Source organism: Eubalaena glacialis, chromosome 9 (genome assembly GCF_028564815.1).
Source record: "Eubalaena glacialis isolate mEubGla1 chromosome 9, mEubGla1.1.hap2.+ XY, whole genome shotgun sequence".
NCBI lineage: Eukaryota > Metazoa > Chordata > Mammalia > Artiodactyla > Balaenidae > Eubalaena > Eubalaena glacialis.
In genome coordinates, this window is record NC_083724.1 from 81,159,170 (window position 1) to 81,281,065 (window position 121,896).

Sequence of the window (121,896 nt, forward strand, 5' to 3'; positions counted from 1 at the left end):
GTTTAATATCCAGCCATTAGATAGCATGGCTGAAGCACGAAGCACACTGCCCAGATGCTGTGGTGGACAGTGCTCCTATTTTTAGCCCAACTTTCTTTCAGTCCTTGACCTCTCTCCTTGTGGTAGCCTTTCCTTCCCAAAACAACACCTATATCTTCACGTCTGTCTGCCCTCTACTTCATCTGCACTTACAAACGTGAAAGAACCTTTTCAACTTGTTCATTCTCAAGTATACAGTGACTGATGGGACATTGTTACTCCTTCCAAGGAATTTGGATTTTAAACAACAAACAGATTCTTAAAAAGAAGACCAAATCTCTAATGGTGAGGGTTCCAAGGATTGGCAAGGCTGTGAATGAAATAGTTGGATATAGAGAGTTGCTGGTGCCGCTAAATTTATATCCACAAAAGAGGCAATCTGGGCCTCTGAAAACAGTATGAGCTTTGGAGTCTACCATTTTCTAGCTGTGTGAACATAGGAAATGTAGTCAATTGGGCCTCTTTTTTAATTTTTAAAGGAGAACATGGTACCTACTCTCCAGGGATGTAAAAAGATTTAGTGATAATGTTTATAAATTCGCACCCACAGTCTCCGGTGTAGGGCTAATGCTCTATAAATTATTGGTATTGGTATTTAGCATTCATTTTGGTATAAGTATAAACATTAGGGACATTAACATTAACATTAATTGACATTAACAAAAAAGTACTGAATCTAGCATCAGAAAACCTGGCTTTTGAGCATTAGCTCAACCTTGCCTCTGTTGAGAGAGGCAATCCCATGGGCTGTGAATACCCTTGCACATTTTTCTGGGTGTGCCAAGAATGTAAGGCCCTGGGGACTCTTTATCTGGGCTATTTCTCCGAATTGTTTTTGCAGCAAGCAACTTTGAAGGATAAGGTAATGTCTCCACACAAACAAAGAGCAGGTTTGCTTAGCGCTCACTATAAAAACAGTAAATTCCTCTCCTATGACACAATCCCCTGCATGTGCATCCATCTAGGTCCGTCTATGTCATCCCGTGGGATCTGGAGGACATGGAGAAATGGAGCTGCCATCATTCTCATGCTGTTTGCTGTGCTGCCTTTGTCTCTGACCTAGGAGTTTTATGTCTGCTACCAGCACCCAGAGAACATAACAGCTAGCTCATCAGCTTACATGTAGGGTAAAATCTCAGAGCCTTCACAGGTCATGATAGACCCCTAATTTACCATAGACGCACAGTAACACCTGCCCTCTCTCCCTCATAGAACTATTGGAATAGATAAATAAAATACATATTCATTCAGATTGTCAATTTTTAAATAAGATGAGAGACTTAACACAAATAACTGCAGACCATAAGGTGAGCCTTGTGTCATAGCATTGAGAGACTCTCAAATAAAGTAACACTTTACTGTTAGTTACAGGTCAGCTAGTATCTATATTTTTTAGACTTTACCTTAAAAGCACTCTATGTGGTTTTGGCATCGAGCGATACCAGATCCAGAGAATAATGGCATGTGAGTGATACAATCCTATACGGGCATGCCAGTGAACCTTCTGGTAACTCAAACTGCAAGAAAGACAAAAGTTTCCAAAACATCGACTTTCCTCTGCTGAGAATTACATCATCCTTTTTTACTGTAGTCTTAATGTAATAGCTTACATATTCATTTATCACTTACTTAAATGAACTTTATCCTGTGGGGATTCTACACTGCTTTCCAAAAGTACTTGGTCTTTTTCTTCTGGACTAAAGATGGTGAAGATTCACATGGAAAGCTAGATTTACCCTGCTCTCTCTACCTTACATGCATCAAGGCCAAAGAAAAAACATCTGCTCTGAGATTTACTGCCAACTACAAAGAACTAATAGAAAACCAGGGCCTTCGAGTGGTGTGAATGCTAGTTACAGTTTGAATCTAGCAAGTGGTTACTGAATATGCAATGCCTATTCATATGCTGAAATCTTCAAAAGGCCAGATGGGCCCTGCTCACATTCAGAGAACCATTGAGAGTCATCCAAAATCACCATAACTAGTATCCTTGACATTTACCAAACCACAAACCAAACCTTGCCCACATGAAAAGTGATTAAGTGAAGAGTCACTAACACAGCTTTAATATTTCATTAGAAGCCTCTAATTAAAGGGCAGCCTTTTGTTTCAACACTAAACCAAAGTGATAAGAAATCCATATGCATGCGAGCATGATGAATGTTTTATTCATAACAAATGGGCCCACGTTGAGATCCAAATGTCTGGTGAAATAATTGGAGGCCAAAAGGAAGTAACTTGCCTGAATCAGTTTACAAGTGAGTTTTTTGTTCTTGTTGTTTTGTTTTGACTGATGAAAGAAGGAAGTTTTGTGTGGCACCTGAAAAAAAAAATCTGAGCAATGGACAAGAGAATATAGTGCACACACCTCCCATGTGCCTCTGGACTCATAACCACAAAGGAGGGGGCTGCCTATGAGGCTCTGGGGGCTATCAGAGCATAGACTGCAGCCCTGATTCCAAGCGACAGAATGAAACCTCAGAACATACAGCCTCCCTGGCAATCAGAAATTGTGTTTGATAGCTTTTGCTGCTCTTCACGCTAACACTTTAACCATGTGTCTACTCTATTTGCTCTGGTTCAGTGATCCTAGACAATAGACTTTAACGGGAGAAACAGGTAAACAGCTCAGTATTACCAACTGAACACTACAATAATTTCTCCAGGGTTTGAGAGGATTCTTTGTAGCCTGCATTTTCACATAATAGCAGCCAATCAAGAGAGTAGAGAAAATGAAGGAAGAAAGGAGAGAGACACACAGAGAGAGACAGAGGGAGAGAGCAGTAGCTAAGAAATTAAATTCTTAGAAGTATTGTTTTCCAGTTAGTCTTCAGAAAAAGAGCCTTATTTTTCATTTATTCTGTTTACTTTAATTTTTACAATATTGATAATATCCTACATAATTTTCTTTTTATATACCTAACCTCTTTGCAGCTATAACAGCGCACTTGCTGCTTCTAGTGTGGATCACTCCTCCTCAGATAAATGCAGTCACTTTCTTCTCTTGGTCTCTTCAGGCCTCTGGGACTGACCTGGGACCTCTCTGCTGCCCAGGAGACATTCAGATACTCAGGAGGTAAACTGCTCAAAAGTGAGGAAGGCAAGGTCATGCCACTCAGCCTCCTAGGCCCCGGGAGAATGTGGACACTCTAAGGCAACCTGCTGTCTGATCAGGAGGCTCAATCCTTCTAAAGCAGGAGCCAGGAACTCCTGGAGACTATTCCTCCATTCCATAGGAGGTACGTTTGCAATAAAGAGATAAAAGACTTTTAACAACAAACTGCAGAGAAGAAGGAGACAATTGGCTACCATTAAGACAGGTACTGCTTTGTTCTCAATTGGAGCTATACATGCCTGTATAATGCATGTACAGTGCACTTATGTCCATTTATAAGACTTGTAGTATGGCGGCCTTAGTGAGTGATCAGAAGTTTATAGTCATGGACTTGATGCTTTGTTTGTTTCTGTGAGGATTTTTTTTAGTTTGAAAAAAGTTTTTTTAATTTAATTTTTATTTTATATTGGAGTACAGTTGATTTACAATGTTGTGTTAGTTTCGGGTGTTCAGCAAAGTGATTCAGTTACACATGTACATATATCCATTCTTTTTCAGGTTCTTTTCCCATATAGGTTATTACAGAATATTGAGTAGAGTGCCCTGTGCTGTACAGTAGTGGACTTGATGCATTGATTATATTTTGACCTTTATATCATTCATATATCACACACCAGTATAACCCCCAACTATACTGTAAACCACCACGCCCAGGCCACATCAACCTGAACATCCAGTTAAGACTGTGAGATCTGGTAAGAAATTCTCAGGCTCAGCCTCCACCAGCAGAACTACTTCCTGCCCTATGTCACTCATCCTTTCTTAGAGAGTTTGTCATTGTCCCACCGTGTTCCTGAATTGTGCTCCTCCTGAGCACCTCCCTGAATCCTCCACTCAGGGAGCGTGATGCTTGATGCCAGATGTGGAATGTCTTTTCCACCAAAGTTGAGTAAAAGTGACCAGTGTTCTCCCTACCTCGTTCCTGTCATGATTCCTTGTGTTCTCCTTGATCTACTTTAATACCATCCTCCAATAAATCTTCTAAATAGGATAAGTTTGTATCATTTTTAATTAAGTGTTCCTCCTGCCTCCCATATTTTAGTATTCTAGTTCCCTTGAGTGGGAGGGATCAAAAAGTGTGCCCAGTGAGGGACTTCCCTGGTGGTCCAGTGGTAAAGACTTCGCCTTCCAATGCAGGGGGTTTGGGTTCAGTCCCTGGTTGGGGAGCTAAGATTCCACATGCCTCATGCCAAAAAACCAAAACATAAAACAGAAGCAATATTGTAACAAATTCAATAAGACGTTAAAAATGGTCCACATCAAAAAAAAAAAATCTTTAAAAAAAAAAAAAGTGTGCCCAGCGAAACTGGAGAACCTGGGTTCCGGGGCCCTGTCCCTTTCCAAGATGCTCCATCCCAGGGTGCTCATCTACCTTCCCTCAAAGGTAGCCGTCATACTCATCTCTGTTGCATTGTCAGATTCCCTCAGATACTATACAAGTCCTCTTACCTGATACAATTGGGACCAGAAGTTCATGTGTTAATAAAAAAAAAAAAAAAAAAAAGAATATGGAGAAATCTTAAGCATTAGTAATATATATACTATGCTAAGCAAAACAATGGCCTCCAAAAGATATCCACATCCTAATTCCCAGAACTCATGAATATGCTGTTATATTGGTAAAGAGAAATTAAGATTGCAGATGAAATTAAGGTTGTTAGTCAGATGATCTTAACATAGGAAGATTATCCCTGATTACCCTGGAGGGCCCAGTGCAATCACAAGGGTCCTCATAATTGGAAGAGAGAGGCAAAAGAGGAACAACCAGAGAGACGACAGCATGAGAAGGATTCAGCCTCTTGTGGCTGTCGTTGAAGATGGTGGAATGGAGCCACAAGCCAAGGAGTGTAGGAGTCCTCTAAAAGATGGAAAAGGCAGGGAAATGGAGTCTCTCCAAGAGCCTCCAAAAGGAAAGTGCCCCTGCTGACACTTTGATTTTAGCCCAGTAAGACCCTTGGACTTGTGAACTACAGACCTTGTAAGATAATAAATTTGTGCTGTTTTAAGCCACTGTGTTTTGGTAATTTGTCACAGCAGCAATAGGAAATGAATACACGTATACTAAACATTTCAGGTTAAAACATGTAACTGCTTATTCACCTGCCAACGTTTTTATGTATATCACAGTTTGGAGTTACATAAATCCTTTTTCATTAAATCACACCCATATATTTGGCTATAATTTCCAATTCAGTTTCTTAAAGTGAAACAAATATCTGCTAAAAGATTGTATTTAAATATAAAAATAACTTTTAAATCAATAAGAAGAAGTAAAACAAACCAACAAAAAATAGACAAAACAGTTAAGACATTTTAAAAGAGAAGTTAAAGGAATGGCCAATGAGCATGAAAAGATGTTCAATATCATTAGCCACCAGGAAAACACAAATTAAAATCACAATGAGATATGACTATGTACCCATCAGAATGGCTAAAATTTAAAATACTGCCAAGTGTTAGCAAGGATTAGACTTTTAATTATGCAGCATTTGAAATAATACATTTTTGCTGTCTTTTTTTGGAAGTTTCATCAATAGTTCAACTGACTCTACAGTTTATTCAAGAAGCAAACTGATAGATTTTCAAAGAGTTTTTACATATTTCTAAGACTAAAATTATTCTTAAGATGTACATTCAAAGAAAAAACAATCTTTTTTTTTCTTTCCCAAAACAGTAGTTCAGAAAACAAAGAAGCAACACAGACAAAGTTTCAAGGAAAAAATATTGTGATCCAGATTTACTGTTCATGTGAAAGGAAAAAAAAAAAAATGCTGGTAAGCCATGTAACAAGAAGGAGGAGAGAAATAGAGAAAAGAGAGAAGAAGGAAGAAGTAAGGGAGGAAGGGAAGGAGGAAGATATATTATTTGAATATGTTCAATAAAACAGTACATACATCAAAAACTATCCTTGAAAAAAGGCAATAGGACATAAAAAATTAAGTAGCAATAATGTCGGTCTAAAATACTATATTATGTTTTAATATCTTAGGATGTAACTAATGCTATGAGAGGAAGAAAGTAAAAGCATACTAAGTTTCTCAGCTTTTACCCTCTGCTATAAATGTAATATTTTAGATTTCCAAAAAAATAAGGACTTTCAACAATTAAATGTTATATATTCATTAAAAATAATGGTATTTCTGCAGCCATAAAAGGAATGAAATCTGCAGCCATAAAAGGAATGTTGTTACAACATGGATTATGCTAAGTGAAAGAAGTCAGACAAAGACAAATACCATATGATTTCACTTAGATGTGGAATCTAGAAAACAAAACAAATGAACAAACATAACAAAACAGAAACATACTCATAGATACAGAGAACAAACAGGCGGTTACCAGAGGGGAGGGGGGTTGGGGGATGAGTGAAATATGGGAGGGAGATTAAGAGGTACAAACTTCCACTTAAAAAATAAATGAGTCACAGGGATGAAACGTACAGGGTGGGGAACATTGTCAATGATATTGTAATCTTTTTTTTTTTTTTTTTGGCCATACCGTGCAGCTTGCAGGATCGTATTTCCCCAACCAGGGATTGAACCCCGGGCCCTCGGTAGTGAAAGCGTGAAGTCCTAACCACTGGATTGCCAGGGAATTCCTGATATTGTAATATCCTTGTATGGTGACATATGTTAACTAGACATATCACAGTGATCATTTTGTAGTACATAGAAATATCGAATCATTATGTTGTGCAACTGGAACTAACATAGTGATGTAGGTCAATTATATTTCAATTAAAAAAATATGTATACCCTGGGAGGAAATACTTCAAAATGCTAATGATGGTTACCTCTGGTGAGTCGGGATTATGGGTGACTTAATTTTTACTTTATGCTTTTATGTATTTCTAGTTGTCTGCCATGGACATGTATTGCTTGTAAAATTAGAAAGAAAATAATAAATGTCACTAAAAATTTTTATACATATTTCTGATAAAAGATAGCACAATAAATCCATTTCCCCTCAGGTCACATTGACCAGATTTGGTTCCCATGCCCATCCTTAGACCTAACATTTGCAAACACCAATCATGAGGCATCCTGTGTTGGGAGTGAGGCTGACCTTCCTGGAGAACAAGAGGGTGTTACTAGCTAAACATCATAGTTCTGTTTCCAGGAAAGAAGGGATGGAAGGATTGGCTGTTGAGAACTCAGTGAATAGAATCAATGTCCTCCAGCCAAAGATCACCAGGAACACACCTATAGTTGAACTAGTTAGGTTTAGTGCTCATTGCGGTGAGGGAGGACACACACCATGGGGAACTGTGGGGCAGCTCAGCAAGAAACTGTGTGAAAGGATTAATTCTAGAAGCTGGGCATGGGTTAGGTGATCTGGGGGAGGGTTGAAGGAAGCAGGACTTTGCTATAGATCGGATGCCATCAGGAAAGAAGGGCAATTCTAGCCTAGATTCTTAATAAATCTTATCTACAAGGTATGTAGTGAGGCCAGAGCTGTGATAGTCACTCATATTAGCCAAGAGAGGGGGACGTTTGGTATCCATGGTTTGTTTTTGTCTGCACCTAGACAAAATTATCAAGTTTTCTCATTTTTTTTTCTCTCACTTCAGCACAGTCACAGAACGCCCTTGTCTGATGTCGCTGTTCTGTGAGATTGTTTATGTCCACTTGGCCTAGTTGTAAGTGTCTTGCCAGTTCCCGAAGGTCAGGAGCTGCCTTTCTCCTTTTAGGGAGTTCTATCCAGATGGTGGGGATGAGGTGAGACCTAATCCTAATGCCGTTATTTGTACCTAATATTCTTGATGCTTCGTATACCTAGTAAGAGCTACATATTTGACAAGATTTCACTAACCACTATTTTTAAAGAAAAATGTGTCTGTAAAGAAACTAATGAAACAGTTCATTTTCTCTGTGCAGGAAATGATGACCCCCTCCCTACTCCTCAATTCCCCTAGGAAATCTCAACAGTGGTTCTGTTTGCAATATATATGTAGGGCTTTGTTTGTTTACTTGGTCTTCCCTAATACTAACAAATATCGATTTATATCAGTGGATTTATTTAAATGGCAAACAAAAAAGAACTTCCCCAGATGAGCATTTCTAAGCCAAGTTTCTGGCCGGAGGGAATACATTTCCCTTTCAGTTATATATAATTCACTCCAAACAAGGTACTATCAGGGGAAGTCTAAGAAACAGCATATGTGACTCAGCCTATTGTGGCTTTATGTCACATTTCAGCTTCAACCAGGGCTGAGTCACACAGCACAGAAACCAACAGAAACAAAAGGTTCCATTCCCACTGCAAAGAGTAGCTTCCAGGTCTCAGCAGACAACGGAAAGGAAAGAATACTTTTCGGAAACAGAAAATGAGGCTTTCTCTATGCCTAATTTACCTTCAGAGTGCTGCCTTCCTGAGCTTTCTCACCACTTTAACCCTCTCAGCTCAAGGAAACCAAAATAAGAAAAGTAAACTGGCAGTCATTAAGTCTGTTAGACAAATAAATCCCCAAAAATTACCTGTTTGGTAACTATCTTCTACAATCTCCTGAGTTGGACACAGAAGACAGCCAGGGACACGAGTCAGGCTAGCGTGCCTCTGAGGAACTGGAGAGCCCAGGAATTGGGACAGAGCTGGGTCTCAGCTGTGCCAGCTCACCTGAGACAGTGACAGCCAGTGGACAAAGCTTGCCTATCTGAGGACATGTCTTATAGTATGATCGCTCGATGGGGTGGAGAATTCACTCTCTGCAGTTTCCCATCCTTTCCCACCCCCTGCTGCCCGTACTGTCATACACTTCTTTAATCCATGGCCAGTTGGTCAGAGTAATCCTTCCTTCTGATTTCTAGGTCATTATTCCATGACAGAGCCTTTCAGGAAAAACTTCACAAGAGGTCAGCCCCTGCCTTGTTCCTCTGATTTTGCCTTCCTATCCCCTCCCAGCAGGAATACCCGATGACCCATGTACAACCCAGGTCCAATGTGGCAGGGCAGCAAGTAAGCAGCAGCTTCAGATTTCAAGGTGGTGGTGCCTGGACCTGATCCTGTCACCCATGGACTTGGGATCTGCCCTCGGCCATCTGGTAGACCCCTAGTCATAGCTCTTCTTTCTGTCCACCCCCCCTGGCCCCATCCCCTGCCCTGCAGTGTTGATCCAGACTCTGTGACATGACTTCCTTGATTTTCCTGCCTTATACTCCCACTTCTCCCTAGGATCACCTGATCCCAAGGCCCAAGGAAGCCTGATTAGGGCACAAAGATCATAGCAGCCTCTTCTGGGAGACTGGGTACTATTCCATCTCCCTGCTTCTGGCTAGGGAAGTAGTTTAAATTGAATCATCTTTACCCTTGCAAAAGTAAGCTTTTTGCATTTATTCTGACCTGAACCAGAGGTCTCTAACCCTCTATTCTTCAGAATATTCTGCATTGATTGGGACACAATAAAAATCAGATTCACAGCCTTTCTCTACAAACCTCAAATCAATGATATAATGTAATCTCATCACCATGGAAGAAGGGTACAGAGTACATGTAATAAAGGGGAAACTGGTTTGCTGTGAATGATGAGTCTGAGCCTGGTTTCTACTTAATGTTGGGGGTATAGATGGCCTTCGAACAGGGAGAGCATATATTTGAAATCAAATGCCTGCCTGGGAAATATCCACATGTCAATTGTGTAATGAATCAGCTCCACATAGTGGTCACATTATAAATAGATGTTCAAGTTCAAAAAATGTGGCGCCTTCTAACACGGAGGCTCTCACATCCTCTCCTGAGTTGGTAAATCACGGTCCCGAGGAACCTGTACTCCCCTCCCTTTCCCTCTCTCCAGGATTGTTTTGAGGGTTACACTTTGCCCTTCAGCAGTGATGAATGGAGTATTGTGCTAATGCTGGTCACCTCCATTATTGATGTCCCCATCCTCTGTCCCAACCTATAATTGTAGCATCCTGAAAGTAGAAGCAAAAACTGCATTACAGAGGAAACTTTCCTATTCCTGATTATAATACCTGACAAAAGGCAGGCTTTTCTATTAATCTTGGGTACCTTCCACCAGAGGGGCATTCATTCACTCGCCATACATGTGCAGGGCCCACATGTGCCAGCATCCCACAGAAACGGAATAGGTGGCTCTTGGGATCTATAACTTCAGCCTGAAGAAGCTGAGGTCATAATCACATCACTCCACTGATATGATGATAATCGTATCAATCCTTAATCGGCCTATTACAGGCATAAATTCAGAGTTTTACTGGAGAGAGCCTGTGTCCCAGAATTCCTGACTGCCAGGACCCAGGTGAGCTCTGCTGAATATCAAGTATCCCAAAATATGCTTGCTCTCTCATTGCAGCCTATTACAATCCAATTCATGCTTATTCAGAAATGCCCTGGATTTGTCAGTTATCTCTTTCCTCCTTTTCAGTTCTTAAAGTGATACTCAAAAGAGGGCATTCAGTTACACAAATTATATCTAAAGGATATTGGCCAAAGATTTATCGTTCAAAATGTATAGTTATAGGGATTTTTGTCATAATTAACAAAGAGGCTGAATAAGTGACAAGCCCATCAGAGCACCAAAAAAGCATCAATTTGGGTTACAAGACAATCCATTACTGTAGTTGATCATGGTTTCTATTAAGTCTTAGAGCTACAAAGGTTGTAACTTTGCCATCTGCTACTTCATCAAACCATTTATAGGAAAGCTTCTGGCCTGGAGAAAAACTGTAATGCAGCTGCAGGCTGCTTGCTTCTCTTCTTTTTAAATTAAGACTTTTCAAGAAAGTCTAGGATCCAATCCAAACTGCAGGGAAAAAGGTAAATGAATTTATGTAGTGTAGTACCCACAAACCCTGGCATTCATAATTGTAAAAGTTCAGCCCCGATTTATTTCACATTTGCTGTATACTGGGCACTGTCCTAGCCACTGGGTATATCTAGATAAAGGAAATAGAGTGAGACCTGGCCCATTAGCCAATTGGGAAGTCTTTGCATTTGCCACATGTCTGAGACTTAGCTGTCCCTCCAGACAGACACAGCAAACCTCCCTCCAGCTTGCCAACACTGGAAGCCACTACCCAACCTCTTATAGCTACAGAGACATTACGAGAGGAGGGTAAAGGCAGGGCCTTCGCCCCTCCATCTGCCCTGGCTCTCCTGGACCCCCCTTTTCTGAGTCCACAGCAGAACTGTCTCTAGTCCAAGACTGACTCTTAGAGCACAGTCAGATAGAAGAGAGTCAAGGGTCTGCTCCTAGACTATATATAGACTAGTGTCCCTAAACAGGCAACTCAAAGGTTTCTTTAAGTGACTTAAGTTTTACTAAGTAAAGAGTCTTTGTAGCCCTAAGATTGAAGAGAAAACATAATCAACTACAGCTTCAATTGATCTATTTAAAAAAGAGTCAGCGTCATAGAGCAAACAGGGAATTACTTATCTGTAGTTGCAATTTTCTGACAACAGGCCCCCTTTTCTCAAGAGCTAAGGGTGGATCTGTGCTTTTGTTATCTGGGGCAAAATTGGCTATACCACCTCATGGTGGGGTTCAGGGAGAGGCAGGCAAAAAAGATCCCAGTTGGTGGAAATGGCCAAGGAACTTTGAACAGTGGCTTTCTATTCTATCCTGTGATCTCCTTATTTATAAAAGCGATAGTGTGTGTGTGTCTGTGTGTCTGTGTGTCTGTGTGTGTAGAGACAGACAGACAGGCAGAGGATCAAAGTTAAAGCAAGCTTTTAGAGAATTCCTACTCTCACAAGCATCTCAGAGTCTAGTCAGAGAAATGGACAAGTAAACTGCAAAGCAGCATTACATTTCACAATGGAAGTGTCATGTTGGCACCGAGGAGGGAGTGGTAGATGCTGTCAGGTGAAGGCAGAGAAGGCTTCATGGAAGAGGTGATGATAAATTGACTCTTGAAGGAGGGTAGGAATTTCCAGATACCTTAGGAGGTCAAGGCCAATCCTGCTTTGCTTAGGTGGGTGGTTCTCAAACTTCAGCATGTGTAGAGTCACCTGGAGAGTTTATTAAAGCACAGACTGCCAAGCCTAACCCCAGAGTTTCTGACTGAATAGGTCTGAAGTGGGCCCATGAATCTGTATCTCTAACAAGTTCACAACTGATGCTGATGCTGAGAACTTGAGGCAAAAGTGCAGGGTAAGGAGCAGATATGCTGGGAAACAGGCAGACACTGGATCATAAGGGACCCTGGGTTCCATGAAGAGACCATTTACAATCTGGACAGTAAGGACCCATTGACAGGTTTTAAGCCACAGAGTGCCATAATAGTATTTGTGCTTTCAGAGGGCAACTCTGGTGGAAGAATAGAGGGAAAGGGTAGTTATAACACGGTTCCAGTCAGCCTCTCAGGAAATGAAGTTAGAACAAAAGCCCAGGGGAGTGATAGGAATGTCGAGGATGGATCTGAGGTTACTTATGTGAAAATGAGAACAAAAGCCTGGTCTCCTGAGCTATCCTCTCAAAAGGGGAAAATAAATCAACTGTCTCCTTTGCCTCTAGAAACTGTTATTTGTTCTCATCCCTTATTAAAATATGCATTATGTATCTTCTGGGAAAGGACACATAGATTTTAGTATCATTTCCTTAACAGCCATAGTTTGTTAATTCTCTTTTCCAAGAAAAAGGGAAATATCTTATTTAATGAAGTCAGAGACAAAGCCCTGGGTTAAGGGTACCTGGTGGGGTTTGGAGGAAGTCTGTGTGTTCATAGTTTGGGCAGAAGCCAGCCCAAGAAGGCCAGAGTAGTACAGAGTAGTGATGTAGAGCACACAAGAGGAGTTGCAGAAACAACAAAAGCTGGGGCACCTGAGGATTTCTAGCAAGTCTCAGAAATATTTGGTAGGTGACTGAATTTCCTGTAGAATATGCTACATGAGAGAAATATAAAATTATATTATTTTGCAATATTAAAAGATAACATTTACTGATGCTAACTGTCTTAGCCAGGGTTTCCCCAGAAGCAGAGCCTGAGACAAAGGTTCACCTGCTGGTGGTGTATTTGGGAACGGGACCAGAGGAACCAGGCGTATGGAAGAGGGGAGGGGCTTGGGAGCAGGGAAAGCCAATCGCAGGCTGTGGGACAGAACTGACCACCGCCCCGGGGGCCACTGCTCACTAGATCCCACAGCACCGCCTGAGAAGCTTTATGAAACATTTCTCAGAACCATCCAACAGGGAAGAGAGGGGCCAGGGTTCCCCCAGTGGTTAAGGGCTGGCCTGCAGGACATTCAGTCTCTCACACTTCTGCGCTGCATACACAAGAGTGCCCACTTCAGGTGTCAGAGAAGCCCTAGGCAGGAAGTGAGGAGCTATCAGTTTGCACCTGCACCAGGTGAGCGGGGCCTGGGTAGAAATGGTTACCGAGTGTCAGTATGAGAGGCAAGACCACGAGCATGTTTGGTCTGGGAAGTGTCCAGTACACTTGAGATGGGCCAGGTCCTGGGCTAAGGGTTTTACATGCATTCTTTTATTTAAGCCACACAGCAACCCTATAAGGCAGGCATTGCTATGCCCACATCACAGAACAAGGAATGAGGGTTAGAGGCCCAAGATGAGGTAGCTGGGAAGTGGCAGGGTGAGAACTCAAATCTACTTCTTTCTGACTTGAGCCCATGCTTAACCACAATATTAGGCTGTACTCAACACATTAAACTAGATGGTAACTCAGGAAGTTAGTTCAGGAAACCATATCAAAGACTTTAAAATACTTATCAATTTTATTTCTATTCTAGAAATCTAACTTAAGGAAATAATCAGAAATGTACACAAAGAATGATGCTTATCCTAGTCTTATGTATAATGGAATAGATATAAAGATAGATAGATATGTATATGTATAAGGTATCATGCAATTATTTAAAATGATGACTATGAAAAATATAATAATACAGAGAAATACTTATGACATAAGGTTAAGAAAAAATCTAGCCTACAGCACATACAGCATGAGCTTAACAACATATAAAATACAAATACATAGGAAAAAAAGACTACAAGGGAAAGTCAAAAATATTAAAGTGGTTGGCAAGGTAATATTAATTTAAAACTTTGTTCTTTATACCTCTCAATATTTTAAAAATTTTCCACAGAAACACATATTACTTTTATAATCAGTGACATTTTTATTTTATTTTAATAGGCAGCGGGTGAAGTGACTGTTACACACCAGGGGCTCCCTACTGGTACCCTAGGTCACCTTCCAGCACCAGCTGGGTCAGGTGGTCTGTCCTTCCCTGCACCCCTCACAGCAGTTGTTGTCAGTGCTGTCACTGAGGAAGGGTCCTTTGTGGCTGAAAGAAGTCTTTGTGTCCTTCACAGAAAGTCTCCTTCAAACATTCTGCTTGGAACCTAGAGCTGCATCTCCACTCCTGGGCTCCACAGACACTTATGCACCCCAAGCTGGGCATCACCACAGCCTGGCCACTGCTCTCTGTGTCTGCAGCAGGGCTAATGATCCCGCAAGGCTTGTGTTTGAGAAGATCTTAACTGGGAGCAGACCTGCTGCAAGTCTGGCCTGTCAAGATGAGCTCTCTGTCCTGGGCAGGGCTAGAACTGTTTCTCCTGCGTTCCCTGAAGTCCCAGGACTCTTCCTGGTGCCTGGAGAAGACTAGAATGTGGGAGGGAAAAGGGCATGGGATCTACACTTTCTCAACCTTTACTAATGCCTCTAGAGGTACAGTTGGCCCTCCATATCCGCAGGTTCTGCATCTGAGGATTCAACCAACCACGGGTCAAAAATATTTAGGGGGAAAAAACTCCAGAAAGCTCCAAAAACCAAAACTTGAATTTGTCACACACCAGCAATTATTTGCATAGCATGTACATTGTATCAATATTAGGTGTTACAAATAATCTAGAAATGATTTAAAGAATACAGAAGGATTACATAGGTTATATGCAAACTATTTACACATCATTTTACATAAGGGACTTGAGCATCCTCGGATTTTGGTATCTGAGGTGGAGCCTGGAACCAACCCGCTGCAGTTACCGAGGGATGACTATAGTTCTCCTTTCATACCCTTGTCAGCCCAATTTCCTTTATTCCCAATGGAGAGATTCTTCATCAATAGGATTTCCCACTTCTCAGTCTGCCGATTAAGTCCCTCCATTTTTGGAGGACAGAGGTGCCCTCTGCTACTTCTCTCATAATTGCTGTGTGGCCATTTCCATCATCATTTTATCTGTGGAGTCTATTCTCTTTATGTTCCTCTTAGAAATAATTCCTGGAGACCCAAAACTAGAAGACTATCATACTAAGAATGGCCGTGGCCCAGGGCCTCACAGTAACGTTTCAAAAGGCCACATGGTTCCCTTTTGTCCATTAATAAGCACTCTGAGCAATTTCAAGGGAACAGAGTTGCTTGGCAGGGTGCACAATGGAGGAGATGAACCTGAAAATTCTGCCTATAACCTGAAGCACATGTGCACTTCTATCTCACTCTACATTATCAGACACCAAAAGATACTTTGACAAGGGAGTAAAACCCTTGGAGTTTCCTTTTTGGAAAAGAAAGACGGTGAAACCATCTTTGGAAACCTTGAAACCAATAGTTCACTATTTTAGTGGCTGTATAGCACATTTTAAACAGCATTCCCGTCTGGAGAATTTCAGCCACTATAAGGTCCACCTTCCCAAAGGAACTGTGAGATCAAACTGCACAGCATCCTTTGCAATGACGTGATGGCAAAGGTTTCTCAATTTCACTGCTTTGTATCACTTGCCAATTTCCATGGTAAAAATCCTCCTACTATGGCCTACTTCAAGTTGCCAATAGTTTAAAAACTGGTCTATAAAATCCCTGAAACTTAACCGTCACCTCTCAAAGCTAGCTTAAGCCAGCTTCAACCTCCCACTGGACAGGCACGTGACTCAGATTCCATAATCAGATACACGTGCATGAAACGTAAGCTTTGAAGAGAGAAGAGAGAAATATTAGGAAGCAGGCTCCATAAGGAATCTATCCTGTTGCAGTGTGGCGGAGGAAGTGTCCTGTTTTGGAGTGTAGAAGACACAGTGCTGCTAGTGTCCCGTCCTGGCACCTGCAGCGTGGGTTGCTATGTCTGTCCCCACAGCAATGGCAGAAGGGTCATCCCTGGAGCAGACCTGAGGTGTGTTGGAGCACCGTTCCTGACTTCATGGCCTCCAAGCCCACCTGGAGTTTCTGCGAACTTCCTTATATTCTTTAATAAATCCCTTTTGTGTTTTGACTGAATAGAGTGCATTGTCTTATTGGCAAATAAGAGCACTCGTCGATTCTGTTTGAGGCAGAGATAGATAAGTTGTAAGCAGAGTTAAATATTGCTTCTATTACATCTGTCTTTGGAGTTTAGGATTCTCCCCAGCGGGGTGAAAATGCAGGTTTCGTTCAATCCCACTGCTAACCACCATAGGAGTGGTGGACAGAAACAACCCCAAACTCCGATTACTCTGCAGCTCGAGATGTAGGAAGGGTGCAGCTTCACTGTGCAATGAAGCATCTAATGAGAGGCCCGAAAAGACTCGGGGAGTGTGAAGAGTAATTCCCTCCACCTCAGCAGTGCCAGGTCTCACTTTCACCAAAGAAACTGTGAAAAATTCCTCCAAAGAGCAACATAGGAACCATGCAGATTATCCATTAAGTACATTTTGATAACCCCTCGCAAATAATTAATTCCTCAAACTTTACCTTGGTTATTGTTCTAGCACTTTCTGGACCACCTGCCTCTAAGATACGTGAAACACTTGTTAAAAATTATTTATGCCTTGCCAGATCTCCTAAATTAGAATCTCTGGGGATAAAGACCAGGAATTTACATTTTTAACTTGTGCTTAAAATTTTTGAGTACCTAACTTTTTTTTGATTAACGTCATAGAAAAGGGCCTCTCCCTGAAAACATATAGTAAAAAGTTTAACAGAAAATTCCAGGTATATAACACAAATTACATGTTTAGACATGCAGGCATACATTGTCATGAAATGTTTAATAAAAAATTTAACCCACAGTTTTAGGCCCATAAAATTCTCCAAAATGCTTAGGGGAAGTTGAAGAGAAGGTGAGAGGAAGCCAGACCATTTTGCTGGAAGTCACCACCTTCTCCCGCTTTCTCTCCAAATCCAGAAACTTCCTGTGTCCCCAACAGGAAGTTCTCTAAAGAGTGTTCTGCCCAGGCAGTTTCCAAATGCTGCTGTTTCTTATCATGTCTGGAAGATATGGTGGAGTTTAAAATAGCTAAGCTTCCATGAACATTGGGGTACATGTGTCCTTTTGAATTATGGTTTTCTCAGGGTATATGCCCAGTATTGGGATTGCTGGGTCATATGGTAGTTCTATTTTTAGTTTTTTAAGGACACATGTACCCCAATTGTTCATTGCAGCACTATTTACAATAGCCAGGACATGGAAACAACCTAAATGTCCAACGATAGATGAATGGATAAAAAAGATGTGGTACATATATACAATGGAATATTACTCAGTCATAAAAAGGAACGAAACTGGGTCATTTGTAGAGATGTGGATGGACCTAGAGTCTGTCATACAGAGTGAAGTAAGCCAGAAAGAGAAAAACAAATATCATACATTAACGCATATATGTGGAATCTAAAAAAATGATACAGATGAACCTATTTGTAGGGCAGGAATAGAGACGTAGACATAGAGAATGGACATGTGGACACAGCAGGGAAGGGGAGGGTGGGACAAACTGGGAGATTAGGTTTGACATAAATACACTACCATGTATAAAATAGATAGCTAGTGGGAAACTGCTGTATAGCACAGGGAGCTCAGCTCGGTGCTCTGTGACAACCTAGATGGGTGGGATGGGGGGTGGGAGGTGAGGTCCAAGAGGGAGGGGATATAGCTATATACATAGCTGATTCACTTCATTGTACAGCAGAAACTAACACAACATTGTAAAGCAATTATACTCCAACAAAAAAAGTAGTAAAAATAAAAAAATAAAATAGCTAAGCTTGAAAGAGGGTTATTTACAAGATACCATGCTAAGCACTTTGAATGAACTATTTCATTTAACCCTTACAACTCTGTGATGCAGGCATAATCATTATTGTCATTTTATAGAAGAGGAAAGTAGATGTAAGCAAACTGTCCAAGTTCTCAGTGAGTTAGTGGCAGGGGTAGCACATGAATGGTGGGAGCCTGACTCCAGAGTCTATACTCTTCAGGACTGCACCACATTGATAGTACTTGACAATGTTCAGATTAAAGACAGAGGAGGGAAATGCGGGGTGCTGCAAGAAAGCTGCCTGCCGTATGCATAAGGACCTATCCTCTCAGAGAATCTTGCAGAGAATCTTGGAGAGTTTTTACAGGGGCTGGGTTTCCTCATTCGCTAGGAAGGTCTAGTCTGTGATGCATGGATGGTAGTAGCAATGGGGACCCCATCCACAGTCTGTGGGCTGAAGATTCACAAACCATATCTGTATAGTAAAGAGGCTACAGGGCTTCCCTGGTGGTGCAGTGGTTGAGAATCTGCCTGCCAATGCAGGGGACGCAGGTTCGAGCCCTGGTCTGGGAGGATCCCACATGCCGCGGAGCGACTAAGCCCGTGAGCCACAATTACTGAGCCTGCGCATCTGGAGCTTGTGCTCCGCAACAAGAGAGGCCACGATAGTGAGAGGCCCGCGCACCGCGATGAAGAGTGGCCCCCACTTGCCGCAACTAGAGAAAGCCCTCGCACAGAAACGAAGACCCAACACAGCAAAAAATGAAAATAAATAAATAAATAAATTTATAAAAAAAAAAAAAAAGAGGCTACAGTTCTTATCACAGAGGATGGATTCTGTCATTGCCATCTGATCCTTTTGCATCTTCATTAAAAACCAGCAAAAAGAACACCTTCTGGGGTTTCTGCTGAAAAGAGTGGACCCAGGTTGCCTGCTGAAGCAGCCCCTGACTCAGTTTCACCTCCTCCACCGCCTTGCTTTCTCAGGTTTCACAGGAACTGAAGTCCTTCCCTTGAAGCAGTATAGCATGTGCCTGGGCTCAAATCCTAACTCTACCACACAAGGTCCGAAACCTTAGGCAAGCTAGTTGACCTCCCTGAACCTCAGTTTTTCCATCTGTGAAAAGAAGATAAACATTCTTCACTCACAGGAATGATATGAGGATTAAATGAAAACAGTATTTAGCAAAGGTCCAGGCAAAGACTAAACACTCAATATATAGTAACTACTTAAATTGTTATAAAAGCCCACATCTCTTCCTAAATCATTTATGCATTCATTCCTTTATGCACAAGTCCCTTCAACAAACATTTCTCGTTCTGTGCTTTTGCTTTGTGTACACACATATCCAACAGGACACTGATAGATGGAAGATGTAGGTGTGTATTATCAGGCCTGTGTTCACTTTCTCTGCAAAAGCGCTATCTGGAAGATGCAGCCCAGCTGCTGCAGTTTGCTTTTACAGAGATGTCTACTACAGAGCGAGGCCTAGGGATCCAGGTAATCAAGCTACCTCTTCCTCCATGCTCTTTATCTTTTCTCTCAAAACAGCAAGAGCATGGTTTCTTTTCACACGGGAATCAATGGGATGCAGAAAGTTTCTCTTCCATTTACAGCTTCCCTCCCATCCCTCTGCCATCTGTGTATTGGCTGCCGGCTCTCTGTGTCTCTCCGTATTGCGCTATCTTGAAACTGTCCATAACAAAGAGCAGTAAATCAAGTCCACATCCAAAAGCCACACTGAAGAGTAAAACAAACTCAGATAAAAGACCATGCCTATTCTGATGAGTGAGGACTGCCAGCCCCATCAGCTAAGGTAAGACAGACTGATGCCTTTCTAAAGAAACGTTATATGGATTTCATTTTCTGGCTTGCCCCCAGTGCCCCTCAGATTGGTGTTTTTCATGTATTTTTGATGTTTATTCATAGGAATAAATGGATTGTTTGATCTTTCTGGATTTCCCATTCAGTTACTAACCAAGAAAAGAAAAAAAATCAAATGCATAATTTCAAACCCTCAAACCACTGGTTGCAACTGCAAAAAAATGATAAGAAATGAACCGACTCTGTTCTTTAACCAACTGTTATGTTTACCATTTATTATGTCTCATACACCTAGCTACAAGCTCCCTGCCCTCAAATCTCATGGACTAGAGCAGGATTTCTCAAACTCAGCATTATTGACCTTCGGGGAAGGATAGTTCTTTGTTGTGGAGAGCCGTCCTGTGCATTGTAGGATTTGGAAATATCCATAGCCTTTACTCACTGGATGCCAGTAGCATCCCCCACCCCAGTTGTGCCAACCACAAGTATTTCCAAACATTGCCAAATGTCCCTTGGGGGACAAAATTTCCCCTGGTTGAGAACCACTGGACTAAACAGACATGTAAACAAATGCCAATAATGAAATGAAACACATACCAATAATGAAATGAGATGGTGATGGAAGGCAGAGACCTGTCAAGTGCTACAGAAGGAAAAACTCCACCAGGAAAAATGAAGAAAACAGAGAAGATGTGGAAAACAGAGGATCAAGCTAGCTTTAGAGCTTTTGTTGTCAGAAATAACTCCCTATTTTGAACTCAAATTATCCTTCTTATACAACTACTATCCTTTGGTCTAGACCCTCTCATTTGATCCTTTGAAGTTAATAAATGCAAAACCCAGTTGTCTATGCAAGTATTTCCCAGCTCATATGATATTTTGTAAATTCACTACTCTCCACTCTGTTCTTGAAGGAGAGAAGAATGGGGAAAAGATCATTGGTGGAGCCTCAGCCACTGGGGGAAAACTTGAGGAAGCAAGTCTATCACTAAGCATAAGCATCCAAATTTACATTAAAGATGAAAGTCTGGAAAAGGACTATACCTGTCTGATATATTTCTGTTCTGTGAAATGAAACAAAAGTGAGCTGTAGCAATGGAGTTTTTGGAAATGTCATAAATTTAAGCTACCACATGCAATACTTATCCAGAAACTCTATGCACATGACCACAATGTTGGCTAGTGGTGTTCCCTTTGCTCTCCTTCCACATTTTAACTGTTTGCTCCTCTCCAGGTTAAGAAAAGTTCCAGTTGAAATAGCAGATGCTCAGACACTCACTGCTGTAGGCCACTCATGCCAGGCACCCACCCAGGATCACTGTCGCATGTGTGCAGAGTTGCGTGGGTACACAGGAGCCCATTTAATCTCATTGACCTTTAATGCTGATAAATGTACAAAGTAAAAATGAAGGGACTGGAAAGAAGCACTTCCAGAATGGTGGAGTAAGAATTGAAACTGAGGACTTCCCTGGTCCAGTGGTTAAGATTCCACCTTTCCACTGCAGGGGGCATGGGTTCAATCCCTGGTCAGGGAATTTCCACATGCCGTGCAGTGCAGCCAAAAAAAAAAAAAAAAAAAGAATTGAAACCGAGCAGGACCTTGCAGGGCCTTCCTGGATACAAGCCTCTCCATGTCCCCTGCTTCTTGTTTGTAAAAAAAACTTTAGTCTCCTAGGCCCTCCTTGAGTTCCAAAGAGCAGACTAAAATAGTTAATGATTAGAGAGGTGAGAAAATGCAGAAACAAAGGAAAAGCAGTCAAGCAAGAAAAGTATTAATATTTTGAACAATAGTTCAGCAATGAAAGAGTCACAGGACTCCTAGTTCCTCCTCAAGGGATATAGACAACAATCTGATGCATACTTTTGAGTCATTTTGTAGAAACTAAAACCCAGTGGAGGATGTTTACTACTTGCTCGTCACAAACACATAGACCCCAGACTGGTGGGAGCCAGAGATTGATGATTAAAATTCCCAAAACGTCACCCTGTTACCTCACCACCAACCAATCAGAAGTGTTCATGAGCTGATCATGCACCCAAGGACCGACCCCTAAGGTTGCCTTTAGAGCCCTTGCCTAAAATACATGAAGGAGTTTGAGTCTTTTGAACATTAGCTGTCCATTCTCCTTGCTTGGTGCCCTGCAAATAAATGCTGTATTTTCCTTCACCACACCCCCGTGTCAGTAGATTGGTTTTGCTGTGCACGTTGGGCGAGCAAACCTGAGTTCGGTTCGGTAAAGAACCTCTGAAACTCCATTCCTCCCTAAAAGCAACCAGAACACTGGCCAAAAAAAAAAAAAAAGTCAAAATTAACTTTTTCAGAACCCTATAAATTAACTGAAGGCATGCAATGATCCAAGGAGTATTTATTCAAGAAAAGTGGCTGAACCTCAGTAAAAAGGGCAAACTTTGTGATGTTTGGACTTGTCCCATTACCATCCAGTTTTGAATCAGAAAGTTTGCACCATTATTTGTTGAACAAATAGATACAGTTTGCTCTGGTTGATTAAGCATCAACTGGTTTATAATATGGCTGAGAATATACATTAATGGCAAATCAACAATTTCACCATCCATAAACCCAGCTTTGGCAGCTAAGTTTTTTACCAGTAAGTGAACTGACACAGTAATTTTTCTCATGGCATTCTGGAGTTCATGTAGATCCTAACAGATGACTTTAATGAGGAGAGAATCTGAGAGCTTAAGGTACACGGAACATACTGAGTTCTTTGTGAGTTGTTAATACGCTACCATTATCACTACCTTCACCATAAAACATGTCCATGAGCTTTTAACTGAGCCTCTGCCACTGAGCTTAGAATTATAAAATAGGAGTTGTAGAGGAAGCAACAAATAACCCTTAATTATAACTTCCACTCCTGCTGGGATGTAACTCCTCCATCAGAATGAAAAAAGAATAGTTAAATTGCCTAGAACTGTTAGTGAGTGTTTCAGGACTTTTCACACTTTTTTTTTTTTCCAATTCATTTTTGCCAAGAGTCTATGTCCTTTTCACATCATCTCTGACTACATTGGTTGCCATGGTTTCCTAGCTTTCACTGCTCCTAGAAATAAACAACCCATTAGATTTATGTCATTGTTAATTTGTCTCTTTGTATAAAACACATAGGTGATTTGTAGCTTGGAAATCAGCACTAGTTACCGCAAGTCTCCCTTAGCAAAAAGTTGGCACCAAAATGTTTTAACAGTATATCTAATAGCATGACTTCTATTTAGGAGACCTGTCTTCATGAAAAGGTAAGTATTATTTTTAATTAGTATGTCATATTTGTGTGCTTCTAGAGTTGCTAGAGACAGTTTATTTCATTTATCTTTTGTATATTTTCAGTATTATCTTGTGTCCAAGCCACTTTTTCTATAGAAAATGTGAAAATAAAAATTAGCCTAAATTGTTTCAAAAAAATCGCAAATTCCAAAGTGATAGACTCCAAATGAATGATATTTTTTAAAAACATATTTACTTGAAAATAATATTACAGCATCATGTGGGTGTTCTTTTTGGAGATTCTAAACTGCTCTTACTCACAAAACTTCTGACCCCTAATATGTAGGGGTTTTTCCCCACACCAACCAATTTTCTAACTCTCCAGAACCAACTGGGTGTCTACAATTCAGTTCTGACACTAACTATCCAGAGTCAGCACAGACCCCGCAGGTTAAGAGCTCAGTCCCACAAGACTGAGATGCCAGTCACAAGTCCTGGGCCTCCCATACTTTTGACTGACCACCTATAAATCCAGGTTCCCATGACTCCCTCCTCAGGTTTGATGATTTGCTAGAATGACTCACAAAACTCAGGAAAACTCTATCACTGATTTATTCTAAAAAATACAACTGGGAAACAGCCAAATGAAGGAGATGCATGGGGCAAGGTATAGGGTGGGGAGCACAGAGCTTCCATGCCCTCTCCAGGTGTGCCACCCTCCAATCTCTGACCCAGAAGCTCTCCAATCTCTGTCTTTTAGGAGTTTTTATAGAGGGTTCATTAAGTAAGCATGATTAAATATTAGCCATTGATGATCAACTCAACCTCCAGCCCTTCTCAGAGGTCAAGGGATGAGGTTGAAAGTTCCAACCCTCTAATCATGAGCTAATCTTTCTGGCAACCAGCCCCCATCCTGAAGCTACCTAGGTGCCCCCAGCCACTAGTAATTTCATTAGGGTACAAAAAGACATCTTATCACCTCAGAGATTACAAGGGTCTTAGAAGCTCTTGTGTCAGGAACTATGGACTAAGGCCAAACATTATAACAAAAGATGCTCCTATCATCTCTGTCATTCAGGAAATAAGAGTTTTAGGAGCTCTGTGTCAGGAACTGAGGACCTGAGAGACAATATCACAGAAGCACATCAATTCTTTCAAGCCACCAAGAGAACCAGTCTACAATCTGGTGGGTGTGACTCTCCCAAATGACCTCAGCCCCATCCAGTCCAAGACCCAAAGAGAACTCAGGCTGAAAGAATATAAATAGCTTCATACCCAGTAGAAAGAAAGGAAGTTGAGGAAAAGTTTATAATCTCCTAAGGGATCAGGTCCTATTTCCTATGGAAATTATCTTAGAAGCTCCTGAATCATATTCCCTTTCGATGTCATGGAGAACTGCTGCCTAAAATCTTGATGCTGGGACTTCCCATTCATCCACTCCACCCCACCCTCACCATCTCTAGCTCAGTTGAAACTTGGCATATAATACTTGCCAGTAACTTAGGGCAAAGGTCCTATCTTATTCACTCTTGTATTGTCAGCACATACTACAGAGCTCAGGGCATAGGAAGCTCTCAATTGTGTTGAAATATGTGGAACTAAAATATTTGTTGAATGAGCAACGTATGCACAGGCCTGCAATCATAACAAGTTGAATGTAGCTAAAGTGAGATATTTGAGGGAATAGGCCAACGTGCCCATCCTAGGCTAAGCCCAGTCAGCCTCACAGAAAGAAGGATAGCAAATCAGAGGACAGTGGCCAAGAACCAGAACCTTCAGGAAGGTCAGATACACCTAGGCCACTGGCCAATCCAGATAATGCCAAAGGGTCAATTGCCTTGCCTACTGGCTTTGAGACATAGATTGGATTTCCAATGTGCCCTGAATCAGTTTATTCTTTTTTTTTTTTCATTTTATGATACACTTTATCAGTTTATTCTTTGATTCAACATTCAAAAAGCTCACTTACAAAACCTTTATCTGAGTGATAACAAGGAAAACAAAGGCCTTCCAGAGCCTGCAGAGATCCTTTGGTGATGCACATAAGTAGCCATGACACCAACTCAAACAGGTATGGTCATAAGAAGGAGATAAATAAAGCTCCACCTGATAAGAAATCTGTTAATAATCATCTGATTATTACCCAAGAAGTTCCTTCTCACTTAAGACTTTTCTTTCTAAATAGATATACACCAAGCAGAAAGGGATTATGAAGTGGTGCTCAGACTCGCCCCTCTGCTTACAACACTGGTCTCTCCCCACCCCTTCTCTTTCTTAAGTCCTTTCATCTTCAGGTCTCAACCTAGAAGTCTGTTCCTCTAGAACAACTTCTTTGCTCCTTCTAAGGTCGCTGCTACATGTTTCATGACACATAGGACTTATATTATCAGAGCACTTACTACACTGTCTCCTAATTATTTGCTTAATTTTCTGTCCCTTTAATTAGATTAAATTCCATGAAGAAAGAACTACACTTGGCCAGGTCACCCTGTATCTCTGCTCAGGGTCTGGTGCACAGTAGGCCTGCAGCAAATATTTTATATGGATTTATCAATCAATCAACACAGAGCACATTTCACGAGCCTCAACAAAAATCAAAGTGGAATAACACTGAGTAGTCAAACTGCTCATCAATCTAACTGGACATGAAAAAAAATTAATGCAAATTTTCCCCACCAAATATGTAATTCAAGGCTAAAGGCTCTGGGACTTCCCTGGTGGTCCAGTGGGTAAGACTCCACACTCCCAATGCAGGGGGCCCGGATTTGATCCTTGGTCAGGGACCTAGATCCCGCATGCATGCCACAACTAAGAGTTCGCATGCCACAACTAAGAAGTCTGCATGCTGCAACTAAGAACTGGCGCAGCCTAAATAAGTAAATAAATAAATACTTTAAAAAAAAAAAAAGGCTAAAGGCCCCGCCCTCATTATGGAAAGGAGTTTACTTGTACTAGCAACGAGTCATGGAGGAAATGGAAGCAGAGAGAGCATTTGAAACCCAAAATTATCCAACATTTGTTTATTCCTACCATTAGTTCCCTCACCACCACAATACCTTTTAATAGAACCGCTAATAAAGAAAGAGGAAAAACCATGCCCTAAATTTCCGCTCCTCCCGCTTCTGTCTTCTGGGAGCCTTGAGAGCTGGCAATAGCCAGAAGAAGAATGAGGAATAAAGGGAGTGAATAATCCCTGCACTTCAACTTTCAGTTGTCATGCACTGTCAGTTCCTGACAAACGATCAGAATCACGCCCAAGGCTTGAACAACCTGGGGTGCCAGTGTTCACGGTTCTGTATCCCCAGTCCTGGACCCCCTGCTCAGGAAGCCTCCTCATACAGCCTCTCCACCTAAGAACTAGGCTACCAGGGGAGGCTGGGTCCAACACCCATCAGCATCACTGAGTGTCATACACACCTGGCCACCACTGAACATGACTCTGAGCAGCCACATTACCAATGGGATGCAAAAAACAAGCCATGATGCACTTTCCAATGGAAATGCTCCCGTTTGATCTGTATCTGTACAGATTGCTTTTTCTACAAGGCTGTTACTGCATGTGATGCCTCTATTACATACGCAGCCTCTGGAACCATGGACAAGGCTGATCCCTGTCCAAAATCAAAACGTGCCAAAGCAGATCAAACTATGAAGCAGTGCTTAAGTTGAGGTGGAGAGTAATTCACAGGCACAGACATCTAACTTAACTCTTTCTTTGCTGTGGCAATTGGACTGTGGCAACCTAATTGGATGCCACGTCACGACCCTCCTCCCTGCTCCTCAAAGCCATTATCACCACCTGGAATCACCCAGATTCTACTATATCACACGATGCTATTCATTGGATTCTAGCAGAGAGGCAATGGAAACACCACAGGACATCTTCCATTTCCAAACAGAGCCCAGGGAAAGCATCGCTCCACTGAAGAATGCTTGCTTTCAGGCACTCCCAGCTATCCCCAAGTGGTTCATATGCACACCCAGTTGGAGAGTGGCACTTTCCATCTAGAGCAGCTGCTCCACTGAGCCACCCTCAGAAGGTTGCCTCAGCTAAAAGCCAATTTTTTTATGGCAATGCTCACAGATTAATAAAGCATGTGCAAAGAGACAGCCCTCCAAATAATTAGCCTTCTCATTGCAGATCTTGGGAAGTCATGCCTGATCCAAGCTTGCCTGCAAATCTGGCTCTTTATCCAGTACAGTTGTAAGCAAATAAGGTCTTCTGTTATAAATTTCAAGTGCTTTTTTAAAGCACAGTTAAGAAACACAGTACAAAGTAGCTTCTCCCAGCTCTTACCAGAATGCAAACACACTTCTCCCTCTGACCCGGAAGGCACCAGGGGGGTAACCATAAAGCTCCCAATTAAAATGAATCCAGATTGGGGAGGGGTGAGAACAAGTGCTGATGTTAGAGCTTCTTGGATCCATATTTGAGGAGGCGTGAGAAAAAGGACTGATAACGGACCTTGTTGGGATTGATTCTTACAGCTGTTTAAAGAATAATGTGTTTCTTATTACAAAGTAATTAATGTTCACTGTAGAAATACCAACAAGCATGAGAAGAAAGATAAATTAGCAATAATCCACTTTCCAAAAGTAAGCACTGCTAAGATTTGAGTACAATTGCTCCCTTCCATGCTTGTGTGCGTATGTCTGTTGTGAGTACTATCTTGTAACTATTATTTTTACTTATAAAACTGCTATATAAATATTTTGTACATTTTTTAAAGACCACATGTATGGGTACCAAAAATAGCTAACATTTATTGAGCCAGGAACCTTGCTGTATTACCTCTTGTTAAAAGGTAAACTGAGGCATAGTAAACATTTTAAGAGTTGAGCAAAAATCTATTCAAATCCAGCAGCGCCAAACCTGAAAGTGGTTAGGAGCGCTCCACTGACAGGAGCTCGGGGAAAGACTTACATAGAGAAAGTGCAGAAGCAAATTAAGAAAATTGTTGATTGGCTATAGCTTAAAGCCTAGTTGGCTGTTTATGATTGGTTGCCCTTAGCGTTTTGATTTTGTAACTTTGAGGCACTTACAGGCTTAGATTTTGGTTTGCTGACATAGGTGCAGGACGGTCTAACGGCCTCCTCGGTTAATTAATTTAGCATTCTCTTACTCTTCACAAGGACTCTCTGAGTTAGACACTCTCACATTTTACCCTTTTATAAATGAGAAAACAGAGATGTAGAGATAAGCTGTGATGTCTCTTGTCTGCTCCTCCGCCTCCCCTTACACCATCCTCATACCAAGATCAAGAAGACAGCTTCAGGCGCCTCCTCATCTCTCTACACACCAGCTGGACCAGCCCTGAGAGAAGAGGTCACCAGGCAGGTCTTCCAGGACCACCTCTGCCAGGGCAGAGCAGGTGTGCCTGCCACACACACCTCGGGTTCCCAACGACCACACCAATGCTTTCCTGCCCTGTTTCTCCCCATGTTGGACCAGGACTCAGTTTTTTTTGTTTTTTTTTTAAATTTATTTATTTATGGCTGTGTTGGGTCTTCATTTCTGTGCTAGGGCTTTCTCTAGTTGTGGCAAGCGGGGGCCACTCTTCATCGCGGTGCACGGGCCTCTCACTATCACGGCCTCTCTTGTTGCGAAGCACAGGCTCCAGACGCGCAGGCTCAGTAATTGTGGCTCACGGGCCTAGTTGCTCCGCAGCATGTGGGATCTTCCCAGACCAGGGCTCGAACCCGTGTCCCCTGCATTGGCAGGCAGATTCTCAACCACTGCGCCACCAGGGAAGCCCCAGGACTCAGTTTTAATACTAATATGAAGACACAGAGCACCATTTTCTGTGCAGTGTTCCCTCTGTACCATTTTGAAATCATAGTTCACAGCTTCTACTTCAGGCTTGCCAGGACCAGAAATCACATGCACCATATTTTCTTTTGTTTGTACCACCTCTTATTAAACAAGGGGTTGAATCTTGTTCTCTCCTGCTTTTTATCTCTTGTTTCGAATCATTTTTCTTCCATTTCTCTTCTCTTTCACACTATTTCCATTACTGCTTACGTCTTTGCAAGACAAGATTTGTTCTCCTTTCTTCTCTTGTTCACTGCACCTCTCCCTCACCTCACCCTGGTCTCCTCCACCAACTTATGAGCTCTCAGCTTCATTTTCTGGTAGAGAAGTTCCCCTTCCTATTGCCATTGGTCTAGCATGCTCATTCAAGGCTGCTCCTGGCATATAAAGGAGCCAGTGGCACCAAAGTTGACAAATCCCCATTCCATATAATAAAGAGATGGTAGGAAGTTATCTCATCCAGAAGAACCCACTAGCTGCTGTCACATACAAGCACACATTCCTGACTTTCCATTCGTCTGCACTCTTCCTCGGTGATCTCCAGCTCCTACTAGTTCCTCATACAACCAAAACCAACGTGATGCTGTACATGCTAAAGTGTCTTTCCTAGAGCCTCTCAGTTGGCATTTGGCTTCGCAACAGTTATAGCTCACAAATGCAAATACAGGTAATGAGTGCAGAAACATTACAATGCACCCTCCAGCTAACATCTGGAGGCAGCTCTGCTTAGCTTTCTAACAAAGGCTGAGGTGTTCCGGAGACATTTCACTGCAATCCAACCTGCTACTTAGAAACCAGGCTGCCTAATTTCACTTGTCACCAATAACTCAGGTTTAGGAGTCAGAACATTGCAAGCAGTTTAGGGTGAGGTGGGAGAAGTGGGGCGTCTGAAATGCAATTCATTTTGCTTCCGGGCTGGCTCTCCAGCAAGACTGTAGGAAGCACTTGTTTTTCAGCTTAATTATAGTCCTTTACCACCCCAGTGTCTCCAGCGCCTCCTGTCTCTTCTCTGTGCCCTGCCTGCCCCCCAGTTTTCACATGCACTCACACACGCTCTCACACATACACACACACACAAATATACACCCAAGATTCCAAGGCTTTCAAAATGTACTCACTGATAGGAACCAAGCGCTGTTTATAACGGGTCTTTTTGTGCGTGTTTTTAATTTTTACCATAATAGAAAATAGAGAAGAAAATTAAAGATATCACTATCAGGAGGACAAGTCCCTACTTATCCGCTGAGACCTGACCACCAAACATCTCCCCAGAGGACTGGACAGCCTCTCTGGGACTAGTTCCCACAGGCTTGCTGCTGCAGGGTCCCAAGTTGTTGGCAGCATCATCTGAAAATAATAAATGATCCAAGACTGCATGCTGTGGATCTTCCTTCCAGAAGTATATTCAATCCTGACCTGTCCTCTAACGGCAACACTGGGGACCTTTTTCACAAACATCAGTGTTGCACTGAAGAGTAAAGAGGCTCCTATTTGGATACTGTAAGATCAAAATCATGTGGCTGCTTTCCCTCAACACAGCCTCTCACTTGAGGCTAAATAACAGTGGTGCATATCTGCTTTGCACTGAGCTGGGAAAGAGTTCGCGTGATTTTCTCAAGGATGATGGAAACATGCAAAAATATGTCAGGATACAAATATCTTACTTAAGACTGAGTGCACAGGGCTTCCCTGGTGGTGCAGTGGTTAAGAATCCTCCTGCCAACGCAGAGGACACGGGTTCAAGCCCTGGTCCGGGAAGATCCTACATGCCGCAGAGCAACTAAGCCCGTGCGCCACAACTACTGAGACTGTGCTCTAGAGCCCATGAGCCACAACTACTGAGCCCGCGAGCCACAACTACTGAAGCCCGCACGCCTAGAGCCCGTGCTCTGCAATAAGAGAAGCCACTGCAATGAGAAGCCCGGGCACTGCAACAAAGAGTAGCCCTCGCTCACTGCAACTAGAGAAAGCCCGCGCGCAGCAACGAAGACCCAACGCAGCCAAAAATAAATAAATTAAAAAAAAAAAAAAAGACTGAGTGCACAGGATTCAGACAAAGTCTGTGGAGTGATTCAAAGAATCATTGATTTGGGACGATCTCAAGCAGGTAAGAGTGAGAGGCAAGGTTTTAACTAGCTGTTGCCAGCTATAACAATAAGTGAACTGTAAATTTTTCTGTCTGGAGGTATCTTAAAACAGCGGAGATAGAAATATTCCTGAAATCCTAATGCAGGGAAAGTCACTCAAATAAATACTTCTTAAGGTAATCGATGCATTAAAAGGAAGCATTTGTGGACTAAAAGCCACATAACGCACAGAGGTTGCATCCTGACAGGATAGTTGTTAAACGAATCCATTTGTGGATTCCAATACTCAGGGTCAGTAATTGCTCAGAAAAAGGTTAATGGAAACAAAACAGAATTCAGGGCACATTCTCCCAAACAGTATGCAGAAATATAAGCAAAAATATACTCTTAGCATATCCTCCAGCTATAGAATGCAAAATCATTGCAACATTCTATTTAGTAGAATTTGCAATCAATACAATGGAGAACTGAGGGAGACTAGATGTAGGGGGACATTTGCGTGATTGGGCAGAGGGACTAAATGACCTCTGGTCACTTCCAACCTAAGGCTGCAATGATTCCATGTTTGAAGACAGAGGGTCTGGATGTGAATAAACCAAGTGGTGACTGGATGGAGCTGAAGGTCTTTTCTCAAATTAGCTTCTAGCCCCAGAAGCTGCTCTGAAAATTTTATAAATATGTCACAGACTCACGCAAATTACAGTAAATTGACCAAGAATGAAGCCATAAATCCTAAAGGCCGTGGTCTAATCTTCCTTCCTAGAAAAAAAGGGCACCTGATCTGAGCAGCAGTATTTTAGAAAGGTTGGGACAGTGGGAGTCTGGCGTGGGTTTCAGGACCTAGAGCAGCAATGTCCTTGGAACATCACGAACAGAGCAAGAGAAGGATCGAGTTAGAGAAGGTGTCAAGAGAGAGTCTAGAAACATGAATGGGACCCAGGAGCCTCGTACAAGAGGTTTGGAACCGGGATGAATGAGCAAATATGAGGCTGGAGGGAATCCTTCCGGAAAGGGATGCCAAAGTTATCCCAGTTCAAACGACTTTTGAAAACTACACCACTGTGTTTAACAGGCCACACAGATAACCACACGAGTCAGCCACAGCAAGTACTGTGTGCCCTTTGGCTGAGGGTTGTGCATGGTCCAGGCTGGTAGTGGATAGCTTTTAGCGAGGCCTCACTCCCTCCAGACTCAGAGCTAAGTGTTCCGCATGCAACAGGTTATTTAGTCTTCATAGCAACCCTCCAGCCTTATCAAACCCCTCAGTTAGAGAAATAATATTTATGAAGGATTCGTGGATTCGAAATTGTATCCTTCAGTTAAACTAAATCAGAAAGCTACACAACAAGGAATGCTTGGGGGTACGTGGTGCTTACCCTCCCTCCTCCACCTCCAACTCCTTTAACTGAACAGCACTGTGGTGCTACCCACCAGCTGACACATGTGAAGAGTGTCACTGTGCATAAGGTAAGAATAGTATCTATTACATTACATAGTATCCTCTTCATGAATCCCCAAGTGACATAATTCCTGATCTTAATACATTATACCTAAGAATTATTATAGCTCTCCTAGCACTTGGCATGTTTTTATGTTATAGACACTAGATTATGCAACTGATCCTGTTTTCCTACTAGCATTAGCTGCTAGGAAGCTCCAGGTCAGATTTGTGAATCAAGTCAAGACATGCTATTACCCTAACTACATTCTATTCTTTCTTGCTCCAGTTTAACATTTAGTTATGTTTTTTCTTTTTTTTAATTTATTTATTTATTTTATTTTTGGCTGCGTTGGGTCTTCGTTGCTGCGCGCGGGCTTTCTCTAGTTGCAGTGAGCAGGGACTACTCTTCGTTGCGGTGTGCAGGCTTCTCACTGAAGTGGCTTCTCTTGTTGCGGAGCACGGGCTCTAGGCGCGCGGGCTTCAGTAGTTGAGCATGCGGGCTCAGTAGTTGTGGCTCGCGGGCTCCAGCGCACAGGCTCAGTAGTTATGGTGTACAGGTTTAGTTGTTCCGCGGCATGTGGGATCTTCCCGGACCAGGGCTCGAACCTGTGTCCCCTGCATTAGCAGGCGGATTCTTATCCACTGCACCACCAAAGAAGTCCTAGTTATGTTTTATCTTTTTTATCCTATAAAATTTTGTACATTGCTAAAAATCCTTTATGTACGAGAGCATTTTGTACAAAATAAACATAGACATACACATATTCATATGTACAGATCTAAAAGTGCTATGGCCAAATTGTAAAAACGGTGCAGGTACTAAGGGTTTCATGTAGATATAATTGAAATTAGTGAAATTCCTGTCCCCTGTTAAAATTATTTATTATTAATATTATTGAAATTCCTGTCCCCTGTTAAAATTATTTATTATTAATATTACTGAAATTCCTGTCCCCTGTTAAAATTATTTATTATTAATGTTTATAAGTAACCCACTTTTCCTGTTTCACATTTTTATTGAGGAAATCCATTTTCCACTTGCCAGAAACCTGGATTTCTTTAGTCTTCATGGAGAAACCAAGCATTCTGTTTTGTATGGAACAACTTCTCCATCTATTGGCACAATTTAATATTGCAAATAATATCTTGAAATCAGATGCTCCCTTGTTATGTTATGGAAAGTTTTCCCCCACTAAGAATCTCAAGAAGTTTCCACTGTCAGTAATTAAATACATCTCCCCTGCTTTAAGCTTTTTGCTTTTAGGAGCTAATAAACCTATAGAAATTAAATTCATGGCACTATTGCTGGGCTGAGAGGCTTCCTGGATCACAATCCCCACCTCCTAAAGGAAGTCAAGCCAAATTTTCCAAAATAAGATGAAGAAGTATTATGCATAGACTTAGTCTAAACCAACATAGGATGTGACAATTATTTTTATATTTTTATTTATTTTTTTAAAATAAATTTATTTATTTCATTTATTTATTATTTTTGGCTGCGTTGGGTCTTCGTTGCTGCGCGCGGGATTTCCCTAGTTGTGGCGAGCAGGGACTACTCTTCGTTGCAGTGCGCAGGCTTCTCATTGCAGTGGCTTCTCTTGTTGTGGAGCATGGGCTCTAGGCGCACGGGCTTCAGTAGTTGTGGCTTGCGGGCTTCAGTAGTTGTGGCTTGTGGGCTTAGTTGCTCTGCGCCATGTGGGATCTTCCCAGACCAGGGCTCGAACCCATGTCCCCTGCATTGGCAGGTGGATTCTTAACCACTGAGCCACCAGGGAAGCCCGACAATTATTTTTAAATCACGTTTAAAGGCTGAGTGAAATCTGGACATGACAACATTTCAATCCTCATTTGTTACACTTTATAAGTGACAAAACACATGGGCATCCAAAAGGGCCAATCAATTTTGTAAGCAGGTATCATAAACTAACACTAAAAATTGAGACAGAACCAGTCTTACATTCCTCACCCACCAACAAATCTCTACCTTTGAATAAGCCATTCCCTTCATCTGACAAAGCAATGCCACTTTCTCGTAAACAAAAGTTTTCCCTTAAAATTTTTTAAAGCATAAGATGTTTTCAAAATCCCTGTGATGTTACAACTTCTATATGACTATATATCTGCAGTGAATTTATTTATATGTATAGCTCTTATATTATTATTCTACAGATCTGAGTTTAAAATACAATCCTTCCACTTATACAAAGTGTGCAGCCTTGAGTAAGTTATTTTACCTCTGGAACCTTCTTTCCTCATGTATACATGAAACTAATATTAATTACCTTGTAGGACTGTTTTGAAGATTAAATAAGATATCTTTTTAAATACCTAGCACTTAGTAAATACTCAATAAATGGTAGATTTTAGTAATAGTTGCAGTTGTTGTAGGAAGAAGAAAAGGCTTTGTTAGATTTTTCCCACAAGTCCCTTGATCTCTCAATCCTTCACAAATTGAATCTCTGACCTGAAGAAACAACTTAAGAGGACCTAAAATCAGGGAGGTTCATAAACAGCAAGAAATAAGAGCCTTAATGAAAACTATGAAGTTTCAGACAGGAAGAAGCAAATGGGAACAGAAGAAAAAATAAGAATTAGAACAGAAATCAATGAAATTGAAAATAGGAAATCAATAGAGAAAATCAACAAAAAGCAAAGTTAGCTCTTTGAAAAAAAATCAGTAATATTGATAAGCCTCTAGCCAGGGTAACTAAGCAAAAAAGAGAGAAGACACAAATTATTAATATTAGAAGTGGAAGAGGGAACATCACTATAGATCTCACGGACATCGAAATGATAATAAAGGAATACTATGAACCTCTATGCCCACAAATCTGATAACCTAGATGACATCAACCAATTCCTTGAATGACACAATATGCCAAAACTCACACAAAAAGAAGTGGAAAATCTGAATAGGCCTATAGCTATTAAGGAAAGTAAATCAGTAACTAATAACCTTCCAAAACTGAAAGCATAAAGCTCAGATGGGTTCACTGGTGAATTTTACTAAACATTTAAGGAAGAAATATTACCAGTTGTCCACAGTCTCTTTCAGAAGATAAAAGCAGAGGAAATACATCCTAACTCATTCTATGAAGCCAGCATTACCCTAATACCAAAACTAGACAAAGACATTCGAGAAAACCACAGATGAATATCTCTGATGAACATAGATGAAAAAATCCTTGACAAAATATTAGCAAATCAAACCTGACAATGTATTAAAAAAAATGTGGTAGGGACTTCCCTGGTGCTCCAGTGGGCAAGACTCCACGCTCCCAATGCAGGGGGCCCGGGTTTGATCCCTGATCGGGGAACTAGATCACGCATGCTGCAACTAAGAGTCCACATGCCTCAACTAAGAAGCCAGCAAGCCACAACTAAGACCCGGCACAGCCTAAATTAATTAATTAATTAATTAATTAAAAAAATCTTTACTCACACTGCAACTAGAGAGCCTACGCACCGCAACTACTGAGCCTGCACGCCACAACTACAGAGAAGCCTGCGTGCTGCAACGAAAGATCCCACATGCTGCGATGAAGATCCTGCGTGCTGCAACTAAGACCCAATGCAGCCAAATAAATAAATAAATATTTTTAAAATAAATAAATTTTTATAAATAAAAAATTAAAAAAAAAAATTTTTTAATGTGGTACACCACAACCAAAAGGGATTTATCCCAGGTATGCACAACTGGTTCAACATTTGAAAATCATTTAATATGATCCATCATATCAACAGGCTAAAGAAGAAAAATCACATGATCATATCAGTAGATGGAGACAAAGCATTTCACAAAATCCAACACCGATTTATGATTAAAAAAAAAAAAAACCTCTCAGCAAATTAGGAATAGAGGGGAACTTCCTCAATTTGATAAAGAACATCTACAGAAAAACCTATTGCTAACATCAAACTTAATAACAAAAACCTCGAAGCCTTCCCCCTAAGATTAGGAACAGGTAAGAATGTCCCCTCTCACCACTGCTTTTAACATCTTATTGGAAGTTTTTTTTTAATTGAAGTATAGCTGATTTACAATGTTGTGTTAGTTTCAGGTGTACCGCAAACTGATTCAGATATATTATATATATATATATATATATATATATATATATATATATATATATATGTTCTTTTTCAAATTCTTTTTCCATATAGGTTATTACAAAATACTGATTATAGTTCCCTGTGCTATACAGTAGGTCCTTGTTGTTTGTCTATTTTATATATAGTAGTGTGTATATGTTACTCTCAAATTCCTAACTGGAAGCTTTAAATAATTCAATAAGACAAGAGAAGTAAATAAAAGGTATACAGATTGGGAAGGAGGAAGTAAAACTTTGTTTAGAGATGACAGTATTGTCTATGCCGAAAATTCAAAAGAATCAACAAAAAAACTTCTGAAACTAATAAGCTATTATAGCAAGGTTGCAGGATACAAAAATAAAATATGAAAGTCAATCACTTTCCTACATACCAGCAATGAACAAGTGGAATCTGAAGTTAAAAACACATTACCATTTATACTAACACCCCCCAAAAATGAAATGTCTAGGTATAAATCTAACAAAATATGTACAATGATGAGAGAAATCAAAGAAGAACTGAATAAAATGGAGAGACATTTCATGGTCATGAATAGTAAGATTCAATATTGTCAAGGTGTCAATTCTTCCCAACTTGATCTATAGAATCAACACAATCCCAATCAAAATCTCAGCAAGTTATTTTATGGATATCAACAAGCTGATTTTAAAGTTTATATAGAAAGGTAAAAGACTCAAAATAGCCAACTCAATATTAAAGGACAGACTACCTGAATGCCTGACTTCAAGACTTACTATGAAGCTACAGTAATCAAGACTGTGATATTAGTGAAAGAATAGTCAAATAGATCAATGGAACAGAATAGAGAGCCCAGAAATAGACCCATATAAATATAGTCATCTGATCTCTGACAAAGGAGCAAAGGCAATACAATGGAGCAAAGACAGTCTTTTCAACAAATGGTGCTGAGACAGCTAGACATCCACACGCAAAAAAAAAAAAAAAAAAAAAAAAATCGAAACAGACTTTACACCCTTCAGAAAAATTAACTCAAAATGGATCACAGACCTAAATGCAAAATCAAAACTAGAAAACTAGAAGATAATGTAGGAGAAAATCTAGATGACCTTAGGTATGGCAATGACTTTTTTAAAATTATTTTTTTATTTATATTTTTTATTTTTGGCTGCGTTGGGTCTTTGTTGCTGCACGCAGGCTTTCTCTAGTTGCAGTGAGTGGGGGCTACTTTTCATTGCAGTGCGCAGGCTTCTCATTGCAGTGGTTTCTCTTGTTGGGAGCGCAGGCTCTAGGCATGCGGGCTTCAGTAGTTGTGGCACGGGGGATCAGTAGTTGTGGTTCGCAGGCTCTAGAGTGCAGGCTCAGTAGTTGCGGCGCACAGGCTTAGTTGCTCCGTGGCATGTGGGATCTTCCCAGACCAGGGCTTGAACCCGTGTCCCCTGTGTTGGCAGGTGGATTCTTAACCACTGCACACCAGGGATGCCCTCCTCTAGAACTTTTATAGTTTTAGATTTTAGATTTAAGAATATGCTCTATTTTGAGTAATTCTTGAATATAATATGAGGTATGGGTTGAAACTGATTTTCTTACATATGGATATATAATTGTTCCTGCCTTTTATTCCATTGACTTACATTTGCACCTTTGTTGATAATCAATTTTCTTTGAAAAAGATACATATATATATGCATGTCTATTTCCAGATTCTCTATTCTCCTGCATTGATCTATGTGTCTATTCTTTTGCCAATACTACACTATCTTAATTAAAATAGTTTTACAATAAATCTTGAAATCAGGTACAGTGAATGCTTCAGCTTGATTCTTCTTTTTCAAAATTGTTATGGATATTCTATTTCATTTGCCTTTCCATCATAGGAAATTTTAGAATTAGCTTATCAACTTCTACCAAAACAATCCTGCTGGATTTGATTGGTATTGCATTGAATCTACAGTTCAACTTGGAAAGAACTGATATCCCAACAATATTACAGCTTGAAATCCATGAACACTGTATGGCTCTCTATTTACTTAGCTCTTCTTTGATTTCATTCATCAGTGTTTTGTAGTTCCACATACAGATCCCTCACATATTTTTTGAGATTTATACCTAAGTACTGTATAATTTTCATATTATTATAAATAGTACTGGTCTTTAATTTTAATTTCCAACTGTTTATTGCTAATTTATAAAAATACAATTGAATTTTATATATTGACCTTGTACCCTAAAATCCTGCTAAACTTAATATTAGTTTTAGTAATCTTTTTGTAAATTCTTTGGGATTTTCCTCATAGTCATTCATGTCAGCTACGAATAGAATACAGCTCTTTCTTTCCAGATTGTATACCTTTTATCCTTTTTCTGGCTTATTTCACTGGCTTGTATCTGGAACAAAATCGAATAGAAGTGATAACAGTGGACATCCTTGCCTTGTTTCTGATCTTACAGAGAAAGCAGTCAGTCCTTTGCCATTAAGTATGACATTAGCTGTAAGTTTATCATAGATGCCCTTTATCAGGTTGAGGAAGTTCCCTTCTATTCCTAGTTTGCTGAAGTTTTTATTATGAATGGATGCTGAATTTTGTCAGATGATTTTTCTCCATCTATTGAGGTAGTTATAGTTTTTCTTAGTCTGTTGATACAGTGAATTACAGTGGTTAATTTTTGAATATTGAACCACTCCTGCTTTCCTGAGATAAATCTCTTTTTCATGATATACTATCCTATTTATTTAGTTGATAAACTTGATTGGCTAATATTTTGTTGAGGATTTGTCTGTTCTGGACATTTCATACAAATGGAATCATACAATATGTGGTCTTTTATGACTGACTTCTTTCCTTTAGCATGATGTTTTCAACATTCATCCATGGTGTAGCATGTATCAATACTTCATTCCTTTTTATTGCCAAATAATATTCCATTATATGGATATACCACTTTTGTTTATACATTCTTTAGTTGACAGACGTTTGGGTTGTTTCTACTTTTGGCCATCATAAATAATGCTTCCATAAACATTCATGTATAAATTTTTATATGGACATATGTTTTCATATCTCTTGGGTTTATACCTAGAAGCAGAATTGCTGGGACATATGGTAAGTATCTCTAAACTTTGAAAAATTTCCAAACTGTTTTCAAAGTGGTTGCACTGTTTTACATTCTCACCAGTAATGTATGAAGGTTCCAGTTTCTCCACATCCTCATCAATACTTGTTACTGTAATTTTTTAATTGTGTTTGGTTTTTAAATGTTTCTGCTTTAAATGCCATATATTTCTACCATATAGCCCATGTATTTCCAAGAGAATTTTTTATATTGTTTGTTTAATTATAACAAGGTCAATAAAGCCATAATCAGTGAGTGAAACAGTATGAAATCCAAATATAAATGTCTATAACCTGTGTTAAATAAATAAAATATTCTACTCCAAAATAGTTTTTAAAAATAGTCTCAAAGTTAAAGATCAGTGTGTCACTGGAGAACATCTTGCTGATAAACTAGCCAGATCCAAATTCATGATGACAAAAATATATTTATACATACATATATATAAAAAATTTGACTAGAACTTTATTCTCCAACCTAATTAATATTTATACTTCTTTTTCCCAAAGGGCTAAACCATTTTTTCCAGCTGTACTGAGGTATAATTAACAAATAAAAATTGTATATATTTAAGGTATACAATGTGATAATTTGATATATGTATATACTGAGAAACTATTACCACAATCAAGCTAATGAGTACATCCAACACCTCACATTGTTGCCCCTTTTTTTGTGTGGTGAAACACTTAAGAACTACTCGGTTAACCAATAAAACTATACGACATTAATGAAAGAAATTGAAGAAGACACAAATAAATGGAAAGATATCCCATGTTTATGAACTGGAAGAATTAACATTGTTAAAATGTCCATACTACTAAAAGCAATCTAGAGATTCAATGCAATCCCTACCAAAATTCCAATGGCATTTTTCACAGAAATGGAAGAAGCAATCCTAAAATTCATATGGAACCACAAAAGACTCCAAATAGCCAAAGCAATCTTGAAAATAACAATGCTGAAGGTATCACACATCCTGGTTTCAAACTATATTACAAAGCTATAGTAACCAAAACAGTGTGGTTCTGGCTAATATTACACTTTAAAAACATCAAGTTTTCAGCTTTTGCCCTCATCTCCTTAATACCATAAAATGACTATCTCAGTGCTTTACACCTTCAAACCATCCTTGTCAACAATTATTTTTCTTCTCAAGATTCCTGCTACTGAAATGTGTGTCCTCTGGTTTCAACTACAATTTTGATCAAAGCTAAATCAGGAATATTTTGATCTTATAATTTTATTTATAAATTAATATTCAAGAAATAGAAAATTTTAACAAGTACAAATTATCAATTTCTCCCATCAAATTAAAAAAAAATTAATATCCAGCATTATGAAGGATCCCAAAAGACAGTTATTCTGCCTCAGAAGGTGGAAATTTAAACTAATACAAGTTTTCTGGAGGATAATTTATAAACATAATTTAAAAGTTTTAAGAATGTACAAACCCTTTGACCCAGCAATTCTTCTAGGAATTTTTTTTCCTATTTTTTGGCCATGCTGCGTGGCATGCAGGATCTTAGTTCCCCAACCAGGAATCGAACCTGTGCCCCCTGAAGTAGAAAGCATGGTGTCTTAACCAGTGGACTGCCAGGGAAGACCCTCTTCTTCTAGGAATTTGTGCAAAGGAAATAATTAGAAATGTGGTCAGAATTTTATGCATAAAAATGTTCATCTTTATAATGGAAAAATAAGGAAATTTTTACATAGATAAAAATGTAGAATGGTCAATGGTTAAATATTGGGTTGGCCAAAAAGTTCGTTTGGGGTTTTCCGCAACATCTTAATGGAAAAACACGAACGAACTTTTTGGCCAACCCAATGAAATACACTCTATTTGTGTGATGCAGTATTATGCAGCAATACAAAAATCATGGTTTCAATTAACTTTCAATGGCCTGAGAAAAGTTTTTGATGTTATGTTTTGACAAAAATGCAACATACAAAACTACCTGTCGTGTGTTCCCCACTACTGAGATAAGACAGAGACCAATAGAACTAAACATACTGCCAGTGATAAGTCATTCATGGGTGGTAGGATTATGGGCAGTTTTTAATGGAGTGTGTGTGTGTGTGTGCATGTGCACGTGGGTATATTTTCAAAGTTTTCTGCAGTGTACGTGTTTTACTTTTACAATGATAATGAAAGTGATGTACAGAACTGTTCTTAATTTCACCTCTATTTAAAACCAGTTTTTTATTTCACTGCACAGCCATAAATGTCTCCTTCATGAATACCTCATTTTGCTTTCTCCAAAAGTTGCAAAAACAGCTTAGATAATGAGCAGTTTATTTGCAGTAATAACGTATTGGCTCCACTTAGGGAACAAGCTCACAGAAATTTTCCCTATGGCAAAACAAAAATGTCACACACAGAGGCATTACAATGTTTATGCTAACTCTGGCATTTTACACGCTTGAGCTCATTATTATTCTCATTAATTTTGTGATTATTAATAGCGCTGCTATTTATATGATGACTTAACCTTTACAGATTTCAATCAAAGATTTCAAAACTTAATGGAGAATGTGTCTAGAATGTAAGAGGATGTATCTCTGAGTGATTTTCCCCAGCAGGAGGCATATTTTGATCCTCAATATACATAAAAGACTGTGATGCCTAGCTAGGGAGAAGTCAAGAAACAATTATTTTATCAGTAAAGGTATAAAAATTGTAGATGAGAAATTGGCCTTCATAAAAATATGTATGAATGTCAAAATATACATGAAATGAAAACAAACTACAGGGGTAGTTTCTAAATGGTCCCTTTTATGTAGGTAATCTTAAAATAAGCAAGGAGTAAAAACGTTTTTTAACAAAAAGCCTTCATTTATAGCAAAAGCTGTTCTAGGCTTAAATCTGAGCAGGATAAACTAAAATTTCCAAGGGATAAAAATACAGAAGATTCCACTGTCTGCTTTTGCCAACAGATGGTTTAGGTCATCTTGCACAATCATTTTATCCTTGGTCATAGAGTTGTCCATTAGTCTGTGTCAGCTGTGTTTCTGTAAGTTGTGTAGTGTTTTACAAGCATTGTTAAATCCATTATACATGATAAACATAAAAGCAGTAAGAACTATTATATCTTCCATCTTTTTCTCTACTTTAGAACAGTTTATAGGGCAGATAATTACCTGTTGTTTAAAAGAACCATCTGACGGTAAAAATCTGCAAGTTTGACGAAATATTATGTTGCTAAGGCTGTGGTGAAAAGGCACTGGTTAACTGAAATGCTTAACAATTCTACCACACCTGTGGAGATTATGAAATTGCTGCCTCTCAGCTCCAAATCTAACCTTTCGCACTCTGCTTTTTGATCCTGGGGCCAGGACTCTCCAACCACCTTTCTGCTTGGTCAGGTGGCTCTAAGTTAGGATGTGTCAGTGGGAGCCTGAGAGGCTACAGGAGGACAAAGGGACTTGCTTCTTCCTGTCTGCTTCCTGGGGGCTTCCTGTTTGTTTGCCGTTCCCAGGAGCCGGCCCTGCAGTGCCTTCACTCTGCAGCAGCAGGTACCTTTGCAGAGCAGCAGCCAAATTCAGTTTTCAGTTTTCCCCATACTTGCAAACCCCTGTCTCCCACAGAGACATCAGAATCAGCTGGCCCTCTCCTCCTGCAAGGTCTGGGTCCCAGGCCCATAAGGCTCCCTGTATCAGACTCAGAACCTCCCACCAGTCCAGCAGTACCATCTCCTCGGAGTTCTGAGTTGCAGCTCCATAGGACCTCTCCTCTAAGTTTCCTCAGCTGAGGGTTGGGAGCAGCTGCCTACAGTTGCTGCCTTTTGATACCTTAAAGTTCTCTTTTTACCTTCAGCTATTAATAACATTATACCTAGTGAACAAGCCTTCATATTAAATTCTTTTGGTTCACATAACTGGTGTGGTCTCTGTTTCCAAATGTGACCTTGTCTTAGTCAGTTTGGGCTGCTATTACAAGTTACCATAGACTGGGTGGCTAAAACAGCAAATATTTATTTCTCATGATTCTGAAAGCTAAAGTCCAAGATGAAGGTGCTGGTCTGGTCGGGTCCTGGTGAGAGTCCTCTTCTGGGTTGCAGAAGAAGTTACAACTGCTAACATTGTATGTTCACATGGCAGAAAGAGACCTAGCTAGCTCTCTATACTCTTTTTCTAAGGGCACTAACCCCATTCATGAGGGCTCCACCCTCATGATCTAATCATTTCCCAAAGGGCCCACTTTCAAATACCATCACATTAGGGGAGTCAGGATTTCAACATATAAATTTTGGAAGGACACAAACATTCAGTCCATTGTAGAACCTAACTAATACAGAAAAGAATTCGGCAATATCTAGCAAAAATGACATGGATTTACCCTTTGACCCATCAATACCACTGCTAGTACTCTATGCAGAAAGATATATGGTCTTTCTTTGAAATGCTATTCATAATAGCAAAGATTGGAGACAAAAATGTCTACCAATGGTACATGCACATAATAGGATATTATAAAGTCATAAAAAGGAAGGGGAAAAGGCACTATATACAGCCATGGAGTGATCTCCATTATACGTGGTGAGGCAAAGAAAAAAAAGGCAAGAGGGAGAAAATGTGTGTAGGATGTTGCTGTTTGTCTAAGAAAGGAAAGAATAAGAACACAGTCACATATTTACTTTTATTAAATTAAGTTGAAGGATAAACCAAAAAAAACAAAAAACAAGATACCCATTGGAGGTAGGAAAGAATAGGGTGAAGAAGATTGGGACTGAAGCTAGACTTCTCTACATTTACCTTGTTTTACAGATTTGACTTTAAGAGGTTCTGGTGAAAAATTCCACCATGTAGGTGTGTATGTGGAGTGGGGGTCCCCACACCAACAACCAATTCTTCAACACCAGCTAGGTGTCCTACAAATCAACTGAACACTGACAGTACCTGGAGATGGCATCAGATCCCACAGGTTAAGGGCTCCATCCTATAAGACTGTCCCCCTGACACCCCCAACTTTAGACACCAATCACAAGCCCAGGTTATCACCTGTGCTTCTGACCAGCCAACAGTAGATTGGAGGCTCCAATGACCTTCAAATTCAATTAACTTGCTAGAATGACTCACAGAACTCAGAGGAACATTTTACTTACGAGATCCATCAGTTTATTATAAAAGGATATAACTCAGGAACAGCCAGATGGGACACACAGGGCAAAGTATGGGGAAAGGGCATGGAGCTTCTATGCCCTCTCCAGGCACACCAGTCTTCCCAAATCTCCACATGTTCACCAGTCTGGAACCCTCCAAACCCTGTCCTTTTGGGGTTTATGGAGGCTTCATTACATATACTGGGTTGATTAAACCATTGGCTATGACTGATTCAACCTCCAGCCCCTCTCCCCTCCCTAGAGGCCAGGGGTTGGACTAAAAGTTCCAGCCCTAATCACAGGTTAGCTCCTCTGGCAAACAGGTCCCATCCTTAGGTGCTTTCCGAAAGCCACTTCATTAACATAACAAAAGACACCTTTATGCTCTTATCACTCAGGAAATCCCAAGGGTTTTAGGAGCTCTGTGCCAGAATCAGGGACAAAGACCAAACATATATTTCTTACTACAAATCACAATATCACAATTTTGCAACCATAAAAATCATTTAAATAATCATAAATAATATTAATTTTTTTAAATGATGTATTATATAAACAAATAAAAACTCTATCCACTGAAAAGGCAGTGTTTCTACAAAGACCAATCCAACAGCAATGAGGACCCCTAGCGCCCAGGTTATGACTCTAAATACCATTTCCCACTAAGAGGAACCAGGGCTCCTTTGAGAAATGGCAGATTCTAGGTCAGGAGCAGAAAATGTACAAAGCAAGTAAGGAAGCTCTTGTTATACCAGAAAGCAAGAACAGTATCAAGGGACTTCCCTGGTGGCGCAGTGGTTAAGAATCCACCTGCCAATGCGAGGGGACATGGGTTCGATCCCTGGTCAGGGAAGATCCCACACACCATGGAGCTACTGAGCTTGTGCGCCACAACTACTGAAGCCTGAGAACTCTAGGGCCCACATGCCACAACTACTGAGCCCATGTGCCACAACTACTGAAGCCCGCGCACCTAGAGCCCGTGCTCCGCAACAAGAGAAGCCACTGCAATGAGAAGCCTGCACACCGCAACAAAGAGTAGGCCCCACTCGCTGCAACTAGAGAAAGCTCGCGTGTAGCAACAAAGACCCAACACAGCCAAAAATAAATTTAAAAAAATTTTTTAAATAATATGTTTAAAAAAAAAAGAACAGTATCAAGGATGACTGGGTTCTGTCAAAAGGACTCAGGAGTCAACTTGAAGAGATTCTATTAGAATATCTTCATTCGCAACCCCTAATGATTAATGAGTCTAAGCATTGATCATCAATGCCTGCTCACATTCACAAAAAAAGAGAGACAGTCAGATACAGTAAGTCCCCTACATACGAACAATTTCTGTTCCGAGAGCAAGTTCGTTAAGTCCAATTTGTTCCTAAGTCCAACAAAGTTAGCCTAGGTACCCAACTAACACAATCGGCTATATAGTACTGTACTGTAACAGGTTTATAATACTTTTCACACAAATAATACATAAAAAACAAACACAAAAAACAGAGAAAACATTTTTAATCTTACAGTACAGTACCTTGAAAAGTATAGTGGTACAGTACAACAGCTGGCATACAGGAGCTGGCATCGAGTGAACAGGCAAGAAGAGTTACTGACTGGAGGAGGGACAGGAGGTGGGAGATGGTAGAGCTGAAGGATCGTCAGTGATAGGAAACGGAGGGCAAACTGCAATTTCACTCATGCCTAACTTTGATGGAATGCATCTTTGAAATTTTGCAACTTGAAATTTCACAACTTGAAGGTTCGTATGTAGTGGGTTTACTGTATCATATACCTCCTGATAAAAGTACACAATATCATCTTGAAGTATTCTTGTGCAAAACATGGGAACCATAATCTAATCAAGCTTCAAGATACATGTATCTATTTGCAGGGCACAGAAGAACATATTAATGGCATCATGGAGATGCAATTAGCAAAATCCAGGTGGTAGAACACGATTATTTCTTCAACAAATAAACTACAAGAAAAAAAATAGAGTGTAAATCTGTAAATTAACAGAGAAAAGATAATGGGCCTGATTTAAACAAACAAATTGTTTCAAAAACTTTATAAGACAGGGAAATTTGAACATGGGATATTTTACGATTTTTTGAATTATTTTTAACTTTGTTATGTGATGATACTATAGTTACATTTTTAAAACAAAATATATAATACATGAAATTGCATAAAGACAGGTATTTACTTCAGAACTGTCAGGTTGGGCTTCCCTGGTGGCGCAGTGGTTAAGAATCTGCCTGCTAATGCAGGGGACACAGGTTCGAGCCCTGGTCCAGGAAGATCCCACATGTCGCGGTGCAATTAGGCCCATGCGTCACAACTACTGAGCCTGTGCTCTAGAGCCCGCGAGCCACAACTACTGAGCCCACACGCCACAAGTACTGAAGCCTGTGTGCCTAGAGACCATATTTAGCAATGAGAGAAGCCACCGCAATGAGAAGCCCGTGCACAGAAACAAAGAGTAGCCCCTCTAGCTGCAACTAGAGAAAGCCTGTGCGGAGCAGCAAAGACCCAATGCAGCCAAAAATAAAAAATAAATTTAAAAAATAAAAATTTAAAAATTAAAAAAAAAAAAGTAAAACTGTCAGGTGTGAGGAAGAATTGAGTGAGGATATAGAAGAAACAAAATTGTCCAAGAATTTATAATTGTAGAGTCTGAGTCATGGGTATGTTGACTGAAAAAAAACATATGATGTAAAAGTAGTAAGTTTCAGTTTTACTTGGAGACCTAATTGAGGACAATAGCCCAGAAGACAGCCTCTCAGGTAGCTCTGAGGAGCTACTCTGAAGAGGTAGGGGAGGAGTTAGTTTATATATGAATTTTTTGGCTGGAAAATACATGTAGTCAAGCATACATCTTGGCGAAAGGTTACTGTTAATTACAAAAAAAAAAAAGATATCTCAAGCTAATGACTTTACTGTTTTTCTATGAATGGGAAGATGCGAGAATCTGGGGTCGTTGAAATTCTTCCTTAGATATGCATCTTAACTATCTAGTGGCCCTATACCCAAAACACAGAATGCCATTTTCCCATTTTTCTCCATCCTGAGTTCCCCTCAGGCGTGCTGTTGGTGGGAGACTGCAGTGGGTTTCCATTTGACCGTTTGTATCAGGGTGACACTCTTTGTTCTTTTTGTTTACAGGTACATGGGGGTTCATTATAAAGTTTTTTATGCTTTTTTTATACGTTTATATTTTCCATAATAAAAAGTCCATTTAAAAGGCAAAAATCATCTCACTTAAGAACATTTTTGAATGTATCTCTTTGATAACTTTTCCTATTACTTGAGTGATTATTGTACTAGCCAAGTTTTTCATTTCTTCTAGAGTCAACTTTTGGTAATACAATAATGTCAACTTCATGTGTATTTATGTAGATTTATTAAAATAACTAAAAAGCTTAAGCCAATACATTTACCACTATGTACAGCTTTGGTTACCTCCAAAATATTTCAGGTGTCAGGGAGAAGGAGAATTGTGATGCTTTTCTTATAATTATTATTAGTGGAGCAATATATCCTATGTTCACAAAGTAGCTCTTGAGAAAGTCAAAGAATACAGATACTTTAAAACAAAGCAAATTCCAGTCAATGATTTTAAAATAAAATATATTACAAATGAAATCATATGATTTTATAAACATGCTTCAAAATTATCAGGGATGGGAAGCAGATATAGAAGTAAGAAGACTGGCTATGAGCTGAAAATTGTTGAACTGAGTCATGTCTATATGGGTGCTCATAATACTAATATCTCTACTTTTGTAAATGGCTGAGATTTTTCATTATTTTAAATCTTTTAAATAAAGCTGAAAAAGTGACGAAATTAAAAAGTTCTAAATTTCCAGCTTTGCAGCATTCGGCACAGCTGCAAGACAAGTTTAATAAACTGAATTTTTTTCCCTCAGTGTAAAAACAAAATCACACAACTAAATTTGTGCCAGGTGATTTCAAGCAAACACCAGAGCATCCTTCATCCTCCCAAAAAACACAGATACCTGTCAGGGTTTGGGATTTTACCCTACTTACAAGCTAATAAGAGCCTGTTACTATTTTATGAATATTGGCAGGAGACAGGAGACTCCTAAGTCAAAGAAAAATGTTATTACTCGAGGCACAGCGAGCAGCATGAGCGTCAAGTCCTTGCCTCGGGTCCCATGGGAGAGATGTGGAGGGTCCAGAAGGATGTAATACATACAATGGGTTTGTGCTGCAGGACAGGAGCACTGAGCTTGGGAATTCACTGCTTTTATGGTGATAACAAAGTCTGCACTTTGAACCCACATGTAACCATGACCCAGACTCAACAATCATAAATTCTTAGACAATATTGTTTCATCTATACCCTCATTCAACTCTTCCCCCCACCTAGTAATTTTGAAGCAAATGCCTGACTTTATATAATTTCAGTGCTCAAAGCTGCTCTCTGTAATCACCACCCTAAGGAACGGCCTGGGTAAAGAGTAGCCAGGGGAGAGAGGAGAAGATGGCGGAAGAGTAAGACGCGGAGATCACCTTCCTCCCCACAGATACATCAGAAATATATCTACACGTGGAACTGCTCCTGTAGAACACCCACTGAACGCTGGCAGAAGACCTCAGACCTCCCAAAAGGCAAGAAACTCCCCCCGTACCTGGGTAGGGCAAAAGAAAAACAGAGACAAAAGAATAGGGACGGGACCTGCACCAGTGGGAGGGAGCCGTGAAGGAGGAAAGGTTTCCACACACTAGGAAGCCTCTTCGCGGGCGGAGACGGCGGGTGGCGGAGGGGGGAAGCTTCGGAACCACGGAGGAGGGCGCAGCCACAGGGGTGCGGAGGGCAAAGCGGAGAGATTCCCGAACAGAGAATCGGTGCCGACCAGCACTCACCAGCCCGAGAGGCTTGTCTGCTCACCCGCCGGGGCGAGCGGGGGCTGGGAGCTGAGGCTCGGGCTTCGGTCGGATCCGAGGGAGAGGACTGGGGTTGGCGTCGTGAACACAGTCTGAAGGGGCTAGTGTATCACAGCTAGCTGGGAGGGAGTCTGGGGGAAAGTCTGGAGCTGCCGAAGAGGCAAGAGACTTTTTCTTTCCTCTTTGTTTCCTGGTTGGCGAGGAGAGGGGATTAAGGGCACCGCTTAAAGGAGCTCCAGAGACGGGCGCAAGCCGCGGCTAACAGCGCAGACCCCAGAGATGGGCATGAGAGCTAAGGCTGCTGCTGCAGCCACCAAGAAGCCTGTGTGCAAGCACAGGTCACTATCCACACCACCCCTCCCGGGAGCCTGTGCTGCCCGCCACGGCCAGGCTCCCGTGATCCAGGGACAACTTCCCTGGGAGAGCGCACAGCACGCCTCAGGCTGGTGCAACGTCACACCGGCCTCTGCCGCTGCAGGCTCACCCCACATTCCGTAACCCTCCCTCCCCACGCCTGAGTGAGCAAGAGCCCCCGAAGCAGCTACTCCTTTAACCCCGTCCTGTCTGAGCGAAGAACAGACGCCCTCAGGAGACCTACACGCAGAGGCGGGGCCAAATCCAAAGCTGAACCCCGGGAGCTGTGCGAACAAAGAGAAAGGGAAATTCCTCCCAGCAGCCTCAGAAGCAGCGGATTAAAGCTCCACAATCAACTTGATGTACCCGCATCTGTGGAATACCTGAATAGACAACGAATCATCCCAAATTGAGGAGGTGGACTTTGGGAGCAAGATATATTATTTTTTCCCCTTTTCCTCTTTCTGTGAGTGTGTATGTGTATGCTTCTGTGTGAGATTTTGTCTGTATAGCTTTGCTTTCAACATTTGTCCTAGGGTTCTGTCCGTCCTTTTTTTTTTTTTTTTTTTACTTAAAACAATTTTTTTTCTTAATAATTATTTTTTATTTTTTATTTTAATAACTTTATTTTATTTTATTTTATCCTCTTTCTTTCTTTCTATTTTTTCTCCCTTTTATTCTGCACCGTGTGGATGAAAGGCTCTTGGTGCTCCAGCCAGGCGTCAGGGCTGTGCCTCTGAGGCGGGAGAGCCAACTTCAGGACACTGGTCCACAAGAGACCTCCCAGCTCCACATAATACCAAATGGCAAAAATCTCCCAGAGATCTCCATCTCAACGCCAAGACCCAGCTTCACTCAACCACCAGCAAGCTACAGTGCTGGACACCCTATGCCAAACAACTAGCAAGACAGGAACACAGCCTCATCCATTAGCAGAGAGGTTGCCTAAAATCATAATAAGGCCACAGACACCCCAAAACACACCACCAGATGTGGACCTGCCCACCAGAAAGACAAGATCCAGCCTCATCCACCAGAACACAGGCACTAGTCCCCTCCACCAGGAAGCCTACAAAACCCACTGAACCAACCTTAGCCACTGGGGACAGACACCAATAACAACGGGAACTACGAACCTGCAGCCTGTGAAAAGGAGACCCCAAACACAGTAAGATAAGCAAAATGGGAAGACAGAAAAAACACACAGCAGATGAAGGAGCAAGGTAAAAACACACCAGACCTAACAAATGAAGAGGAAATAGGCAGTCTACCTGAAAAAGAATTCAGAATAATGATAGTAAAGATGATCCAAAATCTTGGAAATAGAATAGACAAAATGCAAGAAACATTTAACAAGGACCTAGAAGAACTAAAGAGGAACCAAGCAATGATGAAAAACACAATAAATGAAATTTAAAATACTCTAGAAGGGATCAATAGCAGAATAACTGAGGTAGAAGAACGGATAAGTGACCTGGAAGATAAAATAGTGGAAATAACTACTGCAGAGCAGAATAAAGAAAAAAGAATGAAAAGAACTGAGGACAGTCTCAGAGACCTCTGGGACAACATTAAACGCACCAACATTTGAATTATAGGGGTCCCAGAAGAAGAAGAGAAAAAGAAAGGGACTGAGAAGATATTTGAAGAGATTGTAGTGGAAAACTTTCCTAATATGGGAAAGGAAATAGTTAATCAAGTCCTGGAAGCACAGAGAGTCCCATACAGGATAAATCCAAGGAAAAACACACCAAGACACATATTAATCAAACTATCAAAAATTAAATACAAAGAAAATATATTAAAAGCAGCAAGGGAAAAACAACAAATAACACACAAGGGAATCCCCATAAGGTGAACAGCTGATCTTTCAGCAGAAACTCTGCAAGCCAGAAGGGAGTGGCAGGATATACTTAAAGTGATGAAGGAGAAAAACCTACAACCAAGATTACTCTACCCAGCAAAGATCTCATTCAGATTTGATGGAGAAATTAAAACCTTTACAGACAAGCAAAAGCTGAGAGAGTTCAGCACCACCAAACCAGCTTTACAACAAATGCTAAAGGAACTTCTCTAGGCAAGAAACACAAGAGAAGGAAAACACCTACAATAACAAACCCAAAACATTTAAGAAAATGGGAATAGGAACATACATATCGATAATTACCTTAAATATAAATGGATTAAATGCTCCCACCAAAAGACACAGACTGGCTGAATGGATACAAAAACAAGACCCGTATATATGCTGTCTACAAGAGACCCACTTCAGACCTAGGGACACACACAGACTGAAAGTGAGGGGATGGAAAAAGATATTCCATGCAAATGGAAATCAAAAGAAAGCTGGAGTAGCAAGTCTCATATCAGACAAAATAGACTTTAAAATAAAGACTATTACAAGAGACAAAGAAGGACACTATATAATGATCAAGGGATCAATTCAAGAAGAAGATAAAGCAATTGTAAATAGTTATGCACCCAACAGAGGAGCACTTCAATACATAAGGCAAATACTAACAGCCATAAAAGGGGAAATCGACAGTAACACAATCATAGTAGGGGACTTTAACACCCCACTTTCACCAATGGACAGATCATCCAAAATGAAAATAAATAAGGAAACACAAGCTTTAAATGATACATTAAACAAGATGGACTTAATTGATATTTATAGGACATTCCACCCAAAAACAACAGAATACACATTTTTCTCAAGTGCTCATGGAACATTCTCCAGGATAGATCATATCTTGGGTCACAAATCAAGCCTTGGTAAATTTAAGAAAATTGAAATCATATCAAGTATCTTTTCCGACCACAACGCTATGAGACTAGATATCACTTACAGGAAAAGATCTGTAAAAAATACAAACACATGGAGGCTAAACAATACACTACTTAATAACGAAGTGATCACTGAAGAAATCAAAGAGGAAATCAAAAAATACCTAGAAACAAATGACAATGGAGACACGACGACCCAAAACCTATGGGATGCAGCAAAAGCAGTTCTAAGAGGGAAGTTTAAAGCAATACAATCCTACCTTAAGAAACAGGAAACATCTCAAATAAACAACCTAACCTTGCACCTAAAGCAATTAGAGAAAGAAGAACAAAAAACCCCCAAAGTTAGCAGAAGGAAAGAAATCATAAAGATCAGATCAGAAATACAGGAAAAAGAAATGAAGGAAAAGATAGCAAAGATCAATAAAACTAAAAGCTGGTTCTTTGAGAAGATAAAGAAAATTGATAAACCATTAGCCAGACTCATCAAGAAAAAAAGGGAGAAGACTCCAATCAATAGAATTAGAAATGAAAAAGGAGAAGTAACCACTGACACTGCAGAAATACAAACGATCATGAGAGATTACTACAAGCAACTCTATGCCAATAAAATGGACAACCTGGAAAAAATGGACAAATTCTTAGAAATGCACAACCTGCTGAGACTGAACCTGGATGAAATAGAAAATATGAACAGACCAATCACAAGCACTGAAATTGAAACTGTGATTAAAAATCTTCCAACAAACAAAAGCCCAGGACCAGATGGCTTCACAGGCGAATTCTATCAAACATTTAGAGAAGAGCTAACACCTATCCTTCTCAAACTCTTCCAAAATATAGCAGAGGGAGGAACAGTCCCAAACCCATTCTACGAGGCCACCATCACCTTGATACCAAAACCAGACAAAGATGTCACAAAGAAAGAAAACTACAGGCCAATATCACTGATGAACATAGATGCAAAAATCCTCAACAAAATACTAGCAAACAGAATCCAACAGCACATTAAAAGGATCATACACCATGATCAAGTGGGGTTTATTCCAGGAATGCAAGGATTCTTCAATATACGCAAATCAATCAACATGATACACCATATTAACAAATTGAAGGAGAAAAACCATATGATCATCTCAGTAGATGCAGAGAAAGCTTTCGACAAAATTCAACACCCATTTATGATAAAAGCCCTGCAGAAAGTAGGCATAGAGGGAACTTTCCTCAACATAATAAAGGTCATATATGACAAACCCACAGCCAACATCGTCCTCAATGGTGAAAAACTGAAACCGTTTCCACTAAGATCAGGAACAAGACAAGGTTGCCCACTCTCACCACTATTATTCAACATAGTTTTGGAAGTTTTAGCCACAGCAATCAGAGACGAAAAAGAAATAAAAGGAATCCAAATCGGAAAAGAAGAAGTAAAACTGTCACTGTTTGCAGATGACATGATACTATACATAGAGAATCCTAAAGATGCTACCAGAAAACTACTAGAGCTAATCAATGAATTTCGTAAAGTAGCAGGATACAAAATTAATGCACAGAAATCTCTTGCATTCTTATACACTAATGATGAAAAATCTGAAAGAGAAATTAAGAAAACACTCCCATTTACCATTGCAACAAAAAGAATAAAATATCTAGGAATAAACCTACCTAAGGAGACAAAAGACCTGTATGCAGAAAATTATGACACTGATGAAAGAAATTAAAGATGATACAAATAGATGGAGAGATATACCATGTTCTTGGATTGGAAGAATCAACATTGTGAAAATGACTCTACTACCCAAAGCAATCTACAGATTCAATGCAATCCCTATCAAACTACCACTGGCATTTTTCACAGAACTAGAACAAAAAATTTCACAATTTGTATGGAAACACAAAAGACCCCGAATAGCCAAAGCAATCTGGAGAACGAAAAATGGAGCTGGAGGAATCAGGCTCCCTGACTTCAGACTATACTACAGAGTTACAGTAATCAAGACAGTTTGGTACTGGCACAAAAACAGAAATATAGATCAATGGAACAGGATAGAAAGCCCAGAGATAAACCCACGCACATATGGTCACCTTATCTTTGATAAAGGAGGCAAGCATATACAGTGGAGAAAAGACAGCCTCTCCAATAAATGGTGCTGGGAAAACTGGACAGATACATGTAAAAGTATGAAATTAGAACACTCCCTAACACCATACACAAAAATAAACTCAAAATGGATTGAAGACCTAAGTGTAAGGCCAGACACTATCAAACTCTTAGAGGAAAACATAGGCAGAACACTGTATGACATAAATCACAGCAAGATCCTTTTTGACCCAGCTCCTAGAGAAATGGAAATAAAAACACAAATAAACAAATGGGACCTAATGAAACTTAAAAGCTTTTGCACAGCAAAGGAGTCCATAAACAAGATGAAAAGACAACCCTCAGAATGGGAGAAAATATTTGCAAATGATGCAACTGACAAAGGATTAATCTCCAAAATTTACAAGCAGCTCATGCAGCTCAATAACAAAAAAACAAACAACCCAATCCAAAAATGGGCAGAAGACCTAAATAGACATTTCTCCAAAGAAGATATACAGATTGCCAACAAACACATGAAAGAATGCTCAACATCATTAATCATTAGAGAAATGCAAATCAAAACTACAATGAGATATCATCTCACACCGGTCAGAATGGCCATCATCAAAAAATCTACAAACAATAAATGCTGGAGAGGGTGTGGAGAAAAGGGAACACTCTTGCACTGTTGGTGGGAATGTAAATTGATACAGCCACTGTGGAGAACAGTATGGAGGTTCCTTAAAAAACTAAAAATAGAATTACCATACGACCCAGCAATCCCACTACTGGGCATATACCCTGAGAAAACCATAATTCAAAAAGAGTCATGTACCAAAATGTTCATTGCAGCTCTATTTACAATAGCCAGGACATGGAAGCAACCTAAGTGTCCATCATCAGATGAAAGGATAAAGAAGATGTGGCACGTATATACAATGGAATATTACTCAGCCATAAAAAGAAACGAAATTGAGTTATTTGTAGTGAGGTGGATGGAGTTAGAGTCTGTCATACAGAGTGAAGTAAGTCGGAAAGAGAAAAACAAATACAGCATGCTAACACATATATATGGAATCTAAGGGGAAAAAAAAAAAAAAGGTCATGAAGAACCTAGTGGTAAGACGGGAATAAAGACACAGACCTACTAGAGAATGGACTTGAGGATACGGGGAGGGGGAATGGTAAGCTGTGACAAAGTGAGAGAGTGGCATGGACATATATACACTACCAAACGTAAAATAGATAGCTAATGGGAAGCAACCACATACCACAGGGAGATCAGCTCTGTGCTTTGTGACCACCTAGAGGGGTGGGATAGGGAGGGTGGGAGGGAGGGAGACGCAAGAGGGAAGAGATACGGGAACATATGTATATGTATAACTGATTCACTTTGTTATAAAGCAGAAACTAACACACCATTGTAAAGCAATTATACTCCAATAAAGATGTTAAAAAAAAAAAATGAAAGAGTCAAATGGCAAAAAAATAAATAAAAAAAGAGTAGTCAGGACCTTGCGTACTTGGCATACCCAGCAAAAATGTGCAGGGCTGCTCAGGGCCCATGAAAGTTTGCCTTCCCCATCAATCTACCTGTTGTCCCTCCACGTCTTGGCTTCTGGCAAAATTCACAAACGTATGCCACTCTGTTGACCACTCTGATTAATTTAACCAACAGAGGCTAGAACTAAATCTGTTCAAATGGCCTCATACAGCATTTAGTTAAGGTTACTGTCAATAGGACTCCAAACAAGCAAGACAAAGCTAGCCTGCAGTATTGACCTCAAATATGCCTTTGGGGGTCCTGGAGTCAGACAACTGTCCCGGGGAGACCAGAGGATTTTATTTCAGACAGTCAGGATGTAGTCTAGTGTAAGGCCAGTCCATTATCCATTACAAGCCATGAAACAGAGTTTACACGGACCTGCTGATCTTTGGTGTCATTGCCAATAATTACAGAAGGCAACAGATAAGCCAAAACAAACAAACAAACAAAAAACCCGAAACAAAACAAACAAAAAAAACATCCATCCCCAATGGACAGATATTCTATGGCCCATTTCCAGCCATATGCAAACCCAAACAGGCACAGGTAATTCTGATCAGGTTTTTCATTAAACTTGATTTGGATCAGCCTTAACATTGGTTAAGTCACATGGGCAGTGTCACTGAGTGGTTGTAGCTGGCATAACCTAAAACCTCTCAAGCATCAGAAAAGCATGTGAATTTGTAACAGTCAGAATGAAACAAGGTTGTGCCAGCCCGTGTGTTTGTACCTGCCTAAAGGGGGTCCATGTTGAGAGCTGCTATTGATGGCATCAGGCACAGCAGAAGAATTAAGAATCATCCATGTCCACAGAATGTCAGCTGCAGCTGCTATTTGACTCAAGTAGCAGTGGTGGATCTAGGGGACAAAGAGATTATTAATTGCCCCCACCTTTACACATTTTGGGTCTAAAGTGTTCCCATCAGAGGTGCCAGGGCTGTTTAATCTATGAGTCTATAGTATTCCAATTGGCAGACCAGATAGCAGACCAGGCAGCTAACTCATTGGCAATATCCCAAGAGTCAATTAAAAAATATCTTTCATCAAAAGGAGTATTGGCCAGAGTTATGAGAATGGCCTTGAGTTCTGCCCACTATGTGGACAAGCACACCAGTTTTCAAGATGGCATATACTGAGCAGCACTTGAAGAGCTGAAGCAGCCCGGTGGACACTAACAGGCTCCAACTTAGCCAAACCATCAGTGAACAAGGGTTAGGATTTAAGGAGAACCTCTGTGAATCAAGGGCCCCACTGAACCAATGGATTTATTTCAGGTTGTATACGTAATGGAGAAGAAAGTTTCTCCAAAACAATAGCTGCCACTTTTTCATATAAACTGAGATGCTGTTGGGGCCAGGTCACTGTGTCCTTAAATATACAATCTCCATTTGATAAGTAAGTAGACTGGACCTTTTCCTTATGAGTTGTCAAGTCTGAATTGACCCACCCAAAAATGGGGACAGCAGGCTGCAGAGTCCTAAGCCCTCTATGCATGGATCAGGCGTTCAGCTTGGCAACACATCAATAGCCACCCCCCCTTTTTAAAAGGGGTGTACTTAGTGCCTGCATCAGGCAGGTGGCGATGTTGTACTGGGAAATTGCCTCTCTGAGCTGCCACCATTTAAGTCTTTAAAGCTGTGATTTCCATTTCTCCTCGGATTTTATATTCTTTTGGGAGACCGCCGGGAAGAGGACAGAGATTACCTCTCTACATGCCACAGAGCAGATCCTGAATGAAAGAATCCCTTCTGGACTTCATGAGCATTTACAATACAAGCATGTACAACATAAATATCAAGTAGATGTTCAGCAGTGAAAGACTCATTACCAAATCATTTTCCGGAAAAAAATATTAAATAAGTCAGTAGGAGCAGCCTCAGAACAGTAAAATTACTGCTCCTGATTTCCAACACCTCCATCCCCAGGATGGGGAGTTTCTTTACCTGTGTACACCTAAATCACAGGGCGGCAGCAGGGATCTCCATACTACCATAAAGGAGAAGCAGCCCTGAAAATTTGTGAATAAGGAATTCTAGACCATATGGGAACAGACCAAAGTTCCCTCCTAGAACATTTAAGCTCCTCTTCCTTTCTGCAAAGAATTAATAACTTATAATCTCACGGTATCCAATGATTTCATTTAAATAAAAGTATATTTGCTTGCACAGGGTTTCAAGCACAAGCTCTGGAATTAGACCAGGCTTTGCTCAAATCCCAGCATCACCATTTACAAGTTATGTGACCTGAAGCAAATTACATAATCATTCTGAATCTCAGTTTCCTCATCTGTGAAATGGTAACATGCCACCAGATACAAAGTGTTCTTGTAAAGATTCAATGGGACATTTAATCACATTTGGTTTTTATTATTAGCTTTGTTGAGGGGAATGGTGCTTAATTGTAAAGCCGATGGCCAGAGGACCCTGGTTCCCTGGGAAGGCAGCTCAGGAATTCAGGCACTTAGGCAGTAAGAAAGCACAAAAATTAAGACTATGAGAGGCATGGAAGGGGATGGCAGTTGGATATCTGTGGGGGGCCAAGATAAGCCTAAGAACTGCCTTTCCTTTTTATGAATGTAGCATTTTTTTTTATAGAAGAACAGAAAACATTTATCTCAAACTTCCTCTAGTATGAGGAAGAAATACATTCAGTGATCAGCTTAGGCATTCTTGAGTCATATCAAACAGGAATTTCAGAAGGGACCACTTTATACTTCATTCATTGCCATACAGATATCTCCCCTCTACTATGCTAGAGAACACTGAACACCAATGGAGAGCACAGAGTAGAAGGCAGTAATTATTCAGCAAACTTGTACCGAGCACCTTCTATGCACCAGGCTCTGTGTTAGGGGTGATGAGCAAACTGACATTGCTCCACCTTCATGGAGGGTACATTTCCGGCTTGCAGCTCCCTGGGGGCAATCTGCGGAACATGCGAGAGCAGAATCACATGTAGTATTTAGAGCACTCAGACTCTGAGCACAGATCCTACTCCTGAACTAATTCTAGGAGGTCGGGGCACAGGAGGCTGTATTTTTAATAAATTCTAACACCCAGTTTGGGAACCACCACTGGTGTTACTCAAAGGGGGGTCAGACCCTCACACTCAGTCTCTCTAAGAGTGCAGTAGAGGACTGTGTTTTTTCAATGATCCTCAAGGTTTGAGAACTGCCATGCTAGACTGCCTTCCTCTCTCTCTCTCTTTTTTTTTTCCTTTTCGGCCACGCATGGCATGTGGGATCTTAGTTCCCCTGACCAGGGATCGAACCCATGCCCCCTGCAGTGGAAGAGCAGAGTCTTAACCACTGGACCACCAGGGAAATCCCTAGACTGCCTTTCTCTTACACCACTTCCTTTCTATTAGATAATATGTGTGAAAATGCATTATGAACAGCAAAGCATGATGCCAAGTTAGTGGGGTCTAGTTTATACAAGCAACTGAAGTCAATGCGGAGTATATGAGGCATTCCTCAGAGCTTAACAGGTCTCTGACCGAAACCTCATGATTCTCTCTCTCTTTTTTTTTTTTTAATTAATTTATGTTATTTATTTGTTATTTTTGGCTGTGTTGGGTCTTTGTTGCTGTGCGTGGGCTTTCTCTAGTTGCGGCGAGTAGGGGCTACTCTTTGTTGCAGTGCGCAGGCTTCTCATTGCGGTGGCTTCTCTTGTTGCGGAGCATGGGCTCTAGGCGTGCGGGCTTCAGTAGTTGTGGCACGCAGGCTCAGTAGTTGTGGCTCGCAGGCTCAGTAGTTGTGGTGCATGGGCTTAGTTGCTCCGCAGCATGTGGGATCTTCCCGGGCCAGGGCTCGAACCCATGTCTCCTGGATTGGCAGGCGGATTCTTAACCACTGTGCCACCAGAGAAATCCTCATGATTCTCTTTATAGTAGCATAAGCTTCTGGCAGGTAAGGCTGATAGAACAGTGCTGTTACCTCACTGAAGGCCCTTCTGCCACTGGCCCCTGGAGCAGATCCATGGTGCCTGAGCAGTTACCACACCTGGATGGCTTCCTCTCAGAAGGCCCTTAAAGTCTACACATTCCTCTGGGCCACTTGCAGAATCTTTTGTATCATGACAGAAATATTTATTAGGTGAAACTTGTATGAGCATAGTGATATGGTTCTAACCCCCTTAAATGCTTTCTCAATACACCATGAGATCCAAACTCAGGATGTGGGATTCAGGATGAGGAAGAAACTGGATGGGTTGGAGGGGACAGGCAGATGGCTAGAGAAGACACTGAACTGCCACTTTAGATGTGAAGAATGGCAAGTGCCTTGGGAATACCCAGGTGGTGATGCCCCACAAATGGCTGCTGACAAAGAGCGTGGAGATCTGAAGAGGGTTAAGGTCAATGACAGAGGCAGAGGGGACTTCAGCTGGAAGTTTGCATAGAGAGAAAGTAAATGAAGAAGAATTCATCAGTGTATGGAGTCACATGTGAAGTGACAGGAGAAAGAGGGCAGTGAAAGAGCCTAAGAAAGAGGGACCAAATTAAGAAGAAGTGAATCATGACAGCAGAAGACTCTAAAGCCAAAAGGAGGTTAACATTTCAAGGAAAGACCTGTTACCAGTGTCAAATACCACAGAGCAGTCAGCAAGGGCAAGAACAGAAGAGAGGTCACTGGATTTGCAATCCGCATATCACTGGTGACGTTCCCCAGAGCAAAAGAGCAGAGTGATGTGGGAACTATTTCCTTCATGGTTTCGGCCAGAGTGTTTACTAATAAATCTCAATTCCTTTTATAGTTCTGATTTAATTATTTCCTGTCAAGGATTACCAGTTCTCATATTATAGGTATGTTATCACTGAACACTAAGAAACTTTGCTTTTTGAAGGGCTGCCTCAGTAAGAACCAAAATGTAGCTGGATGTCTTTTCTCCCTACCCCTCAGCTTTCCCTACACTCTAACTTCCAAGGAGACCCCAGTATTATTTTTCGGGGTTTGTGGTGAGCCTCTGGTATATGGTGGCCACTCAGGGAAAGTTTGCTCAATGAATATGAATGCAAGGACTTTAGGAAGTGGGTGGGAAGAAAGTCTTCTCCCATACAGTAAATATGTAATATTTACTATAGTAATATGAAATATAGTAAATATGTTCTCTTTCAAAATTAAATATAACCCTTTATATTTAAATATTAAATATAACCAGGGAATAGCTGTACCCTGCAGTGCAACATGATGAAGTGTGGGCTTAGGAGCCAGACAGAGCTGAGGACTGAATCCCAGCTATGGATGTCTGTAAGACGGGGTCATATTCCTCACTTCATGGGGCAACTGGAGGAACTGAACTAAATAACATATGTAAAGACCCCATCATCGAACCCTGCAAAGAGTAGGAGTGTGTTAACTAGTAGGGGTCAGTATCAGTATCAGCTATTAGTTAGTCATCTTATAAGCTGTTTATTCAGATAAGATAGAAAACGACAATAACTCTCTATATAAGTTGGGCAGGAAAACCTCACCTTTCATCTAGAAAGATCTAATCACCCACATTTACCTGAGCGGGCGCAACTCCAACCAACCTATGGAAAGTAGGTGCGGTGAAGAAGGCCCTCTCAGGGTCTGCTGAGCCATTTCTCTGACTTCTGACAGGTGAACAGCCTGCATTAGGAAGCGTTGTTACACGTTAAAAATAAGTAAGTTGATTAAACATTGAAACTTTGCACTCCTAGCCACGGAAACGTTGAAGTCCCGCCAGGTCACTCGGCACGCTTTGAAAGGCATTAAGGTGAGGATGGGGCGAGGGCAAAAGGGAGAGAGGGGAGGTGACCACACGTACCGGGGTGCCAGATAGGGAAGCCTCCACCTTGACGGCCAAATCATTTTAAAAAGCGGCATTTTCCCCTCGCCCCTTCGGCTCCCCTCCTAGAGAGCTGGACAGTCACACTCCACGCCCCAGAGTGAGCGAGTCCCAGGCCTGGGCCCTCGGGGGAGGAGCCGGGTCCCGAGCGGCTTCCTGCCGCTGGCCCCTAGCAACCCTCCCTCCCGCGGGGGGCGAGGTCTCCTCCGCCCGCAGACCCCGCCCCGCCCCGGCTCCGCCCCTCGGCCGGTGGCCCCGGGGCGACAAGGGGAGGAGCTCGGCGGCTGGAATCGCGCCGCACGGGATCGCGCCCCGCAGCCTGCAGCCTGGTGCCCGGCAGCCGGTAGGAGCCTGCCGTGCAGTTCGCGGTGAGTGAGTACGTCGTGGCCCGACCGACGTCCGGCCCCGGGCGGGAGCGCCGGCCGCCCTGGCCCCGGCAGGGTGGGCGCGAGTCCGCGGCGCCCCGGGCACCTTCCCCGAGCCCGGACTGCCCGGACTGCAGCGCGCCGGGCGGCCCGGGGCGGGGATCCGGGGAAGGCCGAGGGGAGAATCGGGGACTAGTTCCTGGGGACTGACCCCTTCGCCCTGTCCCAGCCTGTGCTGCGCCGAGGACAGGTCTCGGGGACTGGAAATGGCTCTCCTAGGCCTTCTTTGTCTGGGCTGTGCGGGCCGCCCAGAGTCCACGCTGAGACTGTTCCGGCCGACTGAACTGGGGAGTCCTAACCTCAGGGAGGGTGTGCGGGCCTCACCGGGGAGTCCTCGCCGAGCTGGGGGTGGCGGGATAGGGAAATCCTCAGAGGTTCTCACAGATCGGGGAAAACACACCAAGTGGTAAGGGGGAAAACGGAGTGCGGGGGAAGAGACCCTCGGTGGAAGGGGTGGGGATAGAGCCCATCCTAATAGATTCAGAGATCCAGGAAGGAGCACAGGCTGCCTTTCCTAATTCAGCCAGCACACCAGAATGGCACATCTTCCTGCCACATACATAACCCTCCTTACAGCGGTGTGTGCGCGCGCGCGCATGTGTGTGTGTGTGTGTGTGTGTGTGTGTGTGTGTGTGTGTGTTTGTCTTGCGGAGATGGGGGTAGGGAGTCGGGGACAGCCTCTAGGATAGCAGTTCTCAAACTTTTCTGGGGGGGGTGCTCAAAAACCCCTTTATACTCTTAAAAATTAGTATACTAAGGAGCTTTTATGTGGGTTATATATTTCAATATTTGCCAAATATAACTAAAACTGAGAATTTTTTACTATATTTAGTAATGCATTTAGACATAATAGTGGATCTATGTTGACATAACATACCTTTATGAAAATAACCATACTTTTCAAAACAGAACGTTACTGAGAAGAGTGGCATTGTATTAATTATATTTTTGCAAATCTCTTTAATGTCAGGTTTAATAGACAGCAGCTAGATTCTTTTTTTGTTTTTCATTTGCTTTTGCATCAGCTAGATTCTTATATCTGCTTCTGCATTCAGTCTGTTGCAGTATTACATGTCATATAGCCTCTGGAAAACTCCACTGTGTACTCCGGAAAATGTGAGAGTGAAAATGTCAACTAGCATCTTGGCATTGTTAACGAAAGTGGTTTTGACCTTGTGGATCCCTAGAGTCCCCTGCACCACAATTTGAGAGCCACCGGTGTAGGAAATGCTTGAGGCTTAAATCATTGGGCCTGCTTCTTGTCTGTGATCCTTCCTCTGAATGGGAACACACACCACACCATGCATGGATGGTTAACCTCTGGTAGTTGCAACCAAGCTTGACCTCACTCTGGAAACCAAGAACTAGGTCCCCACATAAGGGATGATGAGCCCTGCTGGCCTCCTGAAAACTGGCAAGGCTCTCAGATGCCTTTGGTTATTTCTGTCCCTGCAGAGGTGACCTGTGCGTGAGTCCAGACTGTAGCAGTGATGTGGCACACAGGACCCACACGTTCGGAGACGTGCCCATGGGGACCCCGTGCCAAGTGTGGAGGGGTTTGTGCGAGAGTTTGCAAGCCTTTGAGAAGTGATTTGCAAAAGAACAGGGAGGCGTGTTGTTGCCTTCCTGTCCTCCATGATCATTTCTGTATGTGGTTGAGCAGCCTTGAGTTTATTGGAATATGACTGGTGAATAAGAGCACCCAGTCTTGGTGCTCTTTCACTTTCCACTTTCAGAGGGGTGTCCCTGTGAGTGGCCCTTCCGCAGCCTCTGCCAGAGCCCAGTGTCCTGCATGCTGCTGTGTGGTAGGTGGGATCACTCACTGGATTACTTCCGTGGCTCCTTGTTCTCTCAGCACAAATTCCAGATAGAAATTACATACATATTTAGCCTTATAAATGTTTGGAAGACAGACATACCAAACTATCAACAGTAGCCAGTTCTGGACAGTGGAGTCAGAAGGAAGGCAGGGAACTTATCTTTGTTACTCTTTGTGGTAACATATGTCGGCCTGCCTTGCAGCATTCATGTATTGCTTTTACAACCTGAAAACAAAACAAAAAACTAAAATCCCAACAACCTATACTTTTTCAAGGAAGATAGGATTATTTCTGTTAGACTGTTACCATCACTCCCTCTCTCCTGATAAAGCAAATTACTGCATCCCATTTCTAAACTAGTATATATGATACTAGTATATATTAACTCAAAATAATATTGAGAGAGAGAGCCCTCTCAGATCAAAGCATTTTACTGAACAATATTTGTTTGACGTAAGCCCCTGTCCAAGGTTAGAAGCACCAGATCAGACTGTTTTTTTTTTTGAATTTTTGAATTTTATTTTATTTATTTTTTTATACAGCAGGTTCTTATTAGTCATCCATTTCATACACATCAGTGTATACGTGTCAATCCCAATCGCCCAATTCATCCCACCACCACCACCCCGCCGCTTTTCCCCCTTGGTGTCCATACGTTTGTTCTCTACATCTGTGTCTCTATTTCTGCCCTACAAACCGGTTCATCTGTACCATTTTTCTAGGTTCCACATATATGCGTTAATATACGATATCTGTTTTTCTCTTTCTGACTTACTTCACTCTGTACGACAGTCTCTAGGTCCATCCACGCAGATCAGACTGTTTTTTAATGGACTATTGTGCAGCCCTTAAACTGATGTTGTAAAACGCTGTTTCATGAAATGTCATGAAGCACAGTTTTAAAATCGAAAAACATGTTACCCAAGACTTTCTCTGTGATCCTACCATGACGAGGAGAGAAAGCATGTGCGTGTATGTACAGATGTGCACACGCGTGGACAGAGGCAAAGGATGTGCCAAACGCTGGGTGGTTTTTCTCTTGGTGGCGGGGTACAGTGGGTTTTTAATTCTCTTCACTTTGCTTATTAATATTTTCTAGCAAGTACTAAACAAGTATTAAAATTGACTTGACCGGACTTCCCTGGTGACGCAGTGGTTAAGAATCCACCTGCCAATGCAGGGGACACGGGTTCGAGCCCTGGTCTGGGAAGATCCCACATGCCGCGGAGCAACTAAGCCTGTGCGCCACAACTACCGAGCCTGTGCTCTAGAGCACGCGAGCCACAACTACTGAGCCCACACGCCACAACTACTGAAGCCCTCGCACCTAGGGCCTGTGCTCCACAACAAGAGAAGCCACCACAATGAGAAGCCCGCGCGCAGCAACAAAGACCCAACGCAGCCAAATATAAATAAATAAAATAAATAAATTAAAAAAAAAAATTGACTTGACCAAAAATAACCCCTACAGTTATTTGTACATTGAGGGCAACATAGTTGGCTTCATTTTTCTTAGACTGACTTAACCACCGACTCGGCCAGTAGCAGACCCCTGCTACTCCCTTCCTCCCAGTGGGAAATGGAGAAAGAAGTATGGAGCGAGAGGCATGGGGAACCGAAAACAGCCCTTAGTTTTGTTGTGCAGTGTCTACTTCCGCCTGTGGAGTCAGCTGCAGCCTCAGCCCTACCCGCTCCCTCCAACTGACCTGGAGGTTAGAATGTTCTTATCCGATCAGCACCATCACCTGAGAAGCCATCAGCTGACCATCTCCACAGACTGAATGGCCTTCATTTCTTTTTTAGCCATTTTTAATGGAAAATTGCAGACATCTAAAGAAGTGGAGAGTATAAACCCCCCGCTTCAACAATTATGAACATTAGCATTTGACCAATCTTGTTTCATCTGGACCTTTCCTCAAACTCACTTCTTTTTTTCCCTCTTCCAGGAGTTAGCATCTTCATTTTCAACTGTATAAACTAACAAAGTATCTTTGTTGTGTCTTTTAGTAACAAACATGTACTAACTGCTGTAACAAAATCTTAAAACTCTTCTGTCTTAATGTCAGCACAACCGAACCCCGGGGCGGACTTTGAACGCTTGCTGTGTGGTCCCCCTTCTCTGCTTCTGCATTTGCTCTCCTCTCTGCCTTCTGGGCTAAATCAGTCTTCCCTCTTTCCTTCTCCCAATTCTCCTCTGTTAAGCCTTTCTCAACTCCCTTAGTTATAGCTGTCACTTTCCTCTGACCTCTCTTATGACCCTTAGCATATTATAGTTCTTTGCGAGCTTATCTCAGACTCCTTAGATCATAATCTTCATGTAAAACAAGATTTTCCTTATCTCCCTTTCTCCTATGCTACTTAAAAATGCTTAATGCAAAGAAGATGCTCAAGAAATAGATGCTAAATTAATTTAAATTGATTAAGTTCATTGGAGAAAAATTTTGATTACAAAAGAAATGCATTATGTTCAAAGGAAAAATTTCAGATACTGCCTAGGACCATGAACATTTTTTCTCACCTGCAAGATTTTTAAAGATTTTAAAGTACTGCAACAAAAAGAATCTTCAATTTGAGCCAGGATAAAGAAGACATCTTTTTTTTTTTTTTTTTGAGGAAAATGGTCTTTCTTTATGGTCTGTTGTCATTTTTTTCACATATATCTGGAGCGTTTAGGTCTTCTCTTATTCTAGAATGCTTTTTTTTCCCTTGGTAGGGAAGAGTGACTCTGACAACATTTTAGAATATCTATTATGTTTTAAGATGTAGGTTTAAATCTTCAGTAGAAGAAATTGGCTGCATTTAGGGTCCGCACGCCCCATCAAGTAAGTTGCTATCAATCTCATGAATAACGGCAGCTCACAGGTATAGAGTTGCTCCCAGTGTACACCATCTCTTCATCTACTGCCTCCTTTAATTATCACAGTGGCCCTTGTGAGCTGGGCAGGGCAGTGCAGGGCAGCTCTTGGTGCCTTAAATCTGCAAAGAAGTAAACTGAGGCTTAGGCAGATAGAGTGAATCTTGTCTACGGCAGAAAGTGGCAGAGTCTGATTTTAAGTGTAGATTGGAAACCAAAGGGCTTTGGGATTGGATGTTGGGAACATGCAAAGACCGGAAACTCTCTCTCTCTAAGCACTACATATATTTGGGAGCTAGACCAGGTTCTTGAAGTAAGTATGTATATCCTACTGCGTAGAACTATCAAAGTGATATCACACTCTCTGAACCAATCACTTCCCAGATTCCTCAGGTTCTGCTTTAGTCTTCGTCGTAGAAGTTAATCCACTTTCTGATGAATTGGCAAGGCTGCTGTGCGTGCGTGCTGCTGGGGTTCTCTCTCATTCTCTTTTCGTGACTTAAGGAGAACTCTGGGGAAGCCCATCTTTGAACAGTGTGAATTGCCTGAGCTGTTGCTCAGACTGACGTGTATGGAACACTTAATTATTCCTTAACCTCGTCATCCTTTCATGACCATTACTGTAAAATTACAAAGCAAATTATACACATTGTGGCCTAGTTCATGAAGAAGGCGTGTCGGTCGAAGAAAGTGTCCTCCTGCAGGATTGCCAGGCTTGAATTTTTGGTTGAGAAGCGGAGAAGTGAACGAATCATTGTGGACAGTCGGTTACATGCAAGAGCTACGCAGACATGCGCAGGACAGTTCTATAATAGTGGTGGGATCAAGACCAGCCTCCAGACTGGTCTTAAGAATTGCTGTGTTTCATAAAAGCCTTATTTGCTTAGATAAGGAATCAGTTACATTTTAAGGGTTGGTGATGCCTGGTGATGGGTTTTTGACATCAACCCATACTTTAAAAGTTATCTGTCATACAAATTTTGCCAAAATCAAGGATATTTTAGGGGAAATTAGAGGTTGACTATCTAGTCCTCGCATATGTACCTTAGAGTTTGAAGACTGTTTTAAAGTGAGACTTAACTTTTTTAATCCATTTGGTTAATGTGGGTTTTTGGATGAGGAGTGGCTATAAAATGCTATGCCTATTTGGAAGCAGCAGGGTGCGAGGAAGTTGGCCCTGACATCAGGGGAGCTGGGTTTCACTCCCAATCTGGCCACTGACCACAGGGCATTGGCAAGTTACCCTCTCTGATCCTCAGTCTTCTCATCTGTATAATGGGATGGTAGTCCCTATCTCACAGTTGCTGAGGGACCATATTAGACAATGTGGATAAGGTATCTGGCCCTCCACGGGCACTCGGCACATGTCAGCAGGCTGCAGTGCCCATGGAGTGATATAGCACTCATGGCAGAATGCCTGTCCAAACTTCTCTCAGCCCAGACCTCCTGAGCTCCTGGCGCATATATGCTGCTGCTTGCTGTTCCTCTTCATCCCAGATTCCCCATGTCTAAAACCGACATCCCGGTTCCCATTGTGGTCATTGGCTCTGCCAGTTTGCCCAAATGAGGAACACAGGAGCTATCCCACATCTCTCTTTCTTCCTCACCCACCCTCAGTCCATTCTCCTTTCTTAACTCTCCCTGGGATCTATTGCCCCTGCCCCCTTCTTCCGACTTGATGACTGTAATAGCACCATAACCTGCCTCCCTGACACCAATCTAGCATCCTTCCCCCAAGTCAGCTCTTACCACTACCAGAATGATCTTTGAGAATCAAATCAGGTCTTGAAGATTCCAGCTTAGAATCTTTTAATGTGCCTCCTTGTCTTCAGGATAAATCCGAGCCTTTCTGCGAGGTCCCTCATGATGTGGACCCCGCCCCTCCCTTTCCCTCTCCTCTTAGCCCTGCCTGTCGTGAACCCTGTCCTTCGTCCACATGGAACTGCTTTATGCCTCCCACAGGGTCACACTTCCGCACCTTTACATGTGTCTGCCTGGAATATTTTTTCCCTGACTCCCTCCCTCACTGTAGTTCTGGAAGGCTCGTGCATGGCGTGCCTGTCCCTGGAGGTCTTCCTGACCCCCTCCCATGCTGGATTAGGTGCTATCCCTAGATGCTTCTTTTTTTTTTTTTTGGCTGCACCGTGCAACGTGCAGGCTCTTAGTTCCCCAACCAGGGATCAAACCCGTGCCCCCTGCAGTGGAAGCTCGGAGCCCTAACCACTGGACCGCCAAGGAATTCCAGCACCCCTAGGTGCTTCTTTATCGCTCTCCATCCACTGCTGCTGTAGCATGGACTGCTTGATAGTCTAATAAACTCCTGACCAGTCTGTGTGTGACTGAAGAGCAAGGGAACTCATCTCTTTACCCCATCAATGTCAAATCAGTGTCTATCAATGTCAAATGTATGAATGAATCTGGGTCAGTCCCTTTTCTTAGACAAGCCAGCGAGGCCCAGGTAGTGGATGTGTCATGGTCGAATGCTGCTCTATTACTTGTCACATCTTTGACCCAATGAAATGGCCATTGCGTGTAGATGCCATGCCGCTCTGTGGGCCACTGAGATGGGACTAGAGCATCATTGCTTAAGAGCTGGGCTTAAGGCCAGATGGACGTTCCCTCCATCTGGGTTGAGTTCCCTCTCAGCACGCCTGCAGTCTGGCTGCAGCTTCCCAGCTCCTAACCACATGGCTATACCACTGCGGGGAAAGAACGTGCTGGTCAGAAAACAGGAGCTTCAGGTCCTCCCGGCAGCTGCCTTTCTTCTCGAAAACCAAGAAACATAGGCTTATACCTCAAGCTTCTGGGAACTTTATTAGTACGAGTCATCATTCTTGGGTCTGAGCAGTGCTGAAGTGGGTTGGGGCAGATGACCTCAGAAACATGGTGAATTCATGGAGAGAAATGCTGCCCTGTGAGACCTCCGGCAGCCTGACACCCAGCCTTTCGTGGTGACACTCTTTCTAATTCCTAAAATTTGAGTTAGAAAAGTTTGTTACCAAGGATCTACGAAATGAGTTTGGAGCTTGAGGAAATCACGCTACTCTTAAAGGATGGCTATCGACCAGGCCTGCTCTGTAATGCTAGTAACAACTACAGTTGCTGCCCCCTCGCGCCCCCGACTCTCAGGAATTAGATGCAGTAGGACTTCGGGTCTCTGCAGGCATCATTTTTGAAGCCCTGCTGGCAACGGTGGGTTGCTGCAGGGTAGGGGACCCACAGTCTGAGAAGGGGCTGAGGACTGGCCTTAAAGAGGAGAGGATGAGGTCAGGAACTGAGGACTGGCCAGGACACCTGGTTCTGAGGGGGTCCTGCCCTGCTTCTTCCTTTGCTTTCTGGACAAATGTTTCATGACCCCACAATGACTTTCCTTTCTCAGTGCATCTCCGGAATAATAAATCTGAAGTTCACCAAGACTTTTTGTGAAACACTGTTTATATTAGCCCATAGTGATACCAGAAAATAAAGGTAACTATTTCTGTTCTTTGGAGTTTGTGCTACTGTAGTTAATTTAAAATGAGCTTAAAGGATGTGTCAGGCAAGTTTTCTCTTTTGGGGATTTCATATGATGTTGTGCTGTCTTGGCCACTGAGCCTGGAATAGGGGAGCCCCAAAGGGGCAGGGGCTGCCTGATCAGACAGTGCCGTGGTCACAGCTCTGGTCCCCCAAATCCTGACCATTACCTTTGGCAGTGGTTATGCACATCTGCTGAGTGAGTCATGATCATTTTTATGATACATCCTGAAAACTTCCAGTGTTACTTAATGAAGTTCAGAGAAACAGAAGGGTTAGATTTCAGGAAGTAAGTAGCTACTTTTTAAATGACAACCTAATGTTTCCATATTATGAGTTAATATCTTACCAAACCTAAATTCTGATGTTGGAAATGTACAATTTAAACCAAGTGTAAAGTTAGGAGAGTACTTTGTAGTTTGTCCTTAGTCAGAGTTACTACAGTGGCTGACTCTGCTACTCCCCACCTCAATCTTTTCCTTTTCTGCCCTCGCTCACCCTGCTCTGGCCTCCTTGCCTTCCCTCAGACCCACCTCAGGACCTTTGCACATGATCTGACCCCTTCTCAAGATTGCACTGAGCTTGCCCCCTCACTTCCTTCAAGCTTGTTCTCAAGTGGCTCCATATCAGTGAGGCCTTCTTTGATCTCCTGATACCCTTCACGGCCGACACTCCTTAGTGCCCTGTCCTGCTTTACCCACAGAACTGGTCGCAGTCTGACGTTCTGCTTCTATGTTTGTTTATTGTTTAGTCTATCTCCCTCCACTGAAATGGAAGCACCGTGAGGGGGCTTTGTCAATTTTGTTCCCGGGTGCATCCCTGGTGCCTAAAACAGTTCCTGGCACATATTATGCAGTTAACATAAATATGTGTTGAACAAATGAATGAATGAAACATAGAATTTTTTCACCCAGAAGGGACTTTTTAGATCATCAAGTAACCTTATGTTACAGACTGGGAAACTGAGGCACAGAAAGGTTATGTGGCTTATTCAGAATGAAACTGAATCATTTAGGTTATAGCTCTTTTTAGAACTCTAGGAATATATGTGGAGCATTCTGGTCAGTGGTCCAGGATGAGACAAAAGAGTTAGTGAAAACAGACTGATAACTTAAAATTTTAGCAAAAAGTGACAAATTATTGTGTGATGGCAAAGCTTTTTGAAAGCAGAGTCTTGTTGACTTTTGTGGTGTAAAGTGCACTTTGCATTAATTAGTGCCCAAGAAAAATGTGTTGATGGATTTGGTTATACTGTTATAAAGTCATTCTTTCTCTAAGACCCTCCTTCTGCACTGAGACAGGAGGGACAGAGGCAAGGCACAACCTTTAAAAGAATGACATATCCTGAGGATACGACAAAAACTGGTTAGAACCAACTAGGTCCAAGATGGCAGAAGATTTAACTTCCCGTAGACCTTGAGCCTCATTGTACACTCATTGTAATATATTAGCATATGCTAAACAACACACCGCCAGGCACCATGACAGTTCTGAGGCCAACCATGAAAGGCCAAAAAGTGGGTGGTGCCCCAATTCCTGGAAATCCCCGCCCCCTCTCCAAGATAGAATATTCCACTCGTTAGCGTATGGAATTGCCCAGTGCGTAGAAACTAACCAGCCCCACACTTCAGGGGCTGCTCTCACTTTCCAAGAGGACCCCATCCCCTGGGGCTGCTTCTTTCTATGGAGTGTGTACCTCTGTAAATAAACCCACTTTCACTTTACTATGGCTCACTCACTTGGCCAGCCATCCCAAGGACTCTAGGCCTGGGACATGACCGTTCTCTCATGCCCCATTTTTCCTACAACAGTACTACTCTTTTTCCTTTTTTTTTTTTTTTCTTTTTCATTCTCTCCCAAAATAGACAATTGCACTTATGGCTTTAAAATTCTTTTGGTTACAAGTATCACATTTAAGAGATTTTTGTGTTGTTTTTGGTGTGTGTGTTTTTTTTTTTCAATACTTTTATGAACAGCTAAGAAGATCAAAGAAGTGACTTGGTCTCTGGGAAAATTCAGAGCTATTCAGCTATTCCATTTTTCCAGATGCGTCTGCATCAAATAAAGCAAAGAACTAATATTTCTAGCTCTCTGCTTCGTAAAGGAACCGAGTTGACAAGCCATGGTGGTTTGCTGGCCTGAATGGTTCTGACCTCAATCTTGTTTATAGACATCCTTGGAATCTCACTTTTGACAAAAAGTTGTTTATAAGTAGCATGATGTTTAGATACACAACAGTCAGTTTGGGGGTGGGACCAATTAATTTCTCTTTAAACAGAAAAAAATGAAGCACAGCTAATCTTTTTAGTGAACTGAAGTAAACCCTAAAAGATTCAGTGATACTGCTTTAACTTTGGAGTTGGAAGCCATGAAAATTCAGGGGGGGTATATTTAGGAAAATGTGAGAAGAGAGGAAGAGAGGTGGGTAAACCACATGAATACAGAAGAAACCTCTTTCTGTTATTAGCATAGATTTAAAAAATCTACTCTTGTGTGTCTTTAGATATCCTAAATAAACAATTCTGAGGGCGTGTCGTCTGTACGTTAGACCACAGAGCAGTGATTCTCAACTAATCACCTGAAGGCTCTTTCAAACTATCCAAACTCTCCGGGAAACTGATTACACACAATCTCCACCCCACCCCCCTAACTTTATTCTCCCCATCCCATTACTGACGGGAATTCTGCTGCCCACGGTTACGCCTCTCCTCTGCTCTTTCCCACTGATGCGTGGAAATCCTGTGGTTGGTGGTAGGGCCCATTCATATGCATGCCTCTTTCTCTATCATAAGACAACCTAAGAGGATTCAACTCCAACAGCATAAGCAGCTAAATCTTAGATTTATATACTCCAAAGGCTGCAAAAAGACCCAAAAACGTGACTCTTATTTTATCTGATCGTTGGCATTTAGCTAAAATCAGTCGACTCTTCCAAACATCTCTACAAATCTGGCTGTACCAAACAGGCATCATGACTGTCAGCTGGGGTATAGTCCCAGGCGATCCTCTAGCAAGAGCAGTGGTTTAGCATTGTACTATCCATATGCTGTACTCGGGCTCCCTCACAAAACCCATTTGCAAGCCTGCTGCCTGGGCTTGGAAATGGTCTGGGTTACAGGTAGCAAAGCTCACTGACCCCAGTGGGGATTTTGCCTGTGAGGTAAGCTAATTGGTCACTTACTTTGCTATAACCAGCTAGGTTCACAGTGCACCTGAGCATGGGGTCAAACTGTGCGTTAGATTTTAGGGCTCCCTTCAGGTAAAGGGGAATCTTACAGACTGCAAGTCTCAAGATCAGGTAGAGGCCACAGGCAGTCCTTGCCTCTCCAGGACTACAGAGCTGAGTCTCATCCACAGGAATAGTTCAGTGAAAGATGAGAACATTTGGTCACCAGAGGCCATCTTAGTGACCCTCGGTTTGCCCTTTCTGGCAGACAGGGAGTTTACAAAAGAAGAAATTCAGATTCTAACAGAGGGATGGAAAGGTATTCACCTTCACTAGCAATTAGAGAAATGCTCAAGGTTAGCTTTTTAATCTCTCAATTTGGCAAAAGGTAAAAACCAATTATGTTGCCTGGTTTAGGCACCTTCATTTACTCACTGCTTCAGAGAAGGGTCATAAAATTGGTACAGCCTTTCCCTGGCAACCTGGTGATGTGCAATCCAATGGAGATATCAAATCCTTTCACCCAGCTGTCCTACTTCTAGGAACTGAAAGCTACGAGTTTATTTTAAGGAAATGGATTAAGGACCTATTTGAAGAAATGTATACAAAAGTTGCAAGCGTTATTTGAATGTTAGTACTTGGAAACAACCTACGTATTTTAATAATAAGAGATTTAAATAAACTATATATCTGAATGATAGATTTTTATGGTGTAGTTAAATGTGATATAAAATATCACATGATGGCTCTATAAAGATGTTTGTGGTCTACTGCTGAGTGGAAAAAAAAGCAACTTACAAAACAATGTGAGGTCTAATCATTTTTTTAAAATCCAAGTACATTTAAAAGTCATGTTAAATGAAACTCCAAACCATGGTATTACAGATGACTTTCATTTTCTTCTTTTTGTTCACTTGCATTTTCTTTTTCTTTTCTTTTTTTTTGTGAGTTGTGTGTTTTTTTTTAAATTAGGTTCTACTTCTACACATAAGTGCGATCTGATCATACAGTATTTGTCTTTCTCTGACTCATTTCACTTAGCATAATGTCTTCAAAGTCCATGTTGTCACAAATGGTAGGATTACCTCATTTTTTATAGCTGATTAATAGTGTTTCCACAATGAGCATCTATTTTTAAAATTTTCTTTTAGGGACCTCCCTGATGGTCCAGTGGCTAAGACTCCGTGCTCCCAATGCAGGGGGCCCGGGTTTGATCCCTAGTCAGGGAACTAGATCCCACATGCATGCTGCAACTAAGAGTTTGCATGCCACAACTAAAGATCACACATGCTGCAACTAAAGATCACACATGCCACAACGGAGATCCCAGGTGCCCCAACTAAGACCCAGTGCAGCCTAAATAAATAAATACATAAAAATTTTGTTTTTAAAATTTTCTTTTAATGTATTTTTCTGATCTTTTTTCTAAGTATTTTTTTAAATTGAAGTGTAGATGATTTATAACATTATATAAGTTTCAGGTGTACAGTATAGTGATTCACATTTTCTAAAGATCATACTCCATTTATAGTTATTATAAAATATTGGCTATATTCCCTGCACTGTACAATACATACTTGTAGCTTGTTTATTTTATACATAGTAGTTTATACCTCGAAGTCCCCTACCCCTGTCTTGCCCTCCTCCCTTCCCTCTCCCCACTGGTAACCACTAGTTTGTACTCTGTATCTGTGAGTCTTTTTTTATACTCACTAATTTGTTTTATTTTTTAGATTCCACATAGGTTATAACAGGTCTCATTTTTTAATTGAGTTGTTCATTTTTTTGGTATTGAATTGTATGAACTGTTTATATATTTTGGACATTAACTAACCCCTTATTGGTCATATCATTTGCAAATATTTTCTTCCGTTCTATAGGTTGTCATTTTGTTTTGTTCATGTTTTCCTTTGCTGTGCAAAAGCTTTTAAGATTAATTAGGTCCCATTTGTTTATTTTTGCTTTTGTTCCCTTTGCTTTAGGAGACAGGTCCAAAAAAATATTGCTATGACTTATGTCAAAGAGTGTTCCATCTACGTTTTCTTCTAGGAGTTTTTTGGTTTCTGGTCTTACATTTAGGTCTTTAATCCATTTTGAGTTTATTTTTGTATATGGTGTTAGAAAATGTTCTAATGTCATTCTTTCACATGTAGCTGTCCAGTTTTCCCAGCGCCACTTTTTGAAGAGACTGTCTTTTCTCCATTGCATATTCTTGCCTCCTTTGTTGTAGATTAATTGAACATAAGTATGTGAGTTTATTTCTGGGCTCTATAGTCTGTCCCATTGATCTGTGTGTCTGTTCTGTGCTGTTTCTGTTTTGTTATATTCATTCATTTGTTTTATTCTTTAGATTCCACAGGTAAGTGATAACCTTTCTCTGTCTGATTTATTTCACTAAGCATAATACCCCCCAAGTCCAGTTGTTACAAATGGCAAAATTTCATTCTTTCTTATGGCTGAGTACTATTTCATTGTATATATATACACCACATCTTCTTTATCCATTCATCTGCTGATGGACACTTAGGTTGCTTCCATATCTTGGCTACTGTAAAGAATGCTGCTTTGAACATCGGGATGCATGTATCTCTTCAGATAAGTGTTTTCGTTTTCTTTGGATATATACACAGCAGTGGAATTGCTGGATCATGTGGTAGTTCTGTTGATAGTTTTCTGAGAACCTCCGTACTGTTTTCCACAGTCGTTGCCTCAATTGACATTCCCACCAATAGCGTACGAGGGTTCCCTTTTCTCCACATCCTCGCCAACATTTGTTTTTTGTGGTCTTTTTCATGGTAGCCATTCTGACAGGTGTGAGACTGTGGTTTTGATTTGCCAAACTACTGACATTGTGGTTTGCATTTCTCTGACGATTAGCGATGTTGAACATCTTTTCATGTGCCTGTTGGCAATCTATATATCTTAACTTTACTCTGTATCTTTCTTTTTTGTATTCATTTGCATATGAATGGTATGTGGGTCTGATATTTATATCAACAGAATTGATTTGTCATTCCTCTGCCTCTCTTGGAATAAACTAGTCATCAAGAGCAGACAGTAAAAAACTTAACCACAAGTTGTTTTCCCAAAGTTTAGCTGTCAGTCAGTTCTCTGGAATTTTGAACCCCGGAAGGTTCAGTGAATGATTGTAGAACTAACTCACAAAAGTGCCAGAGGACTGTGATATGCCTAAGTAGTACTGTTTTCAACTCTACTTACGAAGGATTTCAAGGTGTTTTTGTTTGTTTGTTTTCCCTGCCAGAAATTTGCTTTTTTACTGGAGGGAAAATCAGCTATATTTTCTCCTCGTTCTACCACTTATAATCCTGTGACCCCAGGCCGTCAACTTCTTTTTAGGGCCTCTATTTCCTCATCAGGGGAATGTTGGTCCCCTGATGTAGTCCTAGGTAAGGTTCTTTAAGGTAGGCTCACCATTCTCTGATTTATCTCATTACCTCCTTAACATTGAAGATCAAAGTGTCCCTAGCCTGTGGTGATGGATCAATGCCAAGCCACACATGTACAAGTGAAGGTGCCTCTCCAAGTCACATGCCAGTGTCCTAAATTGAGGCCAAAGGTCAGTTGGCAGCAACACTGTCTGTGGCTGGAGAGGATCCCCAGCACTGAACTCCCTCAACTTTTTTTACTGGGAGCGTAGTTCATGTGTTAAGTGTCTCAGATCTGCCTGCCTGTGCCTACTATTTAGTATTTTTAGTAATTTACTTAAAAAATCTGGTGTCCAGCACTCCCTTCCCCACCCCTACTCTTTGATGCACAAAATGTATCTGTAAGGATCATGCCAAGTCACCCAGCTGGTATTTCAGGATGGGTTAGCTTTGAGAGACACCGTTTCTCTACCAAATAATTATCTTTTCTTTCCGAATGTGAACAGATGTAGTGAGGGTTTCAGAGATGGTGCAAGTGTCTCTTTTTGGATTCCTTTTCTTTGAGAACTGTCCATGGGTCCCACTTGATTCAGAGGCCAGGCAGATATCAGCAGTCCTAGCCTTCTCAACACAAGTGTTCAGGAAGGGCAAGTTCTGAATGAGCTGTAAACTCGCTGCTTAAAAGATATCGTTTCCCCTTCTTTCCTTTTTTTTTTTCTCTTTCTCTTTTTTTTTTCCTTTGCCTCCATGCAGTACCACCTTATTCTGTGGAACACAAGAGGCAGCAACCCGAACATATTTCCATGCCTACTAATTCTTCCCTCTTCCAAAAGAGAAAAAACCTAGGATGACACTCCACTCTCTCCCCCCAGATCCTCTCTGTTTGCTCATTCCTCTCTTTTATTAGTATTGAATGGGGATTAGACAAAACAGAAAAAAAGGCAGGAACAATGCAGATAAGAAAGGAATTGAAACAGTGGGTCTGTGCTTTCTGTGGTTGTGGAAGTAGACAGGATTCCCTGACCAGTTGGTGGCGTTTCTAGCAAAATCACAGATCTTGGGATAATTTGGGGTAATACTCAAGGTTTGGGGATGGGCTAGGATTCTGGCCAGGGTAAGGCAGACCTAGGTACATTCACAATGCCTAGATTCTACTTTGGATCTGGATTGTTTCCAAACCAGAGAGCTTTCCCCTCACACCCTCCTTGGCATGTGGTTGTTTTGGCTCTCTCTTGGGATTACTAAAGCACTGGGAACTCCTATAAGGTCATTTGAAACAAGAGTGATAGAATGAGTGAAACTGTGGAGTGGCTCTGATTTCCAGAACCCTCCAGGCTTATAAGGGGGTGGGGATGGGGGGGAAGGTCCATTTCCCAACTTCCAAGCAAAACCAGTTTGGGGTTGCAAAAACACAGCTGCTGTTGCTTTCCACTGACCTGTGGCTCAGAGTGGCAAGGGACATGTGACAATCAATGCCTGGCTCAGGCCATTGTGCTGGGTGACCCCTAGAAAGAAGGAAAGGCAACTCTAGTATTCAAAACTGCCTCCTGTAGGAGGATTTCTCAGGCCCATGCGTCTCCTGGCTTTTTTCAGCTCTGAGGGTTGGTTGGTGACCTCCAGCCAGCACCATCTTCAAACCAGGAGTTGCCACACCTGGAGAGGCAGCCCCAAGGGGCTGGTGGAAAAAGCCAGAGTTCAAAACCTAGCTCTGCCTCTTACTGGATGTATGCCCTGAGGCGAGTTTTTCCATCTCTCTGAGCTGCACTTTTCTCAGCTGTAAAATGGGAGTAATGATAGGCTGGAATTTACAGAGATGTTGCCAGAGTTATAGAAGATGGTATGAAGCACTTGGCACGTGCTGACACTTAGTAATTAGTCATTGGCTCTTCTCTCTCCTAACTTCTGCAAGTAAAATTTCCTTCATTTATATAGTGAAACTACACAATTATCTAGTCTCTAAGGAAAAAAGGAGGCAGATGGAGAGTGCGTTATATGACACATTTTCTACAAGAGCCATACTGGTCACTATATCCATCCTGAAATACCAGCTGGCTTTGTAGGGTGGTAGGAACAGCAGGAATCGTGTAAGGCTTCCGAAGTTCTGCCAGGGCATTTATAAGCTACGGGGAAGCAAACTGACACATCGTGTCCTGTGTCCTCACTGCACCATGGCAGATATGGGTACAATTTGGCAACTGGTTTAACCATAGAATTTTGGCAAACTGAGCCCCTTTAGGGATGATTCAGTGACTTCAGGCTTTTGAAAGATATGAACAGCCCACCGTGCCCAGTTCAGCGAGGGGTTCCCACCACTTCCAGAGTTTCCTGCCTGAGTTTTCTCTCTGTAGTTACCTCCCATTCCTCCAAAACATCTGCCAGGCTAAGTTAGAACACAGGTCAAGTAGTGCCCTCAGGCGTGTTTGGTTTGGCCATTGTACTGCAGGCCCACTCAGCAGTTTAGAAAAATCTAGTTACCAACATTTATAAATCAAGAATGTTCGTGTAGAAATCCAGATTGCCAGCCTCGCTTGAAAACTTGGCTCTGTCCACACTGGGCTGGCATATTCCTGCATGTAGCCTGCGGCTGGAGCCAAGTGGCTGCCACTCCCTTAGCCGGGCAAACGTTGCCCTGGCTGCCAGGCCCCTGCGCTGCCTGCTTCACTTGTTCAGGCCCCCTTCCTGAACCGTGTGGTATTTTGGTTGCGATTCACTCCCCCCTCTCAAACATATACTTTCCACGGTACCTCCCTGGTTTCTGAATCAAGTGTACCTTCCTCACCTGGCCTTCCACGGTGTCCAGCAATGATTCTCAAACTGCACACGTGCTAGAGACACCTGGGAGACTGTTGAATTCCTGCCGCCTCCCCCAGCCCCTTCTGATTCAGTAGCTCAGCGGTGGGACTCGGGAGCCTACTTTTAACAAGAAAGAGCCCCAGGTAATTCTACTGCAGATGATCTAGGGCACGCCCCAGCGTCCCGTGCTAGGCTTTCTTTAATTTCAGTTCCGGAATTCCTAGAGAAGTCAGTTGGCCTTCCCTCGCCCCCACCAAATGGCAGCTCCTGCAAAAACCACGTGGGACTAGGGGAAAGAGGCGATTCCTAGTAAAAAGGCGCTGGGCAGACCACCGCACCCTTCCTTCTCATTCTCTCACGGGCACCGACCGGCTCATCCCATTGTCTCTGCACTCGCAACTCCAGGAAGGCAGGGGTTGCTTCTCACTCAGCTGCCTCTTCCCGGAACTGCCTGGCACTGGACTTTAGACACAGTGGGTGTGCTCATTGTCTATCTCTTTTAAGTTTTTAACTAGTTTTCAAACAGTTATATTTGTACAGTTAAAAATGCAAATAATACCAAAGGATATACAATGAAGCTGAGTCTTTCTCCCAATCCTGACTTCTAGGCCTCTGTCCCTCTTAAAGGAACCAGTCTCTTTTGTGTCTGAACGAAGACATGGGCCTGTCTATGGAGACAAGGCCCACTTGTCACTTTTTATCCCCACAAACAGTTGTTTTCTGTACAAACGGTCCTCGACTTACAATGGTTTGACTTACAATTTTTTGACCACTTTGGTGCAAAAGCGATAGGCATTCAGTAGAAACACACTTTGAATTTTGAATTTTGATCTTTTCCCGGGCTGGTGGTATGCGGTACAATACTCTCTTGTGATGAGTCCCAGTCAGCCACACGATCAGGAGGATGAACAACCGATACCCTTACAACCATTCTGTACCCAGACAACCACCCTGTTTTTTTATTTTCAGTACAGTATTCAATAAATTACATGAGATATTCAGCACTTCGTTATAAAAGAGGCTCTTTGTTAGATGATCTTACCCAACTGTAAGCTAACGTAAGTGTTCTGAGAATATTTGAGGTAGGCTAGGCTAAGCTGTGATGTTCAGTAGCTTAGTATATTAAATGCATTTCAACTTACGATATTTTCAGCTTACAACGGGTTTATCAGGGTGTTACCCAATCATAAGTTGAATAAGATATGGTACTTTGTTTTCATTTTATAGTAATATGTTGATCATTCCATATCAGTCATCCCAAAAATTGGTTTTATGAATATTTATTCATAAAAACCTTGGATTAGATAGGGGAATGTTACTATTATTATCTTAAAATTAAGACTGTTGGAGAATGGATCGATTAAAGGATTTTTGCCCAAGGGGTAGGACTAGAAAGCAAGTCTTCCGACTCCCACCCGGGAGTGTTTTGCTCTAAGTTATATAGTTAAGTTATTTGAAATCGCTGTTTATCTGTGTGGTGGAGACCAGGAACAGTGTCCTTTCTTGTTCACCACTTATAATTTATAAAAAGATAAGGAGAAATTCTGCCCAGAGCTGGGGTAGAGGGTCCTCTCCAAACATATCTGGGGAGTTTGGGCCTTTATGCCACCACAGTGTATCTTTAAGATTACCTGATGTGAACTCACTCTTGCTACCAACTCAAAAGTGAGTTGGGAAGACTTCCAACTAACAGGTTTATTTAAAACGCTGCAGAGACAGTTACAACAGAAAACAGCTGCTTTCAAGTCCGCTCTTCCAGAGTTCAAGTTTTATACAGTTGCACAATGTCACCTGCTCCGGACCTCTTAACCTCCTATCAAGCAAAACATGAGTCCAGCTCAGAGGTCTGTTCATATATTCGAGATTTACCATGCAACACATCCTTCATTTCCCTTTTTCCTCATGACTTATCAGTGCAAGAATTTTGGAAAGTTGTATACAGATAAGGCAAAAGAAGTTTGGGATTGTATGTACTCTTGAGAGGTGAATCCTAGCTTTCACAAATAGCTTCACAGAGCCCACTTTCTTTGCTAAGGATATCATTTTTTTATTCATTTTTGTCCCACCTTTCCCCTACTCTGAGAAGATAATAAGTGATTTCTTGAAGTGAATGTGTATCAAAATTGTTAAAGAGGGCAAACACTCATTGAATAAATAAGGTCCAGCCTTGAGAGCAGAAATTAAATGTTCTCTGTCCTTTTCAGGGACACGTGGCCATCAGGAATCATGAGCAACCCATTTGCACACCTCGCTGAGCCTTTGGATCCTGCACAACCAGGAAAGAAGTTCTTCAATTTGAATAAATTGGAGGATTCAAGATACGGTAGGTACATGGCTCTATGATGTAAGTGCTCTGATAGTAATTGGAATATCATTTGCATAATAAGTAAGCTACTTAATAAATTAGCCTTTAGGAGAGTTGGAAGAGGGAGTAGCAGAGATGGCTGAATGGTCTTGGGTTAACCACACAAATACACACCTTTCTTACATTGCTCGTTTTCAAGTAGATAATAATGATTATATGTATGTAACATGTACATAACATTTAGTATAGAGAGTGTTTGTACATATATATTGTTTAATCTGAATAACAACCCTATCATGTTATGTTTAAAAACATAAGAAGTCCTGAGGAAGCTGAGGCCCAGAGAGAGTAAATGATATGATTAAATAACAACTATGTAGGTAGCAGAAGAGGATGAAAACACAAGCCTTTTTTATTCCAACTCCTGTGCTTCTCTACCTTTGTAGTCTTGCCTTTTCTGGATAATACTGGTAAATAATTCTCATGTATCCGGATGGACCATTTCTTTTATAAACAAAATAACTTTTCTTATGAATTACCATTGTTTTATTCTAGAAAACACAGTTACCAATGACCATACTATGTGGTGTTTAGGGGTTTATTTCCTTTGAAAGATGTATCTGACTATTCTTTAGTCTTATTATAATAATTGTAAAGGGGTTATTTTCTCATTTCTTAAACACTAGGTTTCATAAGAAATACTACTGTGTGTATGTGTGTGTTACTTGCTAACAGTAATACAGTAAATTGTTTAGACTGATGTCTTTCATGACGACTTAAGGGAAATTCTGTTACTGGATTCCAAGGCTAGGCAACCATTTATTATGAAAGATTTAACTGTAATATTTTCTTTTTGCCTAGGCTGTTGGTATTTTCTAGTACTGAATGTCTCCTAAATCCATTCAATAGTCTTGTATTTTAAACTGTTGAGATCAGTTTAAATTTACTCTCTTTCCCTGTTGGAAGAATAGTGTGATGCCTTGTATCAAGGTTGTATGGAGTTTGGCTTTAGAGAGCTCTTATAATAAGATGTCTCATGGGTTTTGTTTTGTTATACTTTCTCCTTTACTCCTAGGACGACTACCATTTTCTATCAGAGTTCTCCTGGAGGCAGCCATTCGGAACTGTGATCAATTTTTGGTGAAGAAAAATGATGTTGAAAATATCCTAAATTGGAATGTCATGCAGCATAAGAACATAGAAGTGCCATTTAAGCCTGCCCGCGTCATCCTGCAGGACTTCACGTGAGCCTCATGTCACTTCACTCTTTCTCTGCATCCCTTGTCAGCCTTTAAAGAAAGCTTCTTAAAAGCAAAAATAAAAAACACAGTGACTGTATAATTTTTCACTCAACATTCAGAGACGGTTGAAAGCAAAAGGGGGCAGTTATCCCAGACGGGAAGAGATAATCTCAGGGAAATCAGGATGCATACTCACTCCACTTTTTCCAGTGGCAAAGGTCTTTGTCCTTGGTCTTCAAGATCCTAGTCCTAAGTGTACTAGCAAAAGTTGAAAGAAACAGCATGGAGTGGAGCTATCTCGGAATCTTTTCGCCCCTATGTCCTATCACGCAAGGAGCCAGGTTTCAAACAGCTGTCCTTGGAACGTTAATATGTATCGCCTGAGGGGAGATACATAGTTCACAAGGCCTGATGTGTTGCTGTTAAGCCTCTGCTCACATCCTGCTATTCCCAGGAATTGCTCCCCATCACAGCTTCATTTTGAGACATTACCGTTTCATTTTGAAATGATGTTATTTTATTCCTTCTGGAGAGCAAATTTCATTTTTTTTAGAGGAAGATCACCCAAATTTTATTCTCTAATAAAAAGGAAGCATTCACTTAGTATAAATTTGATTCACAGTCTACTTTTCTGAATTATATCCATTCCTTTAAATTTGGTCTGAAGTTGAAGGGTGTGATCCGTATATCTTGTCCAGGTCTTTGTCAGCCCACCATATGAATAGGGAACAGTGATGGCAGAAAAAGTTCCAGAGTTTTTAATTGCCAGCTTTCCCACAGTTTCTCTGTTTAGACCATATTGGCTGTGAACTTCAATGCAGGGATAAAATTGCATATAGAGATACCACTCAGTCGTGGCGCTTATTACTGATGTGATTTCTGCTGAAGGGAATGTGCTTTAAACACTTTCACTTTTCTAACACATCCACTGTTAGCACCACTGACGAGACAGCCCAATGGCCAATATTATCAGCAGAGGCAAAAGCTGAAAAATCCCATGGCACTTGTTTAACAGACTTGTTTTCTGCTTAATCTCCCTTTTCTTAGGGGTGTGCCAGCTGTGGTTGACTTTGCTGCCATGCGTGATGCTGTGAAAAAGTTAGGAGGAAATCCAGAGAAAATAAACCCTGTCTGTCCCGCTGACCTTGTCATTGATCATTCCATCCAGGTTGATTTCAACAGAAGGTGAGAGACTAGGATGAATACTTGGGTTTTCTGCTTTGTGCAAAATCTCAGAGTGTAAGTCTTTTTTGTGTGTAAAAGGAACCCTCCTGCACTGTTGGTGGGAATGTAAATTGATACAACCACTATGGAAAACAGTATAGAGTTTCCTTAAAAAACTAAAAATAGAACTACCATATGACCCAGCAATCCCACTACTGGGCATATACCCTGAGAAAACCGTAATTCAAAAAGAGTCATGTACCACAATGTTCATTGCAGCTCTATTTACAATAGCCAGGACATGGAAACAACCTAAATGTCCATTGACAGATGAATGGATAAAGAAGATGTGGCACATATATACAATGGAATATTACTCAGCCATAAAAAGAAACGAAATTGAGTTAACTGTAGTGAGGTGGATGGACCTAGAGTCTGTCATACAGAGTGAAGTAAGTCAGAAAGAGAAAAACAAATACCGTATGCTAACGCATATATATGGAATCTAAAAAGAAAAAAAAAAAATGGTACTGATGAACCTAGTTGCAGGGCAGGAATAAAGAGGTAGACATAGAAAATGGACTTGAGGACACGGGGTAGGAGGGTGAAACTGGGGCGAAGTGAGAGTAGCATCCACATATATACACTACCGAATGTAAAATAGTTGGCTGGTGGGAAGAAGCCGCATAGCACAGGGAGATCCGCCCGGTGCTTTGTGACCACCTAGAGGGGTGGGATAGGGAGGATGGGAGGGAGGCTCAAGAGGGAGGGGACATGGGGACATGTGTATGCATATGGCTGATTTGCTTTGTTGTACAACAGAAACTAACACAGTATTGTGAAGCAATTATACTCCAATAAAGATCTATTAAAAAATAAAAAAATTTAAAAAAAAGAAGAAACATCTTTAAAAAGTATATTCAGGAAAACTCAAACTTAATAAATATTTTCCCCTGAAGTTTTTTTTTTTCAGGGTGGGGGCAGGGGGGATTAAATCTTTTTTTTTTTTTCTATTTACTTCTTGGGTGGGAACAGCCTGTGTTTAAGCTTGAAGTCTGGGTGAAAAACACATACAAATTCTGCCATGAGAGCTTGTCAATACAAGTATGTGTCTGACTTTAAAAGAGTTTGGCTTTTTTTTTTTTTCCAACCACTGGAGTCTTATTCCTTTTTGATTCCAAGTAACTATTTCATATCTGGCCATCTCTGCCTCTCCACGTGGGTGTCCATAAAGTCTATCCCTTTCTTTTCCTTTTTTCCTTCTATTGTTCAGGATATCCACTTCCCTCTTCCTGCTAAAATCCTATCAACAACCTACCAATCCTACCAATAAAATCTCAGTAGCAGAAGACAATAAGAATGTATTTCTTACACATCTACAAGTTGGGTGGGAGCTCAGCTGATCTCAGCTGAGTGCAGTTGGGCAGCTGTGCCTCACCCAGCCTTGGCACATCAGTAGGGCAGCTGGGACAGCTCCATTCTATGTGTGCTTCTTTGGGGACCCAGGCTAAAGGAGAAAGCAGCTATGTGGTGATCACAGAGGCTCAAGAAGGCAAGCGGGAACCTGCAGCATCTCTTGAGGCCTAGATGAGGACTGACATAGGATCACTTCTATTCACAATCACATGAATCAAAGCAAGTTGCACAGTTGACCCCAAAGTCAGGGGTGAAGGAGTACACTCCAGTAACTGCAAGATTACACAACGAGGATCTGGATATAAGGAGGGCAGCCAGGTACTACTAGAAGGCTGATATCTTAACCTAGAAGTATAACTAAATAAAATTATTTCCAACTTTAGATAGAACATTAGTTAGAAAGAAATAACTGTTCTGCATACAATGCTGGGAAAATTAATTATTTGGTAGAGAGAACTTCATATGATTTAAAGCATTAATATTTTAAAAATTAAATCATCAAAGATTTTGAAGAAAATTTAATTATATAGTGTCAAATGCCTTGATGAGAAAGACCTTTCTAAATTTAGAAGCAATGAATGAAACAAAGGAAAAAAAAAAATCTATAGATTTAATGACTTCAAAGTTACCAGGAGATAACTTGAAAAATATTTTCAATAAAGAGTTAATATCCCTAATATATAAAGAATATGTATAATCTATTAAAAAATAGTAAAACCTAGCAAATAAATGGTCAAAGGAAAGTGGACATTTCACAATAAAAGGAAATACAAATGGTAAACAGTATATAAAGCCTTTTCAACTTTACAAGTAATAAAAAGGTAAATTAAATCCTTGAGATACCATTTTCTCTTATCAACATAGTTTAGAAAATAAATGTTATTAATTATGAATGTGTCATGAGGGAGACACTTTTATACACTGCTGATAGCACTACAAATCAGAAATGATGAAAGCAATGTGCCATATCCTTTGTCCTGGAATTTCCACTTCTAAACATACACTTTATAGATATCTGAAATTCATCAAAAGCTTAATGACTAAATAGTGCTTATTAAAGTATTATTTATAATAGTGAAAACTTAAAAGCATTCTAGGTGTCCAACAAAGGAGAGTGATTTATTAAATTATAGTACATCCTTAAAGTGAACTATTAAGTAACCTTTACGGTTATATTTTAATCCTTAATAACATTTGGAACATGCTCATGTCTTGGCTCAATGAGCTAGATAAAAATTGCATGTATAGAATGATCTCAGCTCGATGAAACTCTAGGCAAAGATTAAAAAATTGGAAAGAGAAGTGCCAAACTGCTAAACGATTGTAACTGTTCTTTATTTTTACAATAAAAAGCTATTGTTTTTATAATAGAAAGTCATTTAAGAATATGAAACCAACCACTCAAAGGAAAAAAAAAAGCAAAAACGTTTATTTACTTCCTTGGGGATTTAAGTGGGTTCCATACAGCCTCAAGAGAAATGTAGAAACTGGTCATTCTCAAATTAGTATTGCCAATATCCAACCCAGAGAAATTCAGGAATAGAGAGAAAACTGCTTTGTCCCCTGAATTGATGGTTCTTGGAACAAACAGACTGGATACTTGCTAGCTCTTCCCTTTTCTTTGGACTCTAAACCCATTCTTGGGCAACATGTCTTTTTTTTTTTTTTTTCCTTAAATCACATGAGCTCAATTTAATGTTTTGATTTCAAAGGGAAGAGTTAAAAATACACAAACTATTATCCTATTGGAGAGTATGTATGTTTCCTAAAGTCCCACTTCAGAAATTATTAAAAGTAGCCTCACAAAATCATGGGCAACTTTTTCCTGAAGTCTCATTGGTGTTGATGGATTTACCTTCATTTCCCTGGCCTGGAAGGTGAAAGTACTGGTGGAGACAGAATTGTAATTGTTTTAATGTCTAAAGTTATTTGACTCAAAACTCAAAAGAGCTCCTGACAATTAAGCAGGTAAAGAATCTGAGTCAGCACCAACTTCACTGTGACTTGTTTTCCTCCTTAAACCTTGACATCCATCAACTCTGGTTTCAATTTTTTATGGACCTTTTTCATTTATATTGTAATATTGAAAACATTGTGATGAAAATAGCAAAGTCTAGGGGTGAACTTTGATCCAAAATGATATCCAAATCTAGCAAACACTTTTTTTTTAAATTAAAGAGAAACACTTCTATGAGAAGTATTTTCTTTTTTTATAAATTTATTTATTTATTTATTTTTGGCTGTATTGGGTCTTCGTTGCTGTGCACAGCTTTCTCTAGTTGCGGTGAGCGGGGGCTACTCCTCGTTGCGGTGTGCGGGCTTCTCATTGCGGTGGCTTCTCTTGTTGCGGAGCACAGGCTCTAGGCGCGCAGACTTCAGTAGTTGTGGCACGTGGGCTCAGTAGTTGTGGCTCGCGGGCTCTAGAGTGCAAGCTCAGTAGTTGTGGCGCATGGGCTTAGTTGCTCCGCAGCATGTGGGATCTTCCCGGACCAGGGCTCGAACCCGTATCCCCTGCATGGGCAGGTGGATTCTTAACCACTGCACCACCAGAGAAGCCCGAGAAGTATTTTCATTGCTAGTGTTTTGTTTTTATTTCTTGAGTTTGGTTTTGCAATTTGACCTCCCAGTCTCTTTCCTCATTTTTGTAAGGAATTAAGTGTGATGTCTCAGCTTTTGTGGAACTGTGTGCTGTGGGCTTATTTCCAGCTATTTCCAGAATGAAGTAAGGAGTGGTGGGATGGTGAATTTTCTCAGTTAAGTATTTCTAAGCTCTTTCCCTGCTGTGAATAATAGTAATTGGCTTCACACCATCTTTAGGAATCGAGGATCTAACTAATGCATTATTGTAATGTTTTACAAAGTTATCTCAGAAATAACCTTTTTTAAAATCCCAAGAAGAATATCATAGCAATTTCTGACCAGATTTCATGAGTGTCAAAACTATCTTCTCTATAAATACTGTCTGTGAATTTCTGGAGTACCATTAAATGTAATACTCAGAAACTTTGAACTACATCCAAATCTGATTTCAACTTATGTAAATAAGGAGAAATTTCCTCTTTAGTGTGTGAGGCCATTCACATTCAGAGATCTTATTGAAAGCTCACCAGATTGGGTAAATCTAGGAAAGTTCTGAGTGGTGGAAAAATCTGAATTCTAGGTCTGTTTATTCATTCGAATAACTAGAACTAAGTTAAAGAGCCAAGGTTAGCATGAAAGATTTTTTGTTTTAGTGAGTAAATAGGGTTGTTTTTTTAATTTTATTTTTAATTTTTTTTTAATTTTAACTTTTTTTTACCTAGAATTTAACATATCTTAAAGCAGCCTAAGCATTTCTGGCTTCTGCTTGTCCTGTGACTATGTCATGTATATCGAACTGACGGTCCCAGCATTCTCTGGGGTAAATGGTCCTCTTCCAACCTTGCTTCTGTTGTGAGAAACTCTGAAATCCTTCTGGAGACAAGAGGACAAGGCATAATGACTGGGAGTCCACATGTGCTCAGAGCTCAGCAGAAGAGATGGGGCAGGGCCATACATGATTAAGAATAATGTTCCAAGATGCCTTCCCTTTTTTTTGTAAAATTAAATCCATTTAACAGACCTATTGTGTGCCAGTATTTATTCAAGAAGCAGGTTAGTCTAGAATAGTAGAGAGATTAGAGAATGCACAGCTTGAATGCAGTTAGTAAGTGTAGGAACCAAATCACTAACTTGGAGAGTCAGGTGGGCTCTTCCAGGAGTGTCACTTAATCTGGGTCCCCAGGCATGTTTACCAAAGAGCGAAGAGCTGGAAAGGCATTCTACACAGAGAGAACAGAGCATGCAAAGGCATGAGGAAAGTGGGGTTTGAGAGAGTATGAGGGCCACAGTGCAGCTGAAACTGAAAGTTTGGACTGGAGGATGGGAGAGGGCTCTTAAAGGAAGTCTGAGGTCAGACTGAAGGACCTTGTTTTTTAAGGCAAGGGATTTGTACTTTATTTAGAAAATGGGATCCACTGACAGATTCAAGATGGGTTGTAATGATCTGTATTTTGGAAAACTGATTCTGGTGACAGTACAAAAGATAGGTTGACTAGACTGACAGAGAAACTAGAGAGGAAGCTGTCTCTGAATTAATTCTCTGATAGCTGTAGGTACTAAGTGGGAGAAGAGGAGGTCATTAGATGAGAGATGGACAGACGGAGATGAGGAAGAAATGTAGGAAAGAAGGTCACACATTAGGGTTTGACCTGCTGTGTTTGTGGTGCCCGAGGTGTTCCTGATGCAGGTGCCCAGGATACATTGGGACTGTGGATCTGGACCTGAAGAGACAGGTGGGGACCGGAGGGATGGAGCCTTTAGTGTACTAGTGCGAAGGTGGAGATGCGTACGTTCAAGAATAGCTGCATCGGATCCAGAGGGTCCACGGGGGCTGCTGATCAGGGGTCAGGGCGGGGATCAGAACAACTGCCTTGTTCCACTACACTAGGATCTCTCCTTCTCCATTTCTTTTACTTTTCTCTAACACGTACACACATTCACAGACATTCATTCTTCATGTCAGAGATCAGCAAACTTTTACTGTAAAGGGCCAATAGTAAATACTTTAGGTTTTGCTGGCCACATACTGTGTCCGTTTATTTTTTTTCCAGCCTTTAAAAATATAAAAATTATTCGTTGTTTGACAGCCAAACATATACAGGTATTGGGCCAGATTTGACTCATGAACCGTAGTTTGTGGACCAACCCCTGCTCTAAGATACTCTCAGAAATTGATTCCATCAAAGCAACTGACACTTATCTGGAAGAATATTCACATCAAGAGAAAAAGAGAAAAAATCCGCATGGTAACTGAATGTGTATTTGTAGAGTAAATAATAAGTGCCTCCAGTCTTTTTCTTCTCAAGGAGTGCCTGCCTACCCATGTTCATCTGGCAGACTCCCCCTCGCCCTCCAGACTACATCGATGTCATTGCCTTCTGGAAGGCATCCCTGGCTCCCTGGTCTGAGTTGATGGCCCTTTCTGGGCGCTCCCCTGGCACCCTGTACTTCCCGTATCATGACATTGATAATCACACTCTCATGGTTGCCTGGTTGCTTCTCTGTGTCTCTCGCTAGGCTCTGAGCTCCAGCTGGGCAGCACACGTGCCCCTTCTGCGCCTTTGTACGCCCAGCATGTGGCACCATGTAGGCTCTGTAGATCATTAATAAGTGACAGAAGAAAGTGGGTATAGTGGTTCAGGTAGAGGCTCCAGGACTGGTCAGACCTGGGTTCAGGTGACCACTCTGTAATTTACAAGCATCTGACCTTGGAGAAGTTAACTAATCTTTCTGTGCCTCAGCTTCCTCTTCCATACATTGGGGTAATGGTAGTACCTACGTGAGGGGTTGTTATGATGACTGAATGAGTTCATGTGTGTAAAGCACTTAGAGCCTATGATGCATCGTGCAGTCTTGCACTTTGGCTCCTGCTGTTATTATTATTATGGTAGTTGTTGCTATTACCACTACCACCATTGCTGCTACAGTTTCTGCAACTACTACTACAGGGAGGCAGCATAGGGATTCAGAGCATCATTCTTGAGTCAGACTGCCTGGGTTTCAATACCAATTCCATCATTTACTATCTGTGAGGTCCTGAACAAGTTTCTTACCCTCTCTGTGTCTGTTTCCTCTTTTGAAAAATGTGGATATTAGTTGCCCCTAGCTCAAAGGGGTATTTTGAAGACTAAATTAGAAAATAAATGTAAAGCACTTTAGTGCCTAGTTCCTAGTAATGTCAATAAGTGTTGACTATCAATTAGTGAAGTCTGACTTGGGTCTTAGCTATTAATTTCACTATCCTTTCCTATGTTCACTCAACCCATGACAGTTTGTAAGCGCTTCCTGTGTGCTAACCATGCCGAGTTGTCACTATGACTTGCTCTACTTTGACTCAAAACAATGTAGTTTGATTATAAAAATTCTGGAAAAGCTTCCTGATGCCCTGAATTGTCCATGTCAGTCCTGATGAACTGAATGACTTTGAGCAAACCTCGGTATATAATCTGGGCTTTACAGATGTTCTTGAGTGGCACCATCCTCCTCATAAACCTCCTTTTGAAAGATAGGAGATTGTGATTCTATAAATTCCTGTGCCTCCTGGCATCACTGGTTCCCTACCTCCCAACATAAAACAGATGAAAATGCAAGCCCAGATATGGCTCAGTTCAGAGAGGTGTTGTAACAAGGTCATAGGTAAGAAAGGAGTACAGAAAGAAAGCTTCTTTAAATATCTAAGCTGCTATTGTCATCATAAATGTCTTCAGTCTGTTCCTAAGAGTCAGATTTTATGATTAGAATAGTTTTAACTTAAATTCACTTAATGTTTTCTACCCTCCATGTTTAAAGGCATTATAAAAATCAACTAAACCAAAAAATAATTATTCTTTTTACTTTCTTTAATTACCTTTCCCATGTGAATGAATACATAATACCACCCAGCAAGCCTGCAGATGAAACTGCCATTTTCTTTATTATCACCTATAAATTTGACCAGTAACATTTTACACCTTAAAATTTATACATTTAGTTTTTCTCTTTGACAGGGCAGACAGTTTACAGAAGAATCAAGACTTGGAATTTGAAAGAAATAGAGAACGATTTGAATTTTTAAAGGTATGGGCAGAGTTTGGCTCCATTGGTTGATTCTTTATGTGTGTGGGGTATGAGGAAGAGGTGCCAAGGAGGTGAGCTGCATAAAGTTGTGTCTGGCATTCATAGTGTTCTCCCCATTTTTCAATCCTAGTGGGGCTCTCAGGCCTTTCGCAACATGCGGATTATTCCTCCTGGCTCAGGAATCATCCACCAGGTGAATCTGGAGTATTTGGCAAGAGTGGTATTTGATCAGGATGGATATTATTACCCAGACAGTCTTGTGGGCACGGATTCGCACACTACCATGATTGATGGTTTGGGCGTTCTCGGTTGGGGTGAGTGTTCTTCCGGGTTCCTATTCCACTTATGCTGTTCTATGTAAATACCTTGATATACTTTGATACCCTTACATCCCAGCAGCATGAATTTGAGTGACCACAAATATCAGAGAGGTTTTTTTGTCTGTTTTCCAGTAATTTCCAGTACCCAGAAAAGTGTCTCATGCCTTTTAGGCACTCAGTATAATGTTTGGAAGAATGAATTGGAATAAGCAGCTGGAATTAGAATAAGCGAAAATCAGCTGGGGTGTTTGTTAAAAACAGCGACTCCTGAAGCCCACTCTCCTTTTTAGTGCGGAATCAAGGGGATTTTGACACAGGTGTTTGGGGGACCACACTTTGAGAAACACTTGTTAAAAATTCTACAGAGGGAAATAGAGAAAAGATAACTGTTCTTTATGGAAATATAACTCTATACTAGTAAAACACTATAAGTGGGTTGACTACTTGTTAATGACACTGAACTATGCCTGAGGGATATCGTGAGGACTAAGGAAAGCATTATTCTGTCACACCTTTCCACACAGGTGTGGGTGGTATCGAAGCAGAAGCTGTCATGCTGGGCCAGCCAATCAGCATGGTGCTTCCCCAGGTGATTGGCTACAGGCTGATGGGAAATCCCCACCCCCTGGTAACATCCACTGACATCGTGCTCACCATCACCAAGGTAACAATGTGCTGCCTCTTCTGTGGTCTGAGTCGCAGTGACAAATAGGAAGAAAGTCCATGATGGAGTCTCTCTTGGTTTCCATGTGCTCTAGAAATGCTAGGAAACAGTACGTTTATGACTTTAAAAGAGATGACATAAGGAGAGAACTCTGCGGTTAGGTTTCAGATCATTATGTTCATTTTACTCTTCTGTTGCTGCATGGATCTTTTTCTTTAAAAATTTTTTTTGAAACTGTGGAATAGTTTAAATACACAGAAGTTAAAATGACATTTATATGCCCACCATGTAGACTTAACAGATGGTAACATTTTGCTCTATTTGCTTCAGAGCTCTCTCTGTATGTATATTTTTTAAGAAGTGAAATGTAATATTTATGGCTAAAGCCACCCTCTTCATTTCTAGAGATAATCACTATCTTGAGGTTATAAGAAATCATTTCCATGTGTATGTTTATACTTCTACATTTTTTCCACATGGTTCTTCTTTATATGAAAGTAACAAACTCTATGAATAATTTTTGACTATTTAAAATTCTATTCTCTGTATTATAAGTTACATTATTGTAACAGATGTTTCTCCAAGCTGGAAAATATTAGTTTTTTTTTTTTTTTTTTCATTTGCCCTTGTCGGAAATAATCTTTTTTGGTGATTTGCTTGCTTTGCAAAAAGAAGGCAGTTTCATTTTGAAAGACTATTAGAAAAGTAATTTTTTTTTTTATTATCACACAATTTTTTCTGGTTGTATAGTTTGGAGGCTTGGGGTATGTGGGATGGATACTATACTTTTGATTTAATAGTCATGGACTTCGGAATTGGATTTATTTGAACACTATAGCTCATCAGAGATGTCCGCATCATTCAAGTGTGGAATAATATAGATTCTGCCCACAAAATTTGGTAGAATTCCACGTAACCAAAAGAGCCTGTCCGTGTGGTTGTCCACACTTCATACAGCTGATTTCATGCAGGGCCAAGCCAGTCACTGAGGCTCCAGCCCTGGCTGATGGCTTGTATGGAAAAGGTGTGAGAGTCAGACTGCCTGGATCTTTTGGTTACATTTGACTTATACCTGTGTTCAGGATATTTGTTCATTATACCCTTGAAAACAAGGCATTTGCTTATTCAACAAGTGCAAATCATAATTTATTCAAGTTGAAAGAATTTAATTTTTAGAAAGAAGTTTTCTCATTTGGCAAAACTTTTCTTATTGTGTTTTTATATTACTTTTTCTTTCTTTTTGAAGAAATGTTTCCACATAATTTTAGATTTACAGGGGAGTTGACGTAAAGGTAATACAGAGTTCCTGTTACCTTTCTCCCAGCTTCCCCAGATGTTAACATCTTACATAACCATGGTATATTTATGAGAAACAGAAGTAGTTAACGTCGGTATGACATTTTTAACTAAACTAGAAACTTCACCAGTTTCTTCAGTAATCCCTTTTCTGTTCAAGGATCTACTCCAAGATACCATGTTGTATTTAGCTGGCTTTACTTTTTAAGTTTTATTTTTAAAAGTAGTCAAACATATGTTGGGCTAATTCATTTTTTGTGTTTACTCACAAGGCTACTTTATGAGAACTGCAAGGGGATAGTTCTGCATTTTAAATACAGGTTATCAAGTCTCAAACTCTGCTATTGTTCTGTTGCTCAGCACCTCCGCCAGGTTGGGGTAGTGGGCAAATTTGTCGAGTTCTTCGGGCCAGGGGTAGCCCAGTTGTCCATTGCCGACCGAGCTACAATTGCCAACATGTGTCCAGAGTATGGAGCCACTGCTGCCTTTTTCCCGGTTGACGAAGTCAGTATCAAGTACCTGGTGCAGACAGGTAAGTGCAGAACCCTGAAAACAGAAGGCCGTTGCTAAAGTTCATAGAATGCTGAGAATTGGAGCACTACCTTCTGCCTCTGTCCCTCGATTAAATAGTTGAGGCACTCAACCTAAAGAAGAGAAGAGAAGGGATGGTGGGGAGGGGAAAGCTGCAAAATACATCCAGAGATGAGATTAGTTTCTATGGCTCTAGAGGTGGCCACTGAACCTCTTACTGATCTGGTACCGAATTTGTAACATCTACTGAATTGAAACCAATGGTTTCGGAGAAGTTGAACACTTTCTTAAACTGAAACCTAAAAGAAATTTCTCCTGCATGTCTTCGTGGAGAGGATGACAGGGGATGTAATGAACACTGGGGCCCAACAACAGGTCATGGATAAATATGTTAATGAAGATCAGACAGTCATCTGTTATAAGGTCCATGCTGAAAGCTGATGACCTTTACAATTCAGTTAAAATGAAGAGGCAAAAAAAAAAAAAAAATGCTGATCTGTTGTGGATCCAAGAATCAAGCTCTCAAACACTCTTATTTAACTGTCAGAGAACTGGGAGAACTGCGTGTCCCAGTTTGTCCAACTGGGCAAACCGTGCGTATTATCGCCTGCAACCAGGGTCTTGATCAGAATGAAACAGCAGAGCTTTCAGGGTCATATACCTGGTGATATAGCATCACGAGCTAGGACTTTGAACTCTGGAGTTAAACTCAGCTTCGGATCCTGGTTCTGCCATTTGCGGCCTGTGTTCCATGGGAAAGTTATTTAATCTTCTTGAGCCACTATTTCCCCATCCATAAATGAGGATAATAACAGTACTTGTCTCATAAGGTCATGATAAAGGATTAGGGAATGAAATAATGCATTTAAAATGTTTAGCACACGGTGCTGGGCACACAGCTGGTGATCTGTGGTGGGAGACTGCGGGGATTACTACTTTAACAAGAATAATGTGGAATGCTGAGGGTCTGTGGCCCGTTGAAGGCAGATGCGTCGGAGGTATGCTTTGACAATTCGCTGAGGCTTAGGATCCTCTTAATTAAGACCCATAACCAAAGAGAGAGGAGTGCTTATAAGTAAGAATCTTCTACAGAAAATGGTCACTTCGGTAGAACAGCAGATCAGTTAATGGCCCCTAGTAAACAGCAGCATCGGCTAGAGAGTCAGACTGTTAGCCTGAAAGCTGCAATATCAGCAGAGCTCTTGGTGTGTGTTTAAGTGAAATGCCCATTACTTGTATAGTTTCTGGTAGAGGCATTAGTTTAATCAGGAAATATTAACATCTGTTACTTGTTACTTCTTAAAATGCCCATTAGGTCGTGATGAAGAAAAAGTAAAGCATATTAAAAAGTATCTTCAGGCTGTAGGAATGTTTCGGAATTTCAGTGACCCCTCTCAAGACCCAGACTTTGCCCAGGTATGAGAGTGCCTTTCACTGAACATGTGTTTCCTCTTTCTCAAGCCTGTGGTTTTAGTTGTGAATGTTTTTTCTTGGGGGGTGTATTTGTAGGAAATTAGTCACTGCCAAGTTATCGCAGAAGAACAGGGTGTTAAAAGGCTGAAAAATCAAAAAAATAAGGAATTGTAGACATAAAATAACATAACTTGTCCCAATCTTCCCAGCCATTAGGTTGAGTGTGCTCCCCCCCACTTTTTTTTTTATAAATTTATTTTATTTATTTATTTTTTGGCTGCGTTGGGTCTTCGTTGCTGCGCGCGGGCTTTCCCTAGTTGCGGCAAGCGGGGGCTTCCTCTTCATTGCGGTGCGCGAGCTTCTCATTGCGGTGGCTTCTCTTGTTGCGGAGCACGGGCTCTAGGCGTGAGGGCTTCAGTAGTTGCAGCACACGGGTCCTAGAGCGTGCGGGCTTCAGAAGTTGCAGCGCGTGGGCTCATTAGTTGCGGCTCGTGGGCTCTAGAGCGCAGGCTCAGTAGTTGTGGCTCACAGGCTTATTTGCTCCGCGGCATGTGGGATCTTCCCAGACCAGGGCTTGAAGCCATGTCCCCTGTGTTGGCAGGCGGATTCTTAACCACTGTGCCACCAGGGAAGCCCTGCTCCCCTTTTTTGATTTACTCCTCTTATGTGGAAGATCTTTGGAAAAGGAGTTTAGAAGGACTGGAGCTATTTAAAGGCTGATAAGCACATCATTATTATAGATGGGGGAAGAAATGGAGGTGCAAGTGAATCAATTTGTTCTCATTTACCCATCGACGTACTTATCTTCATTCATTTTCTAGGGTGCAAACTGAATCCACATTTTTCTCAGCAGCCAAGACTGGAGGGTAAACCAGATATGGGATCCTTGTTTTGTTTCCTATTACATTGAGGGAAGGAAATATTCAATTAGACTAGGGCCCATTTCTTGGCATTGATGAGTTAATGGCTGCATTCTCCCAGTCATCTTAGAAAAATTACAATGGTTTATCTATCTTTTCAGTAGAAAATCCATCTCAGACTAACTTAAGCAATAAAAAGGATGTATGAGCTGCTTTGCAAAGATGGCCAAGTGAAAGACCCTGGCGGCAGCCACAATGCCCACCCTGGTCTTTCTGAGAGGTGGCAAGGCTTCTGCCTGTCCCACGCTACCGAAGTGCTCATCTGGAACTTTGGAAATTCATCCTTTCAGTGTAAAATGGACATTGACTTCCTTGGTTTTGAATGTGGTAGTTTAGTTTATTTTTATTGTTGTGGTGTTTTAAATTCTCTGGCATGGCTGTGTTTTTTTCTTTGTGAGTATAATGTCAGTTCCACGGTTCCTTTTCTTTTGGGTGCACAGGTTGTGGAGTTAGACTTGAAAACAGTAGTGCCTTGCTGCAGTGGACCCAAAAGGCCTCAGGACAAAGTTGCCGTATCTGACATGAAAAAGGACTTTGAGAGCTGCCTTGGAGCCAAGGTAGGGACCTGAGAGAGGTGGGTGGAAATCCTCCCCAACCCTGCCCCATGCCCGGCTTCTTTGTGCACAGGCTTCACCCGCATCGATGATGAGTCTTCCTGAAGCCTGGTGCTGCGGGCGTTTCCTCTCCATCCTATAGTCCTCGATGCCTCCCTCCGTATTAGCTAAGAGCCAGGCAGCTTCCTTAGAGCACTTGATTGCCTGTAAACACAACTCAACCCTCCTTTTCAAAAGCATACCTCCTTTTCACATGACTCACCACAGTGTTCACTCGGCTTGCCCAAACTTTTCTGGCCACTGTACTTTTGTTCATGCCATCCCCTGCCTGCATGTCCCTTCCCCGTCTGCATGCCCTAATCTCTCAGCTCTTCCACAACGTGGCCTCAGATCTCATAGCACAAAGTCATCTCTCCCTCATTTGAACCTTCATGGCATCAGTCGGAAACCCTGTGATGGTGTTTCATAGCCTTTAATTTCATTGTTGGTACTGTATACTTTTGCATGTCTGATTTCCTTTACTAGACTGTAGATTTGAGGATAGGATTTATGCACAGTCACCTTTGTATCCCACAAAGTGCCCAGCATAGTATCTTGTACACAGTAGATTTTCAATGAACATTTTTCAAATGAATAAGATTTGTGATGGATTTTATCCACGGGATGCCAGCATTTTACCAAATGTTCAGCTACACTGTGTTAGCCTTATTGCTTATGATTGGTTGAATCTGGCCAAAATGGCACCTTTTTCTAAATTTCCATAAAGGTTAGTATCAGCGCCCTCAATGCAGCCATTACATCTGTTCTAATTAGCTCTAATTAGACTAAGCTAAATTTGTAGTTGTAGCGTTTCGGTATTTGAGGTGGGGAATAATTGTTAATAATTTCAAAGCAAAATCAGATTCAGAAATCATGACTCCCTTTTATAAAGATTTAAAAAGAATAAAGGGAACTTTAATTTTTCTGTAGCATTTCAGAGTTTACCAGCTGTTTATGTTTTGTTAAGAATTGGCCTTTAAAACTATAGTTACCAAAGTATTTCTTTTTCTTCCAAAGTGAGAACTTTTGACCATATATATTTTTTTCTTTTTTTCTTCCTATAGCAAGGATTTAAAGGATTCCAGGTTGCTCTGGACCATCATAATGACCATAAGACATTTATCTATAATAATAGCGAGTTCACCCTTGCTCACGGTTCTGTGGTAATCGCTGCCATTACCAGCTGCACTAACACCAGTAATCCATCTGTGATGTTAGGAGCAGGTAAGTGCCTTTGATGGTCATGTGGACGTGTGGGTGAAAATTTCCCAAGACATGACCCAGGGGCTTAACTGAGTTCTACATATAGTTCCCTGAGCCTTATCCTTTCCAGATGCAGAGATTAATTGGCCCAGAAATGTTTACACAATAAATAATGCTGAATGCAAAGTATTTAAAGTAGTATAGTCTTTAGAATCAACACAGAAAATAAGGAGAAGAGAGGAAAGGAAGATGAATTTCTGGTAAAGCCTAGAATCTTATGTCAGACTTTAGAAGAAAAAAACTGTTTTCATTTCACAGACTGTTTTCTCCATAAAACCCCTGATAGGCCTTTTTGTACAGTAGAATTTAGTCTGTCTTAGATGCATTGTCAAGTGCATCTGAATTAGGGCACAGGGCACTGGTTGATAAAACTTATCTACCTATTATACAATTCTATTTATTTAATATTTACATGCAGAGTTTCATTACTCTAATGTCCCTTTAGTTTCCAAATTTTAAAATATCCCTAAGAGTTCCTCTTGTGTCCACAAACAGTTCTTTCTTTATGAATTGGACAAGTGCGTAAGGAAAACCTTCTTTGTCCAGGAATTCATCTATTGCCACCTAAGCTTTGGACAAACCAATTTCCTTAAGATAAGACACCAGCTTGTCTGTAGCTTTTTGTCTCTTTATACCCCCCACTCCTTATTTCTTTCCTACTTCCTTGATATGTCCTAAGTCAGAGCACCCAGTGTCACTGTAATAAATAGTCTCTGTATTTGCCCAGAGTCAAGTGGCCCAAGAGCCCTTGATCTTCCACTTCAAGAAATATCTGAGGACTAGATTTTTATCTTCTAGGCAGACTGTATTCCTCACCAACAAGTACACAATTCATATACTTTAAGAAGGGGTCCTTCCTATTATTTTTCATCTAAATAAAATATAATTAGAAAGATTGCTTTCCCTCCAAAAATTAAACACTCATTCTATAATATAATCATGAATGGTTCAGGTTTATCTCTTTAAAAAAAAAAAAAAAAAAGGCACAGCTCTTTTTATCTTTTTCTTCATGTCCATGGCTAATTTTGAGTTTACTGAATACATGTAAATGACTTTGGGCCAGCAAGCTTTTGATTTCTGTCAGGCAACAAAAATGGCAGAAAGCACCAACATGAATGGGGCTCTGTCAAGCAGTGCAGGAACTGCAGACTGAAGTCAGTCTCTTTCCTGAAATGTCCGTGGCACCTAGAGTGGGCAGCCCCACACACCGTGTCTGTGTTTACCATTTCACAGGCTTGTTAGCAAAGAAGGCTGTGGATGCTGGCCTGAACGTGAAGCCTTACATCAAAACTAGCCTATCTCCTGGAAGTGGTGTGGTCACCTACTACCTGCGAGAAAGCGGAGTCATGCCTTACCTGTCTCAGCTTGGGTGAGGGAGAAATCTCTTACACCATTGCTTTTGTTTTATTGTATTCCACAGGTATTTTGCTAAGTCACCTTGTAATGGATATAAGCTTATCTGATGGTGTCTAATTTCGTAGTCTTCTGTCAGATGGTAAACAGACAAACCCTCACATTCCGACAGAGCAGGGCCCTCCTGTACAGTTGTACTGGTTGTTCATCAGACAAGGGTGTCTGTGAAGAGAGCAGGGGCTGATATCAAGCCTGTGCTCTGCTGTAGCGCTGCACTCCTGGGGCAGGGGGCGTCTTTTCTCAGTTGCATGAAGGTGTGCTATGGGCTAGTGTTGGCTCTGCAACTGAATCTGCTCTTTGGTATGAAAATAATTATTTCCCATGCCTAAAAATGTTCTGATTCCTTGAAGTCAATTAGTTATTTGTTGCCAAATACAGTTTCTCCAATTAATCCACTATTCCTAATTTGGATGACATAGATTTTTGTCATGTGCCTCATAAAAGTCAGAAGTCCTTGGGATTATATAATAAGAGTAGTGAATAAAGACATCAAATGGCATATCTGATTTCAACTTTTAAAAATTCCAGATCATTCAGATAGACTCCTTATAATTTTCTTATAAATTTAAAAAGTTACTTATAAAAGTAAATTATATGGAACAGAATAGAGAGACCAAAAATAACCCATACAGCTATGGTCATTAATCTTCAACAAAGAAGGTGAGAATATGCAATGCAGAAATGATAGTCTCTTCAGCAAGTGATGTTGGGAAAGCTGGACAGCCTCATGTAAATCAATAAAATTAGAATACTGTCTCACACCATATACAAAAATAAACTCAAAATGGTTTAAAGATCTAAATGTAAGACATGACACCATAAAACTCCTAGAAGAGAACATAGGCAAAACATTCTCTGACATAAATTGTAGCAATATCCCACGGCAAAAGAAATAAAAGCAAAAATAAACAAATAGGACCTAACCGAACTTAAAAGTTTTTGCACAGCAAAGGAAACCGTAAACAAAACGAAAAGACAAGTTACAGAATGGGAGAAAATATTTGCAAATGATGCAACCGACAAGGGATTAATTTCCAAAATATACAAACAGCTCATACATCTCAATATCAAAAACAAACAAACAAACCAACAACCCAATCAAAAGATGGGCAGAAGACCTGAATAGACATTTTTCCAAAGAAGACTTACAGATGGCCAACAGGCACAGGAAAAGATGCTCAACATCACTAACTTTTAGAGGAATGCAAATCAAAACCCAGTGAGGTACCACCTCACACCAGTCAGAATGGCTATTATCAAAAAGTCTGCAAATAATATATGCTGGAGAGGGTGTGGAGAAAAGGGAACCCTCCTACACTGTTGGTGGGAATGTAAATTGGTGTAACCACTATGGAAAACAGTACAGAGGTTCCTTAAAAAACTAAAAATAGAGCTACCATATGATCCAGCAGTCAGTGGAATATATCCAGAAAAGACAGAAACTCTAATTTGAAAAGATACATGCACCCCCATGTTCATACCAGCACTATTTATAATAGCTGAGACATTGAAGCAGCCTAAGTGTCCATCAACAGATGAATGGATAAAGAAGATATATATATACAATAGAATACTAGTCAGCTGTAAAAAAGAATGAAATACTGCCATTTGCAGCAACATGGATAGACCTAGAGAATATCGTACTAAGTGAAGTGAGTCAGACAGAGAAAGACAAATATATATTACCACTTGTATGTGGACTCTAAAAAAAATAATACAAATGAATCTATTTACAAAACAGAAACAGACTCACAGACAGAGAAAACAGACTTATGGTTACCAAAGGGGAAAGCAGGGATTGGGGGGAGAGGTGGGATTAGGAGTATGGGGTTAACAGATACACGCTACTATATATAAAATAGCTATGGGACTTCCCTGGTGGTCCAGTGGTTAAGACTTCGGGCTTCCACTGCAGGGGGTGCGGGTTTGATCCCTGGTCGGGGAACTAAGATCCCGCATGCTGCGTGGCGTGGCCAAAAAAAATATATAGAGAGATAAACAACAAGGATTTCCTGTATAACATAGGGAACACTATTCAATATCTTGTAATAACCTATAGTGCAAAGTAATCTGAAAAAATATGTGTGTGTGTGTGTGTGTGTTTGTATATGACAATCACCTTGTTGTACACCTTAACATAATATTATAAATCAACTATACTTCAGTTTTTTAAAAAAGTAAATTATAAAAAGGACTCTTAATTGAATGATTTAGAATGGATGAATAGGAGATCAAAATGTTCCCAAGAATGAAAGCTGTATAGAAACAGCCCTGTACTAAACTTACTTAGGTCAGTGGTCTCCAGGAAGTGTAACCAGCAGGTGAGCCCACTGAGAGCCGTTCTCCATCCTGTGCTTCTCTCTCGCACCTAGGTTTGATGTGGTGGGCTACGGCTGCATGACCTGCATTGGCAACAGTGGGCCCTTACCTGACGCTGTGGTAGAAGCCATCACGCAGGTGATTACAGAGGAACTTGTGGGTCTTCAGAGCTGTTGTCATGTTTCATATGATGTGTGATCAAAAGGCTGGTAATTTTAAGAAGGTCCAGGGAAGCATGGGATGTAGTTAAGAGTACGGTCTTCGGAGTTGAGCGAAACTTATTAACTGTATACGTTTGAGCAAGTTAATTAACCTCTGTGTGCCTCAGTTTTCACAACTGTAACTGGAGACAGTAATAGCACCTGTTTCATAGAGTTGTGAGCATTAAGGTGATAGTGGACACGAATGACTTAGTGCAGCGCCTGGCACACGCGTGCTCCATAAACGTGGTTTTGACTGCAGAAGGCGCCAGAATCGTTTGTTCCTGTTGTCTGAAAACTGGTTCCAAGTCAGACAAATGTAAACTAAATTGCATTGGCTTGATTTTTGTCCCATAAATTCTATAGCGTTGAGAAATACTATTTGGTTTGCTTTGCATTAATTATAGAATCCCTGTCAGTCAATGTGGCTTCCTTTAGCTTTCAACTTGCAGTCTTCCCTGCCTGTTCTCAGGCCCCAGCAGCAAAATAACCAGGATGCTGCCTCCTGACCAACCTGCTATTTTCTCATGAGCAGAAACCACTGAATGTGTCTCTCAGCTGCTTTTGACCCAGAGTGTCTCCTACAGGGTCACCCTGTGTGCTCTTCTTCCCAGGGAGAGGACCAGTGAAGGGGAAGCTTAGAGGGAAAACTTTGACAAATGGAGCCTAGGCATTCTCTTCTCTTTGTGATCTGCTTTTCCCCTTGCCTCACACAGGGGGATCTTGTTGCTGTTGGAGTACTGTCTGGGAACAGGAATTTTGAAGGGCGAGTCCACCCCAATACCCGGGCCAACTATTTAGCCTCTCCGCCTTTAGTAATAGCGTATGCAATTGCCGGGACCATCAGGATCGACTTTGAGAAAGAGCCACTGGGTAAGATCTTATTTGGGGGGTTACAGTTTTTCCAATGTATTTGAAAACATTACTGGGAGAAAGTTATTGCTTTCCTTAATAAATAATGAAGGCTAGACCCTCCAGAGATCAGAGGAGGAGTCTTTTCTTTATGCCCCAATACACAGCTAAGACATAACTGAAATAGTTAAACAAGAATTTACTAAAGGGGGAGGGACAACAAAAGGGAAAGAAATACCCAAAGTAATGGAGATCTTGCCATTCTGGCTTCTTCTCCAGTCCCTTCCTTTCCAGCTCCCGCTTTAATCTAATGATAGGCACTGTTTTAATATCTCCTCTGTAGGAACACATCCAAATAGTGCAGCTTCTCAAAATTCTGGGGACAGGATGCTTTGTTTCCTTTCCTCTGGTCTCTTTGCTGTACCCTCCTCAACCCATGCTAATAAGCAGATGAGATAATATGAAAATGGTGCCCTGGAATTTACTTTTAGGAAATCATAGCTTTAGACATACAGTTGGTCCTCATTATATAGGGATTCCATATTTGCAAATTTGACTACTCATTAAAATGGATTTTAACCCCAAAATCAATGCTCATCACTCACAGATGTGCACGGGGCGGGGGCAGGGAGGGGTGAAGGTGTGAAAACCTTGAGTCCCTCACCGTGCCTGCTCTCAGCTGAGGTCGAACAAGGCAACACTCTGCCTTTTTATTGCAGGTCTTATACTGCAAACAAGTGTCCTGTTCGTGCTCTGTTTCGCACCATGTTTTTCACATTTTTGTGCTTTTTGTTGGTGATTTCCCTGTTTAAAATGACCCCCAAGAGTAGTGCTAAAGTGCTGTGTAGCGTTCCTAAGCCCAAGAAGGCTGTGACGGGCCTCGTGTTAGACAGGCTCGCAAGTTCAGTGTGAATGCATCAACAGTATGTATGAAGTAAGGTGTCATGAAACAGAAACACACATAAAACAGGGTTATGTCTTGATCAGTTGACGACAGTGTTGTGGATGGAGGCTCTTGGGAGCCTAACCCGTGTGTCCCCTGGGGGCAGTGACTGAGTATTCTCTAAGTGTGCACGTAGGCTTTACAGAACGTAACTACCCTGAACGAGACTTGACTGACTGTATGTGGCGATGAAAATGGGGTATGAGATGAAGTTTTTCTCACTAATAAACATTTTTTTCCCTAGGGGTAAATGCAAAGGGACAACAGGTATTTCTGAGAGATATCTGGCCAACCAGAGACGAGATCCAGGCAGTGGAGCGTCAGTACGTCATCCCTGGGATGTTTAAGGAGGTCTATCAGAAAATAGAGGTGAGGTCCCAGCCCACCTGTGAGGGAAAGCTGCTCTTGTGCATCATCTCTGCCAACCTTGAGGCCAGTGGCGGAGTCAACTATACAAAGTAACATTTCTTCAGATGATTGGGGAAGTGGTTATCCATCATTTTTCTCCTAAGACTCACGTTTTTCCACACCCCACACTCCCCAGATGTTCCCAGAGTTGGACAAGTGAGCGGCAGCCTCAGGAAGAAAGGCCTCAGCTGTGTGTGGTTCCTGGCCAGCTCTCCACAGCTGCCCCCTTCCTCAGGCAGCCTGGGGCATTCATCAGCTATGGTTGAGGACCCCCTGATGTCACTGTAGTGTGTCACTGAGGCATCAAATGGTTGAATGCACCTCTCAGATGTATTTGCATGCTTAAAAAACATAATAAAAATAAAAGCCACTCAGTAGGAAACACCACCCTAACAAACTACCAAAATAAAAAAAAAAAGCTTGCTGTGCACTTTACAAATACAGGGAAAATGTATGGGGCTCAGCGTCATTTTCTGAGCCCTTTGAATGTTACCCCTTTCCCTAGTCTCTGATAGGCTGACCCAAGGGCTTCAGCCTGGGCCTGGTGGTTTGAAACAAGAGGGCAGACTGGGGAGCAGAGTCACACGGGGGTCATATTCATGCACTGTGAATCCCACAAGCTGCTCATTTGGAAATGGTACAAGGGAGTCTGGTAGATATTGGGTTAAATGTATTTCTCCAAAGGCTGAGTCAATGGACATGTAGAGCTAATTCAAGCCCATTTGAATGCATAGCAGCTGTCTTTTACTAGCTAATGTCCTTATGACCTGGAGGTCTACTTCCCAGAATCTTCAGAGCATACATAATTTCCCCTGGGGTACAATCTGGATTATTATTTCATAAATTATATTTATAAGTATATGTATTAGTTATCTATTGCTCTGCAACAAATTATCCCCAAACTTAGTGAGTTAAAACAGCAAGCATTTTTTTTTATCTCACAGTTTCCGTGGGTCAGAAATGGAGGTGTGGCTTAACAGGGTGTGTGTGCCTTCACAAGGCCCCAGTCAAGGTGTCATCTGGGGCTGCAGTCTCACCTGAAGACTCAACTGGGGGAGGATCCATTTCTAAGACCACTCATGTGGTTGTTGGCAGGATAAAGGACCTCACATGCTGTGGGTGAAGGCCTCAGCTCCTCACTGACTGTCAGCTAGAGGCTGCCCTCAGTGCCTGACTAGTGGGTCTCTTCACAGAATGGTAGCTGGCCTCCATCAGAGCAAGTAAGCAAGCAAGCAAGAGAGGGTAAGAGGGTGAAAGTGACAGAAGGCAGAGTCTCTTGATAACCTAATCCTGGAGGTGAGTCACTAGGCTCAGCCCTTACTCAGCAGGAGGGGATCACTTAGGGGTATGAATCCTAGAAGGCAGGTCTGTGGGGGCCATTCCAGAGGCTGCCTATCACAGAGCACATGTATTTTTAAATTACTTAGCACGGTGTTGTCTTAGTATAGAGGAACTCTGTTGTGTGACCATTTAGAATAAGAATGGATTTTCCTGTGCTCTTAGCTTGAATATATGTTTGTGTTTGCATGTTAAATTTTCCTTAGGATGGGCTGTGATTACATCTGCCTTTCCTTTTTTTCTTTTTTTCCCAAGACTGTGAATGAGAGCTGGAATGCCTTAGCAGCCCCGTCAGATGAGCTATATTACTGGAATCCCAAATCTACATACATCAAGTCACCACCATTCTTTGAAGACCTGGTAGGACTTTTTATTGTTTAACAAAATGAGTTCTTCAAAAAGTTTCTTGCCTTGTAAAATCTACTTGACTACCCAGTACCCCTGCTTTGACTACCCATTTCATTAAAACCTTTACAAACCTGAGCAGATAATACTGGGGAGAGTTTGGGGAAGCTGAGTTACTTGGCTGGAGTGGGCCTACAGCTTCTCTGTCCAAGGCTTCTGTGTGGCTGTGTAGAGACCCCCTGGTGATCAAGTACCGCCTGGACAAAGACTCAGTAAAGTCTGAGGGACTGTCCAGGAGAACATCCCCTGGGACCTGCCATATTCAAACCTTATACCCATAAAGACAAGGGAAATCTTCTCTGAAACTGATGATCAAGGAGTCTGCACTGCCCTGGGTGGGACGGGGAGGACTCCTGCTGTCCTCAGCATCTGAGGCCTTCTCTGGATGTGGAGAAAGAGAATGTCATTTGCAGCAGCATCCCTGTTGCTTTTGAGGGGATAGTGCCAATACTTCACCTCCCTTTAAGAGTGAGATAGGAATATTTTGCATAAATTCACCTCACTTTTCTAAACACCCTTGATGAAACCAATAAAACTAGAATTTTCTATGTGCTGATATAGGGCTGTCATCTGGTTCAGGTCCATGGACCGCTACTGTTGGGGTTCCCCTGGTGACATGTTGGAGAAAACCTGGGCAAACACTGACTTACTGTGTTCTTTGGTAGACTTTGCATCCTCAGCCCCCTAAATCTATAGTGGATGCCTACGTGCTGTTAAATTTGGGAGATTCAGTAACAACGGACCACATCTCTCCGGCTGGAAATATTGCAAGAAATAGCCCTGCTGCTCGCTACTTAACTAACAGAGGGTAAGTAATGAATAAGGGGAGGAAGGCCTGAAGGCAGAAATGGAGAGAGTGAGGCCAGTAGTGCTCTTTTCATGAGGTCTCCTTGGAGTCAGACTTTGGTTTTTCACTGAACCCTGGGGCTTGAAAACCAATTGCTCTTTCTGTTTGCTGCTTCGAAGCTTCCCTGGGAGAATCCATCAGCACGTGAACCTCAGCAGGGATGAGGGCCTTCTTTTTGAGCAGGTGTACTCATTAGACTCAGCTGTCATCCCTACCCCCCAGCTTGGCTGATTGTTAAAGTACAAGGCTCTGCTCTCCACCTGTGGCAGAGCCTGGTTACCCTTGAAGCACTGGACAGGGATAGAACTGGAAATGCATTGATATTTCCTGGTTGAGAGACATATTCTTTACAGAGATCCACTTCAAGGATTTGCAGTTTACGCATCCATTCAGCAATCCTTCAGTCACATACCGATTTTAACAGGCATTACACCAGTATTATCCACTGTTATTTAATATACCACTATCAATCAATGTCGGTCCCAAATGGGACTTTCCATGAGAGTCATCTGGGGAGATAGAAGTTCCTGATTCCCGTCCCCACCTCCTGAATCAGCTTCTTCAGGGATGGGGCCCAGAGCCAATTTGAGGAACAAAATTCAACACCTTTTTTTTTCCCAGTGGGAGAGCACAACTGCCTTGCCCCTCATCTCACTTGCCTGGTGGCTAATCCATTTTCTTCATGAATTTCCCTTTCTATCCTGCTCACTCATCTCTGCCTTCTCCTAGTGCACCCTATAGGACAGTCTATTCATTCAGACCAAGAATATTTCATATTCCCCAGAAATGTGAGTGTTGTAAGTTTAAGAAGATAGCCCACATCTAGAGGAGGTGATGCACAGTGGTCTGTGTCAAGATTTTTCTTTAACGCAGGGCAACTACTTTTTAAAATGTATGGGAACTGCCTATACACAGATACATATTGTGAGATTTTAAAGGGATATGATTCTGCTTTGAGTGGAAGACACAAGTCCATCAGCAAGTAGAAAAGGGCAGGTGATATTCAAGATGCGTCAGTGAGTCCCTGCTTTTCCACTCACCCACACTGCTCGGGACACACTGCCCACCACCTTGTTCGTTGAATGTTCCAAGCAAGGCCAAGTACCCTTCTGCCTGAGAGCCTTTGGTTGAGCTGGCTGTTTTTTCCTCTTGGATGCCCTTCCCCAAGATACCCTCTTAGCTAACTCTCTCGCCAAGTTCAAGTCTTCCTCCATGAGTTCACTCCCACCATACTCCTGTTCTCCTTGCCCTGGTCTACCTTTTCTTTTTTCTAAGGTATTAACCACAATCTAGTAACACTTGCGTAGGATGCTCTTTAAAAAAATTTCTTTGTCTCCAGCTTCTAGAATGTAAGCCCTGCAAAGGCAGAGATCTTAATTGGTTTTGTTCATTGTTCACCCAGAACAGCTCCTGGCACATAGTTGGTGCTCAATAAAAAGTTGTTGAGTGAATGAATGGGAGAAAAGGCTTCTAAGAACAAAGAGAGAAACTAGAGAAACACAAGATTGAGGCTGGAGGAAGAAACTAGAAAATGAGCAGTGACCAACACCTTTTTAGATTGGTGATTATTGATACTCTAGAGAATTGAGTGAAAGGAGATATACCTTCCCATAAAAATGCACATCCACACTTCGGACATAATTTCAAGGGTTCATAGACACACTCACATACTCCTGAAGCCCATTCATAGACTCTCAATCTTTAAATTAGATCTAACTAATAAATCATTAACACACACACTTCCTAGCATTATAAGAAACAGCCCAGTGAACTGGTCACCATGTTCATTTTAAGATGTTGTTACTCACTTTGCAAAGTGTCCTTTCATTGGGACCCACAGACAAGATTCTTCTTTGATTTTAGGACCACCGATAGCTATTCCTGTCTGCCTCTTAGGCACTGCCCTGATTTTGATCTTATGAAAATTCTAAGTCATGTCGCCAGTTATGTGTGTTTTCATTGCATTGAGCTCCTGGTAACTCGGGGACAAATTTGAACCTAGTTCTGTTTAGTTTATAGAATGTATTTTATGTGTCCCCATTCTTGGCTCCACCTGACTGGCCTACCCTGAGTATTCCCTTTGCTTCCTTTGTTTTTTTACCCATTTTTAGTATTTTACCTTTTGTGAAGCTTTATAGGCTACCCTACTGAATCAATAAAATAAATACTCTTATTAAAGTCCCTCCCGATTGCTCTACTCAGATTTATAAGACTGTAGGTTGCTGCTGGGAGCATACTGATTCACCATCCCACCTGCCACCTCTCACTCTGCCCTCAGTTGAAGCTATGGGAACAGCTTTTCTGCCTTGGAGAATAATACTTAGCAGACTTAGGGTTTCCCTGGTGGTACAGTGGTTAAGAATCCGCCTGCCAATGCAGGGCACCGGGTTCGAGCCCTGGTCCAGGAAGATCCCACATGCCGCGGAGCAACTAAGCCCGTGCACCACAATTACTGAGCCTGTGCTCTAGAGCCCGCGAGCCACAACTACTGAAGCCTATGTGCCACAACTACTGAAGCCCGCGTGCCTAGAGTCCGTGCTCCGCAACAAGAGAACCCACCGCAGTGAGAAGCCCGCGCACCGCAACGAAGAGTAGACCCCGCTCGCCTAACTAGAGAAAAGCCCGCACCCAGCAATGAAGACCCAATGCAGCCAAAAAAAAAAAAAAAAAAAAAACTTAGCAGGCTTAGAGAAACACCTAGGTTTGTGGGTTTTCTCTTTTCTTGGGGTAAGCCAAGTGTAATCTTCTCTCAGTTCACTAAACCAGCTCCTCTCCTGCTTTCGTTATCAGCTTGACTCCACGAGAATTCAACTCCTACGGCTCCCGCCGAGGTAATGACGCCATCATGGCACGGGGGACATTTGCCAATATCCGCTTATTAAACAAATTCTTGAACAAGCAGGCACCACAGACTATGTATCTGCCTACTGGCGAAATTGTGAGTATTGTGTCTTCTACTTCATTAAGAAGCCAGAGTTTCTCAGGCTCTGGGTGGTTGGATGTTTGCACCATCACTTTCCTTTTGGTCTTATTTTTATTTCACGGCTCATCCTACCTCTTGCTTTGTACAGTCCCTCTTGCCAGGTGTCCATGTATATAGAGTTCATCCCTGATGGAGAGGCCCTTTAAACTGGGAAACCTTTTCCTGCTTAGAGATTCTGCTTCATGCTTTAACTAAGTCTAGTTTCCTAGGAGTTGAGCTTAAAAACCTCTGAGTGAAATTTCGTCAGTTCAGAGTACTTGAAGGGGAAATTCCAGGTTAAGGTGGAGGATATTTATTAAGAAGTGCTATTGTATTGGGTTGGCCAAAAAGTTCGCTTGGGTTTTCGGTAGCCTCGTATGGAAAAACCCGAATGAACTTTTTGGCCAACCCAATATAACTTTAATAGCATTTAATTAATTTACCATATCACTAGGAAAAGAAGGAATGTAGAGGATTCTGCAGGCCTGCTTGGGTCCTAACAGGAACCATTTGGAGTTGGCGTATTACAGCTGGAATTGTCTGTTTACAGATGGCAGGCATACGAGAGGTGGGGAAGCCTGCCCTTTAAGTCAGACAAGCCTGGGTTCAAGTCCCAGCTCCACCTCATATCAGCTGTGGAGCCCTCAGCAAGTTATCTCCCTCTCTGAGCCTCATTTTTCTTACTTGAGAAGTAGAAATAATATCTACTTTTTAAGGCTCTGAGGCTTAACCTTGAATGGAATGACTCGTAAAACACCTAGCACAACATCTGGCACAGCAGCAGGTCTTCAGGGTCACTTCCCTTCCCAGTGAATGCTGTGAAACCGCATGAAAACTGGTTAAGCTACTTAAGAAATAACCCTCACAAATTATTTTAAAATGATAATGGCTAATACGTCTGTGGAACTTACTCCATCCCAGGTGCTGTTCTAAGCTCTTTGCATATACTGACTTGTTCAATCCTCATAACAACCCTTTGAGGAAGGTACCATAATTCTCCTTGTTTTAAGTTGGCAAGTGGAGCCTAGAGAGCTCATGTAACTCCCTAAGGTCACAAGTCTGAGGAGCTGAGATTAAAACCCACGGAGTCAGGCTCTGTCCGAAGTCAACGCTCTTTACCACCAAACACACTGCCTCACTTGTAACTGGTTCTATGTTTGTAAAGCAAATTCATCATAGATACTCTGATCACCAGGATCCAGCACAGAGTCAGTGCCCAGGATATATCTGTTCAGTGAATACCAGGGATGATAAACTATTAAGTGAAAAAGATACAAATCAATGGTAAAATCCCCAAGAGATGAAGGGGAAGGACTTGCAGTTACAGACTTTGGAGGCCTCCAGGGTACTGACTGTCACAGTGAATCTCCCTCATTTACAGCCCTGCCGTAGCACAGAACTCCTAGTCGGTTGCTTAGTGCCTCAGCGTAAATAAGGAGACAGAATGAGAGATGAAGAGACATTTGAGTCAGGCCTTGAACTTGGAAGACAGACCTAGACAAAGAACAGAGGAATATAAAGGACAACAGATAATGCAAAGAGTAGAAGAAAACTAAGGAAAACAATTGTCTCCTCAGAGTGATAAGAGATGATTTTCTGTTGCTGTAAAGTAATCAGAAGACAAGAAAGAGCTCCTTAAAAAAAAAAAGCCCCTAAAATTTCACAGGAATAGTTGATTAGTTGAGAGTATCTTTCAGAATATAGAAAGACAAAGGGGAAATTAGAAAATATAAGAAAATTAAAGACTGAACTGAGGAGGGCCAACATCTGACTGAATAGAGATGCTAAAAAGAACAGACAAGATCTGAGAGGAAATTATTAGAGAATTAACACAAGAAAATTCCTCAACTGCAAAATCTGAGATTCCAGATTGAAAGGTCCACTGAGTGCCCAGCCACATGATTAAAGAAGACCCACTCCAAGTGACATCATTGTGAAATTAAGACAGCAAAGTTGGGAATTCCCTGGCGGTCCTGTGGTTAGGACTCCGCGATTTCACTGCTTGAGGGCCTGGGCTCGATCCCTGGTTGGGGAACTAAGATCCCACAAGCCGCGCGGCATGAACAGCAGAGGTAAGGAGATCTAGAAACTTCAGAGAGGGAAAAACAGCTTATGTGCATTGTCCTGGGGATCAGACGCGCTCAAAGCAACCCAAGAAACAGACTGAGGAAAGTTATTGGGACCCTAAAATCTGTGTCCCTCATACTTCCAGCCAAGTGAGATTAAAGTAATAACACAGTCAGATATTCAAAAGCTTTAAAAATACCCTTGGTCCCAGTCTCAAGAAGCTACTTAGTAAATGTATTACACCAAAACGAGGGAATAAACCAAAAAAAGAGGAAGATGTAGGATCCAGGAAAAAGAAATACAGGGAATCGACAGGATGTTGGGGAAAGAACAGGAATGCACCATGTCCTCAGTGCATCAGTCCACACAGGAGAGCCATCAGTCCACACAGGAACGCTGGGCTCCAGGAGTGACACCCCATGAAAAAGATTTTTAAATTAGATTGCCTGATAGATTTGAATGTCTTTAGAGAAGACTTGTATTGATACTTTAGGCACTGCATTTGGGGATTAATTAACGGGTAGGGACACAGAAACAGGTGAGCACACACGCAAAAATTTTATTCCAGTGGAAAAAAATTTTTTTAATCACCAAGAAAAGGAAATCAGAGTATATTATGTGGCTCAGCTATAAATGGCATTTACATAATCAAAACGTATGACAATGATATTAGAAGGCCGCGGAGGGTAGGGGGTGGGGGAGGGGAAGGAGCGCAGTGGTTAAAAGAACTAAATCATCAAAGTAGGAAATTAATAATAAAAAAGGAGAAATGAAGAACTGGCCGATTAAATATAATACTTAGGGATACAGAGGCACAATAACAGAAGAAACCACTAAATTTTATGTTTTCTTCATAAGAGCGGGAGAGTACAGGAGCTGATGCTTTATAAGCTGCTTGCTACTCTCAGTTTGGCTCATGTATGAGAAAAGCCAGGAGCTGGAAATTCTAGACCTGCTTATTCCCACTCATCTTGGGTTCCAAGACCTGCTTGGCCATGGGATTGTCAGCTTTGTGGTAGTTTTGAAAGCACTTTAAAAAACACACACTCCCACAGTCTTAATATACAAAGCTACTAATAGATATCTCTGAAAATATCAGGTAGGTTGTTTCTTTCTGGTCTTTGAAAGGATCCAGGCTATTTGGTTAGGGCAGGCTTTCACTGGTTGTTTTTGTTTTTGTTTTTTTGTTTAACAGTTTCTATATTCATGAGCTCTATCCAGCTGAAGACATACAGAATCCTACCCAGATTTAGGCGATGCCATGTGACATCAACCACAATCTCCATCCTTTCACCGCAATAGTAATGTGTGAAAGCCTACTTGATAATTTGATTAGACACCTTTCTAGAGCTCCTTTCAAATCAAATACTCCTTCTTTCGGACAGATCTTATTTTCTGACTTAAGTAGCCAGGAGAAAACAATGTTTTATTACTCACCAGCAATGATATCATCTCTTTGTGAAGTCTCAGCTCAGCAGAATATTCAGAGTTCCTGTGAGAAACAAATGAATCTATTTGTGTAAGATGTTTCTCATATAAACTAAAAGATCCGTTAATCCTTTCCTGTCCTTTATTGATTGGTGCTTCCATCAGTGTTTCTACTGTCTCTACCTTGACCTCCATGTAGAAGGGTGACAAATAAGAGTTTGCATTTTATGTAATTTCCGAACACATGACCTTCTTTCTGTTTGGCTACCCTTGACAACTAGCCATCACTGAGTTTCTGGTACTCAGTCAAAACCCAGGTTTAGGTGGGATTCTCTGCTTTAGCTTTAAAATATTTTAATCAATGGAAGAGTTTAAAAAAAAAAAAAAACTGATCTAATTTCCTTTTTTTCCCCTGATGCCTTAGGATTTGAATGTTTTTCTAAAACTAGGACAATTAGGCATTTCACTTAAGAGTATAAAATTCAATTTGATAAAGGTACGTAGATGGAGTTAACTGGAAATTTGTAGACCAGGCAACTGACTGGTTGAGTGTTCCATCGACTTTACGTTGGCTTGGCCGACTACAGACACTTCTGCCCCTGCATGTCCCACCAGGACTCACTGCCCTGTGTCCACACTCTGTGCCTTTACTGTGTCGGTAAAACCTTCCTCTTCTCTTCCTCAGCTTGATGTGTTCGATGCCTCTGAGCGGTACCAGCAGGCGGGCCTTCCCCTAATAGTTCTGGCCGGCAAAGAGTACGGCTCAGGCAGCTCCCGAGACTGGGCGGCCAAGGGCCCTTTCCTACTGGTGAGTAGGATGCAGAGACATCCCAGCAGGCAGCTGCCCCTCTGAACTGGAAGGGAAGCTGGGAGGGAGGCCAGAAATAAAATGCTTTGCTTTACTTTCCAAGATGTTGTAGAAGAGCAAAGCAAGCTTGGGAAAGCATGGAATGTTTATTCATCTCCCACTTCTTGGTAGATCGGGATTTACTTCACTGAGTGAAGGGTAATCTAGAGTTCACCGGGTTCCCTTAGATCAAACATTGCTATCCTGGGAGCTGTGGATCTTTGGGGGTGTCTACAGAACATTTGGGGGGAGGGTCCTGAAGTTTATCCATCCAGAAGTGTGTAGTATGTGTCTTTTTTTTTTTTTTAATGGGGAAAGTTTCATGGTTTTCATAACGTTCTCAGAGGTTAACACCTGAAGTTTATTCAAGGCTCTTGTCCCAGGTGAATGTGAGGAATAAGCTACTGCTACTGTATCGTCAGGTTCACAGAAGGGAAAAAGTAAGGAGTCTGAGCTTTGGATAAGCTCGGGGAATGCACTTTTTACAGTTGCTTATCACTGCCTGTGAAAAGTCTGCATACAGGCTCAATAGAAAAGGAAGCCCTCTCTGTATGTAGACAGTCAGCTCTTTAGAACCTTCAGCCATTTCAGGGCTTGACCTGCGTCAGGTGTCCCTGTGGGAGGGGCCACGCAGGAGCTTTTACCTCTCGAGCATTTGCTTGCCCTGAAAGCAGGGCACACTCCTGGTGACTGACTTTAATCCTCAGGATAGGGTAGAATAGCTTAGCTGTATCAATTTAAATAACGATGGCCCGAGCAAATCAATGCACTTGGCAGATGCTAAATAAGTTGATATCCACAAGTACAGTAAAAAAAAAAAATGGCTGTCTGGCAGGCAGCCCTCCAGACGCCCAGGCTTCTGAAAAATGTCTTTGAACATCATACCTATTTTTTTTTTTTTAGGCAATCAGTTTGCAGTGGGTTGGGGGGAGATGTTCTTATTAGTTGGTAATTTGTCAAAGGCCTGCCTTTTCTAGAAACTGCTGAAAAGAACCTAAGAAATTACAGAAGAAAGGATTTTAGGAAGGGAGCTGGGCGCTGCAGGGGGCAGTCAGGTGGGGACAGTGAGATCTGGGGAATAAGAAGAGACCTGGCACCGAGGGGCTCTAGAGGCTCGTTGGGCTGCACCAGCCACGAGACCAAAGAAAGAGCCCGGATACAGCGACAGAGACATCAGTGGTTTAATGGGGGGGGGGGGCTCTTACACATCTGAAGCAAGGTCCTGGGGCGACACCCCACGGTATGCAGCAAACAGCAAGCAGGACACAGCAGCAGTCTTCCCTCCCGTGGGCGGGGAGGCTACCATTTATAGGGGGGATTGATGTCAGGTTGGCTCATCAGTTACCAGGGAAACCAGCAGCCGGGCCTGTCCCTCACAGCCCCTCAGGTTAACCACCACCACTAGGGCAGATGTTTTCCTTTAATAAACTAGCAGGTGGGGCCGTTCTGGCCTAAGGGGCAGGGGGCAAGCACATTCATGTGAGTAGGGCGGAGGTGAAGCAGGGACTGGTCGAGCAGGGGATGTACAAAGAGCAAGAGAACAGCCATCTTGAGGGGCCTGACCATACGCGTCTAGACTTCTCTACAGAACTGCTCTGAGTTCCGTCTGCCCAGACAGCCGTACACACTTCATTCTGTAGCTGTCCAGCCTCAGCCACTAGGCAACCCCGGGCTGTCCTCATGCAGAAAGGGACAGGCAGCTGTGATCTGCAGTGCTGCATGGCCCTTTACACAGAGCTTGAGACGTGAATGACCTGTGTTTACAAAGATTGCCACTTCCCCCAAAATAAGTATACAGTACATATATACATAAATCCATACAAAATATCTACTGTCCTAAAGAATCTGCCCTTCCTCTATAAATGTGCTTTTAAATTTGGAAACACCTTGGGATTTTAAAAAAAACACCTGTGCCTGGATCTCATTCCCAGAGATTCTGGTTTAATTGGTAAGGGGAAAGGCCAGGACATCGGGATTTTAAAAGTCTCCCCAGTGATTCTAATATTCAGCACAGTTTGAGAACTGCTGCTCTATAGCCATGGTTCTCCTAACTTAAAAGAATCACTATCTTCTCCCACCCATGCTCCCTGTTAGAGATTCTGATACAGTAGACCTGGGGTAGTACCCGTGAATCTACATTTTTTTAAATTAATTTTTATTGGAATATAGTAGATTTACAATGTTGTGTCAGTTTCGGCTGTACAGCAAAATTAATCAGTTATACATATACATACGTATAACTCTTTTTAAGATTCTGTTCCCATGTAGGTCATTACAGAGTATTGAGTCGAGTTCCCTGTGCTATACAGTAGGTTCTTATTAGTTATCTATTTTATATATAGTAGTGTGTATATGTCAATCCCAGTCTCCCAGTTTATCCCCCCCCTTCCCCCTTGGTAACCATAAGTTTGTTTTCTACATCTGTGACTCAAGAATCTACATTTTTAACAAGCTTCCTGAGTAACCCTGATTCAGGGGATCTTAAAAGTGTACTCTAGATATTGAGACCTTTTAGGGGTATCTTACTATTATATTACAGTTAACTAATATTTGAGGATGGGGTATTTTAGTTAATCAAGTATCCTGGTTTATTGATCATTGCTGTACATTGCCAGTTATAGATTACCAGTAAAATGTACTTTATAGGAAGCTTTATATCAAGATTATATTCAACGTAATTTGATCCCTGAAACAGGAAGTATAAAAGCAGCACACAGTAGGTAATCATTTACTTTCTCTGTAGTATGTTCTGAAAGTTGTGTTTTTATTAAATCTTCGGTGTCTGCTGATGCACCTACAATAGTAGCAAAATTCAAGGGGAAAAATGAATTTTCTTTATGTTTCTTTGTGCTGAGGTTTCCAGATACAGTGGAAGTTTGCTGAGAAATGTATCACAAAGTGGCTAAGTGTGTGGTTAGACTGCATGGGTTCAGATATTGGATAAACCACTGACTACTAGGGTACAGGGGCACAATAATAGCGTCTACATCGAGGGTTGGGGGAGGGTGGGAGGAGAGTTCATTTCAGTGCCTACATGCTGCCTACATAGTGCAGGCAATCAGTTAAGCCTGGCTACTGTGTTATTTATAACTAGGGGGCAACATTTTACGTAAACGATTAATTGGTACTTATGAAGAATTTAGGTGTTAGAAGAGTTTTGACTTAAGAAGCCTTTGTAAAGTGTCTGTGTAACTAAAGAAAAACTGTCCAAACTACTCTGTTGGCTCATCAGGGAATCAGAGCTGTCCTGGCTGAGAGTTACGAGCGTATTCACCGAAGTAACTTGGTCGGGATGGGGGTGATCCCCCTCGAGTATCTCCCCGGGGAGAATGCAGACACCCTAGGACTCACAGGGCGGGAACGATACACTATCAGCATTCCAGAAACCCTCAAACCACGAATGAAAGTCCAGGTCAAGGTAAGTCGGCGCCTTTCCATGCCAGGCCCAGCTCAAAGGCCCTGTGTTCCTCATCAATCTTGTTAGAAGGAAATCAGTGGGATTTGGAAGGAAAAAAAAATCCCTCAGTAGACGTGCTTTAGACTTAGGAGTTCTACTAGCACCTTTCTGACCTGCCAGCACAGTGATGCCACACTATGTCGGTTTATTATTTATTCTGTTTACTCATAGAGTTATCAGTTCCATCTTTCCTCCCAAACCCGCCAGCCCCACTGTCTCCTGTTCCTCCCACTCTCAGCCCAGAGAGCAGTGATGAAAGCTCAGGGATAGGGCATTGTCACATTACCTTAAAAACACCTTTTTATTATAAACCTGTGAACAGACACACTCACCCCATCCCTGAGCCTCACCCCAGGCGGCCGACTTTGATTAGCCCAAAGGTGAAAACGACAGTGCCCTGGATGAGGTAAGGGTGAAAAACCAGCACCAAGGTCCCAGGGTGACCTAGCTGCCCAGGCAGACTAAGCTGCTGAGCTGTGTCCCAGGGTGAGCAGCTGGGCCAGTGCCTAAGGGACAACCTTAACGAAACGTCTGCTGACTGCCGACACTTGCATCCTCGGGCAGTCCCTGGAGGAAGTTTAGAAAATATCCCAAACGTCACTACTAGCTACTGCCCTGAGAGGCTATTTCTAATTCTCAGGTGTCTCTCACTTCCATCACTTATTCTCTGCAGTGCTTGCTTTACCGTGTAGATCAGTACACTGGGGATCTTGTTAAATAAAATGCAACTTACTGCTCAGCAGGTCTGGGCTGGGGCCAGCGTGCGCCTGTTCCCGGCACTGCCGGGGTGTGGACCACACTTGGAGGGGCAGCCTGAGGGCAGGCCGGGCAGGATGCCTCTGGAAAGGGCTGGCTCGCCTCCTACCTCAGCGATTCTTCTCTGCTTCTTCGTCCTCCCAGCTGCATACCGGCAAGACCTTCCAGGCTGTCATGAGGTTTGATACCGACGTGGAGCTCACTTATTTCCACAACGGGGGCATCCTCAACTACATGATTCGCAAGATGGCCAAGTAGGCCCTGGTTTCCTCGGAGATGGGCATCCTGGCTGCAGCGGGGAGGAAGCGCAGTGCCTGCAGCCCGCGGGCCCTGGCGTGGCAGTCTCTCCACCCCAGCCTCTCCTCCCCTCCCCTCCCCTCCCCTCCCCTCCCCTCCCCTCCACGCAGGGGCGCTTCCTGCCCAGGGCGCCCTAAGGTTCCGGTGCCGATCCTCTGCACACAAAATCAGCAGTTTCTACATGCTCTATTTTTGTTAATCTTTTTATCTTTTTCTAGAATTTGGAAGCTTAGAATGGTGGGATTGTCAGTTGTGCCAGGAAGGGAGAGCTGAGCCCTTTACAGTTACTGATCACAGAATATGTTGATTTTTCACTCTTAGCCTCTACTGTTCAGCTGAACACAAATGTCTCCTGCCCGATTTTGGGTTCCTCTGTTACCCTCTGCTCAATGAAACCTTTCCCTTGGAGAGTCCTTTGCCTCTGCATACCGTCCCAATGTTAACTGACAAGGCAGAGAAGAACTTTTTCACACTTTAAATCCTAGCCGTGACTGTGATCCCCTCGCCCCGCCTTTTCCTCCAGAGTGAATGATCCAGACACCTCGTGGATGGCTCAGAGGTTGAAATTTTTTGATTATGTACCTTTTGATAGATCAACACTGAAGAAATATGGAGGTTTCTTTTACTATATTCAAACATTTTCCCCAGAAAATTTTTCATGTATCAAGAGAACTTTGGATGTGGTTTTGGAGAGAGATGCAGAACATTTCTAATTTGAATACGATTAAATCTATTTTCAAGGAAAACTTTTTGACTTTGATACTGAATTCTGCTGTGTGTGTGGCCCTCGTTTTGGGATATGTAGAGCAGAGCAAATCTCAGACTGCAGGATCCTGAAGCCTGGATGACCTTCGAGTTCTCCTCTTTTTGTAACCACGTCAGTAATATGCAGGTTAAATGGCTGTGTTGAACCTCATCTGGGAGCAAACAAGAAGGTAGCAATAGCCTGGTAGCAGTAGCAATAATGTATTCTGGTGAACGGATCATAATTTTTTAATTTTCATCTAGGTTATCTGCTCATTTTCATCACTGAAGTCATTTCAGGGCACATGTCTTAGGCTATTCCAGCTGCCATAATGAAATATCAGAGACTGAGTGGCTCAAACATCAAAAATTTATTTTCTCACAGTTCTGGAGTCTAGAAGTCCAAGATCGAGGTTCCAGCAAATTCATTTTCTGGTGAGAGCTCTCTCTCTTCCTGGCTTACAGCCAGCTACCTTCTCACTGTGTCCTCACATGGCCTTCCCTTAGTGCGTGCGCATGGAGAGAAAGCACGAATGAATGAGCTCTCTGGTGTCTTCGTCTTACAAGGGCCCTACTCTCGTGACCTTTGTTAACCTTAATTACTTCCCTAGAGGTTCCATCTCCACAGAGTCACAGTGTCGGGGAGGACTTCGACA

At 41.6% G+C, this 121,896-nt stretch overlaps 1 protein-coding gene across 1 annotated transcript; it reads left to right on the forward strand.

The window, feature by feature from the left end:
* Window positions 1-62,452: 62,452 nt before the first annotated feature.
* Window positions 62,453-121,242, forward strand: ACO1 (aconitase 1). Its single transcript, XM_061200484.1, has 21 exons — window positions 62,453-62,606; window positions 82,400-82,518; window positions 83,576-83,744; window positions 84,789-84,926; window positions 92,888-92,957; window positions 93,088-93,271; window positions 93,802-93,941; window positions 95,598-95,769; window positions 97,084-97,184; window positions 98,542-98,658; window positions 99,759-99,918; window positions 101,191-101,326; window positions 103,743-103,827; window positions 104,606-104,762; window positions 105,929-106,053; window positions 107,686-107,790; window positions 108,501-108,643; window positions 111,473-111,620; window positions 115,825-115,947; window positions 119,219-119,404; window positions 120,344-121,242. The coding sequence occupies exons 2-21, from the start codon at window positions 82,422-82,424 to the stop codon at window positions 120,455-120,457; spliced, it is 2,670 nt and encodes an 889-aa protein (XP_061056467.1). The 5' UTR covers window positions 62,453-62,606; window positions 82,400-82,421; the 3' UTR covers window positions 120,458-121,242.
* Window positions 121,243-121,896: the final 654 nt, after the last annotated feature.

Excerpts from the sequence above, each read along its gene's own strand:
- ACO1 (XM_061200484.1), top strand. The coding sequence starts at position 82,422 with ATGAGCAACCCATTTGCACACCTCGCTGAGCCTTTGGATCCTGCACAA. Across the intron at positions 95,770-97,083 it reads CAAGTACCTGGTGCAGACAG|GTCGTGATGAAGAAAAAGTA; the intron begins GTAAGTGCAGAA and ends AATGCCCATTAG. Across the intron at positions 107,791-108,500 it reads CACCATTCTTTGAAGACCTG|ACTTTGCATCCTCAGCCCCC; the intron begins GTAGGACTTTTT and ends GTTCTTTGGTAG.